This window comes from Lynx canadensis, chromosome B4 (assembly GCF_007474595.2).
Source record: "Lynx canadensis isolate LIC74 chromosome B4, mLynCan4.pri.v2, whole genome shotgun sequence".
Classification (NCBI taxonomy): Eukaryota; Metazoa; Chordata; class Mammalia; order Carnivora; family Felidae; genus Lynx; species Lynx canadensis.
The window spans coordinates 137,697,662-137,817,760 of NC_044309.1; the positions used below are offsets into that span (position 1 = coordinate 137,697,662).

Genomic DNA, 120,099 nt, shown 5'->3' on the forward strand with positions numbered 1-120,099 from the left:
AGCAGCTCTGAGCGCAGGCCAGGGCCTGGCCCCCAAGGCTACCTCAGCACCCCGTGCTCAGAAGTCCCCATTGCCCACACCCAGCTCCTTCGGGACGGGTTCTGGGGACAGCCGTCATTCTGGTGGCCGTCCTTGGGCCGAAGCGTTCACTCACGTTTCTCCCGGAGGCCTCGAGCCTCGTGTCGATGGCCAGTGCGTGCCTGTCCCCACGGTTCCGGTCTGGCTCCTGGGAGAGCCCTGTCATGCCTGCCCCCGCCCCGAGAGCACCCCTGGGGGAGGGGAGTCTACATCCTGCCCCTGTGCCCCTGGTGCCCGGCACAGACCCAACGAGGCCCTGCCTTCCTCAGCTGGGGCCAGCCCCCTGAGTCTGCCCACCGCCCCCCTGTGAGAGGCAGCTCCAGGCTGGCCCTTGCTGGTGGCACGGGGCACACCAAACAGGACGCGGACACAGCCCCCAAATGTCCCAGCCTGACAGGAGAACAGATGAGACCTAGAGAGTCTTCAGACGGGGACCAGAAGAGGCTGTGGAGGGGCCGGCTTGGCCGGGCACTTCTCGGTCGTGTGCAGGCCTTATGGGGGCCCTCCTCCTGGTGCTCTGGTCTCTCCTACCATGACTGTCCCCAAGCCACCATTTTGGCCCCAGCCTCCGTCCTGAGCATCCCGGCCCCCCCGCCACGGGGGGTCTACACCTGCCCGCCCTCCGGAAGCCTCTGCTACCCCACAGGTCAGGGACTGTGGGTGCCCAGAGCAGGGGCCCTGAGAGGTGGAGAAACCTAACAATGCTGGGAGCCGTCTGAGCTGGGTCTTGACGGCTGTGTAGGAGTTCACAACCGAGACTCCCGAGAAGAGACCTCCGTGGAGCGTCTACCCCCTCACCGCTGCCCCCGTCGTCCTCTGGCACCAGGGTGGGTGGGAGACTTGGGCACTGCCCACTTCCTCTCCCGTGGTCAGTCAGTGGCAGAGCCTGGCCACTCTTGTCCCCTGAACATTGTGTCTGTCCCTGCCCTCTCTGCAGACCCGTTCCGTGTGCCAGGCCTCAGAGCTTCTGTTGGGGGGTGGGCAACCCCTTTCTCCAGACTCTCCGTGCTCATACCTGTGCGTGTCCTCACCTGGACCCCTCCTGCTCCCCCCTGCTTCTCAGGGCTCTGAACGCACAGTGCCCCCCTCTGGGTGTCGTCCGCTCAGGCGCCACCTCTGACCGTGGTGGTCTGTGTCTGAGCCGACGCCCTGAGTTCAACCTTTCCCTCCTGGCACCTCCACTGTGCCCAGCCCTGCAGTTGGAGAGCAGCCAGGGACATGTGACAGCCATTCCTTGCGGTCAGCTCCACGGTTGGGGCAGCCTGGGGGCTGGGAGAGCCCCCAAGGAGCCCTGGACCCAGCCCTGTAGTCAAGGATGGCTTCCTGGAGGAGGGATTCCAACCGACCAACTTCCAGCCTCTCCTCTGCCGCCTGGCTCTCCCCAGAGACGAGGGTGTCAGAACCCAGCAAAATGTGGGCCTGAGCGATGGGGGGGGGGCATGGCCAGGGTTACCCACCGTGGGTCATCAGGGACACGTGGAAGCCATTCGGTCCTGAAACACACCAGATGGCGTGGACGGCACGGTCAGAGCAGCTAGTTTGTTCTCGTCCCCTCATCCAGCGCTGGGAAGCCCTGCTAGGTGGCGGGAAGGGCCCCCACCTTCGGGGACACAGGCCCCGGGCAGTAGCTCTACTCACCAAGCCTCCGTTTCCCCGTCCCGCTCGGTAGGGGGGCCTGCTCTGGCTCGAGGGGGCGCACGGTGGACACAGAAGGGCAGGGGCCGGGCAGGAGGCCCGGAGGCCCGATTTGCGGCCGGGCGTCTGGCGCCCCCTGCTGCCCGATCTGGGCTGTGGCTCTGGCCTGGGGCTGGGCGGCAGGTGAGGCTGGGCAGAGGGCTTGGGCCCCCCGCCCCGTGAGCTCCCCCGGCAGGCCGGGTCTGTGCTGAGATCAGAGCCAGGGCCACGTGGCACTGAGGGATGGGGCGGTCACCCAGGGCCGGGACTAGGCGAGGGGGCAGAGGCCCAGCATCTCGGGGGCCTCACTCTGGGGGTCACGTGGCAGGATGGCCTGTCCATCAGTCTGGTGGGCACAGAGCTAAAGCTCACAAGAGGTTTAATTTCAGTTTCCTTTAAAATCCGAGGAAAAAATGAATACAGGTGTCCCCCACTATCCAAAAGTAGAGCGCTCCTGTGAAAACTTCCGGAAGCCAAAATGCCGTAAAGCAAAGAAGCAATTACCGTTAATTTATATGGGAAATGTTTGAGGGTTTCCAGACGTAATAAATCACCTCCCTTAGCCTTTCTGATACTCTTAGGACCCGTCTTGCTAAAGGATGCACAAACTCACTCGAGATACGGCACAGAGGCTCACAGACACGGTTCAGAGCTGAGGCGGCTGGATGCTGAGTGTTTCCCGGGAAGGAGCTGGGCGGGGCCGCTCGCGGATCCGTTGCTCAGGGCGCGCACTGTGTCTATACCGGCTCACTGTGAAAACCAGTGCTGAATGCTATCTTCCCTCCTCACTTGTTTTCGTAAAAGGAGAACTCCTGTTCGGATTTTTTTTTCAGTTAGCGAAAAAACAGGTGCTACTATAGCGAAAACGGACGTCTTTTGTAAAAGGCAAACGGTGTCCCGTGAAATTTTGAAAACAGTGTATGTGTACGATATGTATAGTGAATGATATCATAATACGCAGTATACAACCCCTGACCTCTATAATAATGAACCTGTCCCGATGTTACATTCACTATATACCACCCAGTCATACAACATGTTCTGTAATGCGTTTTACAAAGGAAGGACCCAGGGAGGGAAAGCGCCCCGTCCCACGGAGCAGGGCTGGGACCCGCCAAGAGGGTGAGCGCCTCCTTCTGCCTTGTCCTGTCCTGCCGTCATCCCCACCCTCGTCCTCCGTACGGCCCCCTCCCCTTCCCCTCCCTGCCGCTTCCCCCCTCCTCCCGCCCCCCTGCAGCCAGAGCCCCGGGCCAGCTGCTGAGCAACCCTGCCTTCGTTTCCCGACAGCGACAGCGACACGGTGTGGCGGTGAGAGGCAGTGGAGGCCGTGAGCGCTGCCCACACCCCTCCCTAAGGGAGGGGCCCAAGGCTGTGGCAGCGGATGACCCCTCTTGGGCCAGATGCCTCAGGTTCCAGGTCAACTCAGGGGAGGGGACCCTGGGGACACTTCTGCTCCTCTAGCTTGTGGGGCCTGTGCTTCAGACCAAGTAGGGTCTCCAGCAATTACCTGGTAGCCCCTGCCAGCAATAGCTGGGGCGGCCCCAGCCTTGGTCCCACTCCCAGAGGGCGCTGAGTCCCAGGGGACACAGCTGGTAGTGTCCCGTTCACCGTCACTGAGCCCTCAGCATCACTACCCTCCAGTGGCACAACCACACCCAGAGCAGACCTGTGAGGGGCTTGGGGACCTTCCGTATGCGAGGGTTCAAGGGACTTACGCTGCCTGCTGGCCTGAGGCCAGGCTCCCTCCGGGAAGGGAGAGGCCCCCCCAAGCGTGGGAGAGTGGGGGGCACTGGGTTGTTTGCAGAGCTGGAGACGGGGGTGACCCCCTGGCAGAGGAGCCTGGAGGGAATGTGTCCCGGGGGTGGGGCAGGGCCTTGCTGTCGTGACCGTGGCCCCCTGGCAGAGACCTAGGGCCCACCCGGTGTCACTGAGCAGAGACGGGTCTCCCTGACGGGTCTGAGGGGCCAGAGTGGGCCGGGGGCTGGGGGGCTGGGGAGTCTCCACGCAGCTGGGGAAGGTGCTGAGCTCCGCCTCTCTCTCTAGAGGGAGAGGGGGCGGTGGCAGCCGGAGCCACGTTGCACATGTCAGACCCTGGACAGCTTGGGGGGCCGAGACGGGCCAGCGGGGGAGGGGGCCATCCGTGGCCTGAACGATGCTCATCTGGGAAACTGTTGGTGCTCCTGGGAGGACACCCAGGCCCAACTGACGTCCCAGCCTGCTCCCAGCCGTCGGGCTGTTCCCGCTTTCTCAGCACTACCCACCCCATGTTCTAGATCTTCCTGGGCATGCCCCCCTCCCGCCCCCCACTAGGCTGTGGGCTCCAGGGACTCGTGGCGTCTTATTCCCGCACTATCCCCAACATCTAGCCCGGTGCCTGGCACACAGCTGGTGCTCAATAAATACCCACTGGCTGAAGAAATGAATTAGAGTGAGCACATGGTCTGCTGGGGTGGAGCCCAGCACTCTGAGGGAAGCTGGTGGGAGTGGCAGTAGGGCAGGTGGGTGGCAGGAAGCAGCCGCTGGGGACCCTGGGGACCAGGCTGGGGAGGGAGCCGGCTGTCCCCTGAAAAGGCCTCGGATCCAATGGGCTCCCTGGATACATACATCCAGAGCAGCTGCCTACAGCGTCCTCTCTTGGAACTGATGAGCCCATGGAAGGCTCTGACAAGGCCTGCACGGAGGGCACAGGCCTCTCGGACTTAGTTTAACCCACGGTTTCTCAGACAGGCCTGGTCAAGTCGCACCAGTGGGCGTATCCTCTAGAACAGGAGCCACCCTAGCGAGCTGTAGCCCAGCTCTGCATGTCCCTGTGGCCACCAAGAGGGCCCTGTAGAGGCAGAGGGCCCCAAGAGGTGGTGGCTAGCAGGCTCGGACCAGAGCAGCGATGCCTGGACAATTGCGGCGACCTTGAAGTGCGTGGGTTTGAGAATCCCTGGGCAGTGACGCTGAAGGGGCGGGCCTGGGGCTTCGCTGGGTGGCCCAGGCCTCTCCGGATGGACGGGCGGACGGCCACTGAGACAGAGGGGCCAGGCTGGGAAGGTCCGCAGCGGGTGAGGTTTAGGACATGGCCTTCATGTAAGGTACTCCAGGGACTGACCTTGGGGCCCCACGGGGGCTGGAGGCCAGGCCTTTGCCCCAGAGGAGCCCCCCGGGCCCCTCACCCCTGCGGACGCAAAGCAGCCACCGTTCCCTTGCTGACGTGGACCGTCAGGTGCGAGGCTGGTGGCCAGGCAAGGCGGGCCTCGGGACGGCGCAGGGACCAGCTCTGGTCCCGTTTCCTCTCAGGTCCCGGCCGACCGTGCGCTCCGACAGCCTGCTGGGACGGCAGGGCAGGGGCTCGGCGGGCCCAGAGCACACGCACCGCACCCACTGGGGGGGCCCGCACTCGTCCCTCTGTGGCTTGAATCCCTGCAGGGCTCGAGCCGCTTTGACCTCTGCGCACAACCAGAAGCAGGCACCGCAGTCACATCAGGAGCGCCGGCCTCTGTCCCTCCCTGAGGGCCCCGGGGAGTTCCCGACCCCTCCGTGAGCCTCAGTTTCCCCATGTGCACCATGAGGAGGGCAAGAACTTGGGGGTCCGGCCCCGCTTTCAGCCGCGTGTTCCACAAGCAGCGGCTCCGGTCGAGCCTCCGCGGTGGCGTCCGAGGTGACCACCAGGTGGCACCCAGTGACCGGTAGAAGGGCAGCGCTTCCTCTGTGGCTTCCGTGCTTGGCCTCTGTCGGCGGGGGGATCGGGGGGGGGGGGCACATTCCCCTGCAGTCCCAAGGCCCCCGTCTCACCTGGCTGCGTGGGACGGACTCAGCTCACCCGGCTGCATGGGACGGACTCAGCATCAGCCGGGCCACCGGCACAGGAGGCAGGGCCCCCTCTCCCCTCACAACACCCCCTGGGTGGGGGCGGTGCTCTGGTGGCTGGTGGGGGCGGGGAGAGGCGGGACACCCCACCTTCCAGTCACCGGAAGGAGCGCCCCCCCACGCCCCCCCCCCCGAGTTCTAGACTCGCCAGGACAAACCGGTGGCAGGGCGGGCAGGGAGCGTGGGAATGGCCACGGCTGGGTGGGCAGCAGATGGGAACTGGGTCCACGTGGGCATGGGAGCCATAGGCTCTTCCAGCCTGGCTGACCCGGGTCCCAGCGAGGGGCAGGTGGTGTGACAGGGGAGATGGCCCCATTGGCAGTGGGCAGGCAGTGCGGCCTCACCGGGCCTGGGCGAGGCAGTCCTGGGGAGGCCAAGGCCAGCCTGCCGTCCTGCCCAGCACGGGGCCTGCCTCCCAGAGGGAGCGACTCCCGGGCCAGCCGTCACGCAGTCCTCCCCCAACTGGCTCGCGGCCTCGGCTTCGTCTCTCGCTCCCGGGAGCAGCACTGGTCACTGTCACCGGAGCCTTCCATTACAGCCACCACCGCCAGCCTCTTTAATACGTGCCCGGCACTATCGTGCCGTCTGACCTTCTGTGGCTGTTCCTTTCTTCTCTTCATCTTCAGGGGGAGAAGTCCGCCCGCGGTCCCGCAGCCCAGCAGATGCACATTCTGCCCGGGGCCTCCGGCGTTGTTGCACAAACACGGGCACGCCTGGCCTTGCCTCCACCAGCTGCCCTGGAGGCCAGGGTCCAGCCTCTCCGCCTCTGGGGAGCCTTCCTGGCAGCAATCTTTCCCCCCAGCTCCCACGCTTGTACCCAGACGTCCCTAAGCCCCTGGCCCCCTGGGCACTGTGGATAGCTGGGAGCGGAGGGAGGGGCCCAGGGCGGCCCCATCCCCAGACCTGCCGGGGCAGAATGTTCATCACCTTCAGGTATCGCCTCGGAGGTGCTGCCCTCCAAACGATCCTTCGATACATTCCAGGTGTGAGACGGTCCTGGAATGAGCAAAGACTGCACAGTAGGGGTAGGGGCTGTGGAGGTACAGGAGAAAGAGCAGGGGTGTGGTGGGGGAGAGTTCATGGATCGCGTCCTGGGACGGCTAAGTCCTGAGTTGGGTTTTGTAGGATGAGTAGGAGTCTGGTAGCTACAGAGTAGGAAAAGGAATGAGAAGGCCCACCCTCACACGCTGTGATTGTATGTGCATGCCGTGGGGGCCTGTGGAGGTCGCCAGGTGGGTACGCTGATGCGGTGAAAGGGTGAGGAACCCTCTGTGGGCACTGGGGACCCACTCATGCCCAAAAGCGAAGGTCGTCTCGAGAACGAGTCTCAGAATTCATCAGGAAGCAATAGTCGCAGGTGTCAGTTCTGTGTGGCACGTGGGGGCTGGGCCTGTGTCCACCCCGGCCGGACAGTTGGAAGGGAAGCAGCAGCCCTCAAGGCCGGGCCAGCGTGGCTTCTACAAGGTCAGAGAGACGGCTTGAGCACTGGCCGTGCGCCTTCGCCCCGGCCACGTGCAGCTGCGCGGGACCCCCCGGAGAGGCCCCAGCAGCCACCGGGGAGGCGCCTGCCTCATTCCACAGACCAGAAGCCCACGACAGGTAATTCTGTGACTCAGCCAAAGGGGGCCGCGCTGCAACCACGGGTGGCCCTGTGTCGTCCACACCTGAGCCCCCCGGGCGTGACCTGGGCCCCCGCCCCGCCGCCCCAGCCCCCTCCTGCACAGGGCGAGCGGCCTGCTGTGGAAGGTCACCTTCCCCAAGTGCCCAGTCCCAGGGACCGAGGGGCAACACGGCACAGCCACCCTCCACTCCACACCGTCTGAGGCGGGGAGCAAGGGCGTCATCCCCCCCAACCCAGGCTGAGTGTCCTTTCTGGGGAGGGAGGCCGGGCCGAGCCCAGGAGGAGCCAGCAGAATGTTCAGCCTTGACCCTCAAATCGGGCCGGGGCACCGGTGCAGTGGCTTCAGCATGGGCACCCCCCAGCCGAGGCGCTCGCGGCTGCCTGGCACCCGCCCTTCTTGGGGCCCTACTCTACGTGTGAGCTCCGACTGTGATCCCCCCCACCCTGGCAAGGGTCACCTGGCGGGGGCCCGAGTCACATGTGAGGCCCCACCCAGCCCCACAGACGAGAGGAAGTCTGTGTCTCACGGATTCAGAATGCCCTGGGCTGCAGCCTCAGGAGACAAGGTCCTGGGGTGCCCAGAGCCCGGCGCAGGGCTCCCCTCCCTGGTCCAGAGCTTCCCGCCTTGCCCCTGGCTCTCCCACCCCACCCCGCCTCCGAATTCGACATCTCAGTGCCACGGTACTGAGCACCACCCCAGCGAGCCTCAGGAAAGCCCTTTCCAGACGGCGAGACCCACAAGTACAGATGTCGATCACCATGGCAACAACCTGAGAGCCGTGCTGCAGGAAGGAGGTGCTCCGGAGCCACAGTCCTTTTCCTTTGTGCCCTGTGTCCAGCACGGAGCTGGCACTCCGCGAGCATCTGCCAGGCGGACAAATGAGGTGACGCTTCTGTTGGGCTTTGAAGGATGAATAGGAGTTCATCGAGGCGAAGAAGAGAGGCACATCCCCAGAGGAGGGCACGGTGCGAGCCAAGGCCCAGAGGTGGACGGGAGCTCTGTGTGTCCCGTTGCTGTGGGAGAGGTTGGGGCCCCGCAGTCATGAGGAAGAAGAAGTCGGGAGCTGGTCCACTGGGAGCCAATGTGCACGCCGCCCTGCCCTTGGCCTTGCGGGCACCTCTAGTCCTCTGGCCTGCTTCTCCTTCGTCTCCCAGTCCCAGCTGCCGCCTCCAGGGGGCCTCCCTGGCACTGGCTGGTGGCACTTTCTGCCTCCCGCGGCTCCTGCCGCTCAGACGGTACCCGGGGCAGCCCGTGTGACCCCCGCCAAGGCTGGACGGCACCCACTGGACCCGTGAAGACAGTGAGGCCAAGGGTGGTGCCAGGGTGAACCACAGCGACAAATCCGGCCGGAGTGGGTCAAGCTGGGGATCCCTTGCCCCAAACCTGAGGCCAACCCCGAGAAAATGGCACAGAACTCCTTCCGGCTGGATGCCGGCACGGGGACCCCGGCAGACCCTGGTGAGTGACACAGCCGGGTGGGCCCCCGTGCTGCCCCTCCCCTCCCCCTGCCCTCCCCCACTCCGGCCGGTGGGCCTCTCTCTCTCTCTCTCTTTTAAATAATTTTTATTTATTTATTTTATTTATTTTAACATTTATTCATTTTCGAGAGACAGAGAGAGACAGAGCACCAGTGGGGGAGGGGCAGAGAGAGAGAGGGAGACACAGAATCGGAAGCAGGCTCCAGGCTCCGAGCCGTCAGCCCAGAGCCCGACGCGGGGCTCGAACCCACGAACCTCGAGAACATGACCTGAGCGGAAGTCAGATGCTTGATGGACTGAGCCACCCAGGTGACCCCGGCCCGGGGGCCTCTTGAAAAGCACCCCCACTCGACCTGCCCCAGCAGCCTGCCCCGCTCTCCCGAGCCCCAGCCTCTCCCCTGGCTAGGGCTGCAATAGACTTTCCAAGGAGAAAGCTGGGTCACCCCCTCCCGTGTCCCCCATGGCCTTCGGTCTTGCTGGCCAGTCACTGCTGCCCTATGACAGGTCCCCTGCCTGTGTTGCCATTCCGTCTTGTGCCCTCCGGCCGCACTGACCCTTCCAGGCCCCCCGCCTTTGCCCGCATGCCCTGCCAGGAGAGCCCCGCCCAGTGGCCCACCCCTCCTCCTCGTCCCCACAGAGTGGGGACCTGAGCTTCCAGGGTGCTCTCCCACCACGCCCCCCCCCCAGGCTGGGCTGGCGGCCAGCATGAGGTGCCCCCGTCCTCCCAAGCACATGCAGCTGTCCTGTGCTCTGATCACGGGGCTCGGAGGGCCCTCCTCCCAGCGCCCAGACTCTCCCTGGGGGTGGCACCAGGGCGGGTGGCAGCTGCCCCTCCACCTCACGGGCGAGGGAGAAACAGGGGCCCCTGGCCAGGCCCCCCCACCCCACCCCCGCCCCCGCCATGCGCGCTCAGGAAGTCCGGATGGGAGGCTACAGGAGCAGGTGGGATGCCGTGGCCAGAGCAGGCTCCATCATCTCGCATGGCTCTCCCCTGAGGCTGGGTGTCCTCAGGCAAGTTGCTCACCCTTTCTGGGCCTCAGCTGGAGCACGGAGCCACACAGCCTAGAGTGATGGGGGCTCGATAAAGCTCCAGGGGTCTGCTAGCGGGGAAGCCCCAAGCGCCCCCCCTCTGGAAAGCCTCCCGGGTCTCCGTCCGCGGACCACGGTCGTGGCTCCCTTCTCTTCTCGTGCCCCCAGCACCGTATTCCCCTGTCCGTCCGGCAGAGACTGCCCCATCCTGGAATCAGCCGGACCAGATGGGGGCCTTTTAGACGGGGCCACGGATGTGTTTTGTGGACAAATTACTCACTCAGTGGAGACGGTGAAGGGCTGGGGAAACCAAGGCACAGGGGGTGAAGTGACACCCGTGGGTTCCATGCGGGTGCCCTCATGCCCGATGGTCACCCTGTCCACTCCCAGCCGGTGCCAGCCCCAGGATTTTTGACCACAGCCTGTCCCAGCTAGAGGGTTCTCGGCGGCCGGCGGCCGGAGCTGACCTGCCCCTGGGAAGCGCACCCCTGGGGGCTCCATTGTTTGCAGGAAGAGGAGGACGGGCCCCTCCGCTTTATTCCCCTGCAAGCCCTGTGCTCAACGCAGAAGCCCCGTGTCCGGCGGGGGCCCGCTCCCAGGAACAGCTGGGCCACTACCCAGGCCTGGGAACAGAGGCGGGACCTGGCCCCGCGGGAGGGCCCCCAGCGGCAGCCAGCTCAGACATCGGGGACCTGCCCGAGGCAGACAGGCAGGCAGGGGCCAGAAGCGTGGGGCCAGTCGTCCACTCCTCCCCTGCGACCCGCCTGTTGACCCGGTGGGCTGGGCCCTGCTGCCCCCAATCACCTTAGTCTCAGGCTCTGGGTACTTCTGCCCTGCCCATCTCCCAGCCAGGAGACGGAGGCTCGGCAAGGTCAACCCAAGGTCACACAGGGGTGAGTGATGGGGCTGGGGTGGGCCACGTCCACGGTCCCAGGCTGTGGTCTCATCCACCACGCCCTGCTGTCTCTGTGCTGGGAGACGGCCCCCCATTTCCCAGGCAGGGAAACTGAGGCCCGGGGAAGAGCGGCCCCTGAGGTCGCACTGGTCAGGAGTCCTAAGTCGTGGACTCGAGACCAGCGCTTCCCGGTGGCGTGCCCCGCCCCTGGGTGTGGGCCTCCGTATTCTTCCCCAACCCTCCCGAGCAAGAGGGTTCGTCTGTCTGGCCTGAACCAGGAGGGTACAGCTTCATCTGGGAGGCATTACATCTGGGGGCGATGGCAGCTGCTTAAAGCACTCAAGGGCCGAGGGAGGGGGGGGGTCGGGAAGGCTTCCTGGAGGAGGTGACGTGACGGCTCACCCAAGTCTTTAAAGATAAAGAGCTGAGGGCAACGAGCAGGGCATAGACACATGTGGTGTCGCAGGTGAGGGAGTAGCCCGCAGGCACGGGGCCTGGAGGTGAGAGGCCAGTGGGCAGGCCATGAAGGGCCTTGGGGACCCTCGGGTCCTTGTGGAACACGGGGACCAATTGAAGCTTTTAGTGGGCTTGTGACGAGACCAGGTGTGCGTCTTGGAAGTTCATTCGGGCTGCCTTGTGGACCGGAAGGCAGGACAGGAAGCCGGGACAGCCGTGGCAGAGAGCTGGGCGAGGGGGTGAGGGTTTCACCAGGCAGGTGCGGGCCTCTAGAGGGAGCGTCACCTCGGGGCACTCAGCAGAGCCCAGCAGCCACCACCCCACGCTCCCCAGTCCCGGGCCCAGGACTGGTGCTGTGGGGCCCTGTGGCCTCATTCTCTTCCCCGATGCTCTCTGGGGTCCAATCTCAGAGGTCATTAACGCTGGGAACAGACTTGGCTCTGAAGGAGCCGCTCTCCCAAGTCACGCTACACACAAGGGGACTCGAGAGCAGCCAGCCGCATCCTGTCCCTGACGGAGCTGGCAGGCTTCGGGGACGGCAGTTCACCAGGAGAGTACAGGCCAGGGGCTCGCTTCCGCTAGGGCCCAGGGAAGCCTCTAGAAGGCTGAGAGCCTCTGGTGTGTTGGGATCACCAGGCAGCAGGGGCGGGAGGGGGGCTTCGGGCAGAGGGAGCAGCAAGGGGCAAAGGTGCAATGCAAAGGTCCTGGGGCAGGCCCCTTGAAACCTTAGGTGGGGGGAGGTGGCAGGATGAGGCAGGGGAGACTCCGGGGAGTTCGGCTGCAGGCAGGAGGAGATTTACAGTCAGTGTAGATGACGGAGAGAACTCCAGGCAGGGAGGACAGAGGTGTGGAGGCCCCGTGAGGGATTAAGAAGACAAGACAGACACCTGCAAGGCATAGAAGTCGTTGGCGGGGGCGGCGGGGGTGGGGGGGGCGTCAAATGGGGAAGAGTAATCCAGAACCAGGCCTGTCATTGCAGGACAGCTCCCGAGCCCTCCCTGCGTTTCAGGGACTGTGGGGTGGGGTGTCAGTGACACCAGTGAGCGTTGCAAAGCCCCACGGGCGCGGGGACGTGGCTTGAGGGCCCGGACGCTTCTGGAAGGAGCTGTCCAGCATCAGTGTGGTTCTCGGGGCCGGGGCCAGGGCCGGGGCCTCAATTCAGGAGGTTGGGCCGATGACAGGAGCTGAAGGTATGAAGTGGCCCCCAGGATGGGTGGGATCGAGGCCCAGGCCAGAGGCATCTTCATCGGGCTTCTGGGTTATGCTTTCACACCCAGCCCCGCCCCAGGCAGGCTGGGAAGGTAAGTCAAGGTGCCTCCTTTGGGGGACAGGGGGCGCTGTCTAGGCTGTGGCCTGGCACCTGAGGCCTCACGTCCAGCAGTAAGATCCAGACGCCGGGACAGCCGGTGGTCTGCAACCGCCCGCCCCGCAGGACAACGAGATGTGCACCCGCTCAGCTCTGGCCTCTCGGTCCAGATCGCCTGTGAAGCTGTGTGCAGGGAGGGACCCAGCGTTCCCCACCCCTTGATCTGACCCCTGACCTCCAACCAGACCCAGCCTGGGATTTCATCTTGTAATTGACGTTCTCTGGGTGCCTGATCTGTGCTGGGTGTTGCGTGGACAGGAGCTGCGGTGGCGGGGAGGGGGGTGTCCTGGGCACTCGCGGAGGCTGGAGGCCCGAGGGGGCGTGTCAGAAAGAGCTGAGCCTCACACAGCCCTGGGGGCATAGGGTAGTGGTGGTGCCGTTTGCCCAAGGGCTGGCCGGTGGCCAGCACCTGGCTGGGGGGACTGGAGACACTCAGGGTCAGGGGAGCAGCGGGGTGGGGAGGTGATGCGGGCAGATTGTTACGGGAACGGCCATCCCTGGAGCCACTGGGCCGAGGGCCTCACTCAACGTCCGGGCGGCATGGCCATGAGAGTCCAAAGGCCAGGCCAAGGTCAGGGCCGGCCAGGGCTGGAAGCCAGGACTCTTCTCCCTTGCTGCACCCTCCCCCCTCTGCAGCGGGCAGGACTGGGACAGCATGAGGTCGTGATTTTGTACTCTTCTGGGGAAGCCAGCCCCAGGCTGCGTTAGCTGTTGGACCGGGGTCTCGGGTTCAGAGTGAGCCTGGGGACACCCTCTGCTCTCCAGGGTGGGCGGGAGCTGGCGGGGCAGGTGGTCTGGGGCTCCCTAAACCCCCCATCTAGCAGAGAGGAACCCGGGAGTCCTCCTCTGCCTCCTCCAAGGGGCAGCTGCCTGGCAGGACAGCTAGGTAGGAGGCTGGGTGTCTTAGAGCCTGGCCCCTGCGGAGGGGCGACTCCAGGCCACGCTCCCGGGCCTGCCCCGCGGACGATGCTGCCAGGATGCCCACCTGGCACTTCCACCAGCCCGGCTTTGGGTCGTGGGTCTCACGGGGCTCTGAGGACTGCTGTGTGGGCTCCAGCCCATCGCTGGGGCCCCAGATACTCCACTTTTTTTTTTTTTTTTTGTAGGTGACGGGTTTAAAAAGCAAAGGAACTTCGTCGCAAGGCTTGACTTCAGTGGCCACGAGATGTGTCGCCCCCCACACCCGCCTGCCAGAATCATCAGGGTTTATCTAGAGGCTTCAACCCGGTTCAGTCGAGTACACAGCCCAGGGGGTCTCAACAACACCTCACTCTCTCGAGGCTGTGTCTTCAGAAAAGGGCTCCCAGGGTGGGAACGGTGGGCAGAGTGTAGATCCCAAGGGCACGGGAGGGGTGAGGAGCCTCCGACTGCCCGGGTCCTGCTGGAGGGTCACCCGGGGGACACTTCCTCCCGGTGACCTCCCCCAAAAGCAAGCACGAGAATTCTCCGGTTCTTGCAACCTGTGTCTTAACCTGCGACTCCTCCAAGAGGGGGAGGGTGACCGAGCGTGGGGGCGGGGAGGGGAGAGGAGATCAGAAGTTCTGAACAGAAGGAAGGGCCGCAGGTGAGCTCACGGGGACAAGGCCCCCCGCGCCAGCTCAGCCCCTCCCCCCTCCTAGCCCCCCTCTCGGAGCTACCCCCCCTTACCTCCTCCCAGCCCAGCCCCTCACCCCACAGAGGCCCCCACCCCGGGGCCCCTCCCTCCCTGGAGGGGGAGAGCTGCACAGTGCTGGGAGCCGCCACTCAGATCCCAGCTCCGCCAGTCCTAGCTCTGAGCCTCTCTGCCTCACTTTCCTCGCCTGCGCACGGAGTCACTAGCAGCCTGCCACAGGGCCAGCTGGGGCCAGCTGGGGACTGAATGTATCGGTTCAGCCCGCTCCGTCCCTCCGCCTCCCTCCTCCCCCCAGGCCTTGCTGGCAGAGCTCTGTCTCCAACGCCCTCCCTGCCACTTGCCCCTGGCCTCGGGTGCCCTGCTCCCTGACGGTCCTCACCTCAGCTCTGTAAGACCCAAGCCTGCCCCGGCCATGCCAAGTGACTGCCAGCCTCCTGCAGGCCCCAGGCCTCTGGTGCTGTTGTCCTCACGATGCCGTCGCCTCCCTGACCCCTCCACCTGCAGAGTTGACCCCCTCCCCCAGAGTGACTTTTCTGACCCTGCTCCCCACTGCCCGGATGACCAAGCCTTAGTGCGCTGCCCCCTGGCCTGGCTCCCCTCGGGGTCGCCTTCCTCCTGTCCCTCCTCCTCCCCGTGTGCCCCCTGCATGCAAACCCCCAGCCCTTGAGAGGCACTTTCTCCTGCACAACACCAAAGTCTGCGGGGCACTTTAGGCAGCAGTGAGGAATCAAAGTGCTTTCGGGGGGAGGGGGTGCAGGGGCAGCGCGGTGTCGGGGGGGGGGTGGGTCAGGTGGTGACTCAGCCGGGCAAGGAGGTGATGAGAGAGGCACCTGTGAGGAGCCTGGCTGAAGCTGGGGGGGCGTGTGCCGGGGCAGTGGGGTGCCAGGCTCCCTCCTGAGGGGTTCTGTGGAGCCAGACAGGGATTGGGGAGCATCAGGAGGGGGACACGACGGGGAAGAGGAGAAGATCTGCCCGGGACACAGCCCAGAGCAACAGGGGCTAGTGCTTAAGGCCAGAGGCGAGACCCCAGAACCCAGTGAGGAGGCTGGAGGAGGAGGCCCAGAGAGACCAGTGTCTGGAGGGAGGACAGACATGTATGTGGGAGGACTGGGATGTCCCAGAACAGAACAGACGCCCCCGAGGCACACTGGGGGCAACAGGGGCCACCCACACCACCTGAGCAGCCTTCTCCCACAGCAGCTTCCCAGGCAGCCAGGGGCCTGGTGATAGGGCTCAGATCAGGGAAGGAAAAAATAAATTCTTTGTGCCACACGAACTGCTGCCCTTTCCCACAAGCCCTTACAATCCTGTCTTTGTTTCCGGTGGAGCAAATGATAGGGAAACCGATGGCTGTTCTGTTCGCATTATGGTTGAGCCTTAAAGACATGCCCCCCAGGGCCCAGGGGGAAGGACGCCAGGCAGCGACCTCAGTGGCCACGGGGGGAAGGTGGATCACCAGGGAAGGGCGTCTCCCCGAAGTCAGGCCTGGAGCAAGCTGCACCTGGCTCCCTCCAGGGGTGGGGACGCTTCCCTGTGCAACTGGAAGATGGAGGTCCCCCAGGGACAGCATTGCGGCTGGCTCTTAGAACGGGCTAGAAACCAAAAAAAACACAGGCAAGATGAGGTCAAGATGGAAATAAGCAAACAGAGACGGTCAAAGGTGCTGGCAGCGTCTTCCTGGGAAGCATATCCTACCCGGCTGACCATGGCTTTGCAGGGTGCAAGGTCCCAAGGTCCTCTGATCTGAGCAGACTGTGGGTGAGTAAAGGGCAGGACCAGGCCCAAGCCAGCCGCTCTCTCCAGGCCTGCCTTTGCACACCCCCCCCCAAATTTCCACAGCACTCAGGGGGGCCCCAGGGAGGAAACGAAACACTCACCCGTGTGCACACATGGAGACGTGAACGCCCACAAATAGGCTCACATGCACAGCTGTGAATGCACACCACACGCAAATACATGCACGTGCACACGCACACAGACAGGGCACACACGTGCATACAGGTGCGTATGCTCACGCACACGGGCTTGCAGGCACACCATTGCATCCGTGCACGTGCTCGAGCACAGAATATACTCACAGACGTGCACGTTTGCACACAGGCGTGTACCACACACAGTCACGCAGGCAGGCACACACGCGTGTACGCGCCCTGGGTGGTTTGCGGGGTCCTGAGCTGAGAGGGCCATGTAACCTCCACCCCCCTGCAGAGTCCCGCAGCCCTCCCCTCTTTTTCTCCCCTGCTGGAGGAGGAGGTAGAGACTGGGCCTCGGGGAGCTCCCAGCTCTGCCCTGGGGGCAGCGGCCGAAGCAGCTGGAGTAGCTCACTCAGGTGCCAGGCTTGGCCTCCAGGGGCCCTTCCCTCCCGCGGCTGGGGGCTGGCTGTGCCCACCGGGGCAAGGTCACACAGCCTGCAGGGGCCAAGTTCTTGTTACTGTTTTGAAATAAATACCCCTTCCATTATATGTTAACAGAGCAAAATGGCTTTGAGACAGCCAGGGGGTAGAAATTCTGATTTCTATCTCTCGTCCACCAGTCGACCAACAGATGATTCGTCATCCAACAAGTGCGCATTCCACGCCTCTGACATCGCAGGACATGGGAGGACCTGACACGGAAGGACACTCCAGGCCTTTCTTGTAAACCGGTCAAATCCAAGGAAAAGCCCTATGCGGACCAAGGCGATGGGGACCTCCTCCTTGCCCTCCCACCCCCCACCACGCGACAGGGGCCTGTGCAAGAAACGGTGCCCTCAGGAAGGGGTGACGGACAGGTGGACGGTGTCCTGACCGCTGACCCAAGTGGCCAGTCCCTCCGTAGCTACATAGGAGGTTCCGGAAACATTGCCTGTACCTACATCACTTGGCGTTTGCCAGAAGGTGTGGAAACGGCAGTGAGCCAGGAGGCGGGCCTCCCCAGCTGGCCGGTCCTTCCCCGGGCCACTGTCTCCTCACCCGCATAACGGGGGGTTGGAGGGCGGGTTGAACCAGGGCATCTCCCTGGGTCTTGCCAATGCAGCGCCACCCAAGGGGCCTGCCCAGGTGGCGGGAAGTCCTCTGGGAGGTGGGCCCATGGGCTCTGGGGTGCAGACTGGCTTTCCCTCCGGGGTAGCGTATCCACCATTCAGGAGCCACAGCAGGGGAACCACGGCTCAGTTGGCTGAGCGTCCGACTCTTGATTTCAGCTCAACTCATGATCCCAGGGGCGTGGGATTGAGCCCTGTCCTGTGTGGGGCTCCTTTTGAGCGTGGAGCCTGCTTGGGATTCATTCTCACTCTCTCTCTCTCTCTCTCTTCCCACCCCCCTTGCTCGTGCTGTCTCTAAAATTAAATTATCAAGAAAATTTAAAAAGAAAAATTGAAAAGAAACACTCATTTGCTGAATTTAGGTTCAGGATCAAATACCCACACTTACCTGAAAAAACTATTAAATCGCCTCTCTCCCCGACCATGCGTGAGGCTAAGATTTTCTTCACAGGTATCGCCAGAAACAACACGAGGCAGCAGACAAGACGCAGAAGCTGGTGAGATCCCAGCCACTGCCTAGTAAACCAGACGTTCAAGAGCCTTACAAAAATGCTTTAAACAACTTGGGGGGGCTCTGAAGAATATAATCAGTGTGTAAAAAATGTTTTAAATTTCATATATGCAGGGCTTCTTATTTTTATATGAATTAGTAAATATTTAAAGGGGTTTGGTGGTTTTTTTTCATTTTAATTCGAATCCTTGGAAATATCGACGAGGATAGCCCACGTAAGCAAAATGTCTTGGGGTTCTCAATAGCTTTTAAGAGCGCAAAGGAGTCACGAAAACAAAATCTTTGGGAATGTCTGTCCTCCACAACCACAGCAGTATTTCGCATCAGGAAGTTAACCCTGATGGGACCCTATCTCAGCCGCAGATCTCTGATTCCACCGAATGTTCCAAAATCTCTTTTACAGCAACTAAAACTCCTGAATGGGAAGTGGGGAGTGAGTGTTTCGTGGGGACAGAGTTTCTGTTGGCAAAGAGGAAAGGAGACAGACCGTGGTAACGTTTGCGCGGCGATATGGAAGTTCATGCCATGGAACCACACACTTAGAAATGGTAAACTTTATCTGATGAATATTTTACCCCAACAAAAAAAATGACTGTGTAAAAAAATAAAAAGTTTATTCGAACACAGTTGATGTCATATGTATCACCATAAAAACAGGCAAAATTACACAGCACCTATGTGATAGATTTCATTACAAAATAATATTGCAGTACTAGAGAGACTCCTGCACAAAATAGCTGGGCCTTGTTAAATCTGAACATGTAGGAGGCAAAATACCAAAAAAAAAAAAGGGTAATTTTTTTATACTGTCATTAAAAAAAAATTTTTTTTTAATGTTTATTCATTTCCTGAGAGAGAGAGAGAGGGGGGGGGGCAGGGGAGGGGCAGGGAGAGAGGGAGACACAGAGTCCCAAACAGGCTCCAGGCTCTGAGCTGTTAGCACAGAGCTCGACACGGGGCTTGAACTCACGAACCGCGAGCTCATGACCTGAGCAAGTTGGATGCTTAACCGACTGAGCCACCCAGGCGCCCCTGTGCTGTTCTTGTTTTTATTAATAACCTCAGATAAGATCCTAAACCCCAAGAAGCTTCCAGTCTCGCGGAGATAGACTAGGAAACAGGCATGTAGGACCCAGGAAGATCAACAGAGGCCCTGGGGCTGATGAAACACAGTGGAGAAACAGGGCCCAGAGAGAGGAGATCAGGGAGGCCTTCCTGAAAGAGGAGGTGCCCTGCGCAAGGAAAAGCTAGTGTGGCACATCGGATTGCGAGTGGGGAGGCTGGGCAGAGACGCGGGGATGTGACCCTGGCCCTCAGGGATGTGGTGAGAGGGTGGGTCAGAGCCTGGCGGCTGGTGGATAAGGGAAGGGAGAAACGAGGGCCCACGTGAAAGGGCTGTGCAGGCGGCTGGGGGAGGAGTCAGGGCCGGGAGCCTTTTGACTGGGCCAGGCTGGTCTTCGTTGCCTCTGACTCTGGCAGTGACCCTCCAGGGCGGCCTCAGTTCTCCCCGCGAGGAGAGAGAATCGCTGAGGGGTGAGGCCGGCGCTGGAGCTCAGACCCAGCACGACCTCGGTGCCCTGAACGAAAGGGTGCTAAGGACGGGGAGCCTCTCTCAGGGTGAGCCCCGTGTCACGCACACGGCTGGCTGAGTCTTCCTTTCAGGGCCCGTACCCGGCCCCGGGGGGCCCAGTGAGGATTCCACGGGGGGTCCTGCCCTTTCCCCCAGTCCAGAAAGTTCCAGCGGGACCTCGGGTCCTGCCAAGAGCTACCCCCGCCCCGCTCTGCCACGGGCCGACCTCTCAGGTTCCCTTCCGGAGGGGGCCGAAGCGACTGGGCAAGGAGGCCCCGGTCTGGGTGGGAACCGGCCTCCTGTTTCCCTAACACCCGGGTGCCCGAGTGAGGACAACCCAGCCCCGGGTTCCCGCTGTGCCGCCAGAGCACGCCCCATCCAGGAACCCCTCCATCCTATGGCAGGATCTATCACCTCCGCTGGTTCCAGCAAGAAGCGCTATTTTTGGACCAAAGCAGCAAGCGACTGGGAGACCCACGGGAAGAGCAAGCTGGACGGCCACAGTGAGTGTCCCCTCCGTGGGATGTGATTGGGACACGACGCGGAGCCGCCCTCCTACTCTGTGTTTGCAGGAGACAGAGCTGGGTGGCTTCCCGCTGACCTGCCTTGGCCCGGGGGGTGCCAGCAGAAAAGGGAGCTGGTTCCCCAACCAGGCCACAGGCTCCGATGATCCCAGGCCTGGAGGTCGGTCCCGAACACATTTCCAAAGCACAGAGCACGAGCCACTGATCGTCATTCACGGCAAGTGCTCAGCCCGGATAGTCATGTGTCTGCTCCCCCCCAGCGAGGCAGGAAAAAATGCCTCCCTCGTGGGCCCTGGCAGCTGGCTCCTGGGGCATGTCCCAGTCACAACCCCAGGCACGACTCAGAGTCCCCAGCTGGCGGGGGACGTTTGAGATCAGCCAGCCCGGCCTCTCAGTTTACAGTCAGGAACGGACGTAGGGCGGTTGTGGCTGTCCAAGGTCACAGAGCCCAGGAGGGGAGCGGTGGGCACAGTGGAAAAAGCAAGGACACGTGAGCCGGGCCGGCGGGCGCTGGGGCCAGGCCCGCGGCTCCCGGGCTGGCGGCTCAGGGCTGTGGCTCAGCCCCTCTGTGGCTGCCAACCCTGGGAGCAGGGAGCAGACCACAAGCCTGCAGGCCCACTTGAGGCCCAAGTGCCCTGTGCACAGTGGGCATGTCGTCGATGACCCCACTGGGCAGCCAAGCAAGGAGAGAGCCCGGGCACCTGACCCTCTGTCCAGGAAGGACGGCAGTGAACTGCTTTGCTCCGGATCGACGCCACTCTTAAGGTGTAACCCCTGATTAGTGACCACTGCTCCCGTGCCAGGCAAGGCAGGGATGCACCCAGCATAAGGGACACCCAGCCAGGTCCCCGTGCTTAGCATCTGAACCAAAAGATACATAAATATCATCGATGATTGAGGCAATGGCGGGCAAGGTTACTTGGATCAATTCTCTCTCTAGAAATAAGTTTTTAAAAATGTATTAAAAAATGCTGGGGTGTCTGGGTGGCTCAGTCAGTTGAGTGTCCGAGTTCGGCTCAGGTCATGATCTCACCATTTGTGAGTTCGAGCCCCGCGTCGGGCTCTGTGCTGACAGCTCGGAGCCTGGAGCCTGCTTCGGATTCTGTGTGTCTCTCTCTCTGCCCCTACCCCACTCGTGCGCTCTCTCTCTCTCTCTCTCTCTCTGTCTCAAAAATAAACATTAAAAAAAAATTAAAGTGCTTACAAATTATGTTAAAAACCTCTAAAAGTGGCCAAAATAGTGGCACACCTCCAGGCCAAGTTTGGCGTGGGAGGGACAGCAGGCAAGGAGAGAGGTTGCAACAGCCTTTTTGTCCTGAGGGCCTTTGCCAATCTGGAAAGTTTGGGCCTTGACCTTGGCGGAGCGGGACATGTGAGGACAGAAGTCAAGGTACCAGGTTTCTAATGGGAGGCTCTCCCTCGTGTGAAGCAGGGGGCCCGAAGGCCACACACACCAGAGAGTGGGAAACAAGGTGGCGTGGGGGAACTTTCTGGCAAGTCTGCAGGAGCCCAGAGACTGCCTTGCTCTCGCACGGGGAAATCAGGGGGTCGCCGGCCAGTGAAACAGGAGTCCTGTGTGGAAAGCGCCAGCCCAGTCCTGGGCACCTGCTTAGCCATACTAGATTGTGTTTTCTGGGGTGGGGGAGGGTTGTTTTAAAATTAAACTCAGCACTAGGGGCGCCTGGGTGGCTCAGTCGGTTAAGCGTCCGGCTTCAGCCTAGATCACCATCTCGTGGTTCGAGCCCCGCATCGGGCCCTGTGCTGACGGCTCGGAGCTCGGAGCCTGCCTCGGATTCTGTGTCTCCCTCTCTCTCTGCTCCTCCCCCGCTCACGCTCTGCCTCTGTCTCTCAAAAATGAATAAATATTTAAAAAAATGCATGAAATTAGACTCAGCACTAACACTTTGCTCAGATGCTGCTTTTCCATGTGGAGAAATGAAGGGGTAAGTTGACGGTCCCCTCACCACCTCACCACCCCACCCGGGGTCTGGTTTTCCCACCGGCCATCTACAAACCCCACCCGCCAGGGTGCTGCTCTGGCGTCCTGCCCCACGCCACCATCACCTTCTAGAGGCCGTTCCCGTGATCGCCTTCACGCACGTGTGGAATTCAGCCTTCTTTCTGCCTCCAGCCAGCTCCTTGCCCTGCACACCCCAGGCTCCCAAGCAGAGGGAACCTTTCCCTGCTCCCCCCACCCCAGGTTGCCTGATGGCTTGTGAGCCAGGCCCCCACGTGGGTGTAACTCCCCAGGGCTCCCAAGGCAGCCAGCCGCCCACACCCCGTTCCCTCGATTTGTCAAAGATCAAAATCAGGCCCTCATGTAGGATCGTATACTCCACGTGCAAGTCCCAACACAGCCCAGAATGTTGACTTGCAAATAAATACCATGAGTAAATCTGGAGGAGAGAGCTAGCCGGGCACAGAAAGACTGGAAAAATGTCAGGAGGCCTTCGCAACATGCTCTGTGTTTACCGGTAAACAGAGCCCATCTGGGCCAGCAGGCCCCGGACTTTGGGCTTTCCAAACCAACAATGTTTTAAACGGCTTTGGGGACTGACGTGGGGGCGGCTCTTGTCCTCGGCTCAGGTCGTGATCTCACGGTTTGTGAGTTCCAGCCCCGCAACGGGCCCTGCGCGGATGGTGCGGAGCCTGTTTGGGATTCTGTCTCTCCTTCTCTCTGCCCCTCCCCAGCTTGTGGTCTCTCTCTCTCTCTCTCTCTCTCTCTCTCAAAATAAATAAATAAACTTTAAAAAGGGGGGGTGGCATTTTCAATAACAATACAAGAGCGTAAAGTACATACTGTCAGGGACAAAATTTTTAAAAATTTTTTTTTAAATTTTTATTCATTTTTGAGAGAGAGACAGAGTGAGAGCGGGGGAAGGGCAGAGAGAGAGGGAGACACAGAATCTGAAACAGGCTCCAGGCTCCGAGCTGTCAGCACAGAGCCCGACGCGGGGCTTGAACTCACGAACCGCGAGATCGTGACCTGAGCCGAAGTCGGCCGCTTAACCGACGGAGCCACCCAGGCGCCCCTAAAAAGGGATATTTCTTTAAAGTGACTAGATGAAGCTTTACAGCAAACCCCATAATGCCCTTGCTTTGCGGCCCTGTCTTCTGCCGACCAGGAATATTTGGCAAACGTGGTCAGTCCCTGCAGAGGACTGGGGACTGTGGTCCACTTTCTCATTTCAGTGACAACCAAGGCCTAGAGATGCCCGTAGAACATCCTGGCCGTTCTCTTGCACATTTAGGGAGCCTTGTGCGTCCCGGCCCCTGTGCCGGGTGAAGAGCTGCATCGGGCCAACCCCCTGCATTGGGGAGCTCTGTCCGGAGGCTTGCAGCCGAAGCCGGCAGGGTGGGGGGGCCTGCATACTACTTGGGCTCCGGTCCATGCTGCCTCGACGAGCCAGAAGGACTCAGCTGTAAAAGCCAGATACCAGGGTAGACCTGAGGGTCTCAGGAGGGAGAGGTTTGCTGCCTGCTGTCGGAGAGGTTTGAGGGCCCAGGCAATGCCAGCTCACTGGAGTGGTGAGGCAGGCAAGGGGAGGGGCACCTTTGTAGACAGTGCTAGACGAGACAAAAGCCACAGGGGAGGTGGGGGCAGCTTTGCCGGTGAGATGGAGGCCAAGCAGGCTTCCTGGAGGAGGTGACCCTTGGCAGAGCCCTCAGGCAGGTGGTCGCCAAATTTCGACTACTACGACTCGCCTATCAGGTCCTGTGCCTGGACTTCCTGCACACTCCCTCCTAATTCTCACCCCAGGGCCCACGGAGATAACCATCGCTGTCCCGTTTTATAGACGACGAAGTTCGGTCCAGAGGTCAGGTGATTTGTCCAAGGTTATGGTATGAGTAAAAGGTAGAGCCAGGTGTTGACTCTAGATCTGTTAGATTCCTTTTTTTCTTTTAATTTTTTAATGTTTATTTATTTTGGAGAGGTGGGGAGGGGCAGAGAGAGAGGGAGACACAGAATCCGAAGCAGGCTCCGGGCTCCGAGCTGTCGGCACGGAGCCCGACGCGGGGCTCGAACCTACAAACGGTGAGCTCTTGACCTGAGCCGAAGTCGGACGCTCCACCTCTTGAGCCCCCCAGGCTCCCGTAGATCTATTGGATTCCTAATGTCTGCTGGTTCCACGGGGGTTATCGGGGATGTCTGAGGCAGAGGCAGTGATGTGCATATATCCCTGTATTTGTAACGCGTTTGTGTCCAACATCCCGTGTCTCATGTCTGCACTCCCCCTGACCCCGCCCACCCACGACAGTGTAATTCCCTACCGGACTCAGGTGATTGCGAACCCCGTATCCGGCAGAGTGGAATATCCTCCATCGAGGAAATTCACCTATCCATCATGCTTTATGGCGAGGCTCCGACCTACTGGGTCACACGGGTCCCGAAGCTCCAAGCCCACTGCTCTAAACTGGACAAAAGACATCAGCGACCCGGCCCCCATCCTAAGGAGCTGAAGCCATCCGGGGAAGGCCTAGCGAGTGCTGCTGGGGAGGGAGGGGGGGGGCAGCATCGCTGCCTCGGGCTTCTCAAGAACGACAGAGACAGATTGATGGAGACAGAGACCCACGTTGAGGCGGAGCCTCTAGCAAAGCCAGCCCGTAAACGGCAGCCGGGGCCGGTTCAGTAACGGCAATCGGTTAGCACGTATCATTTATCATTTTTACAAATCTGACGGAATCGAGCCGAACTCCCCTCCGGGCCACGTCTGCGGGTCTTGGGCCATTTCCAGTCTCGCCCCTTGAACACGGCCCCCCTCTCCTGCCACGGGCTTCCGCACATGCTCTGCCCCCCCACGGTGCTGGGGCCGAGACCGATCCCTAATACCGTGGTCCTGCACCTGCCAGAGACAGCTGGGTTATCGGGCCAGGGGAGCGCTGGCTTCTGGACCAGACAGCCCACCTCTGGGGGTACCCTGGGGCTGGTGCAGATGGCAGAACGGATGTGGACTCTGACAGCCCGGTTCTTGCTCCCTCCTGGAGATCTCAGCCACACGATATCATTTCCGGCCCTTGGCTTCTTCATCTGTCAAATGGGGAGGAACCTAGCTGCCTCGTGGGACTGCCGTGAGTTCCATGCCTTAACGTGACAAGACTTCTTCATCTGGACCCGTGAGGCTTTGCTGTCATTACTAGGACGGCAGCCACGTACGTGCCCTCGGTCGGCCTCCCACCGAGGTCCAGCCGCGGGCCACGGGGCAGCTCTGTCCCGGCCAGCAGTGAACTCTCCCTTTCTCTGTCTGTGTTCCCTGCCCCCATCGATTTCCACCATCTGACCTGAGGGCAGGTTTCCAGGAGATCAGGGGCCACTGCCCTGGCTGATGACACTCCCAAGCACAAAGTCCGTCTCATCAGAGGCTTTGCAGATCAACAAAGGGCAAACAGGTGACCTGTAGAGGCCTCGGTTCCTGGAAAAGGGCTTACCTAAGCTGTAGGGCAAACAGACAGACCCTGGCCTGCACCCCCAGCCCCACTGGGGGTGCTCTCCCCCACAGGGCTTGGGGCCAGCAGTCAGGTCTCACATTCTCTCCAAACACAGGTGGCTGATGGCACCTTCTTACAAGTTCAGGGTCTAACCCACTGCCTGCATCAAGTGGCAGGAGTCTCGTCCAGCTCCCTCCCCCCCCCCATGCCCCAACACCCTGATTCTCCCCCCAGAAGCCAAGGGGAGAGCCTCGACATCTCTGGTGAGATCAGGCAAGTTGGTTCATCCAGGAGCGGCTCACCGGGTGTGGGTTCCACAGACCCACCTCCTAACCTGGGCTCTGCAACTGGCCTATGTGACAAGGGACTTCTCTTGTGCCTTGGCCTCCCGGTTGTAATGTGGGCACAATAATAAGTTATGTCTCTGAACATCTTTAAGATTAGAAACTGTGAGTAGGAATGCTAAAACAGGGGCACCTGGGTGGCTCAGTGGTTAAGCGTCCGACTTCGGCTCAGGTCGTGATCTCACGGTCCGTGGGTTCGAGCCCCGCGTCGGGCTCTGTGCTGACAGCTCAGAGCCTGGAGCCTGCTTCGGATGCTGTGTCTCCCTCTCTCTCTGCCCCTTCCCCACTCACACTCTGTCTCTGTCCCTCAAAAATAAATCAACATTAAAAACATTAAAAAAAAAAAAGCAAGAAATGCTAAAACGGCATCAGCACCAAAGAGAAGCTGTGTACCCCCAACACTCCTAGTATTTAGTGAGGCTCCAGAGGGACTCAGGTGGGGCGCAGACACATTGGCAAGGGCATTAATGTGTCTCTGAAGATACAGATTTCCGCTCAGTCCTGCAAAGGAAGCCGTCTCTGTTCTGTTGCATGGCTCACATTCTGCGACACTGGTGGTAAGGAGAGAGGGAGGGAGAGACTTCCAAGAGCTGGGGGCCGTATCCTTTGTGACAGTTTCTCCTATGGGGGATGTGTGTGACGGGTTCTTCATGGCAAACGGGAACCCACACCCCTGCCCCCATGCTTGGAGCTGTTTCATGGAGCTGTTTGTACCTGGGGGGAGGGAGAGGAGGGGAAGCTGTTGTTCAGAAGCGACAACTCGGTTCAAAAGTGACAACTCGGTTCAAAAGTGACAACTTCGAACACAGGCATGAAAAACAGGATTTGTCTCCCTAAAACCTTGGGAGCCCCAAAATATAATTTCTCCATGTCTGCCAGGTGTAAACGCTACTCTGTTGAGCCCGGCTTCCTTTGTCCTCACCGGAAACGATTTTTCACCAGATCTTTCCAGCTGCCTGGTTGAACGGGGCTTATGCCAGACCATCACAGCGGATCTGGGAAGAGAAGCCAACACCCCTGCATTTGGATCCTCGGTTTTTCACAGCCTGGGATCTGGAGCGTGTCAGGTGACGTCTTTGAACTTGGCTGTCCTCGTGAGGACATGAGCTCTGTACTTCCCTCACCGCTACATCCATGACACCCAGTGCTGTGTGGCTCCTAGCTGCGTTAGTAATAAAAGTTGGGCTTGTCGCTCTGAGAGCGGGAAGGTTATGTGGGTGTCTGCAGGGCGGGGCAAAGTTCACCACACCTAGGGGCCCATCAACACGGGTGAGTTGAAGAGACGTGGGTGAAAGGGCCAGGTACGGCCTGGGCTCCAGAGTCTCCGCGTAATGCGGGGATTTGTTGGGAGCTGGGTATCCTGCCCTGCGCAGGTCCTCCTGGGCGCTCGCCGCTACAAATAGAACAGTGGCAGGAGCAGCGGGAGGGCAGGGAGGGAAGCTGGCATAGCACACATTTCGTTCCCAAGGGAGGGGTGTCCTGATGCGCTGGCACCGGGGGCTTTGTGCATTCCGTGCGTCGCCGCGCAAACAGAGCAGCTTTGCAGCGCTCTCCCCTGCTCCTCGTCATTGGCTGCCGGGCCGCGACCTCCCCCTGCGCTGGCAGAGGCCCAGCGCCTTGGCTGGGCACAAAGTCAGCCCCTCACCCGCGACGCACGGCGGGAGGGGGCACGGCTCTCCCTCGGTCCGGGTGCGGGTGTGGGTGCGGGGCGGGTGGTCGGAGTTGACAGCGCTTCTCCACGCTGTCCCCGCTGCCCTTCACCCTTCTCTGTCCCCCGCCCGCCGGGGCACCTCCGCCACCTGTTGACGCGTCCTCCCAGCTCGTGTTCTCTTTCTCCTTCTGTTGAATCCTGGGGTCCTCGGGACCGGTCCTCCCCCCCCCCGCCCCCCTCCCACCCCGGGCACCCCGAGACTCCAGGGCGCTCGCGCCTCGGCCCGGGCCTAGACCGGCTCGGCGGAGGCCAGGGCTCCCGAGGGAGGAGGAGGGGCCTCGCCAGCGTGGCCCGGGCGCCGGGCGGGAACCTCCAGGGTCCCGCGGCCTCGCGCCGGCCCCCGCCGCGACTGCAGCCCCACCCGGCGCGCGGGCCCGGACGCGCGCCTACCCCCAGGCGCACGCGCTGTTCCCCCCCCCCCCCCCGTGGCGCGGCACCCGCCCGCCCGGTGACCCCGGCCTCAGTTTCCCCACCCGGGCGGCCGCCGCCGGGCACGAGGTGGGAGTCTCCGGGGCCGCGGCCCCGCCTCCGACCCGGCGGGCAGCCAATCGGGCGCCGCCGCCAGGGGGGTGTGTCCCGCCCGGGGCAAGGCCGGGGGCCCGGGGCGGGGCGGGGCTTCCGGGGGCCACCCGCGCGAGCCGCCCGCGCAGCCGGGCCGGGGCGGGGGGCCGGGGGGCGGCGCGTGCCGCGGGGGGCGCGGCTGGCACGGGCCCGGGGAGGCGGCGCCGGGCATGGGCAGGGGACGCGGCGGCCCCACGGCGGGGGCAGCGGGCGGCGGGGGCGGAGGCGGCGGCAGCTAGCGCCCTGCCCGGCGCCGCCTCCGTCGCGCCTCGCCCGGCGGACCCGCAGGCGGCGGGACCGGGCACCAGGTGCTCGGGGGGGGCGGGCCCGCTGCGCGCGCGCGCGGGGGGTCCGCGGACCGGGCCTCCCCTTCTCGGGACCCGGAGCGGCGGCGGCCAGGGGAGGGGCCGGGCCGGGCGGCGCATGCGCGGGACCCGGGGGCGCGGGCCGAGCGCGCTGGGTCCGCCGCTGGGGATCCCCGGGGCCCGGGGGGGGGGGGGGGGGCCGCCCCCTGCCCGGCCTCGCTCCGAGCGCCCGGGGCCCCGGAGACGCCGTGTCCACAGGTCGTCCCGCGGGAGGGAAGGCCCCCCGGGCGGGGGCCGCGGGCGCGCCCTTCCCTCGGCGCTGTCGAGTTGGGGCGTCACCGACTGGGGGCGTCACCCGAGGCCCCCGGGGTCCCCGGGGCTGGGTAGCCGCAGGCCGGGACACCGGGACCCCCGAGGCGGCGCGCCCGGCGGCTGCGGGCGGACGGGAGAAACTCGCCCGCGGAGCGGCTTGGAGTCGCTGCCGCACTTTGCGCCCCGGCGCAGGCGGCGCCCCGGCCGGTCGGGACGAGCCCAGGGCAGCGGCGCCGCGCCACGTTTCTCCCGAGCCCGGCCCTGCGGGGCCGGCGCGCCGCTTCCGCGCCCGGGTCTCCCCGCGTCCCGGCCGCGCGGCCCCGGGGGGAGGGGGTGCGGGGGGTGCGGGCCGGAAGCCGGGCTCTGTCCCCACGCCGACCCGGGACGGCCGACTGCGTGCCCGTGCTTTCCTCGCCTTCTTAAGTTGAAAGGAGGCACGGCGTGCCCCAATGTCAGTGTCAAACGTCTGTCTGAGAAAAGTCCACGGTGGTGTAACGTCTCGGATTTGGCGGGGCGCCCCGGGCCCTTCGGGGCTGCACGCCCACCCCAGCCCCGGCTCCCCCCGCTCCCCTCCCCAAACCGGGGAGCCCCCCTCCTCTCCCGGGGCCGCCTGGGAAAGGGCGCGCGGGGCGGGGGGCACAGGGTTTTCCACTGCTGCCCGAGTGGGGTCACGGTGACTTTCCTCTTCCAAGGTGGTGGAGAGTTGGGGAGAATCCAGGGGACACATCGTCATCATTTCCTCCTTTACCTTCTTACTGCCGAGGCTGCCTTGAAAGGCTCTGCCTCCCTGAAGGAACCGCTCCCGGTGACCCAGGCTCGGCACCAAGACGCTGTCATCACAGGTAAGTAGAAGGTTTGATTGGCTCGTGTTTCCAGACGACACGTTTAAGTGTTTACTTCTGGTTGCCCTACACGCTGGCCATCCGGGGGTTAATTATTACTCAGTGGTGCAAAGTTGGGGGTATGGTTTCCGCGCTTTGAAAGTAAGATAAATGTGGGCCGTGCTCAGTTGCCGGTTCTTGGGTTTGTTTCACTGGGAGTTTCATTCCTTTATAGCAGCTCGGTTCCATGTGATACGAAACCGGACGGTGGAACTGTTAAGAAATGTTATTCCTTGACAGACTGTGCGGTGACAGGTGCTGACGAGTACTGAACCCCAAACGTGCTGGCTCCTTGCCGTGTTCAGGCTGCTTTGAATATCAGGCAGGTAGCTTGCTCCGGCCTGGAACCGTCATCACGCAGGACAGGCACAGCCGGGAGCAGACACGATTCTTCCTGTGCAACTCTGAAGCAAAAGCAGGTTCACCCACAGTTGAGAAAATGTCTTTCTCTTTTCTCAGATCTTAGACATATACTGAGAGACGTCCCATAATCGTGAAATAGTTTCTACCGGCTCATGTCTGTCAGGCTCGTAAGCAGATTTTTAAACGTTGTGTGTGAGCGAGAGAGACTGAGAGGAGAGGAAAGGTGTGTTTCTTCGATAGAAACCGTTTTGTCACCGGCTTCCATTTCATTGACTATTGGGCGAGGAGAGATCTTGCCGTGTGAAATAAATGTTTCTGCTTCATCATTTTGAATGTCCGTATACTATTCCATTGTGCTTAGGTACAGCCACTGTTTAGCCAGGCCCTTAATGTGTGTGTGTCTATATATTACGGTGTGTAATATGTATATATTATTCATTCCACAGATATTTACTGAGTAGCTGCTATGGGCTAATGAGCGTTCAGTATTGAGCAGAACAACCATAGATCTGCTCGTGAAGCTGATTTTTATGCCAAAATACAAAAAAGAAAGTTGGAGATTGTCCTCCTCATCCTAAAAGGTGATTCTGGGGAGTCTGGAGAGAGAAACCATTTTTGCCAAAACATCTTACTGTTTGGTTGCTGGTCAGCCGGTGATCTCTTTCCTGCATGCAATGAGCAAATGTGTACCTATGACAAATATTCTTTCAGTAGTCCTTAAAAATAAAAAAAAAAATGTTGGGGTGCCTGTGTGGCTCTGTCGGCTAAAGGTCTGACTCCTGATTTCGGCTCAGGTCATGATCTCACGGTTCATGGGATCAAGCCCCCCATGGGGCTCTGTGCTGACAGCACAAAGCCTGCTTGGAATTCTCTCCTCTTGTCCCCTGTTCATGCACACGCTCTCTCTCTCTCAAAATAAATAAATAAATAAGCATTGTAAAAAATTAATTAACTAAATGGTTCTTTGCTTAGTGCAAACACATAAACACACCAAATCCTCTTTTCTCTTTTTCCTCTCCCACAGTCTCTGCGCCTGAATATTCTTAAAGGTGCCTCACCTTCCAAGTGCCTGGTGATTTTGTTGAACATTTCAACTAATTTTGCTGCAGTGCAGGGAGAGGGTGTGGCCTGTGTAGTTTCTGCCTTTTCTTTTTTCTAATTTTTTTTTTTAAATTTTAAATGAAAGCAATGTTTTTTCAATTTGAGGACCTCTCAGTTTTATTTCTGTTTTTGGTGGCTTGATACCGCATCCCTCTTTCGAGTGTCCCACAAACATTTCAAAGAAAGGCATAGTTTCTGTGTGTGGCGTGGACATTTGCTGCGTCTGTTACTTAAACCTGGTCATTGACATGGAGCAGGTCGGTTCGCCTCCAAGGCCATGTCACGTGGCTAGGGAAACCCAGGCGATGAACTTTAATTTCCAACTTGGTATTGACATAGTTTTAAGGTAAGAAACCAAAAAGGATGTCCCAGTGGACCGTGTTTGAAAGAACCTGTTTCTTTTCCCAAGGATTTCTTTTTTATATTATTTATTTATTTATTGGGGGGGGTGGAGAGGGGCAGAGGGAGGGGGAGAGAGAGAGAGAGAGAGAGAGAGAGAGAGAGAGAGAGAATCTGAAGCAGGCTCCACGCACAGTGTGGAGCCCCATGCGGGGCTCGATCTCATAACCGTGAGATCGTGACCTGAGCCGAAATCAAGAGTTGTACGCTCAACCAGGCGCCCCTTCCATGCATTTCTAATGCTGACATGCCGTGACCTTCTGGAAAAGAGCACGGGCGTGCGAGTTTTCCAGCTGGTCCTACGGATAATCAGACATGACGTGGTCTGATTGTTGTTGTTACGGGGAGGTGTGTTTGTTCTTTGCCTCTGGAGTATTTACTTATGTAACATCTTGTAGGGGTGATGTTGAGACGTCTGGAAGAGCGTATACACTCCGAAAAGTGAAGAATTTACTCCCTACTAGGTCAGCCCCGTTACAATTATTTTTGTGGTGGAGCGGCGTTTGTTCTGAGCTTGTCGTGTAGTTTCCGAAAAAGTCTTTGAGCATTTTGGTTGGCATCAGGTTGCTGCTGGGCACGGTGGAAATGCCTTAGCTCATTAATCACGTTAGGTCATCAATTTGGATTCTCGCTCCTCGGCTGCTGCCTGCCAGGCCCGGGGTCTTCGTCCACCTGTCTGGACGGTTCTTGCCACATCAGAAAATGGAATTCTTTCCCGCTCCACCTGTCGGAAGGGTTGGGACGCTCACAGGTGGTGGCTTACGTGAAGATTCTTTGTGAAGTATCGACAAGTGTGCAGAGCCCCAGAGGGGTCTTAGGAGGAATTTCTCAGTAGGTAAACGAGTCCCACATCAGTGAGAACAACTGTCACAAGCAGTTTTGTGCTTTCTCCGAATGTGGCCGCGCCCTCACGTTTTCGGTGCTGATGCGTTTTGCATTGGCCCTTACTCCACTGTACGTGGGACGTGCAAAGGTCTGTTCCTCATCCTAGGAGGGTGAAATCCTCCCGGACGTGGGCACGACTTCGTTGGGCACCCCCCTCGGTGCTGCAGACAGCAGGCCTGCCTCCCGCCCCCCCTTGGCGTTTTGCAGCTTTCCCCCCGCCCCCCAAACTGGGATGGCCGGACCACCCTCTCTCTCCCGACGAGACGGGTGTCGCCGCACCCGTGCTGGACCGCCACGTGCCGTGTCCTCTGCATCCCTATTATGAAGTGGTAGTTCCGGTTGAAATGATTCTGCCCGCGCTCATCGCTAGGTCTGGGGTATGTTAGGCATTTGATAGACCTTTCATGAGATGGCCCGAGAGTCTAATTAAATAGAATGCGATTTCTTTCTGCAAGGTCATGGATTCAGATGCCAAACAACTGACTTATTAGGCAAGGGGTATGTTTACACCCGTGTGGGGTGGGGAGTGCTCATCTCTAAGAGGGCAGGAGTCCCTGCGGGGGGAAGAAAGGCACAGGAGGAATTGGAGAAAACCCTGGCTACATGCCCGTGTGTTCCGGGACGCTGTGCTCACCTGCCTGCTTCTAGTTTGCTCTGTTTTCAGGGATTCGTAAGTAAAGAGGAGGGACAGTTTCGCATCTGATCTGCATGCCTCACGCCTTTCGCTTAGAGACCACAAGTCAACCTTTAGGAAAGAATCACTTTGAATCGTCCAAGTTAGGAAAGCAAATGCGGGATGACTCATTGCCTCAAAGACGACGAAGCCTCATGTGAACGATTTGAAACTATAATACACTTAAGTGAATGGGACACCGTAGTTCCCTTTTTTTTGTTGTTTGTTTTTCATTTTTACGTGTGGGGGAGGCCCCGCGTTTTCTTGCAGCCACTTGTAACTGAATAAGCCTGTGGTGATGTGATAACCACACTGAGGTGACAAATTGCCAAGCTCCAGTAAAACGGACCCAGTCACTTAGAAGTTGACCCGTGGATACGTCCCTGTCTGAAATATTCTAAGCCGTCAGTTGTCGGCCATAACTGACTACTTAAACACATGCTCAACAATTAAGCGACGCGGCTCGTAAGACACAGGATTGAAGAATCCACATGCCACCAAATCTTGATGATCTGAGAGCAAGTTTTCTTCTATTACCTGTATGTTAAATGGGGTATTCTTTGCCAGGAGAATTTTTAGGAGCATCTCAGGCAGCTTTCATCATCGGACAAGTTGACATCCGTTAGGATACCTCCACGAGGAGCACACTCCCCCTGTCTTGGAGGGTGAGGAAATTTGATAAATTCGACGGTCTCCTTTGGCTCATTTTTCAGGACAGCTTGGCACCTGGGTCAGAGTCCTATTCACTCACTGTCCACTTACTTTCCATTTTAAGTTTATTTATTTATTTGAGAGAGAGAGAGAGACAGAGAGAGAGAGAGAATCTCAAGCAGGCTCCACGCTCAGCACCAAGCCTGACGTGGGGTTCGATCCCACGACCCTGGGATCGTGATCTGAGCCGAAATCAAGAAGAGTCAGGCACTCGACCGACTGAGCCATCCAGGCGCCCCGGGAAGACATTCCATCTTGTGGTACTTCTGAGACCAGGAAAGTAAACCTAATCCGTTCTCCTCAGGGAGGAGTCCTGGGAGGGACCGGACGAGTAGCTGAGAAACAGGTTCGGCCGTGGGAGGATGCTGACCGCACGCGCCTCGTGGGGAGCCGTGCCCTGGGAAGACGGCTTTGGAAAATAAGAGGTGTGAGGAGAAAGGCATTGAGTGTGTAGCAGCATCTGAAGGTAGCGTTCCTTGGGCGAAAAGACCAGTGTAAACAGGGTTAAGAGAACTCGCGTGCCAGGCCACGAGAAAAGGACACGGGCGCAGACGTTGGAGCGCTGCTCCAGCGCCGAGAAAGAAGGTTCTAGATGCGGGAGGAGGGTCAAGTGAAGGGATAGGGGTCCCGGGAGAGCCGGGAAGCTCACACAGCTGGAGCCGCCGGTAGAAACCACCCCAAAGAGGAAGATCCAACGCTGGCAAGGTCCCCGCCTCGGTGTGTGCGTCCAGGGGGGAGAGGGCGTTCAGCAGGATGTCCATACGAGCAGAGGGGAAAAGGTGGTCCTTTGTTTTCACCCCAGAGCCCCAAAATGATGGGCCTTCTTCTGCTCCGTTCTCTAGCTTAGACGAATCCAGCCAAGTCAGCTTTTCACATCTGGGTCAGAAATCTACATGAAGGTGAATTTTTTTTCAATTTTTTTTTGAAAAAATTAAATTAAAAAAAATTTTTTAATTTTTTAATGTTTATTTTTGACAGAGAGAGAGAGAGAGAGAGAGAGAGACAGACAGAACATGAGCGGGGGAGGGGCAGAGAGAGAGGGAGACCTAGAATCCGAAGCAGGCTCCAGGATCCGAGCTGTCAGCACAAAGCCCGACACGGGGCTCGAACTCACAACCATGAGATCATGACCTGAGCCGAAGTCAGACGCTCAACGACCGAGCCACCCAGGCGCCCCAACACGAAGGTGAATTTTTAACCACATTCAAGGACACATTCAAGGACAGCTGGTAGTCTTTCGTTCTCACAGGGGCACAGGACAGTAAAGGCACAAGAATCTAGAAGGAAGAAGCTAGCCAGGAAAGCAGACACATCCGTGGCCGATTCGCACACTGAGACAGCAAAGGCAGGGGAAGCGCTCAGCCACAGTGCATTCAGAGGTGGGCTTTCCAGGTTTGCGGAAGGCATGCTCTAGAAAGTATTCCGGAAAGATCCGTGGCCAGATACGGTATCAGAACGGGCACCGTCTCTGAGAACAAAGTCTCAGAGGGACAAGAGCAGGAACCAAAACTTAGAACTCAGTAAAGGAGTTGCTTTTAAGGGATGAGAAGTGAAATTCCGGCCGAGGTGTCGGCACATCATCCGCCTGTTGTTCCAAGACAGCTTCCGTCATCACGTTTGCTCCCACGGAGCTGCGTGGCCCAGGGACCCGGGAAGCAGACGCTTGCTTTCTGGTCCTGGGCTCGTGCCCTCCGCAGAGCCCCCGGCGCCCCTCTCCGGGCTCCAGCAGTCAGTCTCCGCCGTTGCCTGGGGCGCCCGGCCTCGCCTCCTCCCTGGAGGCCCGTGCACTTGACCTCAGGTCCGACGTCCACCGGCCTCCCGACGGCCGTCACCCTGACCCTCCCGGGACCTCCCACCCAGACTGTCCAGCCCTTGCTCCTGGGCCAGCACACGGCCTCCCGGTGGGCCAGTGGAGACGGGACGAGGGCAGGGTCCTGCCCTGTGGCTGTCTGCCTCGCACGGGCCCATCTGGCCTGCCCCTCGGTTTCCCCAGTGACAAATGGGGTGACTCCCAGTGCTTTCCATGGGTGCTTGCGGCTGGCACATAGTAAGACGTCCGTAGGCGTTTCTTTGCTTATGTTGACTGTCAGCCTTCACGGTGACTCACCCAGCCCTACTCGCCTGCTCCCGTGGTGCACGGGAAGGCCCGGGCCTCACTCGCAGGGGCCGACATTGCTCCCGTACCCCCAGACCCTCTCACGCACCGAGGTTCCTCCTGTTGCCTGGGCTGCTCCGTTACCCCGGACCCTCACCATCCCCCCTCGCCCCCGTGACCGCTGCCTGGAGATCCGAGCCTGAAGTTGCTTCCTCAGGGAAGCCTCTCTGAATTGCCTGCCCGGCTGGTATCCCTCTGATGTGAGCCCTTCCGACGCCCGGTGCTTTTCCTCCAGAGCACGCACGCGTTACGGGTTCGCCGTCGTGGCGGCCTGATGACCGCTGCTGTCCCCGCCAGACGCGGACCCCAAAGCCCGGAGCCGTAGCTGCCTCGCTCTCCGTCAGCCCGGCATCGCCCAGGACTGTGCTGCCGGCTCGGGCGGTGCCCCCCGAGTGAGCTGCGAGCCCCCGTGGGGCCGCCCTCCCGCTGAGATTCGCCCATGGCCCAAGCAGGTACCACCACCTTCAGGAAGCCTTCCGAGATCTTCCCCCAGACCAGATACGAGAATTTTGTCCCTCGGGTGTTCAGACCCTACGGCACTGGGAACCTCTCTGGTCTGATTCCGCCTTCACCACAGCAGCTGTTCACTGAGTACTTCAGTCATTTATTTCTAAGCCTGAGCATTTATTCAGCAAATATTTACTGAGTGCCCACCTTGTGCCAGGCCGTGTTCTAGGCGCTGAGGAAGCAGTCGAAAGACAACACGCACAGTCACCCTTAGAAAGCACTGCATTTCTGGACGAGTGGGGCTCCCAGGCTAAGAGGGGAGGCAGGGCCCAAAGCAGATAATGCCAGAGTTTTAACAGTGGTCTGGATGGACGACTCGATAAATATTTGTCTTTAAAGTTCAGAATTCCCGGGGCACCTGGGTGGCTTAGTCAGTTCAATGTCAGACTTGATTTTGGCTCAGGTCATGATCTCCTGGTTCATGAGTTTGAGACCCATATGGGGCTCTATGCTGATAGCTCGGAGCCTGCTTGGGATTCTCTCTCTCTCTCTCTCTCTCTCTCTCCCTCTCTCTCTCTCCCTCTCCCTCTCTCTCCCTCTCTCTCTCTCTCTCTCCCTCTCTCTCTCCCTCTCCCTCTCCCTCTCCCTCTCCCTCTCTCCCCCTCCCTTGCTTGCTCGCTGTCTCAAAATAAATAAATAAACATTAAAACAAACATTTTTTTAATTCGGAACGTCCTTTCATTAAAGGAAGCAAGTCGAGAAAGCGGCGATTAATCGTGAACAACAATGATCCAAGAGATTTCAGAACCCATTTTCGTTCTGGTTATTATCTTAAAGGCATTAAGTGCTCAAGTGAGATCCTTTTGACCCGCTTCGTTCTGCAGAATTTAGATCTGAGGTGAATATTAACTCTAATCGTGCATCTAATGACCTATATGCAGGAAACACTGTATGTTCAGGTGCAGGGTCTGCCTTCTGTTTGCCGCCGAACTTCCAGCAGTAAAAGCAGATAAGCCCTCTGTGCAGTGAGTCTATCTTAATCCTGTGAGCATGGTAATTGCCTCCTGAAAGGCCACCTTGACAGGACAGGAGCTGGATTGTGTGCTGTTTGCTTGACACCGTTGGGTCTGATAGCAGTGAACCAACCGGGCAAATTATTCCCTGGACGAGTACAAGCCCCTTTCCCAGGATAACATACGATGAGTGATGTCAAGGCCTCCGAGGGCAGGCAGGCGTCTTGCTTCGTGGCTGCGGTGGTGGGGAGGGAGGTGGTGGTGTCCCGCCGGGGGCTGTCATGAGCCCTGTCACGTCAGGTGGGAGCAGACTGACTCCCCGAGGTGCCTGGGAGATCATCCCGGCCGCCTTCCTCCATGGGTGTGATGATGTGTTGGGCTGGCTTCCAATACCAGACTGCCCTCTTTCTGTTAGGCTCCCCCCAGATCAGACAACCGAGATGCGTTTGAAGTCAGGTGGTTTTTTTTTTAATTGTTTTTTATATTTATTTTTTGAGAGAGAGACAGAGAGCAAGCTGGAGAGGGGCAGAGAGAGACAGGGTGGGGGAGACACAGAATCTGAAGCAGGCTCCAGGCTCCCAGCTGTTGGCACAGAGCCCGATGCGGGGCTCGAACTCACCAACTGCGAGATCATGACCTGAGCCGAAGTCGGACGCTTAACTGACTGAGCCACCCAGGCGCCCCTATGATTGTGTGAGTTTTGAATGTCATCTGTGGTCCCTGTTTCCTTGCTGGTCACCAGCCAGAGGTGGTTCTCGGCCTCTAGAGGCTTCACACATCCCTTCTCTCGTGGCCCCTTTACCGTCAAAATCGGCAACATGGGTTGAGTTGTCCTCACATCCGGAATCTCTCCGGCGTCCCTTTCTGCCTCATCGCAGCCAGAGAGAGTTCTCTGCTTGTAAGGGCTCAGGAGACTCGAGTGGTCCTCCCCGAATGATCCGGGCCCGTCTCCCCAGCCAGGGGTCTGTGCCTGTCTGCGTCCGTCTCCTCGAGCAGCTGTAACAAAGCACCACAGTCTGGGTGGCTTGAAACGACAGTTTATTCTCTGCAGTTCTGGGGGCAGGACGTCGGCCGTCCAGATGCCAGCGGGGCTGCTCCCCCCATGAGGCTCGGGGCAGAACTTTCCTCCCCTTCTCCCCTGGTGATGGCGTCAGGCTTGGTGTGGTTTGGCTTGTAGACCCATCCCTCCAGTCTCTGCCTCTGTCACCACACGGTGGTCTCAGTGTGTGTGTGTGTGTGTGTGTGTGTGTGTGTGTGTGTGTGTCCAAATTCCCCCGTGACACCAGTCCTATTGATTAAGGGCCCACCCCACTGCAGTGTGACCTCATCGTAACTACATCTGCAAAGACCTTGTTTCCGATAAGGTCACATTCTGAAGTCCCGGAGGTGAGGTGGGGCGTGGGTCTGTCTTTTGGAGGGTGGCGGGCGGGACACACATCACCCCCTGCAGAACCCTCGGTCACACCTGCAGAGCCCCCTTCTCCACGCAAGGCCACATCTCCATGGGCTCCGAGACTGGGGATCCGCGTATCCATGGACCTCTTTGGGGGCCATTATTTGGCCCCACGTCATAATCCTGCCTTCGTGGAATTCACGGCGTCTCCTGTTCATACTCGAATACGAGTGAGCTCTTTAGCGTCCAGCCCTGTCCACTAAAGACGTCTCTGGAACAGCAGAGAGGAAAAGCCGGGACCGGGGTTGTCGGTGCGTTAGGCACTTGGGGTAGGGCAGGTCACACAGACACAAGCGGGGAGAGTTTTAGGGGGACGTGTGTAACAGCGTGGTGAGTGGCCGGGCACGGTGGTTTCCTTCCTTCCCTCCACCTGGCTGATGCCCGGGAGAACCTCGTGCTGCCCTGCGGAGGGCGTGAGCAATGGACGCCTCTAGAGTATTGGGAGGTCGCGGCCGCGTGGGACTCTCCCAGCCCTGTGTCCCTGTTTACAGCAAGGGAGGACACCCGAGTTGTGCTCATTCCCCACGTGGGAGGTCTTCTCTGACCCCGTATTTGTAACTGCGGCCCCTCCCTCCTGTCTTGTCTCCATCCAACATAGGACACAGGACATCCATCCCTGTTTGTTGGTTTCTCCACCCCCCCCCCCCCGCCCCAAGAACGGCAACTGGGCAGGGATATCTTGTCTGTGTTCTGTGCTCCTGTACCCTCAGTGCCTAGAACATGACCGAGCACAGAAGGCAGCTAAAAACGTTGAACGGACACAGCCTCCCTCTCTACTTAATGCTCGTTGAAAAGATGACCGTTTTTCTGTTCTAAAATTTTGCTGGCATTTTACTAGAAAGGTGTGATTTCAGTAACGCTGCCTGAACGAATGTGAGGGAAACTTGAAGGAAGTGTAGTTGTTTCCCCATATACCAGGCTATGGAGTTTATTTTAGGGCACAGAAGTACTTTGGAGCTCCAGAAGCAAAAACGAAAGGGAAAAACGCCCATTTAAAACTCTGGAGCGAGAGTCACAACTATTAAGTGGTTTAAAAATGTTAAGATAGGGGCTCCAGTCTTGATAATGGCGTAGGAGTTTGGAAGCCAACCGGAAAAGGTGGACGAAATCTTTAAACATGTGCCAAGGCGTTGGAGAGCTCACCAGGTAGTGAACAGTTGCCAGGCTGAGGTCTGGAGAAGTTGGACGCTTGACATTTGGGGTCGTTTTGTCCCCAGTTTATGGATGACTAATTAAGAGGCTAAAGAGCATGGCTAAGAGTAAAAATTGGGGGTATAAAACCTACGAGAAGGGGAGACCCTGGGAAACATCCCAAACTTTGGGTCGGGACCCAAAAAGCTGTCCTCTAGGAATACAGCGACCTGGAGATCAATCAGCTTGCTTACGAACTGAGCCCGGTTGTAACTAATCGCATTCCTTGAGGGGGATGAAGGTGGTCCCAGATTGCCAGGACCCTGGCAGACACTTGCAGGAAGAAAGCATCACCCTGGGCCTCTATTTCCAGGAATAAATTCTCAAGCATAGGTAGTCCTCGCTCGTCAGTTCCATTATGCACAAATTCCAATGACCAGTTAAATACCACCAGGCTCCCTAAAACACAGTTCAGGTTTCCATGACCCGGTACCTGAATTAAGCAGCTGCGGGAAGCCCACGGCCCCCTTGCCAGTCTTCCAATCACTACACAGATAACAGATCTGTGACCAATCCCCGCTCTCCTTTCAAAGTCGGTCTGTGATTGGCCCTGTGTGTCTATCATTCAGTACCTGCCATAGACCACCTCCTCCTCTCCCAGCGACAAACCCACCTGACCTTTTCTAGCACCAGATAAGCCTGTAAGAGGAACGAAGCAACAAAGAAAAAGGTGCAGCAAGTAAATGAAAGGTGATAACACGGGGAATAAAATCTGAGTCGGACCTAAACGGAGTTACCGAAAAACAGCTGGCGGTGGGGATGCTGCCATTTAGAGACGCTAGATGGAAATCCAGAGGCACCTGGTACAAGGGACCTGTCTGCATAAACGAGGAACGTGATTGGGACAGAAAGAGGGAGATGTCCCAGAAGAGGTGATCGTAGCAAACTTTATCTTAGAGGATGTGTCCCAGATATTTCAGGATATTGAACGTGCAAAGCATAAGTAAGTGATGGAAGCCAGTCCAAACTTAGGAGTTTGACAATTTACGAAAGAAAGCACAGAAAAGATGCTCACTCCAAGTCGTGACTTATACGAGAGGAAGCCAAGCATGGCTCACATACTTGCAAAGCTTTTTTACAAGGAAATAAAACACTTGAATTTCAGTGTTTCTAATGTTTTAGATTACAGTGTACTAAATCCATATTAGTGTTACTATATTTTTTGTTCCCTGGTTCATTTACAACTGATAATAAGGGAATTTTTAATGTTTTGCCAAAACCTTTTGAAGGTCATGGTAATTTTCACCACTGATTAGTAAAATCATTTTGCCCAGTTTCTGCCTGCATGATCCTTTTCATGGTCAGGCAGGACCATACAAATCGAGACTGTTTGTAGAGAATGACACACAACAAAACTGACCAAGCATACGTGGAGAGAAGACTCATGAAACGCAGAAATGAGAGATGATGGAAACAGACCCACAAGACTCTAAATATTAGGCTTATAAGATATAAACTTTAAAAGCACCTGCTTACTCTATTCAAGAAGATAAACGACAAGGTTGGGAGTTTTGGTAGAGCACTAGACATTATATATTCAGAAAGGACATTGGAAAAATACCCAGGTAGAAATTACAAAAGGAAAAAATGCAAAAACTTAAATGGTGTACTCCCAGCAGAGTAGACACAACTGCTGGGAGAATTGTTGAATTAACACTAGGTCAGAAAATAATATCTAAAATGAAGCACAAAGAGACAAAAGGACAGAATATAAGTATGGAGAATTACATTATACGTATAATTGGAATCCTAGGAGGACAAGAAAGGGAGAATGGAACAGAAGCAATGTTTACGGATATAGTGGCTGAAGTTTCTCTAACGCCGATGAAAGACATCAAGTCACAAATTCAAGAATCCTATGGAACTACAGCCAGAATTAAAAAAGAAAAATCTGGGGGCGCCTGGGTGGCGCAGTCGGTTAAGCGTCCGACTTCAGCCAGGTCACGATCTCACGGTCTGTGAGTTCGAGCCCCGCGTCAGGCTCTGGGCTGATGGCTCGGAGCCTGGAGCCTGTTTCCGATTCTGTGTCTCCCTCTCTCTCTGCCCCTCCCCCATTCACGCTCTGTCTCTGTCTGTCCCAAAAAATAAATAAAAACGTTGAAAAAAAAATTTAAAAAAAAAAAAAAAAGAAAAATCTGTATCTAGACACACTATGGTAAGACGGCTGAGAAATAAAGACAAAGAGATCATCTTAAAAGAAGCTAGAGGTTAAAACAGTTTGAAAAGACATCACTTTCAGAGGAGCAACAAGTCAGAGATAATTTCTCAACCACATTTTCAGACTTCTCAACCCAAAACAGATAATTTTCTCAGCCAGAAGACAATGAAAAGACACCTTCAGTGTACTGAAAGTTGTTTTTCTCCTCCCAGGAATGAAAGGTTAGTTTAACATTTAAAAAGTCAGGGCACCTGGATGGCTCAGTCGGTTGAGCATCCAACTTTTGGTTTCAGCTCAGGTCATGATCTCACAGTTTGTGGGTTCGAGACCCAAATGAGGCTCTGCGCTGACAGCATGGAGCCTGCTTGGGACTCTCTCCATCTCTCTCTGCCCCTCCCCACATGATTTCTCTCTCTCTCAAAATAAATAAATAAACGTTAAAAAAAAAACATTTAAACAGCAATCAACTATCAAAAAATTATGAACTGCGTAGGGATAAAATGCATGAGATGTGCTCAGTGAAATCTACACAGCACTGCTGAGAGAAATATTAAAATAAATGGCAAGTTATCCCATGCTCTTGAATCAGAAGACTCAGTATTGTTTAGATGGCAGTGCTTCTTAAAATGATCTATAGATTCGGGGCGCCTGGGTGGCGCAGTCGGTTAAGCGTCCGACTTTAGCCAGGTCACGATCTCGCGGTCCGTGAGTTCGAACCCCGCGTCAGGCTCTGGGCTGATGGCTCAGAGCCTGGAGCCTGCTTCCGATTCTGTGTCTCCCTCTCTCTCTGCCCCTCCCCCGTTCATGCTCTGTCTCTCTCTGTCCCAAAAATAAATAAACGTTGAAAAAAAAATTTAAAAATGATCTATAGATTCAAAGCGATCAGAATTGAATCTTAGCATGCCCTTTTGTAGAATTGGACAAGTTGATTCTAAAATTATGTGGAAAGGTACAGGAGTGAGAGCAGCTAAAACAACACTGAGAAAGATCACAGTTGGAAGACTCAGACTACCTGAGTCCAAGAATTGTTCTAGAGCTACAGTAGTCAAGACAGTGTGGTGTTGATATGAAAGCAGACAGACGAATGGAACAGAACAGCAAGTCCAGAAATAGATCCTCACATGTATGGTCAATAGACTTTCAACAAAGTGCCAAGTCATTCCGATGGGGAAAAAAAAAATCATCTTTTCAACAAAGAGTCCTGGGATAACTGGATAGCAGTATGCAAAAGAACAAATCTTGAATCTCATCAAAAACCATATTAAAGAAAGGGAGGAGTAGGGGCACCTAGACGGCTCACTTGGTTATGCGTCTGACTCTTGATTTCAGCTCAGGTCATGATCTCACGGCTCGTGATTCTGATCTCACAGCTCGTGTTTCTGAGCCCCGTGTTGGGCTCTGTGCTGACAGCCCAGAACTTGCTTGGGATTCTCTCTCTCCCTCTCTCTCTGCACCTCCCCCAGTGGTGTGAGCTCGCTCTCTCTCTCTCTCTCTCTCTTGCAAAATAAATAAAACATTTAAGAAAATAAAGAGGAGGAGGAGGAGGAACTTGAAATGGGTCACAGACCCAATGGTAAGGATGAAAACCACAACTTCAAGAAGAAAATATTGAAGCAGTCTTAGTGATTTGGGGTTTAGCAAAGATTTCTTATATATGATTCTAAAAGCATGAACTATGAAAAAAGTAAGAAATTGTGTTTCATCAAAATTACAAAGTTTTGCTCACTAAAAGACACAAGAAAACGAAAAGTTAAGCCACAGGGTTGGAGAAAATATTTGCAAAATGTACATCTGACAAAGGACTTACAGCTGGAATATATAAAGAACTCTTACAATTCAATAAGAAGACAAAGAACCCAATTAAGAATTAGAGCAAAAATGGGCAAACCACTTGAACAGGCTCTTCAACAAAGGGCAGTGGATGGCAGGTAGGCACATGAAAAGAGGTTCAGCATCATTATCATTAGGAAAATGGGGATTGACAGCAGTAGATATCACTGTCAGTAGTAGAGAAACATCACTACACACCAACTAGAATAACCGAATTTAAAATTAAAAAACCTGACCAAGTATGGCGGAAGGTACGGAACAGCAGGGACTCTGATACGTTGATGGCAGGAATGTAAAATGGTGCAGCCACGTTGGAAAACATTTTGGCAAATGGTATCACTGACATTATTATCAGAAATATCATACACCTGAGAGAAGCCAAATCAAAAGGCTACACACTGTATGATTCCAACCATATGACATTCTGAAGAAAGCGGAACCGTAGAGATGGTCAAAGGATCGGTGGTCGTGGGAGGCTGGGGGAGGGAGGGATGAATAGGCAAAGTATAGAGGATTTTTAGGCAGTGAGACTCGTCTGTCTGAGACAGCCATTTGTCCAAACCCACAGAATGTACAACAAAAGTGAACCCTAAGTTAAACCATGGACTTCAGTTAATAATAATATATTGATATTGGCTCATCAATGGTAACAAAAGTACCAGGATGCTACTAATGGGAAAACTGTCGAGAGTGTGTGTGTGTGTGTTGGGGGGTATTATGGAAACTCTTGTACTTTCCACTCAGTTTTTCTGTAAACCTAAATCTACTCTAAATAATAAAATCTATTAATTGAAAGTGAAATTAAAAATGACATCCAGCTCAGGGCACCTGGGTGGCTCAGTCGGTGAAATGTCCAACTCTTGGTTTCGGCTCAGGCCATGATCTCATGGCTCGTGGGTTCAAGCCCCGCATCGGGCTCCACGCTGGCAGTTTGGAGCCTGCTTGGGATTCTCTCTCCTTCTCTCTCTGCCACTTCCCTGCTCGCTCACTCACTCACTCTCTCTAAAAATAAATAAATAAACTTAGAAACAATTTTTTTAAATGACATCCAGCTTAAAAAGGAAAAAGTGGGGTGGGGGGGCGCCTGGGTAGCTCAGTCACTTCAACATCCGACTTCAGCCCAGGTCATGATCCCGTGCTTCGTGGGTTCGAGCCTCACTTCGGGCTCTGTGCTGACAGCACAGGGCCCGCTTCAGATCCTCTGTCCCCCTCTCTTTGCCCCTCCCCCAGTTGCACTCTCTCATAGGCTTGTTAGTTAAAATGATTTCAGGGGTTTTTTTTGTAAGAAAGGGAGCGACGTTTGCAATTTAGTGCCAATGTTAGATTCATTCAGCCAATATTTATAGAACACTTGCCTGGAATAGCAGAGGACGGTGGCAGATGTGAACTCTGCTTTAAGAAGTTACGGGTCGTTTGGGCAGGAAAGGCGCTGGTCAATACCTTGGGTGTGAGCTGCGTGGACGCAGAGGACAGACAGGCGGGTCTGGGAAGGCTTTGGGGAAGAACTGATGTTTGAGCTTCCCCTAAAATGTGTGCGAATGGGAAGCATCCCAGCCAACGAAATAGGATAAAGTATAAAAGCTGGAAAACACGAGTTGAGTCTGGCAAATGATGAGTAGATTGTTTTGGCCAGAGTACAGGGTTTGCAAAGGGAAACGAAGACAAGATCGATTCCTTCAGGATCAAGTATTTACTGAGCTCCTTCATGTCAGGCATGGGTCTGAGCACTGGGGAGACGTGAGGTGAGCAAAAATCTACAGAGTCCCCTTCCTCCTGGAGCTGGTGCTCCGGCAGGGACAGACAGGTGATGAGCATGGGGGGGGGGGTGCTCCGTGAGCAGGAGGTGGTACGATCAGGGCTGCACTTGAGGATGAACCTGGCAGCAAGACCCCACGAGGGGGAGGCAGGCGGCGAGGGAGGCCATTGGAAGGCTGTCGCAGGAGTCCAGGCGGAGGGTGTGATGCCCCGCGCTGGGCTGCAGGTGGGATGGATGCAGGTGACTTCAGAAGAAAACGGTCCTTCAAAACAAACCACAAACAAAGCAGAGCGTCCCGAGGACCCCAAGCTGTAACTTCGTGCAGACGTAAAAGACCGAGGTTGTATCAGGCGTGCTGGGTACAAGGCATGGTGACAGCTGTCCCTGGCCTCAGATGTGCCCTCTTGCTGGCACGGTGGCTGGAGGAGCCTCCTGCACGTAAGGCATCCTTGCTCTGACAGGTTCCTCCGCCCTGCAGAAGTGCATAGTCAGTTACCGCAGAAACAGGACGGTCCCCTGCTTCAAATCCCCGGCACTCGCTCTTATGAATAAACCCTTAGTAGTCTCCTGTTTCTCTCTCTTATTTTTATGCAGAGCGTTCTAGCAGAAAAGTCCGTGTTTCCCCCCTGAAACAGGTTGCCCCTGTTCCCTTCGCGCTCTTGTCTCTGTAAATTGCATTCTCCAAGTTTCTTTAGGGAAGCATTTGCTCTGCACCGACGCGGGCCCTCGGTTGGCTGTTACGAGGGTGAGCCAGACGTTTGAATTGCGTCCAGCTGCTTCCCATCTGCGTTAGGTGGATTTCGGCGGGGTTCTCTGCACCCTCTTCTTAGTTGGGAATAGACAGAATAATTCTGTGTTCCGCCTTCTGTGTTATGGTGAATGGGACTTGAAGCTATGTCGTTCTGAGAACCTCTAGTTCCAAGCAAGAAAGCCTCGCAAGGTCTTCCAGCTGGCACGTTGACCAAACCCAAGGCGTGGAAGTTGCCAGAGAGGCTCGGAGCCTGTGGGAGTTCCCAGCGTCGGGAGGGGGCCTCGGGTACCTCAGTTAGGGGGTCTGACCGAATGCTGCTTCTCCACAGAGACCTCCTGAGAGTAGGTTATTCAGGGCAAGTAGGTGTTCACTCCGTTTCCACTCCTGTTGGAAAACAGGAAGAGAGAGGGATGTGTGATGTCACTAAGGACAAAAGAGAACCGTGGAAGGGCTTCGGATTGAGAAGTCGTGATGGCAACGTTCAACACCTGACCCCGGACTGGATCCCCTACGGGGGTGGGGGGGGTGAGGGGGGGGGAGAATGCTTTCCGGTGCGTTCTCAGATCAGCTGGCGAAACTTGACCACGAATCGTAGACTAAAGTACTGTATCTCTGTCAATTTAGTGACGTTGATAAGTGCACGGCGGTGCAAGAGAATATCCTTATTCTTTGCAAGCACAGACTTCGTTCAGTGTGGAGGGGGAGGGGCTGTGCGTCAGACACGTGCACACGCACTTGCACACGCGCGTGCACACACACGTTCTGTGGCTCCCTGCCTATAAAGACAAAGCAAAGGAGAGAGACGATGGGCAGAACGGTAATTATAAGGGGATGCCGGTAAAGGGAGTGCGGTGTTCTTTGTGCTGTTTTTTTGCGTAGGTGCATCTTCCCTGCAAGTGAAATTGCTTCCAAATAACAAGTTAAAGAGCGAAGGGATCAAGACAAAAGATGGCAGCTACATTAGGTATCCCGGCTACATGCACTGCCCCGTTTGGGTTGTGAAAGCCACAGATGGGAACACATGAACACAAGGTCTTAAAATAATCACTCCTAATTAAAGTTTAAAAAAAAAAAAGTGTTTTTTTTTTTTTTTTTTTTTTTTTTGAGATGATGAGAGATCCACGTATAGTTGTAAGAGATAACACAGAGAGATCCCCAGGACTCTTGACCCGGTTTCCTCTTGCAAAACAATAGCGCGCCATCACAATCAGGTTATCAGTCGGGGCATCGGCACTGATGTCGACAAGACCCAGAACGTTTTTCGTCACCCCGTGATCCCTCACACGGATACGGCCACACTGATCCCTCCTGCCCACCTCTTCCTTGTCTCTGGCAACCCGCTCCCCATTTGTATTACTCCGTCGTTTCAAGAGCGTTATACCATGAATCCTGTAGTACGTAACCTTTTGGGATTGGCTTTTTTTTTTTCACTCGGCACGATTCTCGTGAGATTCATCCACGTCGTTGGGTGCCCGCCCTCTTTATTGCTCTGGAGCGTTCCACGGCACAGGTGGGCCACGGCTTGTGGGACCATTCGCCCGCGGAAGGACATCTGGGTAGTTCGCAGTTACGAGTTATTATGCGTTATGCGTAAAGCTGCTGTGGACGTTGGTGTCCAGGTCTTCTGGTTTTGTTTGGGATCGCTCTGTTGAGAGGCAGTTTGCATACCAGACAGCATATGGGTTTAAGTGCACAAAAAACTCCATGTTTTCTTTATTATTATTATAGTGACAGGGTTGTACAGCCGTCACCACAATCTAATTTTAGAACATTTTCATCACCCGTGAGAGACACCACATCCCCATTCGCTGTTTCCTCCGCCCACGCCCCGTCCAGCCCTGGGCAACTCATCGGATCCACGTTCTGTCTCTGTACTGCGTATACTGGAATGGCATCCTCCACGCGGTCCTTCGCGACTGGCTTTTTTCAGGTAGCGTCATGCTTCCGGGGGCCATTCGTGCAATAGCATGCATCAGCCTTCATTTCTTTTTATTTGCCAGAAAATATTGTGTAGATACAGCCTACACTGTGCTCAGTACGTTTTATTGGTCCAGCACTCAGTGGGTAGACGTGCGGACAGCCTTCGCTTTTGGGCTCTGACGGATGATGCTGTTATGAACATTCGTGTACAAGTTTTTGTGAAGATGTTTTCACTTCCCTGGAGGTAGAATTGCCGTGTCACGTGGTAGCCCTCCGTTTAACTTTCTCGAGGAACTGCCTGCCGGACCGTTTGCCACACGGCTACGTCATTTTACAGTCTCACTGGCAATGTGTGAGAGTTCAAGTTTCTCTGTACCTTCACCAAGGCTTGTTGTCGTGCGTCTTGTTGACCAAAGCCATCCTAGCAGGTGTGGACAGCTCTCCGACCGTCATCTCGATTTGCGTTTCCCTACTGACTAATGACATCGGGCATCTTTTCGTGGGCCTACTGGCCATTTGTACATCTCCTTTGGAGAAATGTCTATTTAAATCCCTTGCCCATCTTTAAGTGGGGATATTTGTCTTTTTATTGAGTCGTAAGAGTTCTTTTTTTGCTCGGGATACAAGTGTCGTACCAGATGCATGATTTACAAATATTTTCTCCCATTTGGTGAGCTGCCTTCACGCTCCTGATGGTGTGTTGATAGCACAAAAATGTCTAGTTTTGATATCAAACTCATTTGTTTTTCCTCGTCACTTGTACCTTTGGTGTGTGTGTAAGTTCTTCGGTGAACGTAAATTTTCATTTCACTGGGATAAGTGCCCAGGAGGGCAATTCCTGGGTCATATGGTAGTTGTGCGTTTGGTTTTATAAGACATTGGCCAACTCTTTTCCAAAGTGGCTCTACTGCTACACGTTCCCACCAGCAACGTCTGAGTGACCCTGTTTGTCTGCATCTTTACCAGCATTTGGTGTGGGTGCTATTTTTTATTGTAGCCATTCTGATGGGTGTTCGGTGATATCTCACTGTGGTTTTCGGCAAATCCCTAGTGGCTAATGATGTGAAGCATCTTTTCACGTGCATGGTTCGTCATCTGTATATCCTCTCTGGTAGAATGTCTCTTGCTGTCTTTACCCGTGTCCTAATTGGATTTTTGGTTTTTTATTGTTCAGTTTTGAAATTTCTTTATGTATTCAAGATACTTGTCCTTCGTCAGTTACGTGATTTGCAGATGTTTCCACCTAGAATGTACTTGTCTTCTAGTCTCTTCGTAGAGGCTTTTACAGACCAAACATTTTCCATTTTGATGAGGACCATTTTGTCAGTTTCTCTATTTGGTGATGCTTCCGGTATCCAGGCTAAGAACTTTTTAGTTAGCTGTAGATCCTGAAAATTTTTCTGCTATGTTTTTTCTAAAAGTTTTATGATTTTATATGCTACATTTATGTCCATGTACCACTTCGAGTTAATTCTTGTACAAGATGTGAGAGTTAGATTGAGGTTCTTTTTTTTTTTTTTAATGGACGTCCATTTGCTCCAGCACGTTTGCTGAAAGACTGTCATTCCTCTACTGAATTGCTTTTCTTTTTTTGTCAAAAATCAATTGGGTGTATTTGTGTGGGTCTATTTCGGGGTCTTCTAATCTGTTCCTTTGGTCTGTGTGTCTATCCCCTCGCCAATAACACGCTGTCTTGATTACTGACTAGGTCTTAATATTAACTAGAGATCTTCCTTATACCTTATACTTCTTTTTCATAATTATCTTAGCCCTCCTAGGGCATATGCTTTTCCATATGAATTTAAGAGTAAACTCGTCTATGCCTACAAAATATCTTGCTGGGACTTTAATAGAATTTTACTAAACTCATATTTGGGGAGAATTAACATCTTTATTGTGTTGAGTCTCCCATCCCATGAATATGGTGTGTTTCTTCTTTACTTAGGTCTCCTTGATGTTTTTCAGCAGCACCTTGTAATATTCAGTATACACATCCTGTATATGTTTTGCTAAGCTTATCCCTAAGTGTTTTATTTTCTTTGGAGTGGCATTGTTTTTAATTTTCCTTTCTGCATATTTATTGTTACTAGATAGAAATATAGTTTATCTTTATGTGTTGATCTTATAACCTTGAAGCACTCACTTTATAGTTCTAAGAGGTCTTTTGTAGATTCCTGGGGGATTTTCTACCTAGACAATTGTGTCATCAGCAGATAAGAACTGTTTTATTTCTTCCTTTTATTCCACATGCCTTTTATTTCCTTTTCTTGCCTTATTACACTGGCTAGGACCTCCAGCGCTATGTTGACCAAGTGTAGTAGGAGTGGACATCCTTGCCTTGTTCCTGGTCTTAGAGGAAAAGCATTCAGCTTCCATCATTAAGTAAGATATTAGTTTTTTGTAGATATTCTTTATCATATTGAAATAGGTCTTCTCTATTACGAACTTGCTAAGAATTTTTTTATGAATGGGTGTTAGACTTCATAAAATATGTTTTCTGTGTTAGTTAACATGATCATATGATTTTTCTTCTTTCGTCTGTTGGTATGGTGGATTACAGTGATTGGTTTTCAAATGTTAAACCAGCCTTGAATACCTGGAATAAATCTCACTTGGTCATTGCGTATAATTCTTTTTATGGATTTTTGGATTTGATTTACTGACATTTGTTGAATATTTTTGAAGTGTATTTATTTATTTTGAGAGAAAGAGAGCGAGAGCATGTGGGAGGGGCAGAAAGAGAGAGGGAGAGAGAATCCCAAGCAGGCTCCCTGCTGATAGTTCGAAGCAGGGCTCAAACTCACGAACCGTGAGATCCTGATCTGAGCCAAAATCAGGAGCCAGCCGCTTAACCGACTGAGCCACCCAGGCACCCCTGATTTGCTAATACTGTATTTTATTGAGAATTTTTATGTCTACGATCACAATATTGGTCTGTGGTTTTTTTGTCTGTTGCTGTTGTTGTATTGGCTTTGCTGGTTGTGGTATCAGAGCAATACTAGCTTCATGAAAATGAATTTTTCTCCTCTTTTTTTTTTTTGGAAGAGATTATAGGAAAGTGGTATTGTGTTAATTCTTCTTTAAATGTTTGACAGAATTTTCTACTAAAACCAGCTGGGTCTGGAAATTTCTTTTTCAGGAGGTTTTTTTTTTTTTTATCACAAATTCAATTTTTAAAAAAAGTTTATTTACTTAGAGAATGAGCTGGGGAGGGGCAGAGAGGGAGAGGGAGAGAGAGAATCTCAAGCAGGCTTCACGCTCCGCGCTGAACCTGACGTGGGGCTCGATTTCACAACCGTGAGACTGTCACCTGAGCCGAAATCACAATGCTTAACCCACCGAGCCACTCCGGTATGCCAGAATTTTTAAATGGTTAGACAGCTATTGAGATTTTCCATTTCATTTTAGTTAAGTTTTGGTAGATTGTGGTTTGCAAGGAATTGATCCATTTCTTCCAAGTTGTCGATTTTATGAGCCTAAAATTATTTGTAGTAGTTTCTTTTAAACCTTTTACTAGTTGTGATCTGTAATGATATCCTGTTCCATTTCTGATATCAGTGATTTATACCTTGTCTTGTGATTTTTGTCAGTATTTCCAGGGGTTTATTAATTTTATTGACTTTTTCCCCCCAAAGAACCAGCCTTTTGTTTCACTGATTTTCTCTGTGGTTTCCCTGATTTCAGTCTCATTGATTGCTACGCTTACTTTTATTATTTTCTTCCTTCTGCTTCCTCTGTGTTTATTTTGCTATTATTTTCCTCGTTTCCTGAGGTAGGGATTTAGATTATTGATTTTAGGCCTTTCATCTTCTCCATTGTAAGCACTTCATGCTATTTTATTAATGCTATTTTTTAATGTTTTATTTTATTTCTGAGAGAGTGGGAGAGAGAGAGCGTATGCAAGCAGGGGAGGGGCAGAGAGAGAGGGGGACAGAGGATCCGAAGCAGGCTCTGCGCGGACAGCAGGGCTCGAACCCACGAACCGTGAAATCATGACCTGAGCTGAAGTCGGACACTTAGTCGACTGAGCCACCCAGGTGCCCCAGTGACTTCATGCTATTTAAGCATTTAACGCCCTTTCAGCACCACTTTTACTTTATCTTACGTACTTCTACATTTTCCTTTTTCATTCATTTTTTGGTATTTTTAAATTTCCTTTGTGACCTCCTCCTGATCTACGGGTTATTTAGAAGCGTATTAATTAATTTTCAAATATTTAGGGGTTTTCCTATTGTCTTTGTTACCAATTTCTGCTTTGATTCCATTGTGATTATATGCTAATTGTTATGTCTTCCTAGTAGATGAATCCTTTTGTCGTTTTTTTGATGGCCTTAGTACATTTTATTTTTTTATGTTACTTTATTTTTGAGAGAGAGCGACAGAGCACGAGCAGGGGAGGGGCAGAGAGAGAGGGAGACACAGAATCCGAAGCAGGCTCCAGGCTCCGAGCTGTCAGCACAGACCCTGATGCAGGGCTTGAACCCACAAACCATGAGATCATCACCTGAGCTGAAGTCGGACACTTAATGTCCTGAGCCACCCAGGCACCCCAACCTTAGTACATTTTAAAATAATCTGCTCAATAGTCTGTTAGTGTTCTGCCTTTCCTATTTATTTGACATTTGTTAATCTTAACGTTATGTCAGAAGTGACAATGTTGTATGTGAAAACTTGATAGTATTATGCTCTGTAAGATTCAAAGTGAATTTGGAACCATCTTAAGTATTCTTGATAAATATGGATTTTTTAGATAGATCTCAGTGTTGAGCCCAAGCAGGAATTTGAGTCTATGTGAGGAGAAGATGTTCTGGAATCTTGGGAATATACACAGGAGCTCTATCAGGATCTCCGGTTTATCCAGGAGATGTGTCAGAATCACAGGTACTTCCCCAAGACAGAGTCTCAGCTATAGACCCAAGGAGGTAATCGGAGTTCTGGGAATATAGTCAGGATTTTGTATCGGGATCTCAGGTTTATGATCAAGATATATCAGAATCTCAGGTATATACCCAAGGAGGCTTAGCAGGATTCTGAGGAGGGGGTGGATTTTGAAAGTATAGTCTAATCATTAATTTACTTAAAAAGTTAAAGCAAGGTGAAAGGAGCATGTGAGCTATTTCTGTTTATCAGAAGGGGACGTGAATTTTAAAAAATGGAGACACACTGGCTGTGGCCTCGTAACTCACTTACTCTACGTGTGTCAAAAGGATTGGCTCTGCTGTCCAAGGTGGAACAGCAGGGACTGATCTACCCTCCTGCCTGAGGCAGCCAAAAATCCAGACAGATCATATGAAGCGAGTTTTTCAAGACATTGGAATCAGGCCCTGAATGGCACTGATGTTGTAAGACGCAAACAGCCAAGGTGAGGGGTGTGACTTGAGAGCTGACAGGCTATGATGGGGGAGGAGGAGTACTCCCTTAGTTGAGAAGGTGGAGCTGAGGGTCCAGAGAGACCGAGATGTCTAGAGTCCCCAGGGCAAAGTGCCAGAGGAGAAGGCCGCACAGAAAGAGATCTCTATAGATGTGCTGAGGTGCCGATTGGTGTGTGCAGGGAACAGAAGTACTGGAGGCCAGGGAAGGAGCCATCCGAGAGGATGGGAGGGAACAGCTGGGGCCAGGAATAGTGCCTGATGCTCACATGGGGCCGGGAACAGGCCCGTTTCACCTGCCAGTCTGGAAAACCTCATACTTTGAACAGAATTGGATAGGGTACTCAGAAGGATCTCGCCTCAGTAGTGGGGAAAGGTTATACTAGAATGCATACTGCTGTGGTCCTGCCCAACAAACTTCACAAATAAGATACGAAAGAATCGGGCTTTTTCCAAGTAGCGTGACTGCATCTTAGAATGTAGCTCAAGAATATTTACAGGAATACGAAACTACCCAGCACTGAACAAAGTAAAGTCAAAATACCTGACATCTAATCAAAGATTACTAGACATGCAAAGTAGCAGGAAGGGAGGACCCATAATGAGGGGAAAAAGATCAACAATTTGAAACCTACCCAGAACTGACATAGGTATTAGATTTACCAGACAAGCACATTAAAGTAGTTTTTATGACCGTATTTTAGGCATTCAAAAAGTTAAGTAGATACAACACAAGATATAAATTGAACTTCTACACTGAAAACTACAGTATGTGAGATTAAAAATACACCAGGTAGAGGAACCTTGGTGGCTCCATCCGTTAAGCATCCAAGTCTTAGTTTTGGCCCAGGCCATGGTCTCACGGTTCATGACTTCGAGCCCCACGTTGGGCTCTGTGCTGGCAGTGTGGAGCCTGCTTGGGATTCTCTGTCTCCCTCTCTCTCTCTGCCCCTCCCTTGCTCACTCTGTTTCTCTCAAAATAAATCAATAAATTTTTAAAAATACACCAGGTAGATTTAATAGCAGAATCGATATTGCAAAAGAAAAGATTCATGAACTTAAAGGCATAGCAATGAAAAATAAAATGACACACATAGAGGACAAAAAGAGTTTTAAAAGATGAAAACCGCATCAGTAACAGTGGAACAACAACAATGGCGAAACAGCTTACAATATGTATAACTGGGAAGGCGTGGGGAACAGGAAAAAATATTTTAAAAAACAATGGGGTCAATTCATTGGAATGATTTAACAATCCTAAAAGTTTATGCACCTAATCGCAGAGCTTTAAAATACATGAAGCAAAAACTGACAGAGCTGGAAGGAGAAATAGACAAGTGTGCAGTTTCAGTGCAGTTTTAGTCAGAGGCCCCTCGTAGAACAAATACAGAGAATATCAGCAAAGATACAGAATATTTGAACAACACCAACTTGACCTAATTGACCCTTATGTATAGAACATTCCACCCGACAACAGCAGAACAGACGCTGTTTTCAAATGCACGTAGAAGGTTTACCAAGATACGTCATACTCTGGGTCATAAAACAAGTTTCAATAAATTTAAGTCATTCACGGTAGACTCTCTGACTGTAGTGGAATTAAGTTAGAAATCAATAACATGAACATGACTGAAAAGCCAACAAATACTTGGAAACTAAATGGCACACTTCCCAATAATCCATGGGTTGATAAAGGAACTTTAAAAAGACATTAGAAAGTACTTTGGACTGAATGAAAATAAAAGCAACCTATGGGAATTTGTGGGATACTGCTGTGCACTGAAGTGGAAATTTATGGCAGCTAAACACCCATGTTAGAAAAGAAGAAAGGGCTCGAACAATGACTTTAAGAACCTGGACAAAGAAAAGCAAATTAAATCCAATGTGAGCAGGAATAAGGAAACAATAAAGATCAGAGTGGAAATCGATGAACACAAAAACCAAAACACAATAGAGGAGATCAATGAAACACAAAGCTGGTTCTCTGAGAAGATCAATAAAATCGATAAACCTCTAGCCTGGCTGATCCAGGAAAGGAAGAAAAGACACAGATGACCAATATCTGGGACAAGAGAGGCAGCATCACTACAGAGTCTACAGGTATCAGAAGGATAACAAGAGACTATTATAAATGACTATATGCCAGTACATTTGACAACTCAGATGAAAAGGACAAATTACTTCCAAAAACCGAACTCAAGAAGAAACGGATCACCTGACAAGCCATACATCTATTAAGTAGATACAACTTGTAGTTAAAAACCCTCCCCCCCAAGAAACTCCAGGCTCAGGTGTCTTCACTGGTAGATTCTCCAAATATCTAAGGAATTAATAATACCAATTCTACACAAAAACCTCCCAGAAAATCAAAGAGGGGTGGGAGTACTTTGCAGTACTTTGCTCATTCTACGAGGCCTGCATTATCTGATACCAAAACTAGACAAAGGCATTACAAGTAAAGAAACCTAAAGCCTAATATCCCTTATAAACACAGATGCAAAAATTCCAACAAAATTTTAGGACCTTAGGTTCAATAATATATAAAAAGAATATTATTTGATAGCTAAGTAGTTTCAGCCCAGGAATGCAAGGCTGGCTTAACAGTAAAAAAATATATATGTAATTCACCATTTTAACAGAATGAAAAAGAAAAGCTAATCATTACTAATAAAACGACTGATTTTTTACAAAGGTGCAAAGGCAATTCTGTTGAGAAATCTTATGTTGACACAATCTTTTCAACAAATTGTGCCAGCGCCATTGGCTATCCATGTGTCTCAAGTGAACTTTGGTCCATATCTCACGCCATATACAAAAATTAACTCAAAATAGATCATAGACCTAAATGTAATCTAAAACTCTAAAACTTCTAGAATAAATACAAGAGAAAATCTTTGTGACCTTAGGTTGGGCAAAGATTTTATAAATATGACACCAATAGCACAATCCATGAAAGAAAAAGTTGATAAATTGGACTTCGTCAGAATGAAACTTTTTGTTCTTCAAAAGACAGTTTTAGGAGAATGAAAACACTAAAAACAGACTGCGAAAAAAATCTTTCTAGAGCATACACCTATAAAGGACTTGCATCCAGAATGCTGAAAAAACAAACGACTCTGAAGATTCACCTATAAGAAACTGAACAACCCAGTTTTTGAAATGGGCAAGAGATTTGAACAGGCACTTCACCAAAGAAGGTGTATGGATAGCAGTGTCAAAATGCTCCACATCATTAGTCATCAGGGCAGTGCACATTGAAGCTACAATCCCCATGCTAATGTTCACAGCTTTCCTGGTGCCATTGAACCTACAGTCCCATGCTAACTTTCACAGCTTTCACGGTGGTGGTATGATAGCACAACGTACCCGTTAAAAGGGCTCAGATGAGAAAGACTGTCCATACCAAGTGTCGGCCATGGTGTGGAGGGACTGGGGCTCTCGTACACCGCTGGAGGGACTGTGAAATGACACACACACTTTAGAAAACAGGTTGGCGGTTTTTAAAAAGTTAAACACTTTTTAACCGTATGATCCAGCAATCCCATGACCAGGTATTTAGCCAATGAAAAGAAAGCATGTGTCCATCTGGAGACCGTATGTGAGTTTTGATAGCTGCTTTGTTTGCAGTAGCCAAGACTTGGAAATGGTTCAAATACCCATCAGTGGTAAAGGGATCACCAAACGGTGGCCAGCCATACATTGGAATGTTCCTTTGCAATAAAGAAAAATGAACCATCGGTATGCGCGACAATGTGAATGAATCTCGACATAATTACGCCGAGTGCAGGAAGCCAGACAAAATGTGCGTATACTATATGATTCTATTTATATAAAGCTCTAGAAAATGCAAACATGTAATATACAGGGACAGAAAGCAGGTCGGTGGGGACGGGAGCGTGGAGGGCAAGAGGGAGAGATTACAGAAGGGCACCAGGAAACTTTGGGGGTGATGGATATGTTCATTACCTTGATTGTGATACTGGTTTCACAGGTGTATACCTATATCAAAACTTATTAAATTACATACTTTAGGTATGCACAGATTACTGTATGCCCGTTGTACTACACCCACTTAAAATTTTTTTTTCACGTTTATTCATTTTTGAGAGATGGAGAGAGACAGGGCATGCGTGGGGGAGGGCCAGAGAGAGAGAGGGAGACGCAGAACCCAAAGCAGGCTCCAGGCTCCGAGCTGTCCGCACAGAGCCCGACGCGGGGCTCGAACCCACGGACCGCGAGATCGTGACCTGAGCTGAAGACAGATGCTGAACTGAGCCACCCAGGCAAATAAAGCCCCCTTAAAAGAAAAAAACACACGCACAACGGAACAGGCAACCAGCTCCTAGTCAGCACGGGCACTGACGCTTTGATTCGGACGCTTCCTCTGAGCCTCGAGGGGTCCGTGTGAAGGTGCTCGCAGAAGTGACTCCATCTACTGGATGAGGGGACCGTTCTCACTAGCTATGCAGGCATTTAGCAGCGTAAGAACTGGGGATGCCGGTAGTCCCTCCGTTTCATTTTGCCTTTAGCAGAAACCTCCAGTCTTTATTGTAAAAACGACTTAGGGCGCCTGGGTGGCTCAGTCATTTAAGCATCTGACTCTTGATCTCAGCTCAGGCCTCCATCTCCGGGTCATGAGTTCAAGCCCCACGCTGGGCGCGAAGCCTGCTTCCAAAAAATAAATACAATTTAAAAAATAAAAACAAATCAGAACAACGCTGGGTTTTTGTGGGGTTTTTTCCTCACCTCCCAACTTTACTAAGGACTCTGGCAAAGGACGCTATTCACACGGCGGAGCTTGTGCTCCGCACGGACGAACTGGGATTGACTACTCGCCGGTAATCAGAAACCGGATTATCAGATCCCTAAACTGCTCATAGTTGGGTTGAACGTTAGAGGGTGGTTCCATGGCCCTCACGAGCAGAAACCCAAGGCTGCCTGTCTGGGCTCACACCCCGGCTCCGCTGGTTCTGTGACCCCCAGCGTGTCCTTTCACCTGTCTGTACTGCAGGGTCCTTATCAGTAAAGTGAGCATATTAATAGTGCCCACCTCATGGGGGTGTTTTAAGATTGAAATGAGGCCACACGTTCCTCGGCGGGCGATGAGGATTCGAGAAGCGTTACGGCCATCCTCAGCAACGTCAGCATCTGATCGGTGGCGGTGTTGTGCCTGGAATCATGGCCAGCCGTGACCAGGTCCTGGAGTTGACCCACGGAGCTCTGTAAAACCGTGACGACATGATGCATACAAGAAACGTTTGCTGCCCCACCACGAGTGAGCGGGCCAGGCAGAGGTAAACCCCAGGCCTCTGGGAAAACCCACGTTCCGCAAGAATTACCCCCAACACGAGACAAGTACTGAGCATCACGGAGGGAGAAGAGTCTAGAGTCCCAGAGACACAGTCACCGCACGAAGAGAATAAAAGGGAACTTTTCTGCCCGCCCACCCGGTGGATGGCTTACCTGAATATTTAGTAAGGCGTCAGAAGTAATTTTTCTTCCGCGTTCTAAAGGTCTGGAGCCTTACTTCCGCCCCCAGCGCTCTCTTGAGGACCCCAGACGGACGCGTCTGGTGTGTGATCTCTTGCATGTGACTGTCTTCCCTCTTCCAAAAGCCTATGGGATCCTTCTCTTTGTCCCCGGTGATGTGCCTTGTTGTGGGTCCGTATGTGCCCATTGTTGGGAACCCGGTGGACCCTTCCAGGGCCTTCATTTCTGAGACATGTTCCTGAGTTCATTGGCGGCGAATGTCCTCCGCTCTCGTGCCTCCCCTGGGCTCCTGCCTGCCTTTCTCCTTTGTCTCTCCCTCCCTGCCCCCCACTTCCTTCTGGGAGACCGAGGCCTCCCTCCTACAGCTCTTGATTAAGTCTGTGATGGTGGGCTTCTTGAATTCCCAAGGGAGCTTTCTGTTCTCTGAACATTCCTTTTTGTGGCACGTTCTCTTTCGACGAGGGCGGTGGCTTCTCTTTCCGGGGCTGTGAGAAACGGTTCCCCTGGTTTTGTCGTTTTCTTCCTCCTGTATGCTGTTTCCTCCACGTCTACTTTTCTGGATGGGCCGGTCGGCTGGCTGCCGTGTTTCCCGTCAGAGGCCTTCCTCGGAGCAAGCCTGGTGCTTGGGGGTTGTCTGTGTGACCAAGCGGGGTCCCGGGCCGAGGGTGGGGACGCTCGCGTCAGGCCGGGAGGGGGACGGGCCCCGCCGGGGCCTGCTGGTCTCTCCTGGCCTCCCCTGTCAGGCCCCTGCAGTGTGGGGAGGCCGTGCCCTGACACCCTGTGCCCCAGCCCTTCCCCCACCTACTCTCCAGCCTCCAGGGCTCCCGTTGACATATCCTTTTACACCGTTTGTTTTTTTGTTTTCTGTTTCAATCTTTCTGCCGTGGTTTCAGCCGGGACTGGGACAAGAGTACACTTAATGAGATTAAGCCTTGTATTTTTTTTAATGTTTATTTCTTTATTTTGAGGGGGGAGGGGGAGGAGAAGAGAGAAGGGGAGAGAGAGAGAGAGAGAGAGAGAGAGAGAGAGAGAGACTCCCAAGCAGGCTCTGCACTGTCAGCGCGGAGCCCAACGCGGGGCTCGATCCCGTGAACCGTGAGCTCATGGCCCGAGCCGAAATCAGGAGCCGGACGCTCAACCGACTGAGCCACCCTGGTGCCCCCAGAATTTACTTTTAATACGAAGCTTGGGGCGCCTGCGTGGCCCAGTCAGTTGAGCGTCCGGCTCCTGATTTCAGCTCGGGTCGTGATCCAAGGGTCATGGGATCGAGCCCCATGTGGGGCTCCACGCTGAGAGCGGAGCCTGCTTGAGATTCTCCCTCTCCCTCTGCCCCTCTCCCCCGCTCATATGCTCTCTCTCCCTCTAAAGAATTTTTTAAAAAGGATTCTTAAAAAAATAACGAATTCTGGAAGGCCTGACTCCTGTTTGCTTTTTGAATATGGCCGTCAGGTTTCTCCTCTGTGGCCCCTCAAAGTCTCCTCCCACAGTCCTCCTGGGGTCGTGTATTTCGGGGGTGGTTAGTGGTCAACGTGTTTTATCTTCCACCCCCTCGCCAATGGCTGAGAGCTCCTCAGAGTATAAAGAGCAGTGTCCTCGTCAGCTGCCTCCCAACTGCCCGTTTCAGGCCACACACAGATGCCGAGAGGCACAACGGCCTCTCGGTGACGGAAGAAATACAGTTCTAACGTCGAATGTCAGTTCTCTAACTCGAACCGATGCAGAGAGGAAGCGTTTCCTTTTCCTCGTCTCCTTACGCAGGGGGAGGAAAGCAGCGGAAGTATTATGTTAGCTATCCCACATTCAGGCTTTTTTTCCCCCTCCTTTTGTCTAACCTGCCATAGAGCAGAACACAGAATGAGAACGAGCAGGCATCCCTCCCTTGGTCAGGCAGAAAACCCTGAAGACGAACTTACTGATTTCGTTATGTTGCGTTAATGACGAAGCTGTAGATGTGGTTCTCACCCTGCAGAGAGGTGGACCCATGTTGATAAAGTCATTCTTCTGAGTGCGGAAGGGCTGCCGACGGACCACGGGCGAGGGGGGCGCTGGGCGCCCAGAGCGTTGCTGGAGAGGCTTTGCCCTCATCGAAAGCTTCTGGCATTTTCCATGCCGGGAAGTTCCCTTAGCCCAGAACCCTGCTCTGCTCTTCCGATGCTGCTTTTCCCTGGGCTTTGAAGAAACGGAGGCACGTCCAGAACTTGTCCGCCGGCCAAACTCAATACCATGGCCTTAGTCTGGAACCTGGAGGGAAGTCCAAGGGGAACGGTTGAAAACGAGACCCACCTTCTCATCACCTTCCCGAGATCACCAAACCGGCGTTAACCCCTGGGATGTTGAGGTTGCCTGAAGTAACCCTCGTTCTCCTTGCTCTAGACCTTGAGCAAATTTGGACTTCCAGTGAGGCGTCCCCTCGAAGTGAAAGATAAAGGGACTTTTTTCTTCAGAACTGGTCTTGCGTGTCTCTCTGAGGTTGGCGGGACGGCCCGAGCGCTCTGCTTCGGACTGGCGTCGGCTCAGTGCTTTCCAGGGTGTATTTTGAGCAGTGCACTTGAAGGCGGCCCTGTCTGGCCTCCGGGGGCGCGATTGTTTGGGGAGGAGCCACGTGCCCATCGTTTCGCGAACGCTCAGAACAACCGGCCTGGCAGATGTAATTGACCCCGACCAGAGGTACCGAAACCCAGGCTCCAAGAAATGTGGTCATGTGGTCAGTCCTGAGGGTGGGACTCGCGTCCTCCCCGACTGCTGCTAAGGACAGGGGAGGTGAGCCCCGCTAGCTGTATTGTGACTTCCCCGGGGAGGGGAGGCGGCTTGAGGGGCCCAGCCCGTGTGTCCCTCGGAGACCTCGTACCTGCTCTACGACTGCCCTTGTCATCTCTCTGCCTCCGCCAGGGACACCTGCTGTCCTTACGTCCTGGATTTCCTGGACCTCACCTCATCCTCCCGGTTACCTGCGCCAGAGAGTAGGTCAAGCCTTGCGTCTGCCCCGCGTCCCTGCTGCCGTGAGCCCCCAGCGTCACAGTTCTTCCTGTCCTTCCGGCCCTCCCTCCCAGGGGCACGGGCACATCTCCTGGGGACGGTCTCAACAGCCTCCTAAGCCCTCTGGATGCTTCTTCTTTAAGGCTTTTTTTTTTTTCCCGTAAGTTCCTTTACTTATTTTGAGAGAGAGAGAGAGAGAGAGAGAGAGAGCCAGTGCGGGAAAGGAGCAGACAGAGGGAGAGAGAACCTCAAGCAGGTCTCACACTCAGTGCAGGCCCGACGCAGGGCTCGATCCCACGGACCTTGAGATCATGACCTGAGCTGAAGACCAGTCGGATGCTTAACCCCCCGGGCGCCCCTCTTCCTCGCCTTTAAAACCAGATCCCGCCCACCTGCCAGGAAGTCCTAAGGCAAGTGTCGCCAGGCCCCCCTGCTGGCCAGCACCCTGCCCTGAGTCCTGTCGCCTCGAGGCACAGGACCACACCCCTTCCACCGTCACCACTGGCCTCTCCTGCTTCTGCCGCTCGTCTCCTGCCACTTCCCGTCGTGCTGCATCACAGATGGGCACAGATTTTGCCCCATCAGGGGGGAGGGTTCATGTCCCCATCCCTCGGATCCGAGCTCGCCTTGTGGCTTGCCCTGGGCCACGCGGCCCGTGGCCTCGAAGTTGCTGCCCTCACCCTTGGGGTGCCGCTGCGCTGAGAAAGGCCCACCCAGCAGCCGGCACCGACCCCCACCGGCCATCCATCCGCGCGTGATGCCGCCACCAGATGGCCCGCCCGGCCCGCTGGCCCGCAGAACTGTGAGCACCGAAAACGCTTGCGTTTCAAGCCGCGACGTGGCAGGGTTGTTAGCCAGGCAGTAACGCGGAGCCGACAGGTCTCGAAGAGGGCGGTACTGCCCGTCTCAGCGGTTTTTCAGTGATGCTTTAGGTCACCGTGCACACGCTAGAGACGCCCCTTACCCTCTCCCTGTCATTCTTTCTCGCCACCCTTCAGGATTCGGCTCGGGCGTCCCGCCTTCAGGGAGCCTTTCTGGACCCTCCAGATTCCCCACATTACAGCCTCGACAATCCTGTTCGTATCTCCCCACCTACTAGCCGGGCGAGGTACTTACTCTCTGGATTGCTGAGTTTCTCCTCTGGAAACGGTACCCATACTGCCTGCCCAGCCCCGGGTACCGGGAAAACTCAAACGACGCATGTGACTGTTACTGGGGCTCAACCCGTGTGTTACCGTCTCCTTCTCTACCCTGTTCCCGGCCCCGCACCCTCTGCCCTGGGGCTGCGGGTCCCTGCAGGGCTAAGATTGCCTCTTCCAGTGCCCTCTCCAGGGTTAAGCCAGTTTGTAGCTCAGGGATGCCCGTGTGTTTCCTGAAGTTCATAAAACGTGGTCTTTCAACCCCAAGGTGACCGTCGGTTTCACTCAGAAAATGAAGGCCCGGCCTTACAAAGTTTGCTGTCACGTGTCTGATGTCATCCGGCCACAACCAGTCAGACCCTCCCCTGCTCCCGATGTCATCATTCCCGTTTGTCCCTGGGGTGGCCCTGGGTCCCCTGTTGCTTCTCTGCCGTCCGGTGGGTCAACGTTCCGGCGTTACCCTCGTTGCCAGGCTTCTGTGTGCGTCGGAGCAAAGCTTTTGCCTGGTAAAACGTGAACCTCGTCTCCGTTGACTGTTGATTCTCGCGACAAGCTTTTCAGCTCAGATTTCACTGCAACAGGCACACGGTGTGTCCAAAGTGACAGCTGGCCTGTAACGATTGTAGTATCCCCACCGACAAAGGTAAGATGAGATTTAAAAATGAGAATTCCCGTCCCAGGAAAATGGGAAGGTTTGCTGGGTTTGAAGTGAAGAGAAATGCTGCCATGTCGTGTGAACTTTGTGGAAACCTGGAAGGAGTTTTCTTGGAAGTGTTAGGGAACATTCTTCTTGCGCCTCGAAAGATAGACGTTAGGGGTTCGCTGCTACTCTGCCACATTGGGCTCCTCACGCATTTTCATGGGCCAAATTCTTGTGATTACAAAATGCCGATGCCTCAGGCGTCGCCGGGGAAGATCTTAGATGTTCCCAGATAAAGCTGTGCACTGTGCAAACCAGTCATAATTATCCCATTTTTGGTCGCATTCATTGAAATAGGCCAGCCCCTGCCTTCTTAACCACTGCTACAGCCTGGTGCTCTCCTCCTCCGTTTCAGATGTATTTCCCGAGGCATTTTCTTTACTGACTTTGGGAGCGCCCTCGCTGATCATTATGCAGACGGCAATGATTACTCAATTTCTCTGAACTTCTGGTGCCAGGTGAAGGTCCCAGAGGCTTTTTAGCATTTCTTTGTTTATTTTGAAATGTGATTTTAAGTCCTAACCCAACAAATTGAGCTACGAGGCTCTAAATATTAAAGATCTAAAAGGTGTACAGAAAAGTATAAAGAATCTGACAAGGTAGTGAATTACAGTGGGTGGAAAATGGGAAAATTATCTGATGGCTCTCTTGTCTGCCGTGCAAATGGTACTCCTTTGACAAAAATTCCACCTTTAACCTTTCTACCATTCTGAAGTCTTATCGGACCTAATTTAGCAAAAGGAAATGTAAATGGGTTCCTATAAGGTGACATCGGTAAGCACATGAAGTGATAATTCGAGGGGGGTTTTACAGTATAACAAACTCAGGTGGATTACAGAAAGATAAGTCGTAGCAAAGTAAAAGTCCAATGTTTGTAACTATTTATTTGGACCCTTTTTGTGTCGAATACAAGTTCCGAGTGGGGAAAATTCATCTGTTCTTTGTCTCGAGTATCTAATCCCCTCGCATATAAAAATGTTTTGAATTCTAACCATTTTATATTCATATTTCAACTCTGACAGCCAAACGAGGAAAATCAGGGATGAACAACTTTATCCCGTTTGGGGGATTTTTGTAAGTGATTTACACACACATCAACTTTAATAACATTTTTACTTTTTTTGTAACTTCATTCTTCATGTAAGTTTGCAATGCAGGTGCGTTCATCTTTGTGCGCAAAGGTTTAATAAATTAGCTTTCATATACGTAATCTAAGACTCTGAGTACAAAAAAGTGAGTCACAGTTGAATTAGTATATCCAACCTTGTAAGTTTGGAAGTAAATTTTATGGTTGCAAAAATTAATGGTAGCAAAGACGATCTAGGAAAATGCAAGTTTGTTTTTTCAGTGTTATTTCAGCCTTAACTATAGAGACAGCAAAATCTTTTAAAGTACTTATTTTGGGGCGGCGGGGGGAAGGGCAGCTAGCCTTTGTACAAAAATAACTTTCTAAACTTGAAACGTAAGATAATGAATGCTTAAAAATAAAAAGTAGATGTAAACAAATAGCTTTTAATTGTCAGATGTATCAGATGGGGACGAACTGTGTTTTTTTTGTGTTTAAATGGAATGCCATCACGTTGTTACAGTCGCATTCCCGAAAATAAACATGTAGCTGATCTTGAAAGAATTAAAATTAAAAATGTGTTGACAGTCGGGGCAATATCGAGCTATTATTTAATACTTAATTTCAGAAAATATTTACGAAGGGCCTCGAAGGTCCAAGAAACTCCATTACTAACGTAGCGACACAGAGAAAGATTGTACACAGTCACAGCCCCAGGAGCCAACGAGGACCTGATCCCTCCTGGGTCTTTGATTTCCAGTCATTTGACAAAACGAAACTTCTTCACTGTCTCTTCGAAGCGCCTGATTTATGCCAGCACAGAATATCTCCCACATTCTCTGTCGCTTCTAAGGTGGAGAGTCAGACTGACCACCTGTCTGTTCATGTCTTTACCCCACATTCTGCGCCCGGGTCTCTCCTCCTGGGGAAGTTGCTGACGGGCCGCAGCTCAGCTCCCTACATCCCTGTGTGATGCACGCTCTTTCCTGCCGATCTGGGACTTTGTTTTTTACTGTGAGGCTGAGATTTCTTTTCCTTTTGTATGCTTTTTCTTTTTTTTAAATGTTTATTTTTCAGAGACACACACACACACACACATACACACACACACACACACACACAGAGGGAGAACGAGAGAGAAGGAGAGTGCTTGTGAGCAGGGGAGGGGCAGAGAGAAAGAAAGACAGGATCCGAAGCAGTCTCTGTGCTGACAGCAGAGAACTGGGTACGGGGCTCGAACTCACGAACCATGAGATCATAACCTGAGCCAAAGTCAGACCCTTAACTGACCGAGCCACCCCGGTGCCCCAAGTTTTTGTTTTTGTTTTTTTAAGTTTATTTATTTTGAGAGAGAGAAAGCATGAACAGGGGAGGGGCAGAGAGAGAGAGGGAGAGAAAATCCCAAGCAGGCTCTGCACTGTCAGCACAGAGCCCCACGCGGGGCTCGAACTCCCAAACGATGAGATCACGACGTGGGCCGAAACCAAGAGTCAGACGCTCAACCGCCTGAGCCACCAGGGTGCCCCTGTGCTTTGTTTTTAAGCCCCTGGGATGATGATACTTCACCGTGCAAATTTCTGATCAGTGTCCCAACGCAGAATCACTCTGACTTCTGCTCTAGATGCCCTTGCGTCGTGTTGTCTTTGGACACACCGGCCCTGCCATTTTGCCATCTGGGTGGCGGCCGGCCACACGTGCTGACGCAGAGCGGGCCGCGTCCTCACGGGCTGTCGCCCAGTTCCTGGGGGTGTCACTGCGCCTGCTGTGCCAGGCTTGGCTGAGCGTCAGAAACACAAACCCCGCACCTCCTGCTAGATTGTGCGAGAAGCGTGGATACAAAGTTAGCAAAATCCATTCTCTACCCTCAAGACGCACGTCAAACGTTCTCACGCCCCGTGGAATTAGGGCCCCATCAGAACCGAGCCGCGGGGCTGCCGGGACCCGGAGTTGCCTGGGCTGGACCCTCCTCGGCTTCAGAGTAAGAGCTCATCATGCCATTTGTGACTCATTTTAGCCTCGTCTTTAAAAACAACAACAACAACAACAACAACATGCCGTGCAAGAGCTGTTGATGTGCCGAATGCTTACAGGTTATCAGTTAATGTGACAGTCCTTCCAGTGTTTCAGCGGCCCTCGGCACAAAACGCTCATCGTATCTGCTTCCCTTTCTGTCCCCCTTCCTTCCATCCTCTCTCCCTTCCATCCTTCCTCCCTCCCTCCCTTCCATCCTCCCTCCCTCCCTTCCTTCTTTCCATTCTTATCATTTCTTTTAATGTTCTGTCACTTTTGTATACTCTGCCCAAAGGAATACTCCGATTGGTAAATGCACTCCTGAGACCTGAAAGTTGAATTTTAGCCGTTCACGTTGGCGTTTCTGATATACAAGACGCAGCTCTAACATTTAAATGGGACGGCAAAGAACAGATGCCTTTAGAGCCCCGCAGGCCCCGGGGACAGGGAAGGAGGGCCAGGACGGCCGGGCACATGCATCTTGGTGGGAGCCGGGCTTGGAGCCCCGCTGTCCTTTCCTGGGCTCTCGGCCTCCGCGGAAGCCTCTCTGCGCTAGGAAACCCAAGCCCCACTGGAGTTGTGCTGGCGCTCTCTGATTTTTCTCCAGTCGTTTCTGCCTTGCCTCGTCTGCCACACTGGGAGCTGCGGAGAAAACGGATCGTTTGTTGCGCCCGCCTGCCCCTCCTAAGGCACTTAGGGCAGAGGATACGCTAACTGGCACCTGGTTTGCTCTCCGAGGAACTGGGCAGTGGCTGTGCTATGTGGGCTTCAGAGCCAGACTTCCCGTGATATTTCTGCTTCTTGAGCAGAAGCCACAGCGATGGGGGCCGGGGGCGGCGGGGAGGCCCTGGAGCCCGGAGCCGCCAGGCAGGTGGGCTGCGCTCTCTACCTGGGGACGCCTTCAAAGGAGCCGAGCCTCATCTGCTCGAGCCGGAAGCCAGAAAGGGCGGGCGGTGATTTGTGCAAACGCCAGTCCCCTGGCCAGAGTTCAGGACGGTATTGCCTCACTCGCTGGAGGGATTTTATCTCGTTAGCTCTTCATTAGCAGTGAGACGGACGTTTCCCTAAATAAATCTCAGGTATGCTTTAAAAGCAACTGAAAAGTAAAATGATAAGGTCCCACAGTATTCAAACTCCCCGAATGTAACGACAAGGAAACTAACACGATCTTACAGTTCGCGATCGATTCTTCCAGTTTCGACGCTCCTGCCAGGAAAGACAGAATACTTGCAGGGAAACAAAAAGGCTGCTGTCCACCTGCATTGTCCCCTGTAGCACCGGGAATATGAAGGGGCCGAGGAGGGGGGTGGTCACAGCCCCACTGACAGTGCAGCCTCTGCCCAGCCCATACTTATTAGGCTGGACTTCATGGTTAAACCTTGAAGTGAGGGACTGTAGTTTTTCATGGTGAAGAACATCGTAAGCAATGCTTACCCCACCGTCTTGCTTGCCATTTGAAGAAATCTTCCTCCAGATACCATGCGGAACGAAATACGGTAGAAAAACCGCACAGACTCACAGCCCCATCTACACTCCTAGATTACAGAGAAGGAAGGTCCCTTCCTTTTAAAGCTCGTGAAAGGCTAACGATTCTCTCTGATTTTTCCCGTGTGTGACTGTCACCATCATGGTTGCTTGTCAGAACTCCAAGGGTGAGATGTGACTTTCACGGAAGCGTTTCACGGGAGCGAGTACCGTGGGTTGTGGGTTCGCTGGGGAACGGCATCCTCACCTCGGCGGAGAGCCCTGGCCGTTGCTGGCATGCACCTGCTTGGGTCCCCTCCGTGCCGGGAGCCGTGGGCTTCACTGTGACCGCTTCAGCTGGGAAAGTGGTTCCAGAAGCCAAGCGTCGCCTGGTCCGTCTCATTGAGGACGCCTGACCGCCAGGCCCGGGGGTGGTCGTGGGGCGGGATCTCAGGGGGACGGAGGTGGGGAGGGCAGTTCGGGCAGGTGGACTCGGACGAAGGTGCAGAAATGAAGCGGTGCGGGGAAGGCGTGGACCAGGTGGCGGCCCGGTGCCGCGGGTCACGGTGGGGACAGGGAGACGGCGAAGAGGCGAGATCAGGAAGGAGACGCATCATGAGATCGCGAGTGCTGTGTCGAGGAGGGGGACTTCAGTCCGGAGGTCACAGGAAGTGGCTTTGGGCGTTTGAGCAGGAGTGTGAAACCAACCGACACGGGACGTGGCACTGCTTTGACTCTGTGGCCGTGATCGTTTGCCAGGGAGGCCGAACGAGGCATCACAGACTGGGTGGCTTAAGGAGGCGTTTCCTTCTCACCGTGCTGGAGCCTGGATGTCCGAGAACAGGGTGTTGGCGGCTCTGGCTTCTCCGGAGGCCTCTCCCCCGGGCTTGTAGGCGGCTGCCTTCCCTGTGCGCACGGACGCCCCGGCTGTCTCGTGTGTGTCCAAGTGTCCTCTTCTTAGAAGGACGCCAATCGGATTGGATTCGGCCCCCCTTTAAAGACCTCCTTTTGACATAAACACCTCTTTAAGACCCTGCCTCCAAATATAGCCACGTCCTGAGGTCCCGGGGGTTAGGATTCCAACATATGAATTCTGGTGGGGGTACAGTTCAGCTCATAACAGGACCCACCCACCTGGAGCGTGTTCTGTTGGTTTTTTGCCAGCTGAAACAGTCTGGCTTTGTCAGGGACGCGCCTGTTTGGGTTTTTTTAGTTCTACGATGTATCCGTAAGTGCACAATCATGTTTTAGGAAAACCTGCGTGAATTAGCCCACGGGTACCAGGAGAACATGCTGACGGCGTGTCCCCCCCCCCACCCCACTCGCCCTGCACCCCTCGGCTGAGCCACCTCGACCTGCTCGCTCCTGGAAGGCTTCCATCATGGAGCCTTTGCACTTGCCATTTGTTTGCTGGAACATTCTTCCCCGAGACCTCCGCACACCTCCCCCTCTCAGACCCTGTTATCCCCAAATCTGCAAGGCAGCGTCCCGTGTAAGGCAGCATCCGTTCCCCATCCGATGAGCCGTCGGACCAGGATCGGACAGTCCACCTGTGTATTTGTTTATTTGTTAACTGTCTGTGTCCCCACCAAACGCGGTGTTCAGGGAAGTGGGGACTCTGTCCGCTGCTGTTTCCGTCCAGCTCGGATATAGTAGATTGCGCTGAGCACAGCGTGTAGACTCAGTAGCAGGTGAGTGATTCTACCAGGATCGGCTTTGTGTCCTTACACATTTTGTGTTTAAAGATTTTCATTTCCTTAGCGTGCTTATCTAAAGGCATGCTGAGAAAAGGTGGTTAGCGACGTCCCTCCTTAGGTTATAAGTTCAGGTATGATGCTTTCATCGGAGGAAAACCAGTGTTCTTCTATATCCATGGTTCACAAGCTACTTCTCTGTCTTCCCAGGTTGCGTTTCCAGAACCATCTAAGCAAGATGGTAGACGCCGAAAGCCCGATTTGCCCCCTGTCCCCCCTCGAGGCTGATGATCTGGAAAGCCCATTATCCGAAGAATTCCTGCAAGAAATGGGAAACATCCAAGAGATTTCTCAGTCCATTGGGGAGGACAGTTCCGGAAGCTTCAGCTTTACAGAATACCAGTATTTAGGAAGTGGCCCGGGATCAGATGGATCTGTTATTACAGGTGAGTGTGCTGTATCCTTAAAAGCTTTATTTAGAAATGTTTTGGTTTCGTGTTTTGGTTTTGGTTTTGGTTTTTTGTGTTTTTTCTTTTTTTTTTTCTTTTTTCCTGCCGAGAAAATTGTTCTCTCTAGCTGGAAAAGAGGTCACATCTCTGTGCAGCAAACTCTTTAGACATGATAAAGCATAGCCCATTCCCCTGGGCCTGCTGTGCCGTGTGTCTCACAGTACGCTTCTTTTAAAAGCCATACACGCATCAAATAATACTTGAAACTCAGTTAAGGCAGTCAGCCACATTTCTAAAAAAAAAAAAAAAAAATCTGACTTCTTATTTCTTTAAAGCAGAGGCTCCTATTCTAATAAAAATGACGGTTTTTTAAAATCCGGAGATGTATACGAGCCATCTCCCTAAATTCTACATTGCATTACGAACTACATCGAGTGCCAGCAAGGCAGAAACAAAGAAATGAAACACGGGGGCCACTCGGGTAACCTCTGGGATCACTGGGAAGGAAGAAGACGTAAAACGGTTCATCCTTCCAGACAGCACTTAAGCGAGCCCGGGGTAACGTGGCGTAAACCGTGCCCTCGATTCGAAAAGGCTCCGTCTGGGGTGCACCTGACTCCACACGCTTCCTGGCAGAAGTGGGTCTCCGGTCGGGACTGACTGGGCTGGACCGGGGTCGGCCCAGCTAGCGGTTGGCAACAGGGGTACGTGTGGTCGTCGGCTCTGAGCGTGGAATACCGGGGCCCTCCGGGGAACCGAGGGAGAATGTTCTCCACGGCAGCGTCCACAAAAGGTCTCTGCGTTCTTTCCCCTCCGTGGCCCCCATATGAGTCCTGAACCCGGAGCACGTTTCTCCCTACTGCCTTCTCACTCATTCCTGCTCCAGGAAGATGGTTTTCGTGACGATTGCACTGACTTTAGTGACGGTGGGAAGGGAGGGTTCGTGCTGTGCTGAACAGCGTGCGCTGATAAAACCTGTGCAGAGAGAGTAGTGCAAAGCGGATGCACTCTAAACCCAGCAGGCCCACCGGGGACAGACATTGTTCAAAGGGAGATGTGAATGGGGCGCCCGGGTGGCTCAGTCGCTTAAGCGCCCGACTGAAGGTCATGATCTCACGGTCTGTGGGTTCGCCCTCCGTGTCGGACTCTGTGCCGACAGCTCGGAGCCCGGCACCTGCTTCGGATTCTGTGTCTCCCTCTCTCTCTGCCCCTCCCCCGCTCGCACTCTGTCTTTGTCTCTCTCTCTCTCTCAAAAAAAATAAACATTAAAAAAAAATTAAAAGGAAATAAATAGAAGGAGACGTGAATGGGGGTGTGCCCGGCAACCATGGTTCATGGTACGTGCGATGCGACGGTGCCTGTGATGGGGACGAACAGGAAACAAGGAAAGCAGAGAAACCGTGCGCGTTCCCTGCAGCGGAACGCTCTGTGGTAACTTCAAGGAATGAATTCGCTCCGCTTGTGTCAACACGAATCCATGTAAAAAGTGGCACGGAGTGAAAATATGCTGAAGGATATCTTCAGTAGGATTCAATTCCCGTAAAACCTCCAGCACCAGAGAGTGCCGCGTGGGGTGGGTGGGTTCGGACGCGCACCTCACCTCGTAAAGCTGGCTCCAGCTTTACTGTGTCGATCACCCACCGAGAGAAGAGAGGGGGGCGGGGGCGGAGGGAGGGGTCTCCGGCCGAGAAAGAGACGGGGTGGGGGGGGGGGAGCTCCGTGGGGAATTCAGCCCTTGCAGGTGGTACTTTCAACAGAGACGAGAAGCCGTGTGAGAAAGCGTCACAGTTTGGAAATCTGGGCGGTGGGTGTTATACTCTATATTTTCCTATATGTTTGAAGTACTTTAAAGGAAAATAAAAGCAGCGGGAAGGAGCATTCCTGGCAGGAGGAAAAAAAGGCAGCTTGTGCAGAGGCTCGCGTAATCCTTGTGAAAACCCCGGATTGTTGCCGCTTTGCAAGTGGAAACGAGCCCGAGGGAATTAGGTAACGTGGCCCGGTCACACAGCTGGACAGAGGCCGCGCCGAGACTTGACCCCGTGCACCCCAGCTGGCTCCACAGCCACGTTGTTTGTAGGAACATCCCTTTTGACGCCCCGCTCTCGACCTCGTAACTCAGGGATTGTGCGATCCGTGGGACACCCTGTGAAGATGATGCGTTAAAGGACTCTGCGGCCTTCGTGACCGAGCAGCCCTTGTGGTGACCCCAACAGACCTTTATAAACGGTTCAAGTCTTGGCTGCTTTTCCCATGACGTGCTCCAGAGGGAGTGTCCCGGGTGACGGCCGCTTCCAGAAACAGGGAGGGAGGGAGCAAGGAAGAGCCTCTGTGTTGTAGGCCCACCTTGCCGAGTCTTGTGGGCAGCCCGTGCCGGGGTCAGGGACGGTGACAGCCCGGCTATCCGGCACCGGTTAGCCACCGCATGGGCCTTATCTCCCTGAATCCCAAGAGCCGTGTTTGAGTTCGTCGTTATGTTTATTGAAGGGAAGAGGAAAGGAGGCAGACCCCGGGACTTTGGGACGTGCTGGAGGTTCCAAGCCCAGAGTAGGAGAAAACCTGGGCTCAACACCCAGCTCTCCACCCCTCAAAATGGGTCCTTTCTTCTCCACATCGTAGACACGCCGCACGCCGGGGTGTTTTTTGTGCACTATTTGTGGTTACGTTGACTGTCAGAAATCGGTTTTCTTCCGGATTCGAGATTTATCTGTGTCAATTTGTCTCTTTTCTTAAAGGAAGTGGTTTCTTCCCCCTTCTTTGGAAAACATACAGTCCCTCTTATAATGAAAGGATTCGAGGATACGCCTTCCTTCAGGCCAGACACAGTCTCGAGGTCCTTCTGAAATAAGGAACATGCGTGAGCGGGGCGGACGTGTCATGGTAAAGCCCCCGGAAAGTTCTGTTCTAGCCGTGGACACGAAGAGTGTTCAGACACCCTCCCACTTTCTCTGGGAAGGCAGAGGCCACACGGCGGCCGCTCGGCCTGGGCTTTCTCTTCCCAAGTCCTCACATTCTTCCAGTTTAGGGCAAGGTAGCTTTTCTAAAACTAACGTCTTTCGGGTCATTGTCAGGAGCTACACGCCGTCTGAAAGCTGGGACACAGGTAAGACCTGGAAACGTCACGCCAACTAGCCTCGTGGTCCATACGCTTCGTGGGAAGCCACGTTTGACCCAGCTCCACGGGCTGCCACGCACGTCCCGTCTAAAGAAAGTAAAGGGCAAGGGTTTGGGGGGGAGAGATTTCCACGCTGGCCTTCGACCAATTCCAAGGAACTTCGTGACCAAAACAGGAGGGGGAACTTAGCAAAAGTGAGCACACCGAGGTGTGCTGGGCACACGTCCCTGCCTCTGCACCGCCAGCCTTCCCCGCGGTGGGCGTGTGGTCCGCCACTCGTAGCCCCTCCGGCCCCTGACTGTTGATCCTTTCGGTCATTTGGAATCACCTCATACTTCTTACCGGTTTCCCCGTGCTCGTGTCACTGGCTAATTTGAGAGATAAGATTATCCCTCATTTGTAAATTAGATCTTCCACCCCTTGGGTGATGGTGCGAAATTACGTAAACCGCTCCCGCGGAAGGGCCATCTATAAAGTGTATTCACTTCACGTGTTACACCCAGGAGACCAGATGGGCGAGGCGGCTGGTGCAGCCTGATCTATCCTTCTCCCCTCGATTTTTCTTAGCGACTTGACTGGCATTCCATAAACTGCACATATTTAAAGTGTACCACTTGATGTGTATACGTACACACACACGTTTAAAAAGTTCTTGTAATGTTTCATTTTTGAGAGACAGAGACAGAGCCCGAGCAGGGGAGGGGCAGAGAGAGAGGGAGACACAGAATCCGAAGCAGCTCCGGGCTCCGAGCTGGCAGCACGGAGCCCGACGCGGGGCTCGAACTCATGAACCGCGAGATCATGACCCGAGCCAAAGTCGGATGCTCAACTGACTGAGCCACGCAGGCGCCCCCCCCCCCCACACACACATTTTAAGTGTGAAACCGTCACCACAATCAAAATAGTGACGCAATCCATCGACCCCAAATTTACTTGTGCCCTTTTATAAACCCTCTTCTCCACCCTCGGTTTCCTTCCCCCCCCCTGAGCAACCCCTGGTCTTCCTGTCATTGTGTATCTGTTTGTGTCTCCTAGAATTTGACATAAAAAGAATAATACAGGGACACCTGAGTGGCTCAGTCACTGAAGCACCCGCCTCGTGATTTCAGCTCAGGTCACGGTCTCACAGTTGGTGGGATCGAGCCCCATGTCGGGGCTGTGCTGACAGCACGGGGCCTGCTTGGGATTCTCTCTCTGTCTCTCTCTCTCTCTGCCCCTCCCCTGCTCTCTCTGTCTCTCTCAAAATAAATAAACTGAAAACAAACAAGAAGAATACAGTATGTTGTCTTTTCAGTCTGACTTCTTTCCCTCAGCAGAATTATCTGGAGCTTCTTCTGCACCAGTTCAGTCTTTCTGTCTGTTGTGTGGCTCTGCTCCTGTTTGCTTCTCCGTGCACCTGCTGATGAACATCGGAGTCGCTTCTAGGTATTGGCTGCCAGAGATCAAGCCGTGTACCAGTCTCTGTGTGGACACGTGCCTTCACTTCTCCCGGGTAGACACCTGGGAGCAAATGGCTGGGACATAAGGTGGATGTTTGTGTAGCTTTTAAGAAACTGCCCAAATCGGGGCACTGGCGTGGCTCAGTCTGTTAAGCGTCCGACTTCGGCTCAGGTCGCGGTCTCGCGGTGTGTGGGTTCAAGCCCCACATCGGGCTCTGTGCTGACGGCTGGGAGCCCGGAGCCTGCCTCGGATTCTGTGTCTCCCTCTCTCTCTGTCCCTCCCCTGCTCGCACTCTGTCTCTCTCTGTCTCTCAAAAATAAATAAATGTTTTTAAAAAAAATTTTTTTAATGAAAAAAAAAGGAAGGAAACTGCCAAAATCTTTTCCAGAACGTGATACCATTTCAGGCTCCCACCAGCGCGTGTGAGAGCTCCAGCCCCAGCACGCCGTCACCAACTGTAGTTGTGGTCAGTCTTCTGGGTTTTTCCCATTCCAACGGGCGTGTAGCGGTATGTGATGCTGAGAATCTTTTGCCAGATATCTTCTTTTTAAAAAAGTTTTACTGAAGCGTAGCGGATGTACAATGTTCGTTTCAGGTGCACAACACAGTGAATTTTCCATACGATAATCTGTGCGTTACAGAGCGCTTACCACGGCAAGTGTAGTCACCATCCGCCGCCACGCAGCGTTATCGTGATAGTATCGGCCGTGTTTCCTGTGCCGTACTTTCCATCCCCACGGCTCGTTTACCAAGTCTGTACCTCTTCTACGTACACGTCTTCTTCGGTGACATTTCTGTTCAGATCTTTTGCCCATTTTAAGCCGAGTGGTGTCCTTGCTCTTGGCTGCCGAGAGCTATTCCTCTATTCTGGATGCAAGTATCTTCATCAGATATGTGACGTATAAATATTTTCTCCTAGTCCGTGGCTTGTCTTTTCTTTCTCCTAAGTGTTTTTCAAAACCCAGAAGTCCTTGATTTAGAGGAAATGCGATTCATCAGTGTTTTTTCTTGCATGGATCATGCCTTCTGCGTCGCGTTTAAGAAATATTTGCCTGGCCCGAAGTCACTTTCTTCTACAAGTTTTCTGTTTTTTAGGTTTTACATTGATGTACCGGATCTGTTGAGTTAATCTTCATACGTAGATCAAAACTCACTGCTTCTTTCTCTCTCTCTCTCTCTCTCTCTCTCTTTTGCATTTGTAAAGTTCTAGCACACTTTGTCAGAAAGACTGCTGTCTCCACTAAATGGCCTTCATATCTTTGTCAAAAAGCAATTGACCTTACCTGACTGGGTCTATTTCCGGACCCTCTGTTCAGTTTCACGGATCTGTTGTCTCATTTGATACCAATGCCACTAATTCCTGGCCACTGTAGTTTTAAAATAAGGCTGGAGTCAAGTAGCGTTAAGTTCTCCAAATTTTTTCTTCTTTGCTAAAGGTGCCTTGGGTATTCTGTTAATTCCAGAATCAGTTTTTCAATGTCTACCCAACAAGCCTGCTAAGATTTTGATTGGGATTGCCTTGAACCAAAAGGTCCATGTGGGGAGAACTGGCATCATAACAACACGAAGCCTTTGGGGCCACAGACTTACTGCCTCCATTAGATTCATTCTTCGTTGTTTTCTAGTTTTTAGTGCACAGGTCTTTCACGGTTTTTTCAGATTTATTGCTAAGTGTTTCATATATTATAAGGTCTTAGGATTTTATGCACAGAGAGTTATGTCATCTGTACATAAAGAGTTGTACTTCTTCCTTTTTTTTTTTAATAGGCTTCATGCTCAGTGTAGAGCCCAGCGTGAGGCTCAAACTCATGACCCTGAGATCAAGTTCTGAGCTGAAATCAAGAGTTGGACACAACCGACTGAGGCACTCAGGCACCCCACTTCTCCTTTTTTAAGCTAGATGCCTTTATTTCATTTTCTTGCCTTATTACACTGGTTAGAACCCCCAGTACAATGTTGAATTAAGTGGGGGGACACCCCTGCCTTGTTCCTGATCTCAGCCTTTCACCACTAAGTATGATGATGACCATCATTTTTCATAGATGCCCTTTCTTAGATCAAGGAAATTCCCCTTCTCATCCTAGTTTTCTGTGAATTTTTATCAGAAATTGAAGTTAGATTTTGGCAAATGTTTTCCCTGCGTCTGGTAAGATGATCAAATGACTTATCTTTATGATTGATTGATAGGGCGAATTATACTGTTTGATTTCCAAAGGTTAAGTCACCTTCACATTACCACAATAAATCCTACTTGGTCATCACATATTGTCCTCTTTACATATTATTGGACTTCTTAAGTTTTTGTTAAGAATTTTTGCATCCGTGTTCAAGAAGGATATTGGTTCTAGTTTTTTTTGCAAAATCTTTATCTGGTTTTGGTATCAGATTAATGCTGGCCTCATAGAATGAGTTGGGAAGTCCGCCCTATTCTCCGTTTTCTGTATATCCCTGTACAATTGATACTCTTTCTTCTTAAATGCTTAGTAGATTTCCCACACGAAGCAAAATTTTTTGGTCATATTTCTGTGTTTCATTCTGGATAGTTTCTTTACTGGGTCTTCAAGTTCACTAATCTCTTCTTCTACAGTGTCTAATCTGGCCCTTATCCCATCCAGTGTATTTTTGACATCAGTTAGTGTAGACTTACTGGCATGACCAGTCTCTACCTAACACATCCAGTCTTTCATTCAGCTCCTTAAACGCTTAGGATACACTCATAAATTTCTATCATCTTTGTTACTTTGGGGTCAGTTTAAGTTCATTGATTTTTCTCCTCATCATGGGTCATATCTTTCTGCTTCTTTACGTATTCTTAATTTTTTTTAATGTTTATATATTTTTGAGAAAGAGACAGAGGGCATGAGTGGGGGAGGGGCAAAGAGCAAGGGGGACAGAGGATCTGAAGCAAGCTCTGAGCTGTCAGCACAGAGCCCAGCGCGGGGCTCGAACTCACGAACCGCGAGATCATGACCTGAGCCGCAGTCGGACGCTTAACCGACTGAGCCACCCAGGTGCCCCATGTATTTTTTAATTTTTTAATTGGATGCCATACATTGTGAACTTAGTTCACGATGGATATTTTTGTATCCCCGTAAATATTTCTGAGTTTTGTTCTGGGATGCAGTTACCTTACTTGGAAAAGGTTTGACCTTTCAGGTCTTGTGTTAGATGGAACCATAACGGTGTGGAGTCTGCAGGTAAGTGTGCCGCGATACTGAGCCCAGACCCTTTTGAGTACTTTACCTGATGGCCTACGAATTCTGAGACTTGCGTCGTGAATGGTGGTCACGGAACTCTATGCAGCCTTATCAGAGTCCTGGATGCCGTCTCCTCTGTCATTTCAGGTCGCCGCTGGAGCGTCTTTTCCTTTTGGTTCTCTTAGCTGGGAGAACAAAGAGATACGTGCACATGCTAACCCGTGTGTACACGCACGTCTATAAATATTTCTGTACATAACCATCTGGATCTCTGTTAAGCAGGAGCTCATACTGATGCCGGCAGCTCTAAGCCACCGCCATGGGGGTCGGTTTCACCCCTCCCAGCTGATCTGCAAGGGTCTAAGCCACCGCCACAGGGGTCGGTCTCACCCCTCCCAGCTGATCTGCAAGGGTCTAAGCCACCGCCACAGGGGTCGGTCTCACCCCTCCCAGCTGATCTGCAAGGGTCTAAGCCACCGCCACGGGGGTTGGTCTCACGCCTCCCAGCTGATCTACAAGGGCACGCTCCAGCAGTGAAAGTCCTGGTGCCCACCATCCCTCCAGTTCATTGTCCATCTCTGTCTACACGATGGCGGCACCAGGGTGGCGGGCCGTACCCCTGTGGGGGCCACTTCATCCGCTGATGCGCCTTGCTTGCACACAGCTCCTTTGCCTTCCGTCCCATAGACGCCACTGGTTTCCAGGGTTCCTAGGTCATGTCTTCTCCGCGCCTCCTTCAGGGAGGCCCTTTCGTACACATGTAACACAGTGAGACGACTTTGTCCCATTCCGTATGTCACCCCACAGTCCCCCAGCCTCCTAAATATTTTTTATTTGTTTGCACACGTTAAGGCTTGCCCTGTACTGCAACGTTCCGTGGACTTTGACAAACGCGCAGTGTCACGTCACCACTACATTTTCGCATCAACTGTTTTACCATTTCCAAGAGACCTGCCTCACCTGCTCAAGCCCCCCCCGACCCCCGACCCCAGCCACTCGTCTTCGTACCGACAGCCACGAATGAGCGTTCCCGTTGTTCCCCGTCTTCGCCAGCACTGAGTGTTGTCAACTCTTTCGTTCCGTCTTGTTTTCATTGAAGCCAGGCTCGTAGGTGCAGGGCGACGTCTGCTTGTTCTAATTCACAGTTTCCCAGCGACCAGGGACCCGGAGCATCTTTTCACGGGCTTCATTGCTACCTCTGTATCTTCTTCAGGGAGGTGTCTGTCCAGATCTTCTCCCCGTTTTTTAGTTGAGTCGTTGGTTTTTCTTATTGTTGAGTTTTAACACTCCTCTGTGTGCTTCGGATCCAAGCCTTTTATTAGATGTGTGCTTTGCAGATGTTTTCTCCACATCTGTGGCTCGTCTCTTCGTTTTCCTGGCAGGGTCTTTTGGAGAGCAGAAAGAAGTTTTTAATTATAAGAAAGCCCCACTTTTTTTTTTTTTTTTAAGTCTTTCGTGGATTTTGCTTTCGGTATTGCCCACGTGGACTTTTATCCCGTATTCTGGTGTGATTTACTGAGTTTACAGTAAAGCGCTGGAGGGACGCAAAGTAACAGCTCGTGTGTGGGCCGCGCCCGGTGCGGGTGGGGAGGCCGCTGGGTGTGTTGGGGTCCAGAACCGGGGACGGCCCAGCGGCAGGTTCGGGGACGCTGCAGCGGTAACAGCAGGTGCGCAGGCGGGGGTGGGCCAGCCCGGGACGGGGGCTCCTCACTGAACACCTCACGAGCAGTCGTGCCCTTGGAAACCTGGTGTAGACACCGGTGATGCGTCTGCAGTGTTCATGAGTCTTCCCTCCTCTGTTCTCAGACACCCTCTCACCAGCTTCGAGTCCCTCGTCGGTCACTTATCCGGTGGCCCCAGGCAGTGCCGATGAACCTTCCAGCGTAGCCCTGAACATTGAATGTAGAATCTGTGGGGACAAAGCCTCAGGCTACCATTATGGAGTTCACGCGTGTGAAGGCTGCAAGGTACGGTGGCCCCTGGTGGAGGGGAAGGTCCCTGCTCCAGGGGCCGCGTGTGGTTCCTTTTACTTACTTACTAACTTATTTAATTTATTTTGAGAGAGCGAGAGAGCAGGGGAGGGGCAGAGAGAAACAGAGACAGAGAATCCCAAGCAGGCTCCACGCTGTCAGTGCAGAGCCGGACGTGGGGCTCGAACTCACGAACCGTGAGAGCATGACGTGAGCCAAAATCAGGAGTCGGGCGCTTAACCAACTGGGCCACCCAGGCGCCCCTGGTTCCTTTTATGTTTTACACAGACTTTCGTCACTACTAAAAAGATCTGCCAGAAGGACAGAGATAAGAAACAGACCACGTAAGACATTAGCTTCTCCGTTCAGAGGGTCTGGGGCAGATTGCTGGACCGTACCCGTTAGCAAGTGGAAGAGACATGTTTGAAAGAAAAGACACAGTAAGAGGGATCCCTTTATTTGAGGCCGGGGCCAGGGAGCCCACTCGCTCTTCCAGTCCTCAGCAGGCCGGGGGGGGCAGTGTCCTCACGGCCATCGGAGGTGGCCGGACGCCACATCGTGCCTTTACGACGATGTATGTGTTCTCAGCTCTGGGGTTTCGTGTACACGACAATCTCAGCGTCCGGTTACAGGCAGAAATCTCCTTCCCCTGCGCGCACGGAGACAGCTTACTGACCCCTGGAAGATGCCGCGGCCTTTACCGGTGCAGGTGCGACCTGCCTCCTTGAGACGCTGTCGCAGCACCCGAACCTGGGGCGGCCTGGGAGGCCTGCGTCGCAGGGGGAAAAAGGGCTGCGTGAGCGGGGCCGGCTCTGCCTCCCGACGACGGTTAGAATTCTGTCTCCAGCCCCCCGCCTGACCCTGTGCCTCCTCCGGCCATCCCGCTGCACAGACCCAGACGACCAACTGAGTGAAGGCACCAGCCTCCCCTCCTGTTCCCCAAGAAATTGCTGTCCCCCCTCCTGCGGGCCCCGGGACCAGCCCCATCAGAAAGACGTAGGAAGGTGTGGGAAGCAGAGAGAACAAGAACCGAAGCAAATACACAGACTCCTTCACAAGCCTCTGACCACGTGCCTGTGACAAAGCTAGTCGCAGGGTGGCCTCTTCTGCGGGGCCGCACCTACGTTCCTTTCGTTTCATTTTTTTTTTTATGGGCTAAATAGTGACGTTTTCTCTTACTGGGGAGAGCTTAAGATGCTTCTGTAAAGCAAGACAACTGTTTACAAACAGTTGGCTCCCTTTTATTGTGGTCGATGGGAATTGCTGTCTTGCAAGGAGTTAATACTCTCTTCCAAGATGCCTAGGAAGTGTTTAGTCCCCAGTAAGGGTGTGGGTGGGACAGGGAGGGGTGACGCTTGTCCGACCCGGAGCAGGGCCGAGTAGCCCTGGGAGACCTCACATGCGTCTCCCCAAACCCGGGGAGGACATTCGGAAACTGCTTTGCACTTTGCCACATTTTGTCGTGTTTCGTCTTAGGTGTAATGACATTTGCGATTTCCAGTCTGTCCCAATTATGTCAGACTTTTTAGAACCGTTCTACTAATTCTAGTTCGTTTGCAAAGGACCATAAATGAGCAACAGGGAGCACGAGTAAGGCAGTGACCCCGACTTGGCCGCGGCCCACGGTCGCTGATCGACTGTGTCTCAACCCCTCAGGGCTTCTTCCGGAGAACGATCCGACTAAAGCTGGCGTATGACAAATGTGACCGTAGCTGCAAGATCCAGAAAAAGAATCGAAACAAGTGCCAATACTGTCGTTTCCACAAGTGCCTTTCGGCTGGGATGTCCCATAACGGTAGGTAAGGTTGTCTGGCGTGCCTTCCCGGCCCGCGCCTCAGCTTTCCTCCCCCGTTGGGTCGCAGCGCACCGTGTTTTCCATGAATGCGCTGCAAAGACAGTTAGGACCCGGGTCGTTCTGCAACCAGAGTAGCCTAAGAAAGTAAGAGTCTCACGTGGCTGCGCTTGCGCAGCGTGCCTGCGATTCCCGTTAGAAACTCCACACGGTAGGACCGGGGTCTGAGGTTTCCGCTGGGTGCCCACGCATCCACTGTAGGCACCTTCCCACGCTGAATTGCATTATTCGGAATCATGCCGCGAGTTTAGAACGTGCCAGTGAGGACGTGAAGGCATAACCAGTTCCCAGCAGCGGCACGTGTCCCTTCTGGAAAAAGAAAAAGGGTGCCGGGCGAACTCGTTCTAGCGGTCACTTCCGTCTCCTTGAACTGAGGGTCAGTTTTGGACCTGACAACAGTAAACAACCCCCAGCCGGTCCTGTTGCTGAAATGAGTAAATGGTGTGGCCTTTTCTTTTCACCTTATTTTTTTTTTAAAGTCCAGGATTTATGAAGGTTGAGTTTTATCTTCCTTGCTCCAGAGCAGAACCTTGGCCGATATGGAGGGTGGGTTTTCACTCGTGGATGAATCCTCGGCACGAACTCTCTGCCCGGCGGTCGGCGGCTGTCACGGGCCGCCTTGCTCACTTCTGCTCGCTTCCTATTCCCGTTTCTCCCCCCCCCACCCCCCAGCAATTCGTTTTGGACGGATGCCAAGGTCTGAGAAAGCAAAACTGAAAGCGGAAATTCTCACGTGTGAACACGACCCAGAAGATGCTGAAACGGCAGATCTGAAATCCCTCGCCAAGAGAATTTACGAGGCCTACCTCAAGAACTTCAACATGAACAAGGTCAAGGCCCGGGTCATCCTGGCGGGGAAAGCCAACAACAACCCGGTAGGTGTCCCCGCGGCTGTCTGCCATCCAGCCTGAAGTGTCCCCCTGGTGACCCGTCAGCTAGAGTCCCACGGAGGGGCTGAGGAAACAGGCGTTAGATGTTGGGAGAGTGGTGTCACCCCCAAGGCGAACGAGAGGCCACGGATAGAGGCGTCCAGAGACTAAGAGGCAGCTTAAGGGTTCGCAACTCCTGGGTTCGCTGTGCCTCAGAGCTCCTGGCAACCAAGTTATTACAATGACTGCGTGATTAACACACACACACACACACACACACACACAATCTGGTTAATAGCTTAGGGGCATTTCTTAAGTGCGTTAAAAAAAAAAATCTCTATTTTATGCCAGAAAACGAAAGCATTTTCTTTTCATTCAACCTGTGTTCTTTTTATTATTTTTATTTATTCATTTATTTTGAGAGACAGAGGGAATCCCAAGCAGGATCCGTACTGTCCGTGCAGAGCCTGATGCGGGGCTCGAGCTCACAGATCATGAGATCATGAACTGAACTGATATCGAGAGTCAGATGCTTAATTTCCCAAGCCACCCAGGTGCCCCCCAACATGCGTTCTTACTTATCCTTCCCCTAAAACTCCTCCCTCTTTTCCCATCACCCCTCCCCTCCCCCCCTCCAAGGCCTCCTCCTGTTTCTTCATTGAAAAGGCAAAGATATCTCTGGGCTTAGAAAGGGCTATTCGTTTACGGAAATTTTATTGTCTTCTCTGGACCTTTTCCGCAGCACTGAGCAGGTGTCTGGGGATCCTCCTTCACTCTGCCCCCTGCCCCCCCCCCCCCACCCCATGGTCAGCTCAGCCTCCGTCTCCATTACAGAACTAATCTCAGGGCCTCTTCAAAGAGGGGCCGGCCCACGGTTGGCTGATGAAGATATTTTGCCTTTTTCCTACACGCATGGTGAAACAGGTTTAATTTGTGCTAATGAGTAGCTAGCCGAAAGCAATCCTGATTGGGAATTACAAGCTGGAATTTTTAGTCACAGGAAAATGAAGTATTTCACAAGCCACTTACTTTCATGAACAAACCAACCTTCTCTTTGACGGAGTCTTTAATTCTTCAGTGAAATTCTCCCATTAAATAGGCTGAGACATTTCAGAACAGCTCAGGCAAACTCTGTTAAATTGGCAAAGCCACACCCATGCTGGGAGGCCCCAGAGGCTTTTATAAATGAGACCCTTTCTGGATCACAAGGGTGAGAATAAAATAACTTTTTAATTTTGAATTTCCCTCTTGGAAATGATTAGAATAACCCTGTATTAGAGTCACCGGCAATTCTGATCTCTTTGAGATCTTCTCTTGCTCGCTTGGGTTTTTAGAATTTAAAGGGAACTTAAAAGTCATCTTTACTCTTAACCAAACACTGTTCTTTAATATTAATTTCATTCCCACGGAGTATCTTTCCGAGATTCTTCCCACCGAGATCCACACGCCCTTGAAAGGAGCCCCCTCAGCCCGAGCTGATGCCATCTGGGCATTTCCTCTCTGGGAGGAATCTATTTTCATCTTAAGGAAATAAATAAGCACACTTGAAGCCTGGGCTGGGGCTTCACTGTACAGGAGAAAGGGAATTCAGGAAACTGCTCGCGGGGGGGCGCGTGCCTGCCCCTGCCCCCCACCTCCAAACCAGAGTGCAAGGTCACCAGTCTGAAAGGCAGCATGCAGGTGTCTGCTGCTCACGGCCGGTGATCCTGTGATCGTGGTGTCTGCACAGGGCCGGACTGCTTCCCACCCAGGGCCCTCTGCCTTGGCCCTCCCCCGTCCCCCTCCTCCCCACCAGCCCAATGGGGCACTTCCTGGGACTTAGAGCCCCCAGTGCAGGACACAGCCTCTACAAAGACCCATAGCTGACCTGGAACCAGTTAGGAGGCTGTGGGAGGGGCAGGGGGGGGGCTGCAGAGAGGGTCTCGAGAGGAAGAAGGGGCTGCAGGAAGCATGGGGGGCTTTGGGGAAAGGTCCGCAGGGGGGTGCCGGCAGGGATAGCGAATGTTTCCGTCCGCACAAGGGCTGGTTTGAGCCCCTGAGATCTCCGAACCTTGAGGCCAGAAAACGAGCAGGGTCCTCGGTTACCTAGTCCTCGCTTGTCAGGTCCCTTGCTGCCCCCTGATATGAGGGAGCCAGGAACAAGCTGAGGTTCAGAGGCAACATCGGTGCCATCCGAACTTGGCTTCCAAAAGAAGTGCTCTTCAACGGTGTCCTAAAAAGTCCGTGTGTTGATGTGTGAGGTGTTAAGAATGTCACAAGGAGACGTTCCAGGAGGCCACTTGCAATGAGATGGCGAGGAGCGCGGAAGTCTGGGCCTTCCGCGCTCTGTCCCCTCCCAAGGGCGCCCTCCGCGTGCGGGCCGCTCCCAAGTGCTCAGGCCCCAGCTCTGCACACGTGCACACACCCGTCCTCGCTCCAGCTCACTTCTGGCTTCAGAGGCCTTACAGCCCTGAAGAGACAGAGGGCGAGTGGGGGAGGGGCAGAGAGAGAGGGAGACACAGAATCCGAAGCAGGTTCCAGGCTCCGAGTTGTCACCACAGAGCCTGACACGGGGCTCGAACCCACCAGCTGTGGTCAGGTCAGATTGTGACCTGAGCCGAAGTCCGATGCTTAACGCTTAACTGGCTGAGTCACCCAGGCCTGGCTACAAGTTTCTTAATTCAGATGTTCCTCTCAAAGATTCCCGTGTTGCCCACAGTTGTCAGGGATTATATTTAGAGTCTTTGAATGTCACCAGTTATGGAAAATCTTTGTCCTCTGGGAACATAATTTTTAGACAAAATCATGAGTCAGTAGCAGCCAGCCTGAATGCAAACTGGGATTATAGTAACAGAGTCAGGTGTCTTGTCTGAGAAGACTAAATGAAGCAAGGGGACGAATTTTTGACCTGTGGCTGGGAATGGATTCTAACACTTGTTGTTTAATTTTTTTGAATGTTTATTTAATTTTGAGAGAGACAGAGCGTGAGCGGGGGAGGGGCAGACAGAGAGAGGGAGACACAGGATCCGAAGCAGGCTCCAGGCTCCGAGCTGTCAGCACAGAGCCGGACGCAGAGCTCAAACTCACAGACCGTGAAATCGTGACCTGAGCCAAAGTCGGACACTTAACCGACTGAGCCACCCAGGTGGTGGCTAACCCTCTAACGCTAGTTTTGAAAGGAATGCCAACATTATTCTCAACATTTCTTTTTTTTTTAACATTTGTTTACTTTTGAGAGAGAGAGAGAATGTGGGCACAAATGCACGTGGGTGGGGGGAGGGGCAGAGAGACAGGGAGAGAGAGGATCCCAAGCAGGCTCCGTGCTGGGAGCGCAGAGCCCAGTTTGGGGCTCGAATCCACGAACCGTGAGTGAGATCATGACCTGAGCCCGAAGTCAAACGCCCAACCGACTGAGCCACCCAGGCGCCCCTGTCCACCACGTTCCTGATTCTTCAGGACAAGGGGCCTCCTGGTGTCATTCTGAAATGGCATCACCTCTTTAGGGGCTGTTGCTTCAAGATTGAAAAACATACTTTTATACTGTTTACTAGAAATGTGTAGTAAAACCTAACTGAAGCTTACTAAATGGTTTCGTCCAAAGCAATTACACCAATAATTCACAAGTAAGTTTTTCCTAAAAGCTGGTGCTGCCTGACTTTCCATAGAAAGTGCTGTTTAAATGTATTTAAAGACGAGTTCTTGGGGCGCCTGGGTGGCTCAGTCGGTGGAGCCCCCGACTTGAGCTCGATGATCTCACGGCTCGTGGGTTCGAGCCCCGCGTCGGGCTCCGTGCTGACAGCTCGGAGCCCGGAGCCTGCTTCGGATTCTGTGTCTCCCTCTCTCTCTCTGCCCTCCCCTGTTTGCACTCTCTCTCTCTCTCTTTCTCAGAAATAAACATTAAAAAAAAAATTTTTTTTAAGTAAGTAAAGATGAGTTCTTGTCAGTGACATCATCAACACACACGATACCAATCAGGTTTGCACATGAGTGATAGATGTCAGTTAGGAGAACCTTCTGGTCTCAGTGGGGAGTGATTTGGGGGGGAAATTGGGCAGGTTTCTGCCTCACGCTATTTAAACTCATCACAGCGTGCTTTATTTATTTGAAATGACCACCCGTGATGGCAGATAACATTCATATTCTAACTTAAGTATAAAAGGTGCATTCCACAGTTATATATAATAAGCAGCATGGGTTTTTTTAGATGGTCCTATCAACTGTGTTTATCAAGTGTGTTATAGCATACATAATTTCTCTTTAATAAACATTGGTTTCTTAATATGAGCACCTGTTTTGAATTCAAATGGTTCCTAATTCTGTTAGTGAGTCCCTGCCTCCTTAAAATCCAAGTGATGATTTTATAAAAATGAAATGAAATATTTGTGCCAGTTATATCTCCATTTATGAGAGTATGTTTCACATAAAACCAGTCCCGGACGGGTTTCGGGGGCGTGTATCCCATTTCAGAAGGCCCTGTGCCTGGAAGGGCCCCACGCTGGGATGTAATGTTCTGTTGCTGTCTTGAAATTCTTCATCATTTTTTACCAAGGGGCCCCACGTTTTCATTTTGCCCTGAGGCCCGCAAATTCTGCAGCCGGTCCTGTGAGATGCGCCGTCAAAAAAGAAACCCATGTTCTATGGTCACATACTTTGGGAGCTACTGCCTGTCCCTGCTCTCGAAGCTTCACTGCACACACCTGTTGCGATAGAGACTCTGGAAGGTCCTAACTTCCTTTAACTCAGCGTTTCCCAAATTTCTCTGGCCACACAACTTTGTTTTAAGACCTTTATTTCTGCCATAGGTACCTTTTTTTTTATGTTTATTTTTGAGAGAGACAGAGAGCAAGTGGGGGAGGGGCAGAGAGAGAGGGAGACACAGACTCCGAAGCAGGCTCCGGGCTCCGAGCTGTCAGCACAGAGCCCGACGCGGGGCTCGAACCCACGGACGGTGAGATCATGACCTGAGCCGAAACTAAGTCAGACTATTAACCCACTGAGCCACCCAGGCTCCCCGCTGTTGTACTTTTAAAAAGCCAGTGATGTAGCCAAGGTGGCCTAATAGTATATTTTCTGGAACTGAGGGGAAAGCCACGTACCCTTTTATTTATTTTAAATGTTGATTTCTTTTTGAGCGAGACAGAGCACAAGCAGGGGAGGGGCAGAGTGAGAGGGAGACACAGAATCCGAAGCACGGTTTAGGCTCTGAGCTGTCAGCACAGAGCCCGACGCGGGGCTCGAACCCACGAACCGCGAGCTCATGACCTGAGACGAAGTCGGACACTTAACTGACTGAGCCACCCAGGCGCCCCCCATGAACTCTTTTAAAAGCATGTCTCCAGTCCATCCTAGAATGTTAATTCCTTAAATCGGAGCAATTTCCCATGAAGTAGAACTGCCCCCAAGCTTCCTCAAAACAATGGTAATCTGGCCTTTATGATCTTTGGAGAGCAACAGTTTTAGTCTTCCTTAATCAAACTGGAGATATTCGGAAATTTTGGCTCTGAATTTTGTATTTCGAATGTTTTCGCTCATTCACAGGGAATTTTTAGAGTATGCTCTTCAGACGGAGAATCAAATTATATTTTCGTCCAACGCTGTATTGCAAACTCTGATTTTGTTTAAACATTTCAGAAATGGGGCACCTGGGTGGCTCAGTCGGTTGAGCGTCTGACTTTGGCTTGAGTCATGGATCTTGCGGTTCGTGACTTCAAGCCCCACATCGGGCTCGCTGCTGTCAGCATGGAGCCCGCTTCGGGTCCTCTGTCCCTCTCTCTCTCCGCCACTCCCCTGCTTGTGCTCTCTCAAAAATAAGTAAAACATTTTTAAAAGTTTTTTCAGAAACGCTCTCGTGTATCGCTCCGATACTCTGCCTTGCTTCTGGGACAAATAGCCCCCCACAGGCGCCCTGAAGGTGGTTTTGCACTGTGGTTTCTCCAGATGCTCTTGGGGGCCCAGAAATAGGGAACACATCATGCCAAGGGTCCAGATGCAATGTCAGTGACGTGTTTTGCCCATTGGCAGAGTGCGTCTTAAAATCATGAGCGGCTTATGCGTTCTACATTGAAATATCCCAGGAGGAATTGAAAATAATGCTTCGGCCCGCCTCATTACTGATCTGTAGAACGCATTATAAATCACAGAGGTCGCGTAGAAGCTGTCATTTCTTCTGCTCTGCACACAGATCTGGTGTACGTTTTGGCCGGCAGCACAAATCATGTATGTGCATCCGTTCTCTTGTGCCCCACCAGATTATAATCCCTTCTGGGCATGCTGGCTTCAAGTAATATGGCCAACCGTCTCTTCTTCCCCCCTCAGAAAATGGCACAACCAGTGGGCTCGGATGCAGATGGTATGGCAACATACCGTGGGGGTTTGGCACTTGGTCTGGAACGGAGCGCTAAAGCGCCGATTTCAGTCTTATGCACAGGGAAATGAGGTTCTTGGAGACTTTTCCCAGTCTATCCCCAAAGAGCAAGGACTTAACAACGCTTGTTTGCTTATCGCTATGCAAGCTTTGCCAACTTTCTGAGTTCTGTATATCACGTGTCAAGTTTGTTCCCTTAGCCGTGTTAGATAACGATGGATGTCTCCAAAGTTCGTAAAATGGTAAAATTGAGAACTATTATGGGATGAGCGAAATGGGTGCAGGTGATTGAGAGGCACATGTGTTTCATTATAAAGTAAAGAAGCCAGGGGGATGAAAAGTACAGCTCAGGGACTCGAGTCAGTAAGATTGTAGTAACGTCTGGCAACGAGGCTCGTCGTGGTGAACACGGCATCACACGTACACCTGTCGAACCACCATGTTGCGCGCCTGAAACCAATGTGACGTGGTGTGTCAATTGTACTTCCATGATAAAAATTCAAAAGCTATTGCAATTTAGAAGCTCAGAGAATATTACAAAATATTGGGGCGCCTGGGTGGCTCAGTCAGTTGGGCGTCCGACTTCGGCTCAGGTCACGATCTCGCGGTCTGTGAGTTCGAGCCCCGCGTCGGGCTCGGTGCTGACAGCTCGGAGCCTGGAGCCCGCTTCGGATTCTGTGTCTCCCTCTCTCTCTGACCCTCCCCCATTCATGCTCTCTCTCTGTCTCAAAAATAAATAAACATTAAAAAAGATTTTTTTAAATAAAATATTAAAAGTGCTTTGCGAACATTCTGTTGTTAGCTTTCCTGCCCAAATCAGACCTTCGTCGTCTTAGCCATGAAATCTCCACCCAGTGTCAGGAAGTGATGATTATTATCTTACTGACTTACATCATTAGTTCTCTATGTGTGTCTTCATGTCCCTGATTAGTTTTGAGGTTAAGGATGAAGACTGCCCCATGGGTGATTTGGAGACCGTGGCTGTTCATTAATTCATTGATGATGAAGAGGACTGCCTGTCACTAGTTAATTGACCTTTTCCGGTGTTTCTTCGCAGCCCTTTGTCATACATGACATGGAGACACTGTGCATGGCCGAGAAGACTCTGGTGGCCAAGTTGGTGGCCAACGGCATCCAGAACAAGGAAGCAGAAGTCCGCATCTTCCACTGCTGCCAGTGCACGTCCGTGGAGACCGTCACGGAGCTCACGGAGTTCGCCAAGTCCATCCCTGGCTTTGCAAACTTGGACTTGAACGACCAAGTCACTTTGCTGAAATATGGAGTTTATGAGGCCATATTTGCGATGCTATCTTCTGTGATGAATAAAGACGGGATGCTGGTGGCATATGGAAATGGTTTTATAACTCGTGAATTCCTAAAGAGCCTAAGGAAACCGTTCTGTGATATCATGGAACCTAAGTTTGACTTTGCGATGAAGTTCAACGCGTTGGAACTGGACGACAGTGATATTTCCCTTTTTGTGGCTGCTATAATTTGCTGCGGAGGTAAGTCGTTGACGTGACCTGGTGCCATGTCACCTGCAGCCTCCCGATCTGAAGAACAGCCGTAAATGTGGTACGCGCGGGAGTCGGGCACGTGGAGCGTGTGCTGGCAGGTGGGAGGGCATCTGAGCCCCTGCATCACCCCTGACAAGACTTAAGTGAGAATTACATCCTATCGTGTCATATTACAGCGTTATACGTTAACATATGCAAATAAGTAGGGGCGCCTGGGGGGCTCAGTCGGTTGAGCGTCTGACTTCAGCTCAGGTCATGATCTCGCAGTTCGTGGGTTTGAGCCCCGCATTGGGCTCTGTGCTGATGGCTCAGAGCCTGGAGCCTGCTTTAGATTCTGTGTCTCCCTCTCTCTGCCCTCCTCCCATTCACTTGCTCTCTCTCTGTCTCTCTCTCTCTGTCTCAAAAATAAATAAACATCAAAAAAAAATTTTTTAATTAAAAAAATACACAAATACCTATTTGTACATTATATAAACATGTCCTATTCATAATTATAATGCTATATACATAAGCCTATTTCTAATTATAATCATATCAAATATATATTAGGTATAATGGCGATATAATTTGATGTAACGTATTTCATATCTAATACATCTTAGATAGAATTATGTTATACTATACGGTGTATAATATTGGACTTGGATTATATGATTCTATTATTACAGATGTTATTACAGATATCTATTTTTACAGATTCTATTATGGACTATTATATGATTCTATTATTACAGGATTATGACCATATTACCGACAGTATTGTATAGAGTGCCATATAGATGTTAGCACAGTTTTGTTCACTGTTGGTATATTTATCCTGTTTCGTAGTGAAAATCATTAGTAGCTAACTGGCCGATTGCAGCTTGCTTTGCCAAGGACATGGATCCCACGGAAGGGAATCTGGGCTTTCGCCGGCTCTGCGGCTCCCAGAATCTTGGCTCCCCGTCATGTTCCTTTAAATAACCCTGTCCTGGTATAAGAAGGTCCTCCCTGCACTGTAAACTCGGCTGACCTTACCCGGCCTTGGGGGAGACCGAGGGGGCGACCGCCCCCTCACGCTGCCACATGCTCTTCCATCCCCCCGGGTGCGCGCGCACGCAGAGTTGAGGCTGGCCACGGCCGCCCAGACTCCGGCAGCCCGGCGAGGCCTGCCCCCGTTCCCATCCGTCTGCACACAGTCAGGTGGAGGGAGTCCTCGCGCTCTGGCGAAACGTGTGAAGTTGCAAAACGGTTGTACGTAAGCTACCGCCGTCCTTGGGGTGCTCGAGATGTAGGGTGACCACAGTTCTCCAAAGGAAATGACAATCCTAGATCAAGCCTGTATATACAGAAAAGTGGTGAGGTCTCCGTTAAACCCATATGATACATTAAACCTTTGTTTTTGAAAATCTGTCTAAAAAGTTAATAATTATAGGGGCGCCTGGGTGGCTTAGTCAGTTGAGCGTCCGACTTCGGCTCAGGCCATGATCTCACGGCCCGTGAGTTCGGGTCCCATGTCGGGCTCTGAGCTGACGGCTCAGAGCCTGGAGCCTGCTTCGGATTCTGTGTCTCCCTCTCTCTCTGCCCCTAACCCACTCGCATCCTGTCTCTGTGTCTCTCAAAAAAAATAAATAAACATTAAAAAAAAATAAAAAATAAAGGTAATAATCATATTTGTGTTACAACCAAAAAAATAAAAACACCCACATCCTTAGCAACCCTTTAAAAAATCCTAGCTAAGGAGCAGGGCTTTAAAGGGAGCACTGCCTGTGGGGACAGCGGTGGGGGCGGGGTACTTTCTGGAGCAAAGGCAGGACACGTGGTCTCAGACCGGCCCAGGAAGTCTGGTGCTGAGGTTGCACTACCCCAGGGAAGGCACCCGCTGTGAGTGTTGACCCTTCCCGCGCAGATCTCAGATCTCCTCCCTGGCTTCGGGCAGCATCGTGTCCAGCTGGCGTCTGCCCTCCTACTCACATCTCACTCTACTTCCTATTTGGCTGAATCATGTCGGAAGACTCCTGTCTATACTGCAAAACCCCCTCTGAAACAATCACCACTCCTGAAATAGTGGCGGAAAACCTGAAAGCGAATATCTAGTTTTCACTCAGGAAGAATTTCATTTCATCTTATGCAGCATTGGTTGTTTCCATCATCATCGGAACGTAAAGTTCTCCTAATGTTCTGGGGTTCTTCTCCTGACATGCATAAGGAAAGGGCCACGCTCTGAGGGAGCTGGTCGAGTTAAGGCCGTATAAATATTTAGGGCCGAGTATCTGTCCTGTCTGCCCCTACTAGGCCCAGGAACGTTGTCTTCCGGCTGAGTCATTATCGAAAGGCAGGCAGTAGAAGAAAGAAGGGTCAGGGACGCCTGGGCGGCTCAGTGGGTTAGCCATCTGACTCCGGCTCAGGTCATGATCTCATAGTCCATGAGCTTGAGCCCTGCATCAGGCTCTGTGCTAACAGCTGGAGCCCGGGGCCTGTTTTGGATTCTGTGTCTCCCCCTCTCTCTGTGCCCCTCCCCTGCTCACACACTCGCTCTCTCTCTCTCTCTCTCTCAAAAATAAATAAACATTACAAAAATTTAAAAAAGAAAGAAAGAAAGGTCATACAAGGGGCGCCTGGGTGGCTTAGTCAGTTGAGCGTCCGACTTCGGCTCAGGCCATGATCTCACAGCTCGTGAGTTTCAGCCCCGCGTCGGGCTCCGTGCTGACAGCTCGGGAGCCTGGAGCCTGCTTCGGATTCTGTGTCTCCTTCTCTCTCTCTGCCCCTCCCCCACTTGTGCTCTGTCTCTCAAAAATGAATAAATGTAAAAAAAAAAAAATTTTAGAAAGGTCACACAAAATAAGGAGGTTTGCTTTCCCACACTGATAAATAGTTACAAGGCGCTAACGCTGTGACGATCCCAACCACCTCTTCTTTCTTTCGAGGATAGATCGGCCGGGCCTTCTCAACGTGGGACACATTGAAAAAATGCAGGAGGGCATCGTGCACGTGCTCAAACTTCACCTGCAGAGCAACCATCCCGACAACATCTTCCTCTTCCCAAAGCTCCTGCAAAAAATGGCAGACCTCCGGCAGCTGGTCACCGAGCACGCGCAGCTCGTACAGGTCATCAAGAAGACGGAGTCTGATGCCGCCCTGCACCCGCTGCTGCAGGAAATCTACCGGGACATGTACTGACGGCTGCGAAGCGAACGGCGAAGCGCGCGGCTCTCCGAGGGTCTTTCCGAGGCGACAGCCCTACCACGTGACAAGTGGGAGCCATGCCCACTTTGCACAAATTCCACCGTTCTCACCTTAGAGAACGGGACGAAAGCTCTAGGTAACCGGAACCCTAGTCCGCATTTCTCTCTCTCTCTCTCTTTTTCTTTCACACCAGGACTTCTCAGAGCGTGCCAAGTACTGAAAAGCTGGTGACAAGTGGCTAAGATGCAGTTCTTGGGAAGTCAAGGGGGGTGACGCGCAGCCGTCTGGTTTTGACTCACCCGGTGTTAGTGCGGATTTCTTCCCATGTCGCGTTAGCAATTTACTGTCGGATTAACTGGTGACCTCGCCATATGTGGTCGGCCTCCTCTTTTCCCCACCTTTTGACTCTTGTGCTCCTGTATCGTTTTGAAAACTAATCGGCACTTTTTAACTTTTATGATCCTGTAAATCTAGAGGAACCCAAAGGTTAGGTATGTAAAAAGTGGTAAAATATTTATTGGGAAGGTGTTAATTCTGTGTCCCGCGTGTGAGGAAAGACAGCATGCTGGTTTTTAATCGGAGGATTTAAAGTTTCCGAGATATGCCTGATAAGCCATCGGGACGCAGCGGCCGGTTGGTTTTCGCTGTCTTTGTGGTTGTAGCTAGTGCGCAGGCAAAGGCCCGTTTCCAGGTTTGTGTGGAAGATCCCAGGAAGCCACGTCCCAAGACCGCCCCTGGGCTTGACGGCCTGCCCGTTTCGAGCTGGCGTCTGTGGGCAGCAGGAGCAAGACAAAAAGAAAGTATGTCAGGCTCTCTGTTCCTCTGACCTCTGTTTCCAAACCTGAACCGACCGAGTCAGGTTGTCTGGGGGCCACGAAAGCGTTTTCAGGAGCAAACTGACAAACGGTCTGTCGATGTTCCTCTGAGCCCTGTGTGTCAAGGCAGCTCCTTGGTCTTTTCCTGTGTCACTTTTTCAAATGGGCAGCTTTATTTTTTTAACCCTTGGTGAGAGCAGCTGCTCCCGAGAGTGGACAAAATGAGGCAGACACGGGCCAGGGCAGGGGTGGTGGGGGGCACCTGGAGAGTGAGGGGGGCAGGCACAGAGTCCTTCGTGTGGTAGCTTTCCCAACACCTAAAATACTTATTTCAGCCTTAAAGGTCATTTCTCAACCTCGGTCTGGTTAGGAAAGCAGTGTTGATCGTGGTTTCTGTCTAGAACATATGGACCCGGAAAGACTCTCTCTTTCTGTCCACCATGGAAGGTGAGCGTCCCATGGGAGGGTGGCGGCAGTCCCCGCCCTCCAAGCCAGGCCGGGCTGAGCCTGCCAGGGCTGAGGCTTCCGGTGGGGGGCGGGGACACCGGCCACCTCTCCTCCCAGCAGCACTTAGGACCTGGTTGTGCCCTCAGCGCCCCTCCCCCTCTGTCTTTAGAAAATGTGGCTCTAGCGGGTCGATGCTATTTGCTGTTGGAAGAATGATCAGGATTGAAATCGATCAAGTTCCCAAGATCGGCACCCTGGGAATGCAGCCACAGAGAGGGCAGCTGAGGTTTCAGCTGGAAAAGGCACACGCTACAACGGGCGCATCCTTTTCAGAATTAAACGTGAGTGGTACTTTTCACTTTTCGTTTTGTGGAAAGATCCAATTAAAGGATCTGTTGGAAGCAAGTAAAAGTATTTCCACATATGAATGACACCGTCAAGAGGTCATCCGAAATCAGAAGGGAGCTCAGCTTTGAGTCAGAGGCGCGTCCGCGTCCTGCCCTAGGACGGGGCTCCCTGGATCTGTGGGGCCGAAGGGCCGTGGCTTGTCCACAGGTTCAGGGACAGAGGCTACATTCCGATGCCAGGTCCTTGCTGCCTCTGTTGACCACTGGCCTCTCTCCTGAGGTGCCCCAGATAGACGCTGTTCACAGACGTGGCCTCGGAAAGTGAGCCTCGAGACCCAGGCTTTCAGAAGAGTCGCTCACACCGTCTCTATTTTCATGAAACTTATTTTTGAAAACTCCTTATTTCACGCATCCTGTGGCGACAGGCTGACAAAGCCACAGGTCCTGCGTTCCTAGCGTTGGCGAGCATTTGGCACTCTCGGGGCCCAGCTAGACTCCCAGCCACGTTCCCGGTGAAGCCACAGAGGAGGCCGCGGAGACCTCAGCTCGAAAGCCACTTGAACTCGTTCACGTTTATCACACATTCGTTTTAAATAATAGTCACTAATCGCCACTCAATATTTTGGGTCACCTATTGAAAAGTTTCTCAGACCACTGACAGTCAGATGGACAAACTGTTCACCAGTTCAAAATACTGTAGCATTTCCAGCAGGGACTCTTTAAACTGCATGCAGTGCCTGCTGGGTTTCAGTTGACGTCAGCGTGAAGTTCAGTAGATGGGACACAACAGGTTCAAGAAGCCTCAAGCCAGAGCCCGGAGCCCTTCCTTCCTGGTGGACTGGCCCACGGGGCGGCTCCCCTCTACACCAAGCCACAAATGCCAAACGCCCGGGAGACCACAGGATTACGAACGGCCTTTGCAGGGCTGACAAGGATGAATCCTGAGCCCGGGAGCCAGCCGGACCTCTCCACCCGATTCCCCCAGCGTCCCTCCTCTTCTGCCTCCTGGGCGGGTCCGGCCGGGCGTCCCACACGCTGAATTCTGCCCCTGCCACCCTGAGGGCTGCACGCGCCCGCGGCCGTTTCGGCGAGGCCCAGCATCATCAAAACCAGGGTGCTGGCCACCACATCAGCACGCGGGGGAATCGCCGGAGTGCCAGAGAGCTGCTCCGTCCGTCCCGCCTTGCTCGAGTTTCCCCGCAGCCTTCCTCAGACTCTCGGACGAGACGCATTGAGAGCATCTTCCTAAAGAGTACGTATACGTCTACACGAGTAAGAACGTTCAAGTCCAGGAGAAGAAACGTGGTGCCCAGGGCGTTCCAGAATGTCCGCAAGAGCTGTCCCTGTGGTCAAGGGATTCTTTTCGTTTTCAAAGCAAGAACGTTTCTTTCCGGGTTTTGGATGCATTTCTTACTCTGGGCCGTCCAGAACTCTAAGGAAACGAGCAGCCTCAAGGGTCGTGTGGCGGTCCCCGAGACCGGGCAGCACCCCACGATCTGAGCAGAAGCTCGAGGCACAAGTACAATCCTTGGTTCAACGTCTGGTGAGAAGTAAACTGTCCATTCAGCCACTACTGTTTCCCCAAATCCACAGCGTAGCAGCTACCTCAATGAGCTACATCAAAAGGCACTGTTAAAATTAAGGTGCACAAAACGCGTGGGGTCCTTCTGGAGCATCTGGAGTCAGGCTCACCTTTCTTTGCTTGACTGCGCACACGGAGATGGAAGGTTATTGCTTTCTGAAGGCACTCTTGTTGTTTAAAGGGAGCCTCGGAGATACACGTGTGCAGAAGTTGCTGCCCCGTTTAGCGGCACAGAGTTTGAGCATAACCCGGGTCTAGGAGACATGACAAAGGTCACTGCCTGCATTGACCTGCCCCGCCGAGGGCCTCCCCTCCGCCTGAGCCTGCTGGCTGCCTAAGCCTGCCAGACGAGGGTGGGAGGAGGTGCCTCCGAGCAAACCTAGCTGGGCCGTGACCTTCCAAGGGCTCACCCCTGGTAGGTGCACCTGTGGCCCTGTGCTGACTCTGGGCCTTCCCTGCCTCTTGCTCCCTTCTTCAAACCACAGTGGCACCAAGCACATTTGATACTTAGCCACTGGATACATGACGGTTTCCTTGTCTTGACCCAGTGGCCACACCTGTCTTTGCAGTGTCTTATGAACTTGTGTTTAAATAGGGGGTGCACAGTTTCAACCAAGTCCGGTGCTCTCAAGACCGACTGGGCCACTAGCCTGGCCCTACGTGGGGCGCTTCCGGGGAAGCAGGGAAAGCGAGCCACCTTCAAAGTGCCTCTTCCCTGTGTGACCTTTCAAAGCTCGGGTCCCACTAGGAAAACATGCCCAGCGCTCATGGCCCACCACCTACGGCATGGACCTTTACCGCCCGCAAAACAGGCTCCTGCAGCCTCCAGCTCCCAGCCTCTTGAGGGGCTCAGCGGAGATCATCCCAGGTTCAAGTGGAAACATCTGGGCTCGGGGTGAGGGCCGCCTGGCCTTGTGCGTCTTTGGCCTCGGGTATAGCAAGCACACTTCACCTCCTACCGGCACTTCCAACAAGCAGGGTGGCCTGACCCCGTCCTCCCCTGCAGGTGTTCCTGGAGGGGTCACCTGCTTAACGCCTTTAAGTTCATGGCAGTGATGTCAATTCAGGATGGCAGGGACATTCGACTGTCCGTGCACGTCACAGACTGAGATCGGTGCCACCAACTGAGGGCTATTAAGAAGTGTCCGAGGAAATTTTTTCCACGTAGCCAGTCTTCACCGCACTGGCACTGCCCGGCACTCGGCAGCCCCGAAGCCAGGCTCTCTGTATTTGTTCTCCTTTTTTAAAAGTGGCCCGGCTTCTCCTAACTCTTGGTCCAAGCTGATTTATGGGGCTCCCCTGCCATTTTTTTTTTAATGTCTTTTATTTATTTTGAGAGAGAGAAAGTATGCAAGCAGGGGAGGGGCAGAGAGGGAGGGAGAGACAAAGAATCCCAAGCAGGCCCCATGTCAGCTCAGAGCCCGATGCTGGGCTCGAACTGATGAACTGTGAGATCTTGACCTGAGCCGAAATCAAAAGCCAGACGCTTAATCAACTGAGCCACCCAGGCGCCCCTCCACTGCCACTTTAATAGGATTCAGGAAAATGGTCATCGACCCCCAGCCTGCCAAACACACCAGAGTAAGAATTAAAGCAGTGAATTCGGTCAGACTCGGGGTATGGGAGGTCCATTGCATCATCGCATTTCTCTGGAAACCACAAGGCAAACCAGAATGCGGTACTGAAAGTTTTATAAGAGGAAAAAAAAAAAAGACAATCTTCATGCTTTAGTTTAAAGAAGTACCTAATTCTTTCCATTGTGCTGTTTTCGTGGAATGCGGCAGGGTGTCTTAAGCTTCAGTTTGGTGGGGTGGGTTGAGGCTCGTAAAAAAGCTGTGGCCGTGGCCCGCGTGTCAGGACAACGGGCGAGAGGCTGCTGGCCGGGTTACTTGCACGGCCCTCGGCCAGCTGGGGCCCTGGGGCGGTCTTCCCACCTCTAGAGCGGGGCTCCCAGCGGACCACTTGCCTCTCCACATTTCAGTCTGAACCAAGAGAAGTGCAACCGTTTCCCACCCATCTCAGGAAAGGGGGGACCATACCCTGTGGCCCGGCTGACATACAAACAGCCACGCCCTGTCGGAACTCTGCAGAAGAGCACAGACCAAGCTGCATCCACCGTGTCTCACCTTGACTGGAGCGACCGAAAACATCAAGGACTCCGGTGGGCCCCGTAGCTGTTAAATGCCTCATTTGCAAAAGCAAACAAACAAACAAACAACTAAGAAACTTTTTTTTTTTTTTTTTTTTTTTTACATCAGAGATAATATTAAGACCTGGGTCAGATTTTTCCATTTAAAATGTTTGCTAGTTTAGGTCAAGTGTGGAAGGCTTCCCCACGTGCTTCTCCAGAGAAGGGAATGTACCAGCCTCCTCCTCCTCCCTCACCCTTCTCTCACCCAGCAACCAAACTTCATTTAATATGATCAACTGCAGTATCTCGCCAACCAGGGCAGGGACACGCCCTCCACCCTGAGCCCTGCCTCCGAGGGCACGAGGGGAGCCCCAAAGTGGGGGCATGCGGGCCACTGAGTCTCCTGGCCCAGAGGGGGTCCCCCGGCCTCCGCGTGGCCTCTTCAAGCAGGGAGATCACGCTCCAGGCCCAGAAGACAAGTGCGTGACCAATCTCTTCAGAGTAAAATCATTCACTTTCGGAAAATGTCTTCTCTTTTAAAAAGCACAGATGGCCTGTTCCTGTTTTCAGGCCTCATAAAAAACGTACCTCACAAAAGATGAATACCACTCAGTACCCTTTTCAGTAAGATTACGGTATTTGTGTTTGAGTATCATTATTTTTTCTACACTGTACGGGAAAAAGAACCATATTGATAGCTATATCTTAAATACTGTGATTCAAGGTTTTTAAAAATCTAGTATAAATATCTTACTAACTTATAATCATGCGTTTAATGACAGAGATTTGGGATCTTTTGAAATCAGTACTAGTTGACATACTCTTAGCAGCCTGGCTCTTGAACCCTACCGGAAGCACAAAGGAAGCCGGAACAGAACAGCTGAAACACCATTGCACACGCACACTCACACCGCCGGTCCTCTCTCCCGAGCCACTCGGAACTTACTTCCCGCGTCAATCCGTTCCCTTCGTCTTACCCCACATGCGTGAAGCACGAGCCAGCGGACCTTCACCGTCTCTACAAGCAAGGCCGCGAGAGACCCAGGCCACAGGTCACTTACTCCTCACAGCAGTGCCTGCCGAAGACCTGAACTAATCCTGTGCAGTAAGTAGCTGTCTGTTCTTCAGGGAATTATTACCTGTGGGTTTTTACCAAAGAACTTGGGCAATTTGAAATACTCTGATGGAACGTGTGCGCCGGCTGCTTCCCTGGCAGTGCCCACGTGGGCCAGCCCGAAGCATAAACAGAAACCACAGCCCCCACGGCACTCCGTGTCGTTTTCAGTGCCTTGGCAGAGCTTCGTGGTGCGTATCCCCCGCCCCTGGGATCCACAGGGCCGTTGTACCGAAAGCCGAGGGGGAGGGCGACCCATGCGCATCAGCACATCAGATGGGTGCAGATTTCCAAAGCAAGACTGAGCTTGGTTTCTCGGTGTGTTTATCGTTACCATTTTTAGGTGCCTTATATTCCCCAAGTGTTCAGGGGCGGACAGACCCCTTGTCGTAATACTAGACAGGAGTGGTTCCAAAGCAGACCTTTTAGAGCAGGTTCTGGTGTCCTCTCTGGCTCTGGGTGGAGCGTGCAGGGCCTCAGGGAGCAGGGGTGTGCAGAGAAAAGCAGAGGTAATCTTCCTAGTCACGTTAACGGATAGTGGTTCCAAGGAATTAGAAAATGGCTAGAAAAGAACTTTAATTTCTAAAAATCTTTGGTCCTCTTCTTTTTTTCCTGCTAGGAGATTGAACTGATCACATATATTGATTTATATCCTGAGTTTGTGGGAACGTACAGGTTTGGAATGTCCTACTGTAAGACTGATGAATGTAAGGAGTTAATTTCAGGGTACAGCGTTGCCTTAATGGTTTTAAAGAATAAAACTATTTTTTAAAATTATTTGGTGAGTTTTGAGTGATGCTGTGAGGTGAACGTTCAGCTTGAAAATTCCTGGCCGTAGCATCTGCCCTCAGCCCAGGACAGCCCCCTGCTCAACGCTGCACCTGCACAGGGGCCTTCACCTGTAGCCTTAAGTCCTTCAGTGGACAGAATGGCCCTAGAACAGTGTGACCCTGAGATGACAGCCATTTATCTGACATAACATGACACACGGGGAGCATGTGAAACAAACCCAGTGCACAGATCAGCCAATAGAAGCTCTTTTTCCGTTCTCTCCTCAAACACGCATCTAACATTCTCCCGGCCGGTGAGTTGGCCTTGCGGTACTTACTAGGTGAGACCGCCCCGTTCTGCCCTCTGAGAACCACAGAGGCTCACACACGGTTGAGTGTGTCACCGCCTGGGGGCCGGGAAGGCAGGGGTGCCCGGGGCAGCCTATAGTCCACTGAGGGCTGGTGCTGAGTTCCCTGAAGTTTCCAGAGCAGAGTGAGGGAAGGGAAGGCAGGGGAAGGCATTCCTCTCCCTTGGGCTGGAGCCAGAGCCTGAGGGGACAGAAAAGGCTGGAAGTAGCAACACCCAAGCCCCACTCCACGCCAGATTCAGAGTGCCACGGAGAACAGCTGTCCTGCAAATGTTTCAGGGGAAGGATTACTTTCCAAAACGTTAACTGGTTGTCTGGGTTTTTAATTATAAATCTAACACATGATCGAGATTAAAAACATGTTCTAAGCATCACAAGGGTGGGAAGTGAAATCCTACTGTCCCCAGGCCCCCTAATCTCTCTCCACACACCCGGGCACATTCCCGCAGGTCCTGTCCTGCGTGATCTGCGTGAACGCTCACTTCCGGGGACGGGAAGCGGGAGGCCCCAGCCCTCCTGCCTCCAGGTGAGCAGGAAGGGACAGGTGGCCTGGGCCAAGACAGGGAGCTTTGTCCCTTGGCTTCTGTGTCCTCGGGGTTGGGCAGAGCACCATGTCACCTGGAGGCAATTCCTGGATCTGACGAATAGTGCGAAGGGCACAGAGGGCCCCCAGGGGGCCGCGAGTGAGCAGGAAACAAGCCGGGGGATGACCCTGCAGGAAGGCCTAGAGCCCCAGGTCCGGAAGGAGAGCAGAAGGGCCAGCAGGCCCAGCCCTGGCTGGCTTTGTGCCAGTTCTCAGCCGTTGCTCGGTTCCTGCCCTGTGGTCTCAACGTGGAGGGCGGCTCTGGACGGGGCTAGGTCTGCAGGAGGTGTGGTCTGAGGTCAGCCTTCTGAGGGCCTTCTCTGCATGTCTCCCTGTCCTCTTGCTGCCGCAGGCTGGGCCCCAGCTCCCTCCAGCTCCCAACGCTGCTCCTGATGGCCCCGAAAAGGGCCGGGCAGAGCAGTTCCCAGCTCAGCCCCCTCCCTGGCCCAGGCTGCACTCATGTCCTCGAACCAGGCTGGCTGGCAGGCTTCTTTGACGGACCTTTCCTTTTCCCCAAGTCTTGCCGAATTTCCCAAGGGAAGGCATCGACGTTCTCCTGGACACAGGGGAGGCAAAATCTCTTGGAATAGAATAAGCTGCACTCCTGAAAGAGCAAAGGGGAAGGGTGGGGGTTAAGTACCACAGAATGGGGAGCACGGAGCAGCTCCTCCCCAAGCCCAGCCCTTTCTACACACGGCGGGGGGGGGGGGGGGAGGGGGGTGACCAGAACAGCACAAGGGAGAGCAGGGGCTGGGGGCCGGCCAGCCCCCTCCAAGAACGTGGCCATCACCTAAGGGAAAAAGATGGAGGAGAGAGGGGGCAGGAAACACACCCAGACCCTTCAGGCAGTGGGGTGTCTGGGGGTTTTGAGCCTGCGATAATCACCCACCGAGGCTGGCAAAGGCGTCAAAGAGAGAGGCAATGCAGGCCTGGGTTAACCAGGGTGAGAGAGGCGGGATGGCACAGAAAGACTCTGGGGTCTGCCCTGCTCCGTCGCGGTCAAGGGCAAACAATAAGCCGGAGCAGAGGCCACGCCTAAACAGTCAGAAATCCTAGATCCCTCCCTCTCCTGGTTATCGCACGAGTGGGACACAGACTTGGTAACCACCGCAGACCGAAAGGGCCACGAGCAGGTGGCTGGTCTGGGCAGGAGGTCACAACCACGGCCATTCTCCCCTGTGCCCATCCTCTGTCACTGAACTACGGAGACTCACTGCCCAGGCCCTGTCCAAAGACTGCTTTCCCAGCCCCTTCTGCCACTGGGTGTGGCCACGTGGCAGCTCTGTGCCACCTCCTGGTCATGCCCTTTGAAGGAATGGGGATGCGCTCCCTGTCTCTTCCTGCTGGCGGGAGCACAGGTACGATGGCAGGAGCCGCAGCAGCCACCGTGGACCCAGTGGATGTGACGTGCTGAGTGGCAGCAGTGTCTTTCCGGCCGGCATCACCTGCTCTGGACTCTTACACGTATGAAAAATAAGTGAATACGGTTTGTCGTAATCATGCCACTGTATTCTGGGGTCTCTGTTCCAGCAGCTCAGGGTGTGCCTCCGCTAAGACAAGGCTGCCCTTCCTACAGTTCTCAGAAGAGAGCTGTTCCCATGTAAGAGAGAGGACTCACTTGTCACTAACAAACTGTTCCATCAAAGAACACTGGAGACTTCGAAGACCACGCGGGGCACCCTCTCCTCTGCTCACCAAGGGCAGCCCGATTTGTAAGCGTGGCATTCAAGGCTTCTCACCACCTGGCGCCGCCCCCCTTTCCGGTCTTCATCTCGCAGCTTCCTCTCTCCCACTGAGTCCTCACCAGCCGCCCATCTCCAAACACCCCAGGCCTCTGCCTCGCGGAGGCTTCCTCCCACCCCGTCAAATCTCATCACTTTGGCCTTGCAGGGACAGAGGCTGTTTAAACCTTGTTGGCACTTTGCCCCCTGGCAGAAAGCCCAGGGACCCCTCTACTGCCCGTCACTCGGGTTACGGGGGCCGCACTCCTCCACCTCCCTCCATCCTCGGGTTTTCAAACAACAGGCTCACCACCCTGGTGGACTGGGCCCACTCAACCTCTCCAAACCTCAGTTTTCTCATCTATCAGTATAATACGGTTTTGCCCAGCTAGGCTTGGGCCAGATTGAAGGAATCTGCACTGGTAAAACAGGCCCCAAGCACAGGAATGCTCAAGAATGCTCCAGAAAGCACAGTTCCTTCCTCTGGAAGGTCCCGCCAAGAACAAGTAGGAAGAAGGTCACCGTTCCACGGAGAGAAGAACAATGGCCACCCGCATGGCTGGTGCAGGGTGGGGGAAGGGCTGTCAGCACCCACTGCTCAGCCAGCACGGAGACCCTGCGACTGACCCCAGCCCGCCCCTCTGCCTGTCTGCTCACTTCCGTTGGCCGCAGGACCCATCCATAATGAGGTGGCCTCCAAGAACTCCCCCGGCCCCCACCGAGTGACTGGGAGGGCTCCTAGGATCACCCAGCAAGGAAAGGCGGATGCTCACGCCGACGTCAGGAAGGCTCACGCGTCACCTTTCCCACACTCGTGCATCTGGGGTCCCGGCCACGGGGAGGGAGGGAAGGCAGCCCCAGCCCACGCAGCTTACCCACCGGGCCCACACACACCAGCCGGCTGCACAAACTGCACTGAGAGCCAAGGACCAGGAATCTGCCCTTGTCTGAGGTGAAGGGGTCCTTCATGACGTAACTCTCCTCCAGAAGGCTGCAGGACGGTAAGGCAGGTGTCGGTCTCTGGGTTAAGGGGGTTAGGAAGGGGCCTGGAGGTTCCGGAGGAGCTGGGTGACCCCTCAGGACACTCCTGAAGTGTCCAGAGCCCGGACAGGGATGGACCTACAGCTCAACACCCAAGTCGTGCATCACACTCAGGCTGGCACCAGCCAACAGCTCCGGCCAGGGGGCCTGGGGGAGGGGGGAGCTTCCGTGGCCAGGAGCCTGAAACGGGGTACTCACACGACAGACTGGGTGTCAGGGGGCTTCTGCCCCACGTAGCTGTATGGGGCTGTCAGGGCACAGAGCTGGCACTTAAACACACCCAGGGGACGGTGGTCTGCCTCACACTCCATCTGCAAGTTCAAGAGACAGGGCGCATCACCTGCAGAACCAGGAACTGTGCTCATCTCCTAAGCCTCCGGCTGCGTGTTTCTTACCCGTAAGACCCAGGACACCGCTTACAGACAAGGAACCTCAAGTTCAAAGTAAGCGGACAAAAGTCAACACAAGTTCGCGCGAGTCAAGGCTCTGGGCGATGCTTCAAGCCTCAACGGACTACAGAATCCGCTCCGCCCCTGGCCATTTGAGCCCTCTTTACCTCCGACAGTACCTATTTCCAGGACGGCCCCCTCGCACCCTTCGCCACCCTGCACTTGCCCGCCTCCTCGCTCTCGCTCCACCCCACCTCCACCTCCGGAACCTCCCTCGGGCTACTTCCAAGATTTTCTCTTATTTTTGGCCTTCGGCAGTTTGAATATACACATCTACGGGGTTTCTTTTCCGTACTGATCCTGTTCGCGCTTCTCTAAGCAAAGGGGGCCGATGCAAGTCTCCCCGGGCTTCGTCAGCCCCCCCTACGTCCGGAAGGCGGCCGCGCCATCTCCGCCTGCCTGCCTGCCTCAGTTTCCTGGAGGGCCGCGCACGCCCGAGCCCGCCTCCGGGGAGCCTTCCCGCGTCCTCCATCCCACCCCAACGCCGCGGGCGGCCGCTCGGACCTCGGAGCCCGGGACACCACAAGCTTCCGCCGAGCCGCCAGCGCCTCCAGGACGCGCCACTCGCCGCCGGTAACCGGCCCGGCCCAAGGCGCTTGCGCGGCCCCGCCCCCGACGGCCCCGGCCCAGGGCGCGTGCGTGGCCCCGCCCCCGGCAGCCTGGGGCGGAACTTCAGGGTGGACTTCCGGCTGCGGGGCGCGGCGGCGGCTGGAGTGAGTGAGGTCTTCCTCTGGTAGGAGCGCGTCGAGCGGGTATAGTGTTGCGGCTGGTCCCAGGCTCCCGTTTGCTCTCTGGGGGTTGGGACTTTATCCTTTGGGGACTTGAGAAATAAGGAGTATCTGGGAATAACAACCACTCCTGGACCTGGGCCCCAGGGATTTTAACAAGCGCTCTGATGTTCTTTCTAGCGGTTTTGACCTCGGGGTGCTTACAGCAAGGGTATTTTTTTGGATCAATTCAAAGATCTACTGTTGGGGTTTTTTTCTGGGTCTGCCCAAAGGTGGACCATCTGGAGGAAGCATTGCATATATAACCTATAACCACTCAGATACACGACCTTGATCTCAGGATAGAGATCAGGTTAGACAAGTTACCAGATGGACTAGATAGGGGAGCCAAGGGAAATACTCAAAGAGCAAATATTCGTCTTTGATAGAAAGTAAAGTTAATTTTAAATTTGAGCTATCCACAGCTTTTAGTATAAGAAAAAGTTTACCAAAAAAATCCACAAGGTTTAATATTATCCCCAAATATATATTTTTTTAAATAGTTTCCCTGGGTGGCTCAGTGAGTTAAGCAGCCGACTCTTGATTTCAGCTACATGTAGAGAAACTACATGTAGAATAAGCACTATATCAAAACAATGAAACAACTGACCACAGAATGGGAAAAGATACTTCCAAAAGATGTAGATGATAAAGGACTGTTATCCAAAATATACAAACAACTCTAAAAAACGCAACTAAAAGAAAACCTGATTTAAAAATGGGCCAAAGACCTGAACAGACATCTCACCAAAGAAAATATAGACGGGAGGTAAGCATAGGAAAAGATGCTCCATGTCCCAGATCATCAGGGAAATGTGGATTTAAACAATGAGTTACCACTCCATACTTACTAGAATGGCCAACATCCAAACGCTCACAACACCAAATGCCAACAAGGGTGTGGAGCTCCAGGAACTCTCCTTCATGGCTGGCGGGGCTACAAAATGGTACAACCATTTGGGAAGATGGTTTGGCATTTTGTTACAAAACTAAACATACGCTCAGCATACAGCCCAGCAATCATACCCCTTGGGACTCCCCAAAGGAGTTAAAACTTACGTCCACACAAAACCTGCATGTGGGTGCAGGGTATAGCAGTTCTGTGCATAATTGCCCAAACTTGGATGCAACCAAGATGTCCTTCAGCAGGTGAATGGATAAGTAAACTGTGGCCCATCCGGGCAATGGAATCTTACTTGAGACTGAAAAGAGAGGTGTTATCAGGTCATGAAAAGACATAAAGGAAAACAAAACAAAACAAAACAAACAAAAAGACGTAAAGGAAACTTAAATGCATGTTACCAAGTGAAAGAAGCCAATCTGAAAAGCTTATATATTATATAATTCCCACTGTATGACATTGTGGGAAAGGCAAAACTATGGAGAAAGTAAAAAGATCAGTGGTTGTCAGGTGTTGCAGGGGAGGGAGGGATGAATAGTTGGGACACTGAGGATCTTTAGGGCAGTGAAATTATTCTGTATGGTAATATAACAGTGGATCCATATCATTACACATTTGTCCGAATTCCTAGAACATACGACACCAAGAGTCAGCCCTAATGTCAACTATGGGTTTGGGGTGACAATGTAGATTCACCAGTTGTAACAAATGAACCACCTGGTGGATGTTGGTAACTGGGGAGGCTGTGCATGTGGGTGGAGGGGGGGGGTGGGTCACTGGAAAATCTCTGTAGCTTGTTTGAGGTGAACCTAAAACTGATCTAAAAAAATAAAGTATCTTTTTTAAAACACCAAAATAGCATTCAAATTTGATGCAGGGAAATGAGGACTAGGGAATAGAAACATTTGATGCAGTCCGAATCCGAAGATTCGTGCCAAATAATCCTGGAACTTCTCTCTATAGAGACTACTTTCAGGCCACTTTGGATCAAGGTGGATCTCTATCGAAAAGGGATTTGAGGGGCGCCTGGGTGGCGCAGTCGGTTAAGCGTCTGACTTCAGCCAGGTCACGATCTCGCGGTCCGTGAGTTCGAGCCCCGCGTCAGGCTCTGGGCTGATGGCTCGGAGCCTGGAGCCTGTTTCCAATTCTGTGTCTCCCTCTCTCTCTGCCCCTCCCCCGTTCATGCTCTGTCTCTCTCTGTCCCAAAAATAAATAAACGTTGAAAAAAAAAATTAAAAAAAAAAGAAAAGGGATTTGAACAAAGTGAGTGGACTGGGGCAGTTTCCGCTTCTCTCTCTCTCTCTCTCTTTAATGTTTATTTCTGAGAGAGAGAGACAGAGAGAGAGAGAGAGCGAGGGGGAGGGGAAGAGAGAGAGGGAGAGAGAGAATCCCAAGCAGGCTCTGCACAGTCAACGCTGAGTCCGACACAGGGCTTGAACTCATGAACTGTGAGATCGTGACCTGAGCTGAAGTCGGACGCTTACCCAACTGAGCCACCCAGGTGCCCCTCCACTTCTCTTAATAATATCCCAGCACTGGAAAATGTGAACTTAGCAAAACACAAATACCTTCTGGATGGAGGTAAACTGTGAGAAATGTGGTAGACATGAGATGAGGATAACATTTAGATGAAGAAATGAAAGTTTTTCACATGTGCTGTCTTTACGACGTGTAAACATGACATTGACATCCGTGGGTTCAATTCTAAATGTAAAGATTTAAGAATTTTATTGACGGGGCTCCTGGGTGGCTCAATCGATTAAGCATCTGACTTCAGCTCAGGTCATGATCTCATGGTTCATGAGTTCGAGCCCCTCATCAGGTTCTGTGCTGACAGTTCAGAGCCCAGAGCCTACTTCAGATTCTGTGTCTCCCTCTGTCTCTCTCTCTCTCTGCCCTCTCCCGCTCCCGCTCTGTCTCTCTCTCTCTCTCTCCCGCTCTGTCTCTCTCTCTTTCTCAAAAATAAATAAACATTTAAAAAATTATCTTTAAGAATTTTATTGACCGGGGCACCTGGGGGGCTCAGTCGGTTAAGCGTCTGACTCTTGGTTTCAGCTCAGGTCATGATCTCATGGTTTGTGAGTTCGAGGCCCGAGTCAGGCTCTGAGCTGACAGCGCAAGCCTGCTTGGGATTCTCCCTCTGTCTCTGTCTCTGTCTGTCTCCCTCCCCTGTGCATACTATCTCTCAAAATGATTAAATAAACTTAAAAAATTATCGAGAATTCCACTTGCCACTCCCCTCAGGAGAGTGCATGCTCTCCCGACTGAAATAATTAGAAACAATCCATGTGCTCTGAGGACTCAGGAAAAGTTGTGTAACTTGGCATTATCATCCACAGGACATAATTATATGAAAACTTTTGTTCTTATCAACACGATTTTTTTCTGTAATGACTGCAAAAGAACACAGTTTTATAGGAATGCGTACATAATACTTTACAGATAGATTATGTACGTCTCTTTGCTCATCCAAGGGCCAGTGGCCCATCAAGAGAACACCCAAATGTACACAATAATAATTCAGTTATCTTTGATATTTTGCCAATTTTCAGCTATATAAAAACCATCGCTTTACATAGTTTTTTCTCATTACAAAGGTGTGTCTGTCAAGGTAGGTGGATAGAATATATTATATGTAATGGTTTGTAAGTTTGTTTCATAACCTTTAAATATTTAGACATATGGAGGCTTGTAACATCTCCTGGTGCCACCTTCCCCAAGGAGTAACTTGCTAGGGAAGATAATTACCCATATGTTCTGGCGGTACTTAACAACTTTTTTAAATGTTTATTATTTTGAGAGAGAGACACACACACACAGAGTGCAAGTGGGAGAGGGGCAGAGAGAGAGGGAGACGCAGGATCGGAAGTAGGCTCCAGGCTCTGAGCTGCCAGCACAGAGCCCGACGCGGGGCTCGAACCCACGAACCTCGAGATCATGACCTGAGCTGAAGTCGGATGCTTGACAGACTGAACCACCCAGGTGCCCCAGGCCTGAGGTTTTAAAGTAAGCTTGTAAAAGTAGAATATATATCCAGAAAAGTCCAGCCTTCCTAAGTGTATGGCAAAATGAATCTGCACAAAGAACAACAATGTAACCAGCGCCCAGTGAAGCCCTTGTAATACACGCATGATACACTGAATACCAGCCACACACCAGACCTACACCGGGGGCGCTTCCTTCAGGCTCAAGGCAAAGAAGGCAAAGTTCAGCTCTCTGTGGTGTGGAGGAGGGAGGATGCATCTAGAGACCTGTTTTTGTTGCCTATGGACAAAATGCCTTTACTGTTGTATCGTTTTTAAGTAAATTTTGAACAGTAAAATATACATACAGAAGCAGGCCTTAAAAATGCAAGTTTCCGGGGCGTCTCAGTGGCTCAGTCGGTTAAGCATCCAGCTCTTGGTTTCGGCTCAGGTCGTGATCTCGCAGTTCATGAGTTCCAGCCCCACGTCGGGCTCTGTGCTGACAGTGCGGGAACCTGCTTGGGATTCTCTCTCTTTCCCTCTTTCTCTGCCCCTCCCCCGCTCGCTCTCTCTGCCTCTCAAAATAAATAAATAAACTTAAAAAAAAAAAAAGATTTTTTAAAAATGCAAGTTTTCGGAGCCCTGGGTGGCTCAGTCAAGTCGAGCATCCGACTCTTGATTTCCGCGTGGGCTCGAGCCCCATGTTGGGCTCTGCTCTGGCCACTCGTGTACACTCTATCTAAAATAAAATAAAATTGTAAAAAATGCAAGTTTTTGGAATGAACAAGAGTCTGAGGCGGATGTATCCCCACTCCCGCCCAGAGCCACAGACGGAGAGCTCTCTAGAAGATTTGTTGAATTCCAGAGTTCTTAAGGGGCTAAACTGAGAACAAATCCAAGAACATTCATCTTGGTTTCCTGTTCGGTGCGGACTTGGGAGGGTATTCAGAACTGTCGCCAACTTGTTCTGGAACATAGCTACGCTATTCCTGGAAATATGAGGAGGACAAAGGAATCTTTAGAAACGGCTTTAAACTTGCTAAGTTGTGGTTTCGTTGCTTGAACTGCACAGGGTCCCCAGAGAAACCCATGTGGATGCACTTTTTCCCTCCCGGTGAGGAAGCAGCCACAACCCAACAGGAGGAAAAGTCTAGAACCATTCACATTTTATGTTTTTGTGTATGAAAATAAGGTAATGATGATGACAACTCCTTCAAAAAAACCCTGTATTTTTGTCTCACTTGTTACTTTGTTTTCCTGATAATGTTGCATTGGCATTTCTACATTTCTTAACCATATAATACTTATCATTGCTCTATTGGATTAGAAGGCCCCTGGCACTCTCTTCTTTCCTCATATGCATGGGAAAGTCCTGTGACCGCCAGACTTCTCATTGTAACCAGAAGTTGAGAGCCTCGTCTCCTTCGTTGGACCTACAGCTGTCTGCCTGGTCCTCGCTCAGACGGCTTCCATGTCGGTACCAGGAGGGGGTGGTCCCCTTCCTGCACCAGGAGGCCTCTCCAGCTGGCACTCCCTCCCTCCCAGTGCACAGCTCCAGGTCATGGGGTACAGCCACCCCCAGAACATTCTTCCTGGGAAGGGAGGCCAACCGGTGTGCCCTGAGCCTGGAGAGGGGCCCACACTTCAGCTGATTGCTAATTTGGGAAGAGTGTCTGGGCGCATTGACCCCATGCCTGTGTGGGTCTCCCAGGCTCTAAGGGGAGGACTGCCCCCGGCTTCCCATGGCTGGGGCTTAAACCCTCTCATCCTGCACTCCCACAGGCAAGTGCATGGATCTGACCGGACCACAACCGGCCTCTGCAGGTAAAAAGTAATTATTTGGCCCCTGTGTTTACTTGTTCTCGACCTGTTCAGGAGTCGGGTGGTAAAGAGGGGTACCATCTACGAACGCGCACGCCAGTGGAGGCCAGCGGGCCGGTATGGACCCGGCCACTCCCATGACCTCCCCACGAGGGGACTTAGAAAAACCGTATCTGCCCTGTGGACACTGCTGTGCGAGTCGCATGGAGCACGGAGTGCCACGGCCATCCCCGCCCCGCTCAGGACCGCAGGGGCCCTGGGGAAACCGCAAGCGCCTGGGACGCAGCCGCCACCCCCCTGGTTTGGTCGTCCCCCTCTGCCGGCCCTCCACCTGGAAGGCAGGAGCCATCCAAGTATATGCCCTTCAAGCAGAAATCACTGCAACTCTCAGAGAAGAAAGCTCACATTTAATTCTGATAAAGCTTAAAGTGGCATCTACATAAATGAACATGCTTCTGAGTGAAACTATAAGACTACTACCCCTGTTTCTCTTAAACAATAAGCCACATTTTCTTTAATACTCCTAAGTAATCCACCATGCCATCAACAACCCAGAGCCCCAGTCCTGGATGGATATATTACTGTCGTCACACACATAGAACATTTGCTGTCTTTCACTGTGATCCCTCGCCCCAACACACACAACCTTTTGGTGTTAAGCAAAATTCATGTCTCAAGGTCCGGAAAGTGTTGTTAAACTTTATATCTTTAACTTGCAGTCGCCCTAAAGAATAGGTGGGGAGCTTCAGACTTCCGACCGTCAGTTCCCATCCCTGAATTCAAATGCAGGGGAACAAATCCTGGAACTCCCCACAAGGTCCCCCCAGCCCTGCCCCAGCTGGAGTGTGGGAGGTAGGGGTGGGGAGGGGAGGGGCGGGGCGGGGAAGCTCCGGCCCTGGTCTGCAGAGGGAGGTCCCAGAGGAACTGAGGGAGCCACAGGCTCTAGGCTCCCAGCCCTGGGGGGGGGGGGCCAAGTCTCAGCAGGAGAAGGCTCTGCCCTGGGAAGGTAGATTGGGGTGGAGAGGGGGCGGGACTCTTGCCTGTGGTTCTTGACACTGTCCCTGATCATACAACGAGATAAACCATTTTCTTCCCATTAATGTTTCTGGTCTTGAGCCCCAGATACCGGCGGCTCTTCTTCTCCGGCTGCCCATACAGCATGTCCTCAAAGAACTCCGGTTTGTCTCTGGCCTTGGGTTGGAAGAACACACACCGACACACGGTCCTTAGCTTGCGACACAGATAGGTCATTGCTTCCGCTTCGTCCGATGGCTCCTCGTACACGGGCTGCTTCATTTCCTCATAGGCCGACAAAATCACCGCCTGAAATAAGTTGATCAGTATACAGATCATCACCAGCATGAAGGACGAGAGGAACAGGACCCCCAGCACCCGGTTGCTGGAGAACTCGGTGTTCTGAAAAGCCGAAACGCAGTAGGAGAATATTGTCTGCGTGGCGTGAATCAGGTTGTTGTAGTTCCATTCGTGCTGGCCGAACACCAGGTAGCCAAAGGCCATGTATACGAAGAAATACACGGACACCACCAGCGCCATGTGGCAGATGCCAGGGAGGGCGGTCTGAATGGCCCTCTGGGCCAGGCGCACGTCATAAAAGAATCTGGAGTACCTGAGGGTCTTCAAGATGGTCAGAAACAACAGGAAACCCAAAATGATCCTCATGATGTGATCTACCTGAGAAACTGCATGAAAGGGGACAAACTCCACAGGGTTCGACAGGTAAAATTGAATTATGCCAGCGGCCAGGAAGTGTTTCCTGAGAAAGAGCACGATCAGCACGGTAAATATGCATTTTAGAGCAAAGTTGAGCAAATTGTACACACTTGTCACGTAGGAGGCCCTTTCTTGCAAAATGATATAGCCCTCATCGACAACGTAGGCTACGAAGAAAATGAGGACGGCGGCGTACAGGTAGATCTCAGCGGACGTCCTCCTGTCGAAGTCAGCAAGCGAGAAGGAATGCACGGACATGCTCGTGTTTACGACTCCCAACTGTGAAACCTCAAAAATGACAGAAATGCTGCAGAATAGACTGACGTCCGGGTTAAAGGTGGTCAGCTCCAGAATCACGGCCCAGGTCTTCTCATCAAGCCAGTTGTTGCTCTGGAGCTCCCCGAGCCGCATGCTGGAATTAAACTGCTGCTGTTCCGGAAAAAAATAGAACACATAGCCCCCCGACCTGTAGGTGTGTAAGAGTCCATGGGAGAAATACGCCCACGTCTTCTCTTGAGGCTTGTAAGTAAACCCATTGGTGTTCTTGTCCACAGCCCGCTTACCCACTTTATCCCAAACGTTAGAGTAGCTTCTGGTGTCTTCTGGGTCCGTGCCATACTCCGGATGACAATGGATGTCTCTGTCGGTGCTGTTCTGCACAAAGTCTTGGGCGGGCGGGCAGAGTTTTTCGCCGGGTTTGGCCCTCACTTGCCTCAGGAGCGGAAGGCCAAGGATCTTGGAGGAGCTGTCGGGAAGAAAAGTTGGGTCCGGGTCGTTGTGGAGCAGAGGCAGTAGCACGTGGTCCAGCCACCGGTAGATGTCCTCCAGCTTGGTCACCGTGCCGAGGTCCACAGAGAACTGATCGCGGATGAACTGGTTGTAGTAGAAGCTGTCGGTGTGGGGCAGGAGGGCCACGAGCCTCAGCAGGAGCGCCAGAAACAGGAAGTGGGTGAGAATGTAACTGAGGAACAGGAGCGCCCTCCTCTTGGTTCTCTTCTTTCTTTGGAATATTCGGATTTCGTCTTCGGTGAGGGGTTGGTACATCCTTGAGCTTCGCAGCTGCGTGATCTGCCCGTGTCGCCTTTTCATTTCTTCCGGGCCCATCTTCGCGTGGAACAGCTTGATCTCAGTGTAGTGGTACTTGCTTGCCCACGAGAGGTTTTTACAATACTTGGGCCTGCTCGTCCTGACGCCTGACAGGAGGATAATTTTGGACGGCTGCACCAGGAAAATGGACAGACAGAACGCACAAAACGAAGCAAAGAGCCACTCTATGGACTTTTCATAGCCGTAGGTCAGCCCATAAAATACAATGAAGAACGCGGATATACTGCAGGTGGCGAAAACCAAGAACCATGCTATATAAACGCAACACCCAGGCAGGACGATCCTGTGCTTCTCCTGGAGTTCTAGAGGCTTCGTCTGGGAGGGCGGCTGCGCAGGAGCAGATTCCTGATCGTCCTCTGCGTTTCGGTTACTGGCGTTCATGTTAACATCTCGGGGGCGGGAGACCTTGCCCTCTGCTTTCTTGCCCCGGTGCTGCTCTGGAGCTTTGGGAGCTTTAGGGCTTTTCCTGGGGGGAAGCTTCGAAGCCGCTCTGGCAGGGGCCCCGTCAGTTTCCTGAGCGTGCCACTTTTTCAGATGTTCCTCCCAGTATTCACTTGGGACTCGCATCAAGGGGGTCTTCTGGGGAGACACCTCCTCTACAGTCACGCGAGGTTCCTTCTGGGAATAGGTGAACAAAAAGGCGATCAGTAGTTGCACAGGGATGGTGATTAGGACACTTTCCAATCCTATCATCATTGACCTGATGTACTTTGTCTCTTTGGGATCCGTGTCTTCTTTTTTGTTGAGATTAAAGAACATAATGTTGCATAAAAGGGAAGACAATAACATGGCTAAACAACAGGACAGCCGCTGCAGCCTATTGAACGGCCTAGCACTGACCCCGGAGAAAACAGAGAACCACATGTGATTTTTCTCCAGCTTGTAAATGGAATCTATCAGGAAATAGTCCTTTTTCTCTAGAGGCTGGTCAGGGGGGGTAACGTGAAATGTTCTGTCCAAAGAGGTGTCAATAGAAAGCCATTTCCGGCAGAGGAACAGCCAGATGTGTCTGCTCAACAGATTTTCCACTTTGATTCTGCTTAAATACCAACTGGGGGCTCTGCCCTCATTGTTGTGCCACACGCGAATGGAATGGATGTCCCCCAAGTCACGTTCTGTTGTGAGGAGGAAAGTGTTGATGCTTCCCCGGGAGAGGGTGGTAAAATAGGGGTGGCTCAAACAATGCACGTTGCTGTCACCCTCTGTTCCCTTAAGTTGGATGAAGACGTTGGCCCTGGTCCCAGCCCCACAGCGCATTCCTGTGAAAATGGTGAGCAGGTAGCACACCTTATCGTAAGGATCGTTGTCAGGTAGGATTATCACGTATTGCCGAAGAAGCTGGTCCATGGCATCTTTGTGCAAGACCCAGAACGCTAGGAATACGTACACGAGCATAATGAAAAGTACAGCGAAGAGAGTCACGGGGTTTTGGGTGACATTCCTGATGACCTCCAGCCGTAGATCTACGGGATTAGGGACCACAATCACATTGGCCGTCAAAAAGTGGGTTTGCAGGTGCAGGCCGGCTTTTTTGATCGTGGCCAGCTGCCGCCGGGCCCTCCTTGGGTTTTTGCAGATACAGTGCATTCTGTCCCAGGTGGTCTCCTCTCCGAGAACACAGTTGTCCTCTCTCCAATCGCTCTGGATCCCGTACATGTCTAAGCACTGAACGCTGAAAAGGGCGATTCTCACTAGCTTGTTACTGGGTGCCATGACAAAGCGAGGTGCCTGCAGAGCCATGGTCACGGTGCACTCGGACGAGCTGCCTCGCTGAGCTATGACTTGCAGCAGGGACGGTGGAAGGCAGACCACGCGGGCCTTCTTAACCACACAGGCCTGGTCAAACAGGTCACTCTGGTTAGCGATGGGAGGGATGTCATAGGGCACGAAGAAGGTGGCCACCAAAGCGGCGGGGGTGATCTCACTGCCAGCATATACCAATACTGTGAACACCAGGGTGACTTCCGTCATGATGTGGACCAGCACCTCATTCACTGCACTGCTGTCCACCTCAAAGCTAAACTCCCCCGTCGTCCTTTTGAAGGGCTCATTAACTTTGTGGGGCATGTTGTCGGGTCCCACCGTGAGATTAAAAGCTGCAAAGCTCAAGTTTCTTCTGACGATGTGCACTTCGACCACATCGGGTGTGATCTCTAGCACGTTGCCTTTGGCGGGGATGCCTGTCATTTTGAACCCAACCACCTCTGCAGAATAGCTTTCCTGCTGACTTAACCAAGGAAAGGGATCATCTGCAAACTCACAAAACATGGTGGAGATCGGAGCATTTTCAGGCAGAAGGGGGACACTGCTCGCATTGAGCACTGGACGAAAATAATTTCGGCCGAGTTTCTTGTTGGTGAAGGCCTTGTTAATATCCCGCTTTTCTGTTTTCTTGAGGTACATGTTAAAGCTGGAGGCCGTCATTGCAGTGGTTTCATTCCCTGGCACCATGCCAGCCAATATTGTGTCTGCTAGAAACTCCAACCCATAGAAAGGCTCATCCACTACTTCATAGGGAACACTCAGTTTAAGGATATTAGACAGACTTGTTAATATCCCAGTGCTCACGATTTCTATTTGTTCAGAGCTAAAGGATTTATGTTTTTGATGAGATTGTCGTAGGGCATGGTTGGCTTGCCAGACCCTCACTGTGGCAAGTTTCTGAGCCATTCGAGTGAATCCAGAGGTTGTCTGGGTTACTTTAGCCATACACACGACCACCTGGCTAATTTCCTCCAAAGTGCTGTTGGGAAGAACGAAAGTCTGGTTGACGAGGTGTTCCCGGAGTCTGGTTTCGTCAGCTTGCAAAGTTAAGTCAGCTTTCATGCTATTCACCACAGAAGCTGCTATATAAATTAAGTAGCCTGCAGGCAAAAATTCCCGCTGGTCAAGCAAAGTAGAGAGTGATGAAGTTGGTCCCATGGTGAAATTGAATAATCGATCAAGCACATTCTTTGATGAGATTTTGTCCGTAGGAGCCCGTACGGTGGCGTGCAGGGTCACCGGAGTAAAGGCTCCTAGAGAGTCATATACCTGAACAATGATCTTCATCACATAATGATTAGCCAATCCACCAACGGGGAGAAAGGAAGGGGGTGATGTGGACTCATGCCCCCAATACAGGATGGCCCCCAAGGTGTTCTCTTTCACAGAACTGATTTGCCCAAAACCGTACAAATCAGAAACTACTATTTTGTATGCAAGAGGGATGTTCTTGTCCGTGAAATTAGTACACCGGATGACAAACTTGGTTAAAAGTGAAAGTCCCTTAGCTGGATTGATGTTGCACTGCCCGGGCTGAGGAGCGTAGTTAATAGCAAAGGAGTATCTCAAGGTCAAGCCCGCTCCGCTCCATGTTATTGAGTATACAGAAACCAAAAACTCAGCTTCGGAAAAATCCCTAAAAGCAAAAGCTTTTATGGTCAGATAAGCCCTGGCCCTCCCTGTTGTGGTTTGTCTCGCCCAATCAAATATGATCTCTTTACCTGAAGACGACAGAATCGACCACTTATAGTAATCACGGTCTCCTGCACACCCGGTGCAATTTAGAAACAAAGAGAATCGATCTGAAATAATCAAATTACGATTGCAATTTTCAATGCATGAAATGTGTGCTGCGGGTCTTGGTCCTGGGAGCACATGCACCCTCCTATCGGCATACGCTGTTCTACTGCCCTTCCGGATCACCATTCTGAAATAATACACATCTTTGCCTCTCAGTGTTCTTGGCAAAAATGACAGGATGGGACCAGAGGCCTCCTTCCACCGCAGATCGGTCTGCTTTGCAGTGAGACAGACTTTCCTGCTTACCACTATAATTGTCTCTCCTTGGTAGTTATTTTTATCTTTGGTGCAGTACCAAGAAAAAAGGAGTCCCTCTGAAGAGTTGCCTGAATCTGGGTCCGATGACCTGCTTCCATCCAGAACCAGCGAATCTGTGAAATTCATTGTTATGTTGGGCCTGGCAGGAATAACCACCGCCTGTAGGGGGCTTCGAAGAACGGTGACGTAGACGATATCGGAGCCTGTTGCCCGAGGTGTATTTGACTTCCTTGTGTAGATGGTGAGAGTGAAGTTAAACACGTACACCCCCCAAGATAAAGAATTGGGGGGGATTTCCATATACGCTGGAGTCCTCCCTAGGCTGAGTTGTGGTACGTCCAAAGGCTGATTCCAGTCCGGCACGTCGGATACGGAGGGCACGGAAAAGACTTGCCAACTCGGATTAAATAAGGTGGCTTCCAGGCAGTCGTACTTAAAGGTTGCATTCAAGGTAGTGTGCATTCTCCTGTTCAACACCACCGGATCTTGGTCCCTATTGATCCTTACCAGGCTGACAACACAGGGCAACTGTGCGGATAACTGGCAGGACACCGAAGACTCGATGGCTTGGGGGCCGTCCGAGTTGACGGCTTCTAAAACAACAGGCGTGGGCCCATCCGTGGGGCACTTGGCTTGGGCCACGAAGCCCGCGTAGAGGCGAGGGTCGCCGGCGGGCAGGGCAGAGGAGGCCTGGCGGGGGCGCCGCACGCTGGCGGGTGGGACGGGCACGAGGCGGAAGGTCCACTCCGGGCGCCCGAGCGCGCCGTGCGGCGGGGTGCGCCACAGCAGGACAGGCGCCGCGGCGCGCCCACAGCTGCAGGTTCCACGAGCGTGGGCGCGGCGGCCCCGGGGGCGCGCAGCAGACGCGCACCCGCAGGCAGAGAGGGCGCGCGGGGCCGCGGGGCAGGCAGAGGCCGCCGGCCGCCGCTCAGGACCACGCCGCCGCCCGGGGTCGCGCGGGGCCGCAGGCGGAGGCGGACGCCGCCGCCCGGCTCTCCGAGGCCCGGGACGCCCCCGAAGGTGCGCAGCGCGGCCGCGTCTCCCTGCGCGGCGGGCGGGGGCCGGCGGGCCGAGGAGGGGCCCTGGCGGCGGGGGCCGGGCGCCCCGGGAACGAGGACCGCGGCCCGGGCGGTGCGAGGATCCGGGGGCCACGGGAGGCGGCCGCGGCCCAAGACCAGGCCCAGGCCCAGGAGGAGAAGCGCGGGCCGGGGCCGCATGGCGCCGTCTCCCCGGGAACCTGGGAGCCGCCGCCGCAGGCCGCCGGGGGTCCAGCCAACGGCCGCGGGTGGGGCGCGGGCCGCGGGATCACAGGGGCGACGGGGTCACGACCTGGAGCGGCGAGTGGGGCCTGGGCTTCCGGGATCCCCCCCCGCCCCCTCCCACGCCTGTGTAGGCCTCGATCGGGGAGCGGTGATGGAATTAACTCTGCCAAGGTTCCCAAAAGCCTGAAAGGCCCCTTAGCGGGAATCCCACTCCCCTGGGAATATCCAGTTTCAAGACGGGGTCTGTGAGCTCCCCGAAAGCCCAGGGTTTCTCTTTTTTGCTCTTCATTCTTAAGTTGAAACCCTAAGTCACTGATTGTAGATCTTTCTTCTTTCCTAATAGAAGCATTTAAGGTTAAGTGTCCCACCAAACGCTTCGTAACCGCATCCTGCCTGTTTGTGGTATTAACGTTATCATTCAATTAAATTTTTTTCTACTTTCCCCTGTTTGGGTTTTGACCTACAAATTAAAGATGTGTGGTTTATTTTTCAGATA

The 120,099-nt window shown here is 53.0% G+C and overlaps 3 protein-coding genes across 3 annotated transcripts; 1 reads left to right on the forward strand and 2 right to left on the reverse strand.

Annotated features, from left to right (window-relative positions):
* Positions 1–27,980: 27,980 nt before the first annotated feature.
* PPARA (peroxisome proliferator activated receptor alpha) lies at positions 27,981–98,101 on the forward strand. The gene is made up of 8 exons (XM_030320930.1): positions 27,981–28,043; positions 29,045–29,194; positions 70,158–70,393; positions 79,952–80,112; positions 81,772–81,910; positions 82,640–82,842; positions 90,237–90,684; positions 93,608–98,101. The coding sequence occupies exons 3-8, from the start codon at positions 70,186–70,188 to the stop codon at positions 93,853–93,855; spliced, it is 1,407 nt and encodes a 468-aa protein (XP_030176790.1). The 5' UTR covers positions 27,981–28,043; positions 29,045–29,194; positions 70,158–70,185; the 3' UTR covers positions 93,856–98,101.
* A 3,635-nt stretch (positions 98,102–101,736) lies between these two features.
* Positions 101,737–105,806, reverse strand: CDPF1 (cysteine rich DPF motif domain containing 1). The gene is made up of 4 exons (XM_030320931.1): positions 105,734–105,806; positions 104,979–105,091; positions 104,619–104,730; positions 101,737–102,622 (listed from the first exon to the last, which is right to left on the reverse strand). The coding sequence occupies exons 2-4, from the start codon at positions 105,089–105,091 to the stop codon at positions 102,476–102,478; spliced, it is 372 nt and encodes a 123-aa protein (XP_030176791.1). The 5' UTR covers positions 105,734–105,806; the 3' UTR covers positions 101,737–102,475.
* Positions 105,807–112,746: 6,940 nt separating this feature from the next.
* Positions 112,747–119,558, reverse strand: PKDREJ (polycystin family receptor for egg jelly). The gene is given in 3 exon segments (XM_030320932.1): positions 112,747–119,131; positions 119,133–119,260; positions 119,262–119,558. Coding segments are annotated over 3 exon segments (6,810 nt in total).
* Positions 119,559–120,099: the final 541 nt, after the last annotated feature.

Coding starts and splice junctions, on each gene's coding strand:
- PPARA (XM_030320930.1), top strand. CDS start 70,186: ATGGTAGACGCCGAAAGCCCGATTTGCCCCCTGTCCCCCCTCGAGGCT. Junction 81,911..82,639: donor GGCTGGGATGTCCCATAACG/GTAGGTAAGGTT, acceptor CCCACCCCCCAG/CAATTCGTTTTGGACGGATG. Junction 90,685..93,607: donor TGCTATAATTTGCTGCGGAG/GTAAGTCGTTGA, acceptor TTTCGAGGATAG/ATCGGCCGGGCCTTCTCAAC.
- CDPF1 (XM_030320931.1), bottom strand. CDS start 105,091: ATGGAGTGTGAGGCAGACCACCGTCCCCTGGGTGTGTTTAAGTGCCAG. Junction 104,731..104,978: donor CCTGACACCCAGTCTGTCGT/GTGAGTACCCCG, acceptor ACCGTCCTGCAG/CCTTCTGGAGGAGAGTTACG. Junction 102,623..104,618: donor GGCTGGTGTGTGTGGGCCCG/GTGGGTAAGCTG, acceptor TTGCTCTTTCAG/GAGTGCAGCTTATTCTATTC.